Here is a 143,544-nt window from a genome sequence, read left to right as displayed (position 1 = left end):
GCAGTTTGTAATGCCTCGATTAGGAGCGCCCGCTCCTTTCTTGGTGCACGCCCGCTCCTTCCTTGATGCATGTCTCCTTAAGGGAGTCTTCATGTTCATGATAAATCTTCAATTTCTCGCTGCATCTACAAACACAAACACACACATAAAAGGGAACGGGAGAGCCAAAAGCTATAATCATGCGCAAAAAAAGTTAAAAGGGATAAAAGTGGGGGAAAATGAATACAAAATCCGGTTAGAAATGCCATGATAAGTGGACAAATAAAACACTTATAAAAATCTCCCAAGCTAGCCAATTGCTTGTCCCCAAGCAATTCACTTAGCACAAAAGAGACCGATAGATTAGTCCGCTTAAAGAAAAGCACATGTAAAGATAAAAGAATCCTTTAGCAATAAAACTCGAGCATGAGGTATATATGCCTAATATCAAACACGGTCATGACTAGCCAAGGGCTATCTAACCTTCCTGAATGTACTCAACTTTGGTCCATTCAACCAATCTTACCGCATCCCCAACACAAAGTTCAAATTCCCCCTAATGGTAGTGTCTCATTACTCCTTGAAGGAGACGAAAGAAAATATATGGAGGGTTTAAAACACTCGACATCTCAATGATAAATACCCTCTCCATATGCTTGTGAACCAACTCCCTCCATCGACAATGGCTTCAACTACTATTACTAACATTACACAACTTGAAGATTATGACACAAAGTTAAGGCATAGAGGAAACTAGAAGTATTTGCATTTGAAGTCAAGATAATATGTATAACATTAAGAGCAAACCTAAGGAGGTTTCTAACTTTGACCCAAATTACAAACCATGAATAAACTCGAAACAAAAAACGCACCCCCAAGCTTGTTTATAGCTAGGGTGGTGGCTATTCATCACTTCTTTTCTTTCTCCTTTCTCTTTTTTCTTTCTTTTTTTTCATTTTTATTTATTTTTCAAACTTAAACATTTACATCACAACTACTAATTACAATGAACAAAGGAAAGAACTAAAGAAACAAGGATGGTATGCCTTAACTCGTTTTTAGTGAATAAATCATACATAACAACCTTCATCATTCATCAACACTAAGAGTAGTTTAGGTCGCGATCTTGGGAGTTGGGACTCAAGTTCTCGATCTAGGTACTAAATCAAAGAAGATCCTTGCCACTCATATAAGATGTAGTAGGCTTGAAAAATATTAAAACCTCACTTTTGGGAACAATGTGGGATCAATTACTACCTTTCGTGGTTCAAATTCCTTTGACATGGGCGACACCTTCTTACCACAATCCTAGACTTTAGGTTTTGTACATTCGGTAAGGTTATTCTCACACTAGTCTAAACTAGCCAATTCTATATTCAACCAAGGGCATCTAAACCATGCTCGAAATTTCATTACCAAAAGAAAGCAAATATCCATCACATGCAATCCAATATCATCATTGAGGCTAATCTAAAGCAAAAAGATTTTTCATTTTTCCAATATTTTTTTTTTAATTTTTTTTAAAGAGAGGATTATAAACAAGAATAAAAGAGAAGGAGGAGATACCATTGATCTTGGTGTAGTAGTGTCTTTCATATATACAATATGATAAAAAAAATGGTGATTAGTAGTAAAGCAAGTAAAGCATATCTTGAATAGATCTTCTAGATGAGAGTTAAACAATGATTACATGATTCAATGATAAACTATTACTTACAAAACTGATACAATTATATCACATGCTCACTTAGTTTCATTTTACCATCAAAGACACTAATCAAATCACCAAGCCAAGTAACTACAAGCAAAAACAATATATACAAAGTCTATTATAAAAGGAAACACAAATCTTTTTCGGTTATTTTTATTTTTATTTTATTTTAATTTTTTTTCAAGGTCTTTTTGATTTTATTTTTTTTTTCGACTAGGAGAAGAGAAGAGGAACTAGATAAAGAAGATTAGGAGAGGAGCGGAGAGGAGGAGAAGAGGAACTTACTAAAGAATTTGGATTAAGGGCTTTGGATTTTTGGGAAGGAGAGGAGGCTCATCAACAATCATCATCATCTATGGGAAGCACATAGTACCTAGCCATGCTCATTAAAATGAAATCATTCAAACATTAATTAACCAACCAAGCTAAGCGGAGCATAATCAAATTAAGCACAAAAACTAACAAACACCAAATCCCAACCATACAAGGCCTAAACATTCCCCCAAGCTAGACATTTATTTATCATTCCCACACAAAATGTAGGCGATGAAAAGCATCTTCCCCTAAGCTATAAATCAACACTGACCTCGGTGTTGCGAATAAAGGGGAAGGGAACGGTAAAGGGAAATGTATAGAAGTCACTCCCATCATTTCTTCTTGGCGGCGATGGCATGTAATTGTAGTTACGGTCTACATCGCCGGCAGAAGAAGGCTCATCCACATAAGGGGGGAGATCGTAGTTGGGACAATTTCGATAATGGCCGAAATCCGGCATACCTCTATTGCCCCAACCACCATTATACCCGGGTGGAAACCCAAAGTATCCCCTTAATGGGTGCTCTACAATATCCGATGGGGCCATGGTACCAAAAAACCTCGGGAACGTGATAATAGGAGGGGTCTTCCCTACAATCACAACCCCCGGGTTGTGTATAGTCAAAAGGAGGATAAGAGCGTAGCTCATCAATAGAGCTACTCTAGCCTTGCCAAAAAGGGTAGGTGGGTCGACCATTAGACCAACCCGGAACCGGCTCTTGTTGAACGGGGCGGTTGGGAAAGTTGAGGTAAGGGAGAAAGTCTCCTCTCTTAACTTGATGTTTATAGTTTCTATCCGCTAAGAAACTTTAATATTCATTTTCTTCTAAAATTCTTTGGTTGGTTAAATTTAAATGGTTGAAAGCATTTTTGACATCAAAGAGGGAGGAGGAGGAGGATAAACCATATCCCCTAGATTGGGGAATAGAGGATGTACTCATACGACGAAGTATAGGTACTTCCTCGTCATCATTGGCCATTCCTCGTGGGAGTAGATCACGTGGCATTTGCCACGTGTCCCTCACGGAGTTAGCGACCGCCGCATTTGGGAGCTTTTAATAATGCTTCCCATTGACCTTCAAACTAAAGCGAGGGACCTGGCCCGGAATTTCAACAAGAGACTTCATATCATAAATTCCCTTGATGTCAAGCAAGTTAGGGCCATGGACCGGGACCATTTGGTCTAGAAAAGCATCAAATCCTAAGCTCCTCGCTATAATTGAAATCATTTTCCCACATCTAATCTCGCCGTTCATCTCCCCTTTTAACCTCATGTATGTCTATACATCTCTTAATAACATGTATCCCATGTTCACGTTCCCTTCCACATTGCCTTCGAATCTTGAGGCTATGAATAGGCATTTGATCTCCTCTTAGAGAAACAAGCATAGCTCACGAGTCTCATGAAGATTTGAAGGACAGGGTAGATAATGTGGCTAGCATGGTTAGACTGGGTCGTGAAATAGGGATAACCCGCAATGGTATTCCACTGAACTTGCTCCTTGTAGCTAGAAAAGTAAGTACCATTGGGGTCGAACACTTTGTAACACTTCAACCCCAAACAAATTAGGGAGGGGCCTATTGTCACAGAATGTGCATCAAGGGCCAACAATTGTCCCCATAGACCAACACAAGTCCTTCGACACATTTTGTCCTCACTCATGCGCACCCCGAGAAAATTTCGCAAGAGGTCACCCATCCCAAGACTACTCCCAGCCAAGCACGCTTAATTGTGGAGTATCTTAGCATACGAGCTCCCTAAAAGGAAGATGCACTTTGTTGGTATGAGTAGTATATTATATCCTTTTAAAGCAATCATTAAGGGTATTACATACACCCCCACTAGATACGACCATATGGCCCCAGAATTCTCCTCCGCTAGGCAACTGACATAGGATTAATTATCCACGGTCAGCACGCGGTCACAGGGTTGCTCTGATACCATTTGTAACACCCCGACCCCAAAGAAATTAGGGATGGGCCTATTGTCACGGAATGCGCATAATGCGCATCAAGGACCAACGACTGTCCCCACAACCTAACACAAGTCCTTCTGACGCATTTTGTCCTCACTCATGTGCACCCCTATAAAACGTCTCAGGAGGTCACCCATCCCAAGACTACTCCCAGCTAGCACTAGTAGAAAAAAGCAAATGGGCACCGAGGAATTCGCACCGGTTCTTAAAAACCGGTGGGCAAAAATGTGTTGGCACCGGTTAACCGATGTCGTTGTTTTAGAAAATGAAAACCAAAAAAAAAAAAAATAAGAAAAGGCACCGGTTAATCGGTGCCAAAAACCCTTATATTCTCTATATACTCCCTCAGCCCCTCTCTCTCTCATAATCCGCCTCTCTCATCTCTCGTTCTCTCTCATCTGTTCTCTCATCTTCTTTTTCCTCATCTGTTCTCTCTTCCTCATTTCTTCCTCATTTTCGAAACCTTAGTCAACGTTTCGAAACCATCGCCGCCACCGTTCATGCAACCATCAGTCGCCGCCGTTCATGCAATCCGCCGTTCATGCAATCACCAGCCGTCGTTCTTCTCTCCGTTAATTATTAGAAAATCAAAAATTTGAGGTTAGGGTTTCTGGTTTCTTTAGTTTTGCGTTTTGGTTCAATTATTTATGTTAAATTGTCGTGATTCTGGGTTTTTTCCGTTAATTGTTCATGTTCTCTCCGTCAATTATTAGAAAATCAGAATTTTTTGGGTTTTTTTTTGTTCAAAGTTTCTAGGTTTTTTGGGTTCTGGGTTCGACATTTTTAGGTTTTTTTTGGGTTTTTCTAGGTTCAAAATTTTTGTGGGTTTTTTTTTCGGATTTTTATGGTTAAACCCCTCAACCTTCACTCCCAACAACACTCTTCTTCTACTCTCACATTTTTCCTCTGTTTTCCTTTTTTCTTGATTTTTTCTACTTCAATCAGCATTAAATTAAGACCCCAGATAATTTTTTTAACAATTAAGGCCAAAAAATCAAAAGGGTCAATTTTATTTTGGGTTTTTCTTTGTGGGTTTTTTTTATTGATTGATTGAAAATGGGGGACGAAGAAACCCTAGGATTTGGGGATTCAGGAAAATTGAAGGGTGAAATTGATACTTCAGCGCCATTTGAGTCTGTTAAAGAAGCTGTCACTAAGTTTGGTGGGCTTGGATTTTGGAAGCCTGTTTCCAATTTTCATAAATCCACTCATTCTTTTCTGGTAAATTCTAGCTCTAATTTTTTTTTTTTAGTTGTTATTGTTCAATTTTGTTGTAAAGATTTGTTGTGAATTTGTTTCATATGTTTTTGGTATTGTTTTTTTTTTGATGTCTCATCCTTCTTTCTCATCTCTTCTCTAGTTTTTGGTTTTATTAATTTTCTGGGTTTTTCGATCTGGGTTTCTTGGTTTTTTCGGGGTTTTTTTTGGATGTCTCATTCTTCTTTCTCATCTCTTCTCTGGTTTTTGGTTTTATTAATTTTGGTGTTTTATGATACAGGTAGTATTATTACTTCAAAAAAAAAATTACAAGGATTCCACATAGAAGAAGCTACGGATTCAAGATTCGGATTAACATGTATTGTTGTTCATTGTTGCGTTTTTTTATTTTTTTTTAAATTGTAAAATAACAATTAATTAGAGATTTGGCATCCCTCAAATCTGGAACGGTTCAAAACCGGTGCACAAAGGGGGGTTTGAACTGGTGCTAAAGACCTTTTTTCGCGTAGTGTAGGGATGAAAATTTTAAATGGATATTCGCAAACCCGATCCACCCGATATGAATAAATGGACGAAAATTCGCGTTAAATGGATGAAGGGTGGGTAACGGATGAAGTGGGTGACGAATCGGGTCGGATTCGGGTGGGCTCCGTTTCATCCGTCACTTGATCCGTCATTCGCTTATCATCCGATCTGTCATCCACCCGAATATATATATATTTGTTATTTTTTATTTTTTAAAAAAATTTTCTAGACATTATATTCTGTAATACGTTTATACTTTATACTGTATAATTCTAAAAATTTATTAAAATTCATTTGACAAACCCTAACTAAAATGTTTGAACTTCATACAGAGTAGTATCTAGTTCTTAACGCCACACTCTCTCTGAAGCTCACTTTTCCAGCCCCTCACTCTCTCTCACTCACTGGTAGGCGACACTCATCAGTCTTCACCAACGAGTCTGTGGCACTCCTCAGAGTCCTCACTGACGGGCGGCGTCACTCATTAGTCCTCACCTGCGAGTCAGCGACACTCATTAGTCCTCACCGGAAAGTCGCGACACTCCTCACTGGTGGGGGTGCACTTTTCATCACCTCCCCTCTTTCTAATAAACCTTCAAATTTCTGATTTTTTGAATTACTAGTTTTATTTATCAAATTTGAACCTTTTTTTTTCTCTCTATTTTAATAAATTTTTTAAAATAGGAAAATATTAGGATGTAATTTTCGTTGGCTAAAGAAAAACGTGAGGATTTATGTGAGGATTGAAATATGTTTTGTTCATGATTTTGTTTTCTGATTATTGTTGTAGCTCTTGATTTTGAATTGTGATTATTGCTTAGTTTAGAATTGAAAGCAAATTAATGAAGTTTAAAGTGGGCTAAAAAGGTTTTTTTATTTATTAAATAATCTATTAAATAGTTAAAGTAGAGATTAAATCATCACCCGCTAAGCATCCGATCTACCTGTTTCACCCGCGGATGACGGATGGATCGTATGCGGGTGATGGGTTTTGCGCGTGAAGGGTGGAGCGGATGGAGTGAGCGGGTGGATGCGGGTGAAGCACCATCAGACCCGAATTCGATCCGTTACTATTCCTACTCCCAACCAAGCACGCTTAATTGTGGAGTATCTTAGCATATGAGCTCCCTAAAAGGAAGATGCACCTTGTTGGTATGAGTAGTATATTAAATTCTTTTAAAGCAATCATGAGGGGTATTACACACTTGGTTTGTGGTGGGCCATGTGAATATTTCATTCAATCTGGTTAAAGTTAGGACCCTTTCGGTATTGAACATCCTAAACTTTATTTCACATTCTAATGGCTCACCCTCAATATTTATGCGCTTCATAGTCGATGAGAGAAATTTGAGAGTTAGAGAAGCATAAGTTTCTTCCCTAAACTCTAAGAATTTAGCCACTCCATTGATTCTTGGTCATAGAAACGGGTTGGGATAATTTTTCGTTTGGAAAAAAGGTCACTATATGCCTTTTTATTTCGGTCATGGCATCTTAAGGTTGGTGGTGGGTTAGGATTGTCTTGTTGTGAAGGAGTTGGGGATGGTTGAGTGTAACACCCCCGATTTACTAACTAATAATAAATAATAAATAAAGAAAAAATAAACAACTTTTGAATAAAACTGTGGAAGCATACACCTAAATCAGAGGTATTACCGCCACACTCAACAACTTCTCAAGTGCTAAGGCTTACAAAATCTTAATAATTACAACCCAATAAACTAGGTGAGCTATTTATACAACTTTACAAACTTGTTATAAAATACTAATCAAAACACTTGATCTCCTTAGCTACGATCACTTGATCAACCTGTTTAGACAAACTTAACTGCTCACCATTAAGGACAAATTTCAAAATAGATCGTCGCAAGGCCATTATAAGAAAAAGACATGGCCGCAAACACAAGTAGCATAACAAAACAATACACACGTCAGGAAAAAGCTGAGTAATCATCACATATCAGAATACAGAGTATAATAGAATAATTAACACTAATAGCTCAATTAAACAATGTAGTTCAAAACTACATTACACATTGTACTCTGGAAATAACCTTTGTCAAATCCAACCTCGAATAATAATACGAACCTTTACTCAATTAACTCATATATCTCATAAGTGTGCCACACTCTTTTTTTATACCTAGCCTTGGACATGAGTAATTCGAATAACAAACCAACAAGTATAAAAAAACTTGAATACTCTCAATAAATAGAAAAACACCTTGAACTAGACCACATATGGGCCAAATCCCATTGCAGGGGACCATGGAAAAAAAAATATAAATAAAGATTGTACCTCATTCTTAACTCATGATCATTGTCTCCTTACCAACATGCCAAGAACTAAGGTAATTAACATCGAGTCTCGAACCAAGAACAACATAATATTTCTCAACCCTTTTGATATCATACTTGATCAAATAATCATTTACAGGTTCATAATCAATATCTCAATGATGGCACATGTTCCCAAATATTATAAAAATTCGAACTCGATTTAATCATAGTATATCTCAACTCTTATAAGGCAATAAAACTAATACCCAAATATAATTAACTCACAACCCAAAAACAATACGCTGCATTAATAACCCTAAACCTCAATAAAACAATACTCTCTATAGCAACAACATTAAAAACCCTAGAAATAATAGTACAATCAATTATATACAACAAAAACAATACAATATTCAAATCAAATCAAATTAAATCATAAAATATCATAATAATTAATCATATATACAAACAGTACAAACAATAAATCATATCACACATAATAATACGAAATGTAATACAAACATCTCCAAAGTTTCTTGTGATTACGTATAATAAATAATACAATCAAATTATAATCAAATAACACCAAAAGATTGATAGTGTGATTACTAGTAAAAAAATATAAAAACATACGACTCCAAAATGACAAGTGTGATTACCTCACAAAAGCATGGTTAAATTGCCGGAAGAGTGTCTTTAATTGACATTAAGACTTACGTAAGGTAATATTGGACTTTAATTGGTTAATTAATGGGTATTGGCTTTAGTTTAGTATTTGATCATAGAAAGGGTGAATGATTGCCGCATGATATGTATTGAGAAGGGAATTGATGGAGTTTGGGCATAAGACAATTAAACTAGTGGAAACAAGTTTGCAGAGGTCAAAGCTTAGAGTTTTTGAGAAGGAAAAACACGACTGCACCCACGGCCATATATATATATATATATATATATATATATATATATATATATATATATATATATAGGGTTTAAGATAATTTTTATAGGATAACAAAAATAGAGTATAAGATTGAATTTATAAAATAATTTTTAATATCTTATTTTAGCCATAAAATATATATGATAAAATCTTAAAATATCCGGGTATTACAATCTACCCTCCTTAAAACAAGTTTCGTCCCGAAAACTTAAAATAGAAAAATTACGGGTATTACATTGAGGTTCACTTGTCTTTCTCTTTTTACCTCCTCCAAAGAATTTCTTCATTTTTAATTAGGGGATGGTTACTCAAGAAACTCACTCAATCAACAACCAACAACACCACACACACACCCTTAACTTCAAACCCCCCTAAAAATCCAAGTACCTATTTAACAATATAATACAACCAAACAGTATCTCCCAACACACAATTTCACAAACAATTTCAATTTTCTTCAATTTCACACAAATCAAATTCACAAATTCACCAAGTATATGCAATTTTCAATCACAACATCAACTACTCCAAATATCATTCACAAATTTTCACCAACAATTCTCAATAACCAACAATAATTGTTTGATTTCAACTAATCATGCAACTAACTACACAATTTACATGAAATAAACAAAATTAAGGAAATTCAGAGAAGAACCCTAAGGTTCAAGAGGGAAAGTGAAGTAGAATGGGAAATTATATCGACTAGAGTATGAAAACTCTAAATTTTCTCAAATTTGCTCCTCCTTCTTCAATCTTCCAACTTTTGCTCTTGTTCTTCTACGAAGAATTTGTGGGTTTTCTAATTTTTGCTTAATTATGTGAAAATTTGTGGTTTTTAGAGAGAGAATTGAATGAAGAGTAAGGATTTGTGAATTTTGAGTGAAAAATTTGAAGGATTGATGTTGATTTTGTAGAGAATAGGTAGAGGAAATGAGGGTTTTAGAGTGAGAAAGAGATGAGAAAATAAGAGAGAAAAGATGAAGATGGGTAGAATGAGAGGTGGGGGATGAAAGAAGGTTAAAAAAAATTAAAAGAAAATCTCAAAAGTTACCCGGATGGTGTAGGAGCGGGCATGCAGGAGCGCCCGCTCCTACCATTTGAAGTGATTCTGATATCTTGATCGAAGATTGGAGCAGGTGTGCTGGAGGTTAGGAGCGCCCGCTCCTGAACAAAATTTACTTCTTGCCTCACCTCACAAACAGAGGAGTAGGCGTGATGAAGTATAGGAGCGCCCGCTCCTAATCTGATTTAGGCTCCCTGTTTCTTTTCATTTTTTTAAGGAAAGAACAAAGGAGCGGGCGTGCAGGTAGGGTGGAGTCACTAGGCAAAAATACGTAATCCCCACCGGTTTAAACCCCCCATTTAGCACCGGTTTTGAACCGGTGGGGATTTGGGGGGTGCTAAAACCCCATACATTTCGCACTAGTTCAATACCGGTGCCAAAAATGACTTTTTGCACCGGTTCTGAGGGAGAACCGGTGCCAAAAACTAAACTTTTCGCACCGGTTTTGTCTTAGAACCGGTGCCAAAAGTCTCCAAAAAAATTTCCGGTTCTTTTCCAAAACCGGTGCCAAAAGTGCCCCATAAAGATTAAAAAAATAAAATTCACTTAAATTGTACCAAATACTTGTATATAATCATAATATACATAAAACACATATATTTTCTTCGATAACTTGTAATATTACACTTTAAAAAACTAAAAAAAAAATGGACATATAAACACTTAACATATATATTTTCTTCAAAAACAGCATACTGTCTGAGTTCCAGCAGGAGTTGTCCTGGTCTTGTGCTGGTGGCTGCTGTGTTGTTGTGTGTTCAGGCTGCTCTGCTGCGGTGCTGTGCCTCTGTTTCTGTTCTGCTGCGCTGATGTGCCTCTGTCTTGTTCATGTTCAGGCTGGCTGGGCATCTATTTGCTTCTGTGGCTGTGTCTCTGTTATATTCAGGCTGGCTGGGTGACTGGTTTGAGTTCTTGAGCTGCTGTGTTTCTATTCTGCTCTGGTCAGGCTGTGTTGGGTGTTTGCTGCTCTGCTGTAGTGCTGTGTTGCTTGCTGGTTTGGCTGCTCTGCTGTATTCCTAAACAATCGCAATAACAAAGTAAGCAAAAAACTTGGTTCAATTTTCCATAGGAATACCATGACGAAAACTTAAACATTAAAACTCTCTAATTTCCAAAGTTCAATGTTTTCCTTCTTCTCTATCTATCTTTGAGTGAATTAAAACATCCATAAAATAGTTTTTTTTCAACAGAAAGCAGAGAAAAGCCTTAGTTAGCTCTTCAAACACATGAACTTGATAAATCTAGCATCATAGTTCAATCATACATAAGACGGAACTGATGTTTTCCATTTGAGCTCTACAAGTGATACAATTATCTTTCTACACATATAGAACTTGTATGATGGTCAAAGTTTACCAAAAAAATGCAGCCTCAGGTATTTCGAAAGAAGTTCTAAGCCCACTAAAAACAGACTGATCACACTAAAAACATCCAAGCCAGTGGAATCATTGCTCACCAGACGCAACTAATATAGTTACAGTTGACCAGGTTATACTACACTAAAAAAAAGGTCAGAAAAGTACCTGTAATTGAAGTGCTGAAGCTCTCTTGACAGATCCTGCATTGGGCTTCGCCTATCAAGTTCATGAAGTACCTATCATCCCATCAATAACATAGGCCAATCTGCCTGTGGAGGATTCAATCGATCTATCTAAAACCAGACCTGTAGTTAGCAACGCAGCAGCAGATAGCATATGGACCAAGAGTCCAAGAGAAACAGCAATTTCTCGTTACAATGTCGGTATTAACTTGTTAGGCCACTTCATTCTTAAGTACTGATCTCTCCGCCTGTACCACTTCTGAATTTGATCGAAAATTTCTTTTTTCGTCTCCTAGAAGTCTAGAATCTCCTCTTTACTACTCCAGCTTATAACGAAGTACTTGTATAAGTGGCATAGACCTACTATAATTCATCCGGTAACTACTTTCAACTTTTTCTAAGCAACAATAATTACATACTATCACTTCTTTATGAATGTTATAGTATCTACAGAAACACTACTAGGGTTCTTTCAAAAGCTGATGAGACTAGTGCATATAAGAATTCAAAGATATAATGAACAGCAACCGATGGTAAATGATGTTGGAATTTCTGATATTTAAGACCTAGGATTTAGATTTAAGAGGCAGGCTGCATTGACAATAGTAAGACCTCTAGTATAATAACAACTTTGAAAATGCTACTTTCTACAAAACATAGGAGCTCGTATATTTTACTCAATCGACGAATTTTAGCATGAAAACTTTTACAAACTATAAGACAGAATATGTCATCACTTAACAATCATAGCCTAGTCTAGGGATGTATCATAGAAGCTCAGGGTATGAGTGAGTACTAATTTTGAAAATTATAGTCTTACTATATTCCTTTACAACGTGACATATAGATAAAATTCATAACTTGTAATAACCTGCACAATGGTAGTCAAAGCCAAGTTTCGAACGCTATATGCCTGATGATACAACCACTAAGAGGATCCCAGGAGGTTTTAAATCTCACTCTGCAACAGAGAATTTAGAGGGGGAAACAGAAATCACACAAAACAAAAACATGGAACTTTTGGAAGGACTTCTAACTTCAAAACACTTAGAGAAAGTACTGAATCGAACCTCAATTTGTAGGGGTGAGGTCACAGGAGCATATCTCTCAACAACGCTTCCTTGCCTGTCCACCAAAATTTTTGCAAAGTTCCATTTGGTCTCATCTACTATTACTCCGGTCTTCTTTGATTTTAAAAACTTGTAAAGTGGTGCTGCATTCTTCCCATTGACATCTATCTGTGGAGTTCACATAAGCATCTTGTAAGTTGTATATACTCCATGAAGTTGAAAAGATTCAAAAGATTGCAAAATTAAACACAACTTAAACCCTTAAGGAGTAGGGGAGGATGGGAACTAAGCAATGAGTTTCTACTCTACAAGAGTAAACGAGATCAAACGGAGGACAAAATTCTGCATTAAGTGCTTATCTAGGGCTTGGAGATAATTATTTACATGTTTCTTTTTTTACAGTTTCCAGATCACCCAGAGAGCATTAATGAAGTTAATTTACCATTATAGGAGCGGCGAAAGCTTTTTATATGATAGTTTTTATATTTTTTATCAGCATATAATACTTGAGCTATAGCATGAAGTCTCAGCAGGCATTGTTACACATTAGCAGCAATTTTCGTTCTAGTAATCTTGAGTAAAGACCCATCTTAGATTGAAAGACAAGTCTATCTTTCAACTATAACTAATTTTAGATGCATTTAAACATACGACAGAAAATAAAGAAACAAACAACTAAAATAAGGTGAGAAGTATGGCATCATCATTAAATCTGAGAACCTCCTATGCAAAAAATCAAAAATATATATCCTTAATCTAATAAATTTCAATATATTCACTAGAAGCAAATTCTTGTAAAAGATGGTTAGACTGGTTCCAATCCATACATGATACATTAGTTAAACAAAAGTAAATAAAAGCTGCCAAAAAAAGAGAGGAAAAAAAAAAAAACAGGTAAAATGTTGAATTGTAGTGATAAAAAAAAAAATTAAAAAAAAAAAAAAACCTTAAAACTTAAGAAATGGGGGTTAGAGAGAGAAGTACGTGTAAGATCTAATTAATAGATATAAGGAAAGTATAATATGATTTTAAAATATCTAAGTTTATCTTTTTACATGAGCGTTACATTATTCACTAGATGACTAGTAAGTTCTCATTTCATGCTTTCTGACTATGTGAGATATATTACCTTCTGAAATAAAGGGAATTCTGCTTTAAAAGAAGAGTAGACAGCTTCATTGATTTCTTCATTACTTCCTGGTTCTTGCCATCCAAACTGATTACATGGGAAGGCTAAAATTTCAAAGCGTATCACAAAGATGATAGCCACATCAACATACAACTTAACTAATAAGACGCTGTAAGCAAACTTTTCAAAAATTGTTGAAGAGAAAACAAACCTTGGTCCTTGTACTTCTTATACAAAGATCTCATATAAGCAAAATTCCTGTTCCTGTTCTCTTATACAAAGATCTCATACAAAGACCACTGCACATGAAAACAAAGATCTCATATAAGCAAAATTCCAAAAGGAAAGGACTGAGTGAGAGGGAAAATAAAAAACTGAAGTATTCACATGTGGTAACATCATAGTTAGCAGTCTTAGCACTCTAATCAAAAGACTAAATTTTGTCATGTTGAGCTAACCCATGAGGATCAAGAGGATTTAGCCAAAATTGTACTTCCTACAAGAGTACTTTTCCAACGTTGGAAATGCCACTGGAATGGAAGCAACGAACCAGGTTGTATGTTGTGTCGCGCCTGTTCCTAATGCAATTACTGCGCAACTTGCTTGCAATTAGGTCTCTCTCATAACAGATGACTCGTTTGGGAACCTTGGCTCCTTGTAGAGTCTCCTAAAAACGGGTGATCACATCCATTTAATGAGGAAAGAAATACACTGCTAATTTTCTATATCCAGAAGATCTCAACCATTTCAATACAATTAGTTGAACGCCTGTACAAAATAAGAGTTACAGTTTAGCTCGCAAAGCCAGATCAAATTTGTGATTGCAAGGTTTTCAGTGTGCCATTAATCAGATGACCATTGGATACCATTACCAAGAGCAATAGTCTCCAAATTATGCAAACCAGTGATGTAATAAAGCTTTAATAACATCAATAATACTTCATAGGTGATACCAATCATCATTTTAGTCATTATCATCAACCTTAGTTTATCATAAAATACTTGGAGAGCTTGTTCAGGTGACAAATTCAACAATATAAACCTTCAACTAATTATCCCATTCAACAAAACAAATCGAATTTACACTTACAATGTTTTGGAATCCAAATACGGCTTGTATTCAAACGGAACCATGGCTTCGCATCAATCAGAACAATGCCTTCAAACGCCCAAAAATTGAAATTCAACTATATGATGGTTCACACACCAACCCTAATTGCATTCAAAATTTCAATTGTTCATCATTAATCAAAAAAAATAAAAAATCATAAAACCTAGGTTTCAAACGCTCAAAAATAAAAAAAAAATTAAAAAAAAAAAAATCATAAAACCTAGATTTCAAATCAAAGAGCACATACCTCGAATTTGTGATCTTTGAATCGATAATTGATTCAAGTTTGTTGTTGTTGTTGTATTTGGTTCAAATTGACGGCGGCCGATTTCGGACTGAGAAGGAGAAGGAGAGCGGCGTTGCTTGCGGCGCAGTTATGGAGAAGGAGATCGAAGGAGAGAGAAGGAGTTTGAGGCTCCATTGTTGTATATGAGAGAGACTGAGAGAGGCAGATGAGAGAGGAGGAGAGTTCGAGGAAAGAGAAATAACGCCCGTTTTGTTTTTTTTTTTAATAATAGCTTTCCCACCGGTTTGAACCGAACCGGCGCGATTAACTCATTTTTCGTAGCGGTTTGGTTAAAACCGGTGCAAAAAGTCTTCCGCCTACCATTTTCCGCACCGATTTTTAAAAACCGGTGTGCATTTTGAGGTGCATATTTCATTTTTTCTACTAGTGAGTACCCGCTCTGAACCTTACTGAAGTTCCTGACTGCTCTGGTTCAGTTTGGAGCGGGCGTGCTCTCCATATGGAGTGCCCGCTCCAAATCATGTTGGAGTTCCTGCTTCTCTTAGTTTGGCCTAGAACGGGCACGCACGTCCGCATTATAAGAAAAACTATTTTGGGCGACGACCTAGTGTGGCATGGGTGAAAAAGTTTGAAATCGTCACACATTGCTTGCAGTTTGGGCTACGAAAATTTTGTTGTTGCCCAAATTGATATCTTGGGCAACGACCTGTTATGCTTGTTGCACGAACACTGACCTTGGGCTACCAACATCTAATTTGTTGCACAAAGTTAGTATTGGACAACATTATGTTATTTTTTGTTGCCTTTTGCACAGGTTATGGGCAACAAATTGCAAATCTCGTCGCCCAATCTAATAGCTCCAAAGTTCGAATTTTCTAAATTAAAGGCGGAAAAACTCCAAATTTTCAAGCAAAATGGCGGAAAAATTGAAAATTCCCAAACTAAATGGCTGAAAAACTCCAAATTTCTAAACCAAAAACTTTCCCCAAGGTTTTCGAAAACCCTAACAATAAACTTTATTTAAACCCCTCTTTCTCTAACTGTCCAAAATTTCAACCCTAGAATAGCCACATTATTACGCCTCTTCATCTTCTCCCTAGAGACCAAAAAATACCACCAACTAAATCGACCATGGGGGGTGGCTCCTCCTTCAAATTTCTTGCCATTGTGTGTAATTGCATCTCAGTTTCAATTCATTCCTTTTTTATTGAATTAATATCTAACTCAACCTCTCCTTTGCATGTCATTGCATTTCAGTTTTGATCTCCGGCGATATTGTCAAACTGTCTACTTACTGAAAATTTGCCAAGTTTGTTCAACACATTGTTTGGTTTTTATATTTTCTAGTTGTGTAGAAGTTTTCGATCTTAGCTTTTACTGTATTTTAAGTCTATGTTCTAGTGTTCAATGAAGGATCCTCTTAAATATTAAAGAAGAATGTAGGAATAAGTCTTACCAATTAATCTAATCAAGTATTAGATCTTCCCTTCTTCCAGGTGCATTGTTTTTTTTCCATATGATATTAATTTATAATTGATTTATAAACTTGATGCTAGATTGCTTGGTAGATTATGGTTTTAATTCTACCCTAATGAGCTTGAAGGAAAAAAAAATAAATAAAAAAAAATAAAAAAATCGTTAAGATTAGGAGTAAAATCATAATATAATCATCCCATTAATTAATTATATCAAGTTACACTCTTTTTTTTTTCTAAGAAAAAAGGAACATTTTCTATATCACTCGATTCATGTATGTGGCCTATTTTTGAGAATCAATATAATCACCTTTTGAGTTAAGGTTAGTATCACTTTGGATTCCTTTAGCTAAAGGAATGATAAAGTATTCTTCCGTTTTGTTTAGTTTTCCTATAAGATTTATTATCAGTTTGATCCTATAAATTAGATTATACTTCGTATTTTATAATAGTTTTATAAAATATATCTATGGTATTTTACTATATAATTCCATTATTTTATGATACTATGCAGGTGAGTTGATGGTATTCATTGAAAGAACTCGTATTAGAAACACTCTAGAGGAATTTGCGGGTTAAAATTTGCGTCAAATATGAAAATATGTGGTTGATAGAAAACGTTTTGAGCAATAAGCAAAAAGCATAATATAGTGCTGCATAAAAAATGAGATGAGTGAAAACAAAATTTTAGGCGACAAAATTAAATTTTCGTTGCACAAAACAGTAATGAACGACAATATTGTTGCACAAAACAAAACTTCTTGGTGTAAAATTTGGTTTTGGGCGACAAGTAAATTTATTCGATGCACAAAACTGGCTAATGGCGACAACATTGTTCGTCGCCCAAACTAAAATATGGACAACAAATTAATTGTTCGACGCACAAAGTTAAAAGGGCGTCGACCCTTGTTCAACGACACCACGACGAGTTTAATATCGTCACACAAGTGTATGGGCGACGAATATTGGAGAATGGGCAACGACATTTCGTCGCCCAAAGCCTATTTTCTTGTAGAGGAGCGCCCAATCCTTACTACTTTTCCGAAACTGCCTTTTTATCTTCTTATTGAGCTAATCAACCTACAACAATAGCAAGGCACAAGCAAACACTCAAATTGTTATATTGTTAGCTCAAGTTCTCTCATCTCGTTTTTTTTTTTAAAAAAGTAAAAATCAAAAATACTTGGGTTGCCTCCCAGAAGCGCTTCTTTAACGTCACTGGCTTGATGCAAATTTGAAAAATATTCTCAAGGTGGGATAAAGTTCAAAACCATTTTGTCACCATTGTTTTCATTATTGCCAATTGTCTTCATGGGCAAAACCAAATTGTTTTCTTGACTAACACTAAGAGCAATTTCATTCACAACTTCCTTTGAATCCTTCTTCTTCTTCCTCCTTTTTCTCTTTGCCTTTCCCTTCCTCTTCTTCTTGGAAGCTTTGATGTCATCCTCTTCATCTTTATGAGCGTCAGGCTCAACTTCTTCAAGCAAAGTCCTAAGGCAAGCGAGCATGGCAATCACCTCATCAAATATATCCACACCTTGCTTTCACTCATGAACATCAAAAAGAGAGTTAGTGGCACAAAGCATTCTCAAGTCATGCAAATCATTATCATTGAGAGCATCTAAAGTCATGCAACCTTTCTGGGGGAAGGACATCCTTTCTTAGGGTCAATGGTAAGGCAAAATTCATCATCACCCACATTTAATGTGAGCTTTCCTTCCCTCACATCTATAATTGCACCACCCGTTGCTAAGAAAGGTCGACCTAGGATGATAGGAGTGAGGGCATCTTCCATCATTTCTAGCACAATAAAATCAACCGGAATAATGCAATTTCCCACCTTAAGTGGGGCATCCTCAACCTTACCCTTAGAGAATTTGGTGGATCGATCGGTAAGTTGAAGAGTGACATTGGTGGGTACCAAACCACCTATGTCAAGCTTCTCATAAACCGAAAGAGGCATTAAACTCACACTAGCTCCTAAATCACATAGGGCATTTTCAAAGGAAATGTTCTTAATAGAGCAAGGAATGGAGAAACTCCCGGGGTCTTTTAGTTTAGTGGGTGAGTGGTTTTTGATGATCGCACTACAATTTTCGGTTAAGCTCATCGTGATGGATCCACTCAAGATAACTATTTCATCCTCACTTGACTTAGACTCCTCACACTTTTTCTCATCAACCTCCTCACTCTCATTCTCTTTTTGCAAACTCATGGGTGGAGTACTATCTATGGTAGTCCCACATTTAGTCATAATTGCATTGCAATGTTCTCTAGGATTAATGGCTTGACTAGGCAAAGAGGTGCTAGCATTGTTACTTTTAAGTACATTAACTAGTTGAGTTAATTGAGTTTCTAGCATCTTATTGTGGGCTTGTACTTGCTTGATACTCTCCTCTAAGTCGTTTGTTTTCTTTTTTTGCATATTAACAAATTTTTCCATGGTGGTTTCTAGACTTGACTTAAGAGGGGGAACTTGAATTTGGAGAGGTGGTTGAGGGATAGGAGCAAAAATGTTGGTCTATTTCCTCCATTAAAACTGAGTGGGTTATTATTAGAAAGAATATTGACCTCTTTGATGGTACCTATTTTCATTTAGATGGTTTGCTTGGTTATTTGACACATAGTTACCATTACCTTGGTTCCTATAATTTCCTTGGTTATTATTTTGAACATTCCTTTGGCCACTATATTGACCTTAACCATTTCCTTGGGTTTGGCCCCCTTTCCAATAAAAGTTTGGGTGATGTTTCCATCACTCATTATAAGTGTTGGAATAAGGGTCATACATAGGATTGGTTTGACCATTGTTGATTGCATTAACTTGTTACATAGGAGGGGAGGGGGAGCATGAATCATTTAGCAAATAACACTCGGTAATCACATGATCATCACCTCCACACGCATCACAAGACAACATTTGTATTGACACATTTTCATTAGACGAACTAGATGCATGTGAATTTCGATGTGGGAAAATGGAAAGGGAAGAGGAATGCAATTGATCAAACTTAGAGGACAAAGCATCTAATTTTGAATCAATCATATCAATAGCATTATATGATCATAAGCGCTTCCGTTGGTGGCTTATTTATGATTGGTCCACCCGATGCCCCATCCAACAATATATGATCCGCTCTCAAAAGACCCCTATAGACACTAGTAGAAAAAAGCAATTGGGCTGCCCCAAATGGGAAGTGGTTATTGACTTCCGCTTCAAAAAAACATAAAAAAAAAAAATGAAACAACCAAATGCGGATCGGTTTTGGGTGAACCGCTTCCAAAATTGTAAATGGGAAGCGGTTTGACATTGAACCGCTCCCCATTCTTTAAAAAAATCACTAACAATACTAATTACCCCTTACGCCATCTATTTCTCTCTCCTCTCTCCATTTTTCACGCCTCTTTTCTCCTTCTCTCTCCTCTCTCCTTCTCTCTCCTATCTTCAATTCTCACGCCTTTTTTCTCCATTTCTCACTCTTCTCTCTCAAGCCTCCCTTTATTTTCTCTCTCCTCTCCTCTCCTCTCTCAAACATCAGCGACCACAGCAACACCTACATTCGAGCCAAATCTCCTCATTTTGGAGCAAAAAATCGAACAAAAAACCCCCTGAAAATTCGACCCCATCAGAAAAATCAAGCAAATTTGAGCCTGAATCGAGCAAATCCGAGCAAAAATCATGCAAATATGAGCCAAAATCGAGCAAATTCGAGCCAGGAAATTCGAACCCAAAAAAACCCAAGAAAAATCAAGCAAAAATCCCCATATTCAATCAATGAACGACAGAATATTCAATGGAAAATTTGAGGAATTTTGCATCCCAAGAAAATTCGAGCAAATTATAGCAAAAATAATTGAAATTCGACACGCACCACCAATTACTTGTATTTTAATTTTTTAATTTAGGTAATTACTTGTATTTTAATTACTTGTAAGAATTTAGATCTAGTTTTATCTTTTTTCAAATTTCAGATCTAAATACTTGCATTGGACAAGGGAGCAGTGGGTTTGTGCACTTGGTTTAATTGGTGGTGCGTGTGGGTGTTGGTGTTTGGTGGATGAATTGTTTTTGAATTGGTGGTGCGTGTGGGTGTTGGAGCAGCGGCAGTTTGGTGGCGAGAACAACAACAAGATTGTAGTATTTTTTATTTATAAAAAAAAATGTAATATTATCACAATTTATTAATGAAAATATATATTCTTATACGTATGTTTAGTTTTTGTGTATTAATTGATGTGAAAAAAGAAAGAAAAAAAAATTATTTTTTAAAGGCATAATGGGCAGCTGTTTAGACATTAAATCACTTCCCATTTGAAGGGGTAATGGGATGCCCCCCAAGCCAAAGCGGTTCAAATCTGCTTCCCATTTGCTTTTTTCTACTAGTGAGAACCCATGGAGCAAAAGCCAATTCTCCATGCCATTGTGTGGGCATTGTTGTTGATAGTTCTTGAATCTCTCCCAAGCATCATAGAGTGACTCATCGGGCTCTTGTTGGAAGTTTGGTATTTTGGACCTCAACTCCGCCGTTTTCGCAAGAGGGATGAATCTTCCAAGGAACGTCAAAGTTACCTTATTCCATGTGTTTAATGAGTTTGGAGGCAACCTATCAAGTCAATCACTTGCCTTCCCCGTAAGAGAAAACTTGAACATGCTCAACAAAATGTACTCCGGAGTCACACCATTCGCCTTCACAGTGCTACAATACCGTGTGAATTGCTTGAGAAGCGCAATGGGATCCTCACGTTTTACCCCGGAGAATTGGTGATCCTCTATCAAGGTGATAAGGGCGGGCCTTATTATCTTAAAATTATTTGCTTTGGTAGTAGGAGTAGCAATCCCACTTGCTTCTTGATATGGTGGAGGAACACCAAACCCTCTCAAGGTTTTATTTGGAAGAGCCATTTTAAATTGATGGAGAGGTGAAGAAATGGGGGAATTAGTCCTTGGTGATTCTAGTGGAGTGGAGTCTCCATTGTAGTCACTAGAACTAGAATGATCGGATTCAACTACTACTTGCGATTCGCTTGAAGTAGCAATACTTGCTCTCTAGCTCCCTCTTTTCTCTTTGGTTTGCCCTTACAACCTTTTCGAGCTCAAGATTAAATGGCACAAGAGGAAGTGCTTTATTGCTGCGTTTGGGCGTAAAACAAAGAGAACTAGATGGGAGATTAATAGGTTAGTCAAAGAAAACAAAGAAAAATAAAGCAATAAAAATGAACTAGTCTCACATATTTCATAACTCAATGCTCAACGCCATTCCCTGACAACGGCGCCATTTCGGTAGAGGGATAAATCGGTCGTTGGTCGAATACCTTAAAACTAAACAATATTTCTACCTAAACCAACCTAAGACAATTATAGGGTAAGTAAAGGATCGTATCCACAGGGAATGGATATAAGTACAACAAGATTATGAAACGGTTGTAAGCTAGTTCGGTTACAAGATTGGGGTTTTGATTAATTAACTACTATGGAGACAAACACTAGGGGGAAATGGGAATCGACACCAACCAAATCAATAGATCAATACAACAGGCAAACATGAACACAAATTGGGTGATAGAAAGGGCACTCAACAAATCGAAGCGACAACACTAAGCATTCCTAAACTAAACTCAACTAACAAAATAGGTCAACCAAGTCTTAATGATGGTAAGTAGATTACTAACTCGGGTTTGTCTTTCGATCGGTTCGAGAAAGCATTAAGGCACTAGTAATTGGGGATTTCTCACCTAATTATCGCAACTAAGACTACTACATCATCTAAACAAGGAACCGTAATCAAGATAGGATTTTAGCACAATCATACAAGAAGAGGCTCACAAGTAGACCTCATCTTTCAATGCAAGCATAGAAGTGAATACATGAGCAATAAGTGGCCATCCAATTACACATGCAATTAACCAATCCTTTAACAATCAATCATAAACCTAAAATGAACATGCAATCACAAAGATCAATCAACCTATGGCTTGGTTTGGTCTTTACCCAACCCCTAACTAAGAAACTGGTCACTAATCGTAGTGTTCAACATCCTAACAGCGATGATTAAATTCAACATTAATCTAGCAAGTTAAAAGAAGTGGTAAGAACAAGGTGGATTGAATATGCAACAACAATTAAGCAAACTTAAGAGAAAAATTAGCACTTCAAAGTAAATAAAATCAGAAAATTAAGAGAGAGAGAGAGGAAATAGATTACTTAAGATGCTTCAAAGTTGAGAAACTCTTGAATTCAAGAGAACAAGTTTTAATTAACTATTATAATGATTGAGTTTTGAGAGAATCTAAGCTAATTTAAGAGAGAGTTCTAAGAAATTAAGGGCCTAAGAAGTCTAAAGGGAAGAAGGTCTATACAAATGAAGCCACATGGTATTTATACCCCCAAAAATTACATAGGAAATCCATCAAGAAAATTGGGATTACAGACAGGAGCACTCGCTCCATCTATTAGGAGCGCCCGCTCCAGCTGCAGCAGGTTGGGGCAGAAAGTAAAAGATCATGGAGGAGTGCCCGCTCCTCCAGTGGTGCACGCCCGCTCCTTCCTTGATGCATGTCTCCTTAAGGGAGTCTTCATGTTCATGATAAATCTTCAATTTCTCACTGCATCTACAAACACGAACACACACATAAAAGGGAATAGGAGAGCCAAAAGTTATAATCATGCACAAAAGAAGTTAAAAGGGATTAAAGTGGGAGAAAATGACTATAAAATCGGGTTAAAAATGCCATGATAAGTGGACAAATAAAACACTTATCATACTAATAACTTAATACGAAGTAAGAAATAAGTTTAGTTGAAGTGTTTCTCAAAAAAAAAAAAAAAAAAAAAGTTAGTTAAAGTGATAAAGATTCAAGTGAAATAACTAAAGTGGTTTACTTTCTTATTATACTTTTTTTTCTTATTATACTTTCAAGTAATACGTAATTATTATTATTATTATTATTATTATTATTATTATTATTATTTTCAAACAAATGTAATTACTCATTTTTTTTGTTGATTTTTTTAAAGCTTTTCCTTTTCCGTACGGAATTTATATTAGTTTCCAGCTAGTAATTGAAATGCCACCATTTCTCCAAGGAAGAAGTGCATTTCCAAACTAATTTATAGCTATACAAGAAATATAGTTGCCTTGATTGTGAAGTCAATGTTAGCAATTTATTATCTTTCACGTACCCCAAATATAATATCATCGAGCTTCAATCACCACTCACCAAAGTGTTCATGTTATGCATCTCTTTTTTAGTATTCTTAAACCTATAAAGCTACTCAAATTTTATTATCCACCATAAAACAGAATTATACGAAGTATAGTTACAACAAACTTTGGGAACACATGACAGAATATTTTATAGGTCATGGCCTCATGGGTGGGAATTGGGAACGCACCATGAATCCTCTTTAATGTCAACCTTTAAAACTTCTTCTTATGTGCATGATGATTTAAAGAGAGAAGCAATTGTTAGTTGGTAAAGTACAAGTTAGTTAAACTAAATTTATGGTAGGAAAAATTGTTTTTTAATAATCTCATCTTTGACCGGTTCATTGTTAATAACCACCTTTTGATTATTATCTAATAATTCCTTCTTTATAGGACATTCTCTTCTACATATCTGTTGTGACTGATAACCTAAACATTGGGTAATTTTTTATTTTTTTTATATTATTGAAGTTACACGTGTCACTACATGATTGGTAAAAAAAAAAACTAAATTTTTTTTTAAAAAAAAAAAGAAAATAACTAACCCCAACCCAACCCCCACCTCCCCTCCGGCAGCCCCCTCTCCCCACCTCCCACTACCAAAACCCCCCTCCCCACAACAGCCCCCGGCGACCCACCTTCACCGCCAGCACCCCCTCCCTTTCCCCCTTATATCCCGTCGCGACCACCCACCCATACCACCAAAATCCTAACGAAAAACCCACCCCCTCCATTACACCGCCACGAAACAGCCCCCTTCCCTTTCCCACACCCCAAAACGGTGAGGGAGGGCCAATTTGGGGAGTGTGAAAAAGAAAGGGGGTTGTTTCGTGGTGGTGGAAGGGAGACGGGGGGTTTTTCGTTAGGGTTTATGTGGCGCGGTAGTGGAAAGGAAAAGGGCTTGGTCGGCCGGCGTAAGGGAGGGGGTTGGGTCGGCCAGCGCTCTGGGGGAGGGAGGGGCTATTAGCGTGGAGGTTGGGTTGGGATAGGGGGTTGGCTACTTTTGTTTGTTTGTTTTATTTATTTATTTATTTATTTTAATAAATTTCAACCAACCATAAAGTGACAATCAAAACCGGTTACCAATAGGAGACTAATAGAAGAGAATGTCCTATCAAGGTGAAATTATAAGATAATAATAAAAGAAAAAAAAAGTGAAATTATTAATAACGAACCGATTAAAGGTGCGATTATTATAAGCAATTTTCCTTTATTTTAAGAGATAACTTGATGATTAACATTATTTTTAACCCTACCAATGTGTTTTATCACTATGCGTGCTGATGGCCCAATGGCCAATGCTAGGTTCAACAATGAATAGGCTTATTAATCCAATAATCCTGACACTCTCTGTACCAGGTAGAATGGTTATAGACTTCAAGGAATTCCACTCTCTTAATTACTAGATACAAGTACCAGATACATGTAACAATTTAAAAGTGAACCAGATACGCAACATAAGTCCTCTATAACTCCATTTTCGTACTAGAATCTTAAGCTACTTTAGAAGTGAACCAGATAAGCGCGATCAAATGTAACATTGATAGATATGGTCATGAGATGTTTTAGAATGAAATTATTAAGAAATTACACTGCATGAATAGCATCAGTAGTCCTGGTTGCACAACATACTCTACTGGTCTACCCCTTAATTATGCATTCTTATATTTCTTTGCTTTGAATTCTTACAGTATCTGAAAATGATACTGTGTAGGATGCATAAAGGAAGATCCAAAGGCATATCTGTTTCGATTTATAACTCGCATTTTAGAGATTTCATAGGTATGGTGTTTTGGTAGTAACCTTTTGTCAGAAATATCAGTCTTGGGTCAAGTTTCTCTAGAATCCTGGTGCCCATTGGATCAGTTGGTTCAGTTAATTGATCCAAGCTGCCAACATCACTTAATCCTGTCATTGACTTCCCATGGTGCAGTGATGCCATTTTAACCATATCAAATGCATGGTGCTGTTATTAAAGTGCTTCGGATGTCAACAACTCCTTCCTATGGTGCAGTGACACCGTTTTTACTATAAACAATACATGGTGCTGTTATGAAGCTGCTACGAATGTCAACAGCTCCTTCCAATGATGCAGTGACGCCATTTTAACCATAAACAATGCATAGTGCTGTTATGAAGCTGCTTCGCATGTCACCAGCTCCTTCCAATGGTGCAGTGATGCCATTTTAACCATAAACAATGCATAGTGCTGTTATGAAACTGCTTTGGATGTTAAAAGCTCAAGCTGTTCCATGATTAGATCAGCTTTGCTTTTGCTCCTAAAAGAACAGCCAAAAATCATTGAGGTAAGTGAAAAGAGGATCAAACAATAATAAGTGGAGGAAACTGCCAAAGTTAACCTCATATCTATTGCCTCATTTTCCTCATTTTCCTCTAAAGATAATGTTGATGATGTAACATTAATCCAATCCATCACTCATGTTCTGTTTGTCCTCTTGTTCATCATCTTTGAATGGGTGCCAGAAAATTTCTTCACCAAATATCATAATATATGGATTACTAAATTCTGGATTACCAGACCATAATGATATGGCACCCGTCACCATCCTCCATTGGGTTTGTTCGTTCTGATACAGTACAGCACCGCACCACATCACATATCTTGGCACATTTCCTATTCGAGCTGAAGAAAACTTTCGAAAATGTTGTTGACGTTGATACAATATGGTCCTTCAAACTTAAGAACGAGTAACATGACGTTAAAGATTACATATGGTGTCGGAGAAACCACCTCTGCCTTTCCTTCCTCCAACAGCCTAGCAAAAACAGAGGCCATTCAATTAGATAGGTTACCACCCTCACAAACAAAAGCATCATAATCATTAGCAAAACACACATATAACACTAAAAATATATGTAGTATGTAAAATATCGAGTTTTAGTGAGAAAAGAAAAATCAACAGCCTAAGGCCGCACAAACAAATGCCATTAAGTTTCACAATGCTTGCATACAACAAAAAAGTTCCGAAATCCAGTAGGGTAATTTATCATCTGCCATACAATCTCATAAGTGCATAACCTCAATACAAAAACACTAGTAATATAAAAATGAGCCTTGTAAAAGAATGAACTGAGAACCAGCAAATATCAACAATAACCTACGTGTAATCCCTGTATAAAATTAAAAAACCTTATTTCAAAATAAACAACAGAGATGCAAAAAAAAAATACTCCATAAATAAAAGCTCAGATTATGATGTTAGTATGTTACCACTCTGGAACATTTTGTAGGGCTTTCAGCAGGCAGAAGAACTCAAACTTTGCTTGGAAGGATATGTCGCAAAAATCTGCCTCCACATGTTCCAAGTCATTCATAACCATCAAAATATATAGGAATAATATGGAGCCTCTGCCAATTTGCATACAAATCTAGCAAGTGAACTACTTCATTTTATTTCCCTCCTAATCTACTACCAGGGTAACAAGTCATTCCCAGCAACACCATTAGAAGATCCATCCACACATGATATTGATTGGCAGCCGCACCTTGATGGCAACTGCTCAAGCGTATCAGCTAACAACTTGTCCAGAAAGGGGGGTGGGGGGGAGAACATCCAAAAGTCTTACGTGGACAGAGAAAAACCGATCAGGATGGGGCAACCGCCCAAAAAAACACCTCAAATGCCCTTCTTTCCACGTCATCTTTGGAGGATAATGCTAATAGTGTATAACAATTACCATCAATTTCTCCGAAATCAACTCTTGTTTCGAGCATCGCACAATAAATTGCTCCCGGCATAATCTCTTATTACTGGGTGCCAAAAATAAGAATATTAATCCACATTGCTGAAAGCCACACCACGCCAATATTATTCTTCTCTACCAGCTGTAATGGGGCCTTTGAGCATTTTCCCCTGCTCAATGAAAACACCAATAGATGGGGTCTTTTTGATATGGAACCCATGAGGTCCCCAGTGAATTCAAAATTTGGAGCCATTAACACCTATGCTATGATATGCATGGCTTTTAAGCAACCACATCTATCCTTCCTCCCACAATCTGGTAAAAACAGAAAAACTCATTTAGATGGTATCACAATACACCAAAAACAAAAGCATCTTGATAACCAGCATTTAAACATAGGAAACAAAAGAAAGGATAAAGATAATCTGTTTTATACTTATATGCCCAAGTAAAATATCAACAATAAAAGCCTTCGTGTATACATGACATCAAAACTTCATCACACAAAAACTTTAATTAACTCATTATATGCACAAGCACAACAGAAAAGGTTATACAGCTTATACCAAGTAACACAAGTAGGTAGGAATCATATGATCGCTGAACATTAGTAATGTGACTATACAGAAGATATAAAGACTGGTGATGAGGATAATCAGCTAAAGATCTGACATGCCAGAATGTATGAACCACAGAATCAGCACACTTAAGACTTTCAACATAAAATTATAAGAGAAAAACAAAATATTACTGTGTTTATGCTTGCTTTTAGCCTAAATCAGAATGCATTATATGATCAGGTACAATTTTCTATAAACCCAACTCTTAGTATAAGATTTTCTATGATGAAGTGTAGCAATTCAAACAATGTAAGAACAGAAAATAAACCAAACTAAGTTGTATGATAAACTTGTGTTAGTCTCAATATTGAATTACTCACAGGCAACATTCGTTTAGGTCCATGACCACAATGTTCTATAAACCCAACTCTTAGTATAAGATTTTCTTCTAAGAGTGCATCTATGCATCGTGTTTTGTGTATTCTATGTTGGGAGGACTTAAGAGCAAGGCGACTAGGGTAGTTTATCCATTAAACAGTATAAGTGCATCATAACAAGTCTCTAATTGCAATTTCTTAGAGCTAGGCACCAATACTCTAGCTCGTTGGTGCTCAACTCACCTATTTCCATACAAAATAGCTCAAGAAGATCAATCTACAATTCGATATAGTATAGCAATCACACCAATCAGAATAAAGGCTGTCAGGTATAGTTCAAACATCATCATTTACCGAGAAAAGGTTAATCTCAACTTCCCAATACTACAAAGTACCAACACAATCTTATTAACAATAGTACATTGCAATAAAGAAAAACGAAGCAAAGAAGTAATAAGAAAAAATGTGCACCAAAAAATGAACTAGATTGGACTGAAAACCAAACTTTACCCAATCCACTTCAGTACACCCGTACTTAAGTACACTAATCGTCGAAAGTGATTCATATACTCAAACACACATCTTAGGACTTGTTTTGTTGACAAAATAAAACATAGGAAATTGAAATTCCTAGGATTTGAAATTCTTTCATGGTGTTTGGTTGACAAATTCATGGGAAGTAGAAATTTTTCACTTTCCAATGGAGGAACTAAATTACCTAGGGGGACCTAGGTAAGTGGAACTTCCCATGGAAAATTTCCACTTTCCTTGATTAACCAAAACACTTTTTAGAATTTCCTAGGAAGTTCAATTTCATGGAAAATCAAATTTTCAAAGAATTTGCAATCCCTACAAACAACCAAACAAGCCTATTATCACAACTAAGCTAATCACATACAAAAAAATCGAGGTATTTAGAATACTTACAATACGTCCAAAAGAAATCATCTTTGATTCTTTTCCATCACATATTCACGATATTCTGTTGTACTCCATAAGCCCTGCAATCAAATTAGAAACATTAAATTAATACAATAAGATCAAATTACAAAAGAATAACATTACACATTAGACAAAATTAAAACTCAAAGAATATTTCAATAAATAAACCTTAAACTATAACTCAAAGTACATAATATTTATATAAAACATATACTCAATAATTAAAACCCAAAAAATATCAATTATAATAAATAGAAATAGTAAAACAAAAATAATGCATCAATATGCCGAATTTCAGTATTTTCACAAAAAATACGTGTAGATGAGTAGAAGCAACATGTTGATACGTGGCATTTGTCAGATACTGTAACTAATCTCAGATCATACGGCGCCGTAGACGCCATTAACGCCTTAACGACACAGATCAATACGACAAACCATCACACACAACACGACATTCAATACACATTTTGCAAGGATAAACAAAAAAAAAATGAATATAATCGAATAATACTAATTATAAAAAATAAAAAATCCTATGAAATTGAATAAATAAAAATAATGATTGTAGTAAAAACTCACCCAGTGTGAAAATTGATAGAAAATTTGGTTCAACCCAAACTTCGCAAAAACAATTCTCATTACTTTCATCGTCATCATCATCAAAGTATAATTTTTTTTTTCTTACATCGTACTACATCATATAATATACTGATATAATATACTATACTTTATACTTTTTTTATGGAATATTCTCATAAAAAAAATAATATCCTATAACTTTGTTCTTCTTCAACAATTTCAATCCAATTGAAACTGAATACTATTGCCAGTGATTTCCATTGTGAATGAGGTAAACATGGCTGGAATTCCGGCAACAATGATGACAATTTCTGTTAGCAGATTGCGCATAGCAAACTGGGTACGCCATCACTGGCGGTACAACTCTAGGCGAAGCAACTCTTGGTGAAGATCCGGCAGCTGAGAATGAAGATGACGGCGAAAGCGATTTCGGCGAGAGTGATTTCAGTGAAGCTGGAGGTGATAGACTTGATGTCGTTGTTTTCGACGATCGAATTGGGGAAAGGAAAGCTCTAACTTTCATGGAAGAATTTGATGGAATACGGTCGTATTCTTCGATCAAATTAGTGAGATCTTCGTCGGATTTGATGGATACTAAAACATCAAGATCTTCGGTTGGTAGTTGACACCTTAAACTCACTGATTCGCCGCATAATTCTCCCATCTTTTTCATCAATTCTGTAATCATAAACCGAATAATCCGTCAGCAATTTGCAATTTCTCAATCAACAAATTAATCATACACTTCATTATTCACAGTTCAATTGACAAACGATTGGCGACTTTTCGGTCAAATTCATACTAAACTAAGAAATTCATCTCACTGAAAGCATAATTGAAAGCCTAAAAATGCAATTAATAACTCATTTTCACACTTAAACTGATAAATGAAGCACAAAAACTAGGGTTTAGAAGAGTGAGAGGGAAAACTGACCAGAGAAAGAGATGGAGGGAGGAACAGCGAGAACACGAGTATGGCCGCCATGGTAACGGAGCTTGGCATCAGGATAACGAGGGAGGATTTTGCCGCCATAACTGCAAAGGAATTTGATACTGGATTTAGGGGAAAGAGGAGGTTCAAGTGAAGGTCTGGCCATTTCTGGATTTTGAATTCCGTTGATTACTGTAATTGGAAATGTTGTTTGTTTATTTGAGAGGAGAGAGAAAATGAGGCAGTTAGAAAGAGAAGTGAGAAGTGAGAAGTGAGAAGTTGTGTGTTCAAGCCTATGGAAGGTAGAAGGGAGGCGTTATTTATAGGACGAGTTTTGAGGGTTAGAATTGTGAGAGGAGAGAGAAAAGAAAAAAGGTTGAGGTAATAAAAAAGAGTAGAATGTAGAAAGACCAATTGACGTAAGTTGGTTACTCACTTGGTTTTTGTTTTCACTTGGGTAGTGAAAATTGAAAAGGATGGCCCTAATGAAGGGCCCAACCTCATGACCTCATCCTCTCTTTCATTTTTTAAATTTCGCACTTTATTGTATACGTCCCTCAATTAAGTCCTGTTCGGCAAAATTAACGGTAGCGGGTAACTTTTAGTGATTGAATAGCGGGTAGCTATTAATGTTAAGTAGCGGGTACCTTTTAGCAGTCGAGTAACGAGTAGCTGTCAATTAAAGTAGTGGGTAGAGGTTAGTTGTCTGTAGCGATTAATAGTATGAGTGTTTGATAAAACTAGCGGTTAAAATGTTAAAATATAGTAAAAATACATGCATAATATTTATAAAGTAAACAAAATTTGTCAAAAGTTACCCGCTACCTTTCAAACGCTAATATTATTGACGTTTGACAAAAACAACATAAACACTACATTTACCGCTAACCGCTACATGAATCGTCGCTACCTTACCAAACACACTTATTTTTTCCTACTAGTGTTTTTACTTGGTCCAAACGCTAACCGCTACCTAAAACGCTACTGTCAATTAATCACTAAACTAATCCATTTTGAAACAAAAAAAAAAACCTCATAATACTATATTTGCATAATAATAATAATAATAATAATAATAATAATAATAATAATAATAATAATAATGATGGTATAAATGTGCGAGAAACATTGAAATATTATACGAATATCAAAAACCAAAATATATACTTTCGAAAAAAAAAATTAAAAAAGTTTTTTCATCGATTCGAAACTTCTTGTTATGATATTGTAAGGTAATTGATGTGATTAGAATATTGATGAGGTTTTCTATAGTTTGAAATAAATCATAATATCAAGTATCAATTTCAAATGTGAAGATATAACTTAGGCCTACCAATGTAAAAGATTTATAAGTGTGTGGTTAAACTTAAACCTTGAACCCTCTTCCTGGAGTAAAAGATTTGAAATGTTAGATATGGCAATCAGCGGTTGTTGGCCTTGTTGATGGCTAACATATCAATTGCTAGTTATCTTGACTAACTAATTGTATTGGTTATTGTGTATAAACGTTTGGTTAATATATACGAAGTAGTAGTTACTCCATAGCTAATAAAAATCAGGTTACACAATTGTGTAAAATGATCATTAAAGCTTTGAATTTTTCGCTTGACAAGTAGTGGTTTGTTTTAGCTAACATCATATTAACTGTTACTCCCTCTGTATTTAAATAAATGAAAGATTTTTCTTTTGTAATCGTGTTTAAATATATAAAACGTTTCTTTTTTTAGTAACTTCTCTCCATTTTTTTTAATAATATTTTCTCTACTTTTTAAATATTCAACTAACTAATGGTGTACAAAGCCCCTTACTTTCTTCTCTCTCCTCAAATTTAAACCCCACTAGTTATTATTTTAATAAATTAACCTAACCTTCCTAAAACACCATGAAAGTCAAAATATTTCATTTATTTAAACACAGAGGGAGTATTTGAATAACAAATATGAAGAATATTGGTGACTATGTAAAAACGTTTTAGTAAATAGTTATTATATTAGCCGGTAATTATGGAGTACTACATTATTTTGTAAATTAATCATTCTAGACATTAGAATATTCCACTGTTGAAAAAATATTTAAATTCTTGGTAAATGATGCTCCGTACTTTGTACTATAGTAAATTTGACCAATTAATGATATAATAGTCATTTTACTGTATATCACTTACAAAAAACTAAGACGGTTTTTAAACTACCCATTTAAACATCACTTCTAATAATATAATCACCTTTCAATCAAACACTCTTATAATATAGCAGATTTGAATTAATCAATACCTCTTTTATGTAAAATTTCAAGTACTATGTACAATTTTGGACATGAGTGATCAAGATATTTAGGACAAAGCAAATCTGAGATATTTGATGCGTGGAGTACTCTATCATAAAAAGTTTTTTTGCATATCACTCACTTGTAATTACGTGTGTGGTGTAATATATCACTATTACATTTCACAAATTATCGAATATACCGACATAGACATCAATAAATTTAGCTAATAAAGTAAGATTAACTCCTAATTAATTAATTAAGTTCTAACTAAATTAATTAGCACCTCTAAGTATCCCTCCCACACACACACGGTCTCACATAACCCCACCATTAATGCTACTTACATGTGTCACCTGAGCATTCATCAGCCAATCGTAACCACTAATTGATTGAGTTACACCAATCAACTCGTGCAACTCACATGGAATTTGGCTAGTGCCACGACTATTACTTGAAAAATCCAACCTACTGTTGTATACATTTTTTATTTTTTTTTTCAGGTTTGTAATAAACGCGTAAACATAACTAAAATAGATCCCGTTTAAAGAAGGAATATACTACAAATACTAGAGATATTAGTTAGGCTTGAGGCTCGACCCCACCCTAAAATAGTTAGGTTAGTCACCACAATATGAGCACAAAATACAATAGCCAAGACAATTTTGTGTGAACAGAAACAAGATAGAAAGGTGGGCGAAATAATATACGGAGTAGCATAAAACTCCATATTTGGCATAGTAAAAGTAACACAAACAAACTCCGTATTTCATTTCTTTGAGATTGTGAAATTGAGCAAAACTAGACACAGAAAATGATTTAACTGTACTACCTGTATTTTTAATTATCAGATCAATTTTATACGGAGTAATCTTCTGTCAATATAATTATTTTTCTCTGTCTATATTTTATCCTAATCCTAAACTTCCCTCTTCCTTTCAATGGATTCAGTCTTCTATCTTCGTATGCGGAGAGATCGACAATTTAGTCGACTTCATATTTATTGTCAGTTAATTATCAGCACACATGGCGTGGGACCCTCATCTCCTCATATTATTCCTCCTCTATTAGGTAATGCTAGGCCCTATTATGTACTTCCATTTGTCAGCAAATGACTAGTGGCAGGTTTTATTTAATTAATCCCTCTGTCTCAAATTATTTGGAATGTTAGACTTTTTTCATTATTCATATATTAGTTTTGACCATAATTTTTTACTAATATAATAAAAATATATTTTATCATAGAATATGTCGTTAAATAAGTATTAATATAAAGTTTCATAATATAATTTTAAAAATAATTTTTGTTAATATTTAATCATACAAGCTATGAGACACACGATACGCGTGTACAATATAGGTAGGGCTGCAAACGATCCGGGTCGAGCCGAGTTTTAGTCTGTTCGAGCTAAACTTGATAAGAATTAGTTGTGTTCGAACTATCTCGAGCTTGAACGAGCTTTTAAAAATCTTGTTTGAGCTGGGCTCATTAAGAATTTGGCTTGTTCGAGCTTTGTTCACGAACGTACTCGTTTACACTTCGAGTTTAAGTTCGAGCTTAAACGGATTTAAATCGGGCTTGATTAAATAAACGAGCCCTAATTTATATCATTAAAAAATGGTTTCTTACAAATTTTAACACAACCATTTAATTTTATATAAGATAATGTTTATATTCTTTCTATAGAAAAAAATAATGACGGAGTTTTCATGTATTTACATGATAAATAATTAGTATATATGAATAAAAGATATATAAATTGTTCGAGTTTTAATTGGGTGTATAAAAACTTACTAATAGACTTAAACGAGCTGTTCATGAACATTACCGAGTCGAATATGATGTTGTTCGAGCTTTGTTCATCTATTTTACAAGCTTAAAATTTTTTGTTCAAGCTTGTTTGTTAGCTTAACAAACGAGTTTTGACCAAGCTTTGTCCGAGCTTGTTCGCGAGTAGTTCATGAACGTATCAGCTCATTTACACCCCTAAATATAGGAAATTATTATTTTATTCATAATATTGTTATTGTAAATTTTTTCGAAAATCTATACTTACATAAAACTTTAAATTAAAGGTTTAAATTAGAGATCGTAAAAAAATTAGGTAATAAAAATTTACTCCACTTCTTGTACCGTAACCTAAAAATATGGTTGTTGAGTTTTTTATATAAAAGATTCAAAGTAAACATCTATTGTAATACTACGTATATAGATAGATGTACATTTTTTTTTCTTTTTAATAGATGTAAATTTTTTTTTTTTTTTTTCTTCTTCTTTCCTTTATAACAGAGATGGACGTGGTATATGATGAATTGATGACTATATGGGTATTAGTATTCCTTTTTTTTAATAAAAATATGTACGGTTGTCTTTCAACAAATTTAACGTGGTTCCTTTCAATAAAAAAAAAGGAAAAGAAAAGAAAAGGTAAACGTGGTTTGTGGGTAGTTATAATAATAATAATAATAATAATAATAATAATAATAATAATAATAATAATAATAATAATAATAAGTAGATAATTTTGGTTTTTTTAAATTTTTTTTATGAAAATAGATGATTTAATCTTTTTTTTTTTATTTACTGAAGACCATAATTTTATCATTTTCAATCGTTATAAGACTTACATGCTAAATGTGGGTGGATCCGTGGATGTGATTTTTTTTTTTGTTTATAAAATTATTTATATTTAATATTGAATATATAGCAATCAAGTAGTATTTTTTAAATTATTTTATTTATAAACAATTATTTTTAAATTTAGTATATAAATAATGCAAATATTAATTAGTTGTAACTTAAAGAAAATTGAGGAATTGAAATATGTAAAATTACACGAGTTGACAAAAATACCCCTTCAACCTTGTGATTGATCGTTATTATATATCCATCTTTACAAAACTATTTTTAGAATATTAAAAGCGGTATTCAGTATAATTGAATAGTTTATTCCACACATTTTAAAATTATTACCTAATCCTAAAATCAAAATTTTCTACTCCATATCTTTTTTGGGTTTGGGAAGGTATTAACTAGGACTAGGAGAATGGTCATATTGTTGCTCCATTATTAATTATACAATTGCTTTTATATATATGTTGAATGATAATAATAATAATAATAATAATAATAATAATAATAATAATAATAATAATAATAATAATAATATAGTGGTCCTTGGATAAGGAATCAATGAATCGGCCCCTACCTTATGGGAAATTAAAGCATATAATAGATCGAAAAGATCCATAATTCTGCCTCACTGTATTGGATTTTACTAAGGAATATCCCCTGTTCAAGTTAGCCATACCGACCACTTCTAATTAATGATAAAGGAAAATAAAATAGAGAGGAAATCATTTATACAATGCATGCATGTTATGGAGAAGAAGAATAACATCAATAATTATTATTGCGTATATCAATCACGACATGTTCTGCATGGCATTATTCTGTGTAGGATTTAAAGGGACATACTATATTATTATACCAAGTATATTGTACTCGTAGCATTATTTGTAATCTACACTGCATTTCCCAAAATTTAAATTTGTTTCCTATATCTTCTACGTTAGTTGTGGTAATTATGTTGTTTGAAAATTAGCTAGCTACAAATTACAAAGTTTATGTGATATATGAGGAAATAATAACGATCATTATTAATCACTGATCATTAAAAATGTATGAGAAAATATTGTGTGAGTCTGAATTCCTTATTTTTGCTAAACTGAAATTATTTTAACAGAATTGAAATTAGTTCTTTTTTTTTTTTTTTTTGGCTTAGTTTAATTATTTTTGCTAAATTGATTTTATTTTTACCGAACTGAAATTATTTTTGCTAAACTAAAAATATTTTTACTTATTTCTATTATATAAAGTTACTAATTTTTATTGAATTGAAATTAGTTTCACTGAATTTAACTTATTTTTACTAAACTAAACTTATTTTTACTGAATTGAAATTATTTTATTAAACTAAAATTATTTTTACTAAATACTCCGTATTATTATTTTTAAGGTGAAGTGAACATGCAATGGCCTAAGACTGATATAGGTTAATTTTTAGACACATACACGTTTTCAAATGTCTTAATTTTTGAAATTAAATTTAAAAGTAAGTTTTATGGACATTTTATATAATATGTTATTGAATATATATATTTGGGAAATTCACGGTGAAACAAACTCATTTAATTTAATATTTGTTACATGTATTCTTGAGTCTAATGATTGGATTTTTTGTGTGATTTGTGATATAATCGAGGAGTGATTTTATTATTGATTGGTGGATAATTAAATTTGTTATTACAATTTTGAGAGATTACTTGTTACATGGGAAATAACTTGCGTGGACCTGGTCCACAATAATATTATTGTGGACCTGGGGTTTATTCGCACGTAACTGCCGTTATATTAAACCACTACTAAAATCCGAGCAAATAACGACAGTTTTTCTACGACAGCTATCAAAACTGTCGTAATTTTTTAATTCTACGACGGTTTTAGTGGCTGTCTAATATTACGACGGCTTTTATAAACCGTCGTTGATTTTCGACGTAATAGACATTAAAAATAATTATAAAAAAATTTAAATATTTGCGACAGCCATAAACTGTCGCAAATTACGACGGTAAATCCTAATTTAAAAACCGTCATAATTTGCGACAGTTTATGGTTGTCGCAGAGTTTTTTTTTTTTAGTTAGGGGTATTTATTACGGAGTACCCAACAAGCCCAAAAAACCCTATTTAGTTCCGCCGTTTCTCTCTCTTCTCTCTCCTGCTCTTTCTGGATTTTTCAATTTCTCTCTCCTCTCCTCTTCTCTTCCTCTTTCTCGGTTTCTCTCTCTTCTCCTCCTCCTCCTCTTTCTGGGTTTCTTTATTTCTCTTTCCTCTTCTCTCAGTTTCTTATTTCTCTCTCCCCTCCTTTCAATTTCTTTCACCTCTTCTCTCGCTGTAACTCACTCCTCTTTCTTCATGGTTGAATTTCTTGGTTGAGGCGGTTGGATTTTTGTGGTCCAATTTCGTGATGTTGGAGTTCATTTGGTCAAATTCGACCATAAAAATTCCAGATCTAGAGTTTTATAGTTGAATTTGACCATGAAAACCCAACGAAGAGGAAATTTTCGAAGGTATGTTATTTTTTTTTTGTATTTTTCGTTTTTATTATTGTGGTTTTTGTTTATTTTCTGATTTTTTTTTGGGTCTAAATTCATGATTAATTGCAGATTTATTTTTTTACATATTTTTTTATTTTTTGCGACGGCTATTAGCGACGGTCAGCTGTCGGTAAAACCTTTTTTACGACATTTTTTTTTTATCGTAACTTGCGATTCTTTTTTATTTTATTTTCTTTTCTTCTGTCGTAGATTAATTGCAGCGACAAAATAAAAGACTGTCGTTGAAATTAGTAATACCGTCATAAAAATTCTTTACGACAGTCAAACTGTCGTTAAAATGAAATTCTCCGACGAAGTTGACTGCGACAGTTGACTGTCGTAACTATTTTTCGCAACAGTTTTTGCTATTTTTTGCGACAGGTTATGGCTGTCGCAAAATAGCTTATTTCTTGTAGTGAACATAGCGACCCTTATTTTGAACTTAGTGACCCTAATTTTAACATAATGACCTTCATTATTTATATTGACCAATATATAAAAAATTTCATTTAAAAAAAAAACCTTCTTATAGCCTTTATAATACCACAATGACCTTTATTTAAATATAGTGACTCATTTTTTTTTTTTATTAATAGAACAACCATAGTGTCTCTAATGTTAGTGGTTCATAATAAATTAGTGTGAACCAGGTTCATTTAAGAATTTGTAACATGCACGTATTTCTTATTTATAACTTAGAGTTTTAGCCTTAGCTAGACAAGCTATGTGGTAATAAATCATTCATAAGCTCCTAACATATCCGAGTTGCAAACTTTATTGTTTTTTCATCACTTAAACTACCGTTGTGGACGTAAAGACATCAATTATTTTTGGCTCGGCTCTTATATAAAAAATCAACTCTTAGGGTCAACTTTTCAACACTGCAGTATTTATAAGGCATATAAACAATGTATTACCAAATTGTAGGAGAAGCTTCCAGTCATTCATTTTGCTTTCATAGTAATGTTTAATTTGTTTCTTTTAACCTTTGTCCAAAAAAAAATAAAAAAAATACGGTTGTCAAGTATTAATACATCTAAGCTATACTAGAATTTAGTGGCACCTGTGTAATCTTGACATACCTTAACTTGTTGACCTCCATCTAAATTTGTTTTTTTTATAAACTTTTTTTTTGAAAAAAAAAGAGAAAAAAGAAAAAACTTGGACAAAATTTGGTGATAATGCATATAGGTCACTCCAAATCAAAAGGATGTGGTACGTATATTTCTTAATTACTCCAAACTATAAAAAATAACTAATATAATATCATTACTTTTATTATTATTTACTTGTCCACATATTCATTCATGCACATAAACTAGACAAGTCATAAGTCGATCTAGTCATGATTTATATTATATGTTGATCCAAAGAGTGACTTTTTCTTATAAATAATAAAATAAATATATCTTTGCTAGTTTATTTGTGGTAATGCTCTACAAAACTACAACTACAATCGTCTTACCACAAGGCTATCCAATGTATATCAATCATCAATTATTAATGTCTATTAGAGTTTGGTTTTTCATATATGTTAATATTGTATATTTGGAAAGTTTATCTTGTTTAGGAGTTTTAGGCAAGTTAGGTATTCTATTGTATATTGGTATATATTTGTGATTAATAGAATACAGAAGGCCAAGCCGTTTTCTCCCATATTTCTCCACTTTAACATGGTATCACAACCTCTCTAATTTTTAGAGAATTTTTCGATCCTTGGTTTGTTTGTTTGAATTATTTCCGCAAATTCATTTGTTTGTGAGATTAGGCTTCAATTTTTCGTTACAACTTTACAAAGATTACATTTTTTTCGGAATTAGGGTTTCTTTTCCCCAATTCTGATCAGTTTTGTGGTGCATTCCTTTGAGTGTACTGTTGGGCGTTTTTATTTGGTTTGTGGGGTGCTGCGATCTGCTTCGTGGTGCTGCTGTGTGGTGTTGTTTGGTGTGCGTGCTGCTGCTGTGTGGTGCGTGTGCTGTGCTGCGTGAGGTAGTGCGGTGCTGTTGTTGTTGTGCGTGCTGTTGTTGTGTGGTGCGTGGGGGTGCTGCGTGTGTGTGGTGCTACGGTGTGTGTGCTGATGTGTGTGCGTGGTGCTTTGTGTTTATTGGTTTTGGTTTGGTCGTGCTGTGAGGTGCGCTTGTGGTGGTGGTGTGTTGATATTTGTTTTATATTTTTTGGTGAGTTGTGGTTTGGTTAATCGTGGTGTAGTGCGATGCCGGGTGATGATGACACACCTCCTGATCCTCCTTCTAAGTACGAGCCGTTCACCGATTACTACCTTCATCCTAGTGAGGGCTCTCAATTGGTGATTTGTCCAGTGTTGCTTACCGTCGACAACTATGAAGAGTGGTCGAGGTCAATTCGCAACAATCTTCGGTCTAAGAGCAAGCTCGGGTTCGTGGATGGCTCTATTTGTTCAACCCGATCCCAAGCATCCAGATTTTCGTCAGTGGGGTATTGTTAATTCTACTGTTGTTGCTTGGATTTATAATACTCTTGATGTTTCAATTCGTTCTACTGTTATTATTCCTGATGATGCTAAAACTTTATGGGATGATTTGCGTGATCGATATTCTCTTGGTAACGGTCCTCGTATTTTTGAATTGAAACATGATATTGCTGATTGTAAGCAAAGAGGTCGTTCTGTTGCAGTTTATTATGGTGAATTGAATAAATTGCAGAATTTATTGTCTACTTATGTGAAATTGCCTACTTGTACTTGTTCCGCTGCGAAAGAATATGCTAAGTTGCATGAGAATGAGTTGTTGCATCAGTTTTGTCTTGGTTTGGAACCTAAGAAGTTTGGTTCTGTTGTGTCTACTTTGTTGATGAGTGATCCTTTGCCTTCTATGAATGCTGCTTATGCTAAAGTTGTTGCTGATGAGCGCAAGCAATCTCTGTCTGAGGCACATGAGACCTCTTCCTCTACGACTGTTGGTTTTAATGCAACAGGTACGACTTCCGGTCGAACTACCGAACGGATTAAGTGTACTTATTGTAAAAGGTCTGGTCATGATAAGGACCATTGTTATCAACTTCATGGCTTCTCGGGTGGGGGGCGTGGAGGTCGTGGTGGTCGAGGAGGTAGTGGTTGTTTTGGGGTTTTCTGATGTCCTGCGGGAGAGCTACAATTCCGAGACTGGAACCGGACGCCTGTACCTGCAAAATAACGGAGACTCCTGAGAGCTCCGCCTCCAACGGTCAAGTTAGTACCTGATTAAGGAGTAATTAATACAGAAATTAAAGTAATAAGGTCTCTCTAGGTGAGAGTATTTAATGTAGGTAATCTGCTTTGCTAGCGAGATCAGCCGGTTATTAGTGTGTTCCGTAATGTTTCTCCTCCGTTCCGTTAATTATTCGGTCCCCTGATTAATGAGGATTAATCGAGTATTTATAGCCTTGGGAAGCGTGCAACTCTCTAGGTTTAAGGTAAACCTAGGGCCGATCGGGCTTCTAGACTGAAATGGGCCTTGACGGCCGGTTGTCCCATTTGGCATGGGTGGACACGTGGCGTGTCTTAAGTGGTCCGTGGAGGACGCGTGGCGGAACCTGGTTGGTCCACTTGTCAAACGGCGCTTGGTGGATAAAAATCCCCTAATCATTTGCCCCTCACAGGTGGCACGCGACTGGTCACGTGTCGCCTGTGACAGGCGTCGCACGGTGACAGGCGACGGCCCGTTACAGGTGTCACCTTGCAGACGGCCGGGAGATTCTCCCGCCCAAATTTGAATTCGGAAGCGACCCTTCGCCTTCTCATTTTGCCTATAAAAGGAAGTGCTGACTTCGGTCATTTTCACATTTGAGAATTTTTGCGAGAACATTCGGACCCCTGAACTTGCTCTGACATTTTCGGACTTTTTCTGCCTACCGCCTGTTCTGACAAGCCGACTGACCCGAACTTTCAGGACTTCATCAACTGTCATCCGTTCAGGTAACTCAGTTCTCTTACTCTTAATTTTCTTTTTATTTTTTGAAATGGCACCATGGAAGCACACGACACGCCCTAAGTTAGTGATCAGCCGGTCACCGGGGACGGCTGAATCTAGGACTAGGAGTGCCGCCTGCCCTTTTCTGGACCCATCTTTGCCCTTTATACAAAGTCCGACTGAATCTGTGTCTATGCAGAACGTGATGGCCAGAACAAAAAAGACTGCTAGAATATCAAACTCAGACGGCTCCTCCCAAAGGGTACTCCTTAGCGAAACATCTGACCAGGCGCCAGATGTGGAACGAGGCGACTGTCAAGCTGACAGTTCTGAGAGAGGGACCAAGGTGTTCCCTTCTCATCTAACCGTGGACATGTCTAATTTACCTTCTGCTCCTTCTAAGGGAGAGGAGGCGGGCCCCTCTAGGAGAGGGGAGGAGTCGTCCTCTTCGGACTCGTCAGGGGACGAGTCCGATTCCAGCTCTTCTGACCATAGTTCTTCTGACCATAGTTCTTCTGACTCAGAAGAAAAACATAACCGCCTACAAGAGGCGAGAAGTTCCCATGCAGTGGAGAAGGGGGATAATTGGGCAGAGCCGTCCGCCTCTTACAGAGAGGAAAACACCCCCTACTACTGCAGGGTGCCCCGGGGCCGGATCGCAACCATGCGAGACAACGTGGCGAGCTTTATTGCTAACCACAAAATGGGCCCGGAGTATTTACTGTTTGTGCCGGATCCAGAAGATACTGTCGTCTGGCCGGCTGGTACCAGCTATGGTGACGGCTGTTTTGGCTGCTATGTGGCGGCCATCAAAGCTGGTCTGCGCTTCCCATTACATCCGGCTGTTCAGCGGATTTTAGATGGGTATGATCTGGGGTTATGGCAGTTAGCCCCCAACTCTTGGGTAAACGTACTCGGCTATGTGGCCGGGTGCGAACTGAACGGGGTGGAGCCAAGTTTTGAGGCTTTCGCCCACATGAACTATCTCAGCCGGACCCCTAAGTCGGGAGGTACCGGCTGGTATCAACTAACAAGCCACAGGGGTTACCTCATGACGAGAGGTAAGGCAAACAAATGGAAGGATTGGCGGAACACCTTCCTTATTATCGAGAGTTCAGACACGGAGCTGAACAAACGTTTTAACAAGTGGAACAGGGATCCGCCTCTTCTTGCAGGCGGCCGCAGCATGCCGCCTGTTCCCCCAAAGGCTAAAAGAGAGATCCTAGACAAAGGACTCTTCAAAGTAGAGACTAGGGTGAACTCTACTTCAGGGGTACGAGAGCAAGTACCCCTACACTGCGTCCCGAGCTTCAAGTGGCTCTATGATGAGTACTTCTTGGCCGCCTGTGGCCTCGGCAGTCGGTGCTCTAGAGGTAGCCGGCCTGACGAATACTCTGTTTTCTCACGCCTTGTTTACTTGGGATTTTTACTAACTTTGCTGTTTATTTCTTTCAGCCGACGCCATGAGTAAAATAACAGCATCTAAGACTGCGGCGGCCATGCTGCGGGTTTCGCTAATGAAGCAGTCGTACGCCGACTCCCCCAGCAAGGAGGCACCCTTGGTAAGCTTTGAAAACTCTTCCCCTTTAAGTTGTATTATGCATATACTAACTCTTTTTGTTTTCAGTCTGGCACTCCAAGGGCTTCTTCCTCGCAACAGCCGGACCCCAAGGCCCGGAGAACGACTGTTGCAAGCTCTCCTGGGTCTTCCAGGAAAACAGTGGCGGCTGAGAAGCAGCCGGCCACTTCTTCAAAAACCCAGGCGGGGCCGCCTAGATGTATGGACACTTGCTTGTAAAAACTCACTCTTGCTTCCTTCTTGAGCTTTAAGTATATTTTTTCTTTTTTTTTTTTTTTTCCACGGCCTGCGTGCCGTTTGCTTTGTAATTACCCGGCCAGGGGGCCGGGGTTTTGAATATTCTGCTGGTCTTTTATGGCCGGCTCATTTTAATCAAATTTTTTGTTTTTGTTCAAATTTGTCTAAGTATTTGAAATTTGCTCACTAGACAGACTGTTGTGTATGGCCGAACGTTAAGACAGGTACAAATAGTAAGTATGCCGCCTATGCCCCTGGACGACTGGTTGTCTGTTTCCAGGATAGATGATCAGTCGGCCATTTAATCAATCGGTATTCGAACTCTTTATTCAATTTGACCAAGTAAATAGAATTACCAAGTAGCCAAGGAATTTCAGTAGGAAAACAAGCGGCGGGTACCGGTTGTTTCCCTTTATTGCCAATGTTGGCCTCTAATTTGTTATTTGTTAACCTAGCAAGAGTATTGGTTGAGAGCCTTTGTTTATTAAAAACAAGTGGACGACTCGTACCTTTTAGGCTCAGTACTAAGCTTGAGTGACTATTAAGTTAACATAGGAGTTACTTAGTCTTCGTCACAATCTTGATTGAGTAGTAAGGGTATCAGGCGGCGTAGGCCGGCTAGACCCCTTGATTTACCAATGTTTGTTGGCTATTTACTCAATAGGTTATCCAGTAGGAATAGGGGTTCGAGTGCCCTTGTTTGTATAAAACAGGCGGACGACTCAAACTTTTTAGGTTCCATACCAATTTTGAAGGAGTGACTATGAGTTAACTTTGGAGTTACTCGGTCGCCGTCACTTTTGTTTGAGAAGTAGAGGTACCAGGCGGCGTAGGCCGGCTAGACCCCTTGATTCGCCAATGTTTGTTGGCTATTAACTCAATAGGTACCCCCTGCATTTATCCCAAGTAATACAGGCGGTCATCTGACTCAGATGTCAACTGCTACCACTGGTTTGGTTAGTGATAGAGTTATCCTTGTCTCAAAAACGGCTACGTGGTTGCCCTTTGGGACAGTCGTATAGGTGCCGTGTAATTAGTTTATAGAACAATGTTCCACCCAAAAGGGAGCTGCTCTCTGCGACGAATTTCATCCGAATGGATGCCGCCGGACGCCTGCTATAATGTTGGGACAGGTCGGATTAGTTTTTAAAAGTTAGATCAGTTGACTAGGCGCCTGGTCTGATCATTCGGCCAGTGGCCTTGGTACGTTTTTGGTGAACGTATGTGCTAAGTAAAAGAAGGGTAGCCGCCTGTTAGTTACAGGATCGGCCAGGCCCTAAACTTTTTAGCTAAGTATTGTGAGTAAAATACTCGAGGGAGAGTAGCCGACTGTAATGGAACAGACGGCATGCCCCTGTAAAGATAAAGAGTGAAACTCAATGGAGAGTAGCCGACTGTAAAGGTACAGACGGCATGCCCCTCGTAATACAAAATTGAATAGTAAGTGCCAACTTTATTAAGTAGCTCTTTACTTTACATCATTCAAAAGAAATATTTCTTAAGGTTATCTACATTCCAAGTTCGAGGCAACGGTTGTCCGTCTGGTGTTTCCAGACGGTAGGTACCGTCCCTGACTTCCGCATAGATTCGGTAGGGTCCTTCCCAGTTGGGAGTTAGTTTGCCAGACTCGTTAGCCCTACCAACTGCTTCCATTTTTCTAAGTACAAAGTCCCCTACTTTGAGTGGACGCCTGTGCACTTTTTTGTTGTATGATCTAGTCATTCTCAGGCGGTAGATTTCATGGCGCAAAACAGCATTGCCCCTCTTTTCAGGAAGTGAGTCTAATGCCAGGCGCATAGCTTCCCAGTTTGCCTCTTCGTCATATAGCATTACTCGAAGAGTCGGCTCGTAGTGTTCTATTGGAAGAACAGCTTCTGCACCATAAGTTAGGAGGAATGGAGTTTCTCCAGTCGCCCCTTTTTCAGTCGTCCTAATGGCCCAAAGAACATGTGGTAGTTCATCTGCCCATAGGCCGCCTGCTCGTTCAATTTTTTTCTTGAGACCGTCTGAGATGATTTTATTAAAGGCTTCTACCTGGCCGTTTGCTTGTGGACGGCCGACAGATGCAAAGTAATGTCCAATTCCTTGGTCTCCCAACCAGCTTTTGAGAACAGGCGTCTCAAATTGGGGACCATTATCAAAAACCATAGACATGGGAACCCCGAACCGAGTGATGACGTTTTTCCAAATGAATGAAATTACATCTTTCGTCTTGATTCCCTTTACAGCCTCCGCCTCTACCCATTTAGTGAAGTAGTCAACGGCAACAAGTATATACCTTCTGCCGCCTGTAGCAGGCGTATATGGACCCAGAATGTCCATGCCCCACTTAGCAAACGGTAGTGGGCTGTGAATGGTAGTGAGGTCAGTAGCCGGACGGTGAATTAATTTGCCAAACCTTTGGCACTTGTCACATTTTTTCACCATCTCCATTGCATCTGCTTCCAAAGTAGGCCAAAAGTAGCCCTGCCGCCTTGCCCTTTGAGCAAGCATCCTACCACCTATATGGGAAGCACAGAAACCAGAGTGAAGATCATCTAGTATCTCTCGTCCCTTTTCAGGAGTAACACACTTTAAGAAGGGTTGAAGGTGCCCCCTCTTGTGCAGTTCCCCCTGTATCATTTCAAAACAGGAGGCTCGTTTTTTCAGTGATGCCGCCTGTTGAGGATCATCCGGCAGTGTACCGTTTGTCAGATATGCCCTGATTGAATCCATCCAGGTTGAGCTTCTGTCTAGAATTCCAATAGGATTTTCCTCGATGCTTCTCTTCTCCATTACTTCCCAAAACACAGTTCGAGGAGTATCGGAGGAGGCGGATGATGCTAATTTCGAGAGTGCATCTGCCTGGTTGTTTTCTGATCTCGGTACTTGGATCAGATGGAAATCCTCAAGGGAGCCGACTGCTTGTCGGACCGTCTGTAAATATTTGATCATGGCCGGATGTGTTGCTTCGTATTCGCCATTGTACTGACTCACTATCAGTTGTGAATCAGAACAGGCGTCTATTTTCCTTGCCCCGGCCGCCTTACACATGCGGATCCCGGCTAGTAAAGCTTCATATTCTGCCTCATTGTTTGAAGCCTGGAAACTGAAGCGTAGAGCATACTCGAACCTGTCGCCCTCTGGAGATTGACATACGACGCCTGCTCCACAACCGTTTGAAGTAGAGCTTCCGTCCACATATACCTTCCAGACTTGGTCTGGAACTTGAGAATCAGGAGGACGAGTCATCTCTACAATAAAGTCAGCAAAGGCTTGCCCCTTCACTGCTTTTCTAGGCTCGAAAGTAACTTCGAGGCTCTGCATTTCTATGGCCCATTTGATCATTCGTCCGGAGGACTCCATGGTGGTAAGGGGCCGTTTGATCGGTTGGTCGGTATACACGACGACTGCATGTGCCAGAAAGTAGGGCTTCAATTTTTTAACAGCCATGAAGAGTGCAAGACCAAATTTCTCCACTAGGGGATACCTCAACTCGGCATTTTTCAGTACGTGACTGACAAAGTAGACCGGAAGTTGACAGCCGTCCCTTTCAGCAAGGAGCACCGCGCTTAACGCATGATCAGAGACGGCCAGGTACATGTAGAGATTTTCTTTGGGCAAAGGGCTGACCAGCCTTGGCAAGGAATGCAAGTGAACCTTTAATTTCTGGAAGGCGGCCTCAGCATCCGGCCCCCATTCAAACCTTGCCTTTTTCTTAATTGCCTGGAAAAAGTATAGGCATTTGTCGCCTGATCGGCTTAGAAATCTTCCCAAGGCCGCCAGACAACCTGTTAACTTCTGAACCTCTCGGACGGTACGAGGCGACTGCATGTCAATGACCGCCTGTACCTTCTCAGGGTTCGCCTCTATTCCTCTCTGGTTGATAAGGAATCCGAGAAATTTCCCAGACTCAACTCCAAATACACATTTCTTGGGATTGAGCATGACATGGTGCCGCCTGAGTGTGGCGAAAGTTTCTCGGAGGTCCGTCAGATGATCTTTCTGAAGTTTAGTCTTAACAATCATATCATCAATGTATGCCTCGACGTTTCTCCCAATCTGATCAAAGAACACTGTGTTTATCATTCGTTGGAATGTAGCCGGGGCATTCTTAAGACCAAACGGCATGACCGTATAGCAGTATAATCCCTGATCAGTGACGAAGGCCGTCTTCTCCTGATCTTTCTTCCACAAAGGAATTTGATGAAAACCAGAATAGGCGTCCATAAAACTCATCAAGGCATGGCCGGCTGTTGAGTCGACCAGGTTATCAATTTTGGGCAGAGGGTAACTGTCTTTGGGGCACGCCTTGTTCAAGTCTGTGTAGTCTACACACATTCGCCAGGTGCCATTCGGCTTTTTAACAAGTACCACATTTGCAACCCAATCTGGGAAGTAACATTGCCGAATGAACCCTGCATCAAGTAATTTTTTGACTTCGGCGGCGGCCGCCTGACCTCTTTCTTCACCATGGTTCCGCTTCTTTTGCCGTACCGGCTTCTTTTTCGGATCCACAGCGAGTTTGTGTACTGCCAGATCAGGACTAATGCCTGGCATTTCATGGACTTCAAATGCAAAGATGTCCTTGTATTCTTTCAACAGGTTGTGAAAGTCATCACCAAGGTTTCTCAGAGCAGTCGTCCCAACTTTGACTGTTCGGTCAGGGCGGGAGTCGTCTAATATCAGGTCCGTATGCTCACCAGCCGGCTGAGGGCGGAACTCATCCGGCCGGTCCTCTGCCAATGATTGCTATTTTCTTGCCTTTCTGGCGGACTCTGTCTGGGACGCCTTTCTTTTTCTGTCGCCTGTTTCTTGAACAGGCGCACTTTCCTTGACATTGTCAAGGTCCGTTTTTTCTCCACTTGACCCAGTGGCCTTAGCAGTGGGTTTGACATCCGAGAGATAGCACTCTCGGGCCATCCTCTGATCTCCCCTTAGGGAGCCGACTGTTCCATTGTCCCTTTCAAACTTAAGCAGCATAAGTGACGGGATTATAACAGCCTTGGCACTATTCAGGGTTGGGCGACCCAGAATCATGTTGTAGGCAGAGAGTTCCTCTACAACTAGGAATCGGACTACCATGTGTCGTCCTTCCCCTTTTTCGCCCAGGCGGACGGGTAGATCAACTCGTCCCAGTGGGTGGACGACTCCTTCTCCAAACCCTATTAAAGGGTGGGAGGCCGGATGTATGCAGTCCGTCTGATATTTCAGTTTTGACAGACATTTGCTGCTGATGAGATCTGAAGAGCTCCCAGTATCTATGAGGATTCGACCAACTCTCTGGTTGGCCACTTTACATTCAATAACGAGAGGGTCGTCATGCGGCCCCCTTATTCCTCCTAGATCCTCTTCAGTGATGACAATCTCAGGAAATGTATATTTGGACGGTCGTTCTTGGTGAACGGAATTTACATCTAACCGCCTTATATTATCTTTGTTGCCCCTAATAGTGGGGCCGCCTCCTGAGAAGCCGCCTGCAATGGTGTAGACGACTGCATCATCTGTATCGGAACTGTCGGCCTGTTGATTCTTTTTGGCCGACTGCTTTTTTGAGGAAGTATTCCCCGTAGATTTCTTGACATAAGTGTCAAGATCACCTTGATCAGCCAAGCGGTCTAGGTACCGCATGAGACTAATGCAGTCGTTGGTGTGATGACCAATGTCATCATGATAAGCACAGATTTTGTCTTGGTTCCGGTTGCTCGCAGAACCCTTCATGGGGAGCGGTTTCTCAATTGAGAGCCGTCCCTTTATTTCTTTTAGGATAAACTGGTTATCCTTGTTAAACACATACTTTGGGGAGTATGGTTTGAATTCCTTTTTCTTCTTGGCCGGCTGTTTAGAGGAATCAGCCGCCCAGACCCCTTTTCTTTTTTCATCTTTGTTGGACGACTGTTTCTGTCGTCCTTCTCTATTGTCGAACCTCTTCCCGTCCGACTGTTTCATTGTACACAGATCAGTCGCCTGTATATAGGCTTCTGCTTCAATCAAGGCCTCTTGAAGAGTCGCCACCCTTTTTCGAACTAAATCAAATTTGAAGGTAGACCCGTCTTTGAGACCTCTAAAAAAGTCAGTATAAGCTACCTCATCCGGTAACCCTTGAATCTGTATTCTCATCAGGTTGAACCGCCTGATGTAGGAACGAAGCCCCTCCTTTTCACCCTGCTGAATTGTTCCCAAATCAAGGGTCGTTTTCTTCGCAGGGATGTTCATTGCAAAGTTGGAGGCAAATAAGTAAGCAAGCGTCCTGAAACTGTTTACACAACCAGTCGGCAGGTTGCCGAACCATTGCTGTGCAATTCCCTTGAGAGTTGCTGGGAAACACTTGCACCAAGTGGGATCATCCAACCCTTGAAGGTACATCAGGTTGGTGAATGCCATCAGATGGTCTTCCGGGTTAGTAGTGCCATCATAGGCGCCTACTAAAACATTTTTTACTTTGGCCGGCTGAGCGGCTTCAGTAATTTCCTTGGAGAAGGCCGACGGCTGTTCACCAAGTCTAAGCAGCCGTAGCTGCCAGTCCATAGGTTGGACGTTTTTTGCTGCAGGTCCACCAAATGGAGGTGGCTGCATAAAATATTGTTGTTGCGGCACAAATGGTAAATTTGGTACCGCCTGCGCACTATGAAAGCCAGACTGACGGGAGGTGCCGCCTGACTGACTCTCATGGTACGACTGAGTTGGCCTCATCGAGGCATTTCGCAAACTGTCCTGAAAATTTGAAGTAGAAGCCGACTCTGATAATCGGTCACTCTTCTTCTGCTCTAGCAGGTGCCGAGCATCTGTGAACGTTTGCTTTGACCCGTCCGCCTGAATATGACGAACCGGTTTCCTATTTCCCGTAGGATAACGGAGTTTTGTGAAATCAAGAGCAGACGGCTCCCGCTTCTTAGATTTAGGATGGGGAGTCGCCTCTCGCCCTTGAACTGGCTTCCTCTTCAGTGAAGTGGAAGGTTTTTTGGCCGCCTGCTCTTTGACTGAAGCAGGCGGTTTTTTGTTGATCAACTCTTGGATCTCTCCCTTGAATCCCCTCATGAAGGTCATGAGTTCGTTCCTTGTGATGGGAGCAGACCCATCAGTCGGCTGTTGCCGAGCAAGCGGTGCGCCTGCTGGCTCGCTTCCTGTTTGAAGATACTCCCGTTCCCTTATTTCAGTATGACGGGTACGGCGGGCCCTTAGGGTCCCGTCTGGAGCTGTATGAGTTTCAACTTCAAATTCACTTTCGGTATCATGGTCCGACTGAACTTGAGGGTCGTCTAGGGGACGCCTCTCTTCTGGGGTCGGTACAGACTTGGATGCCATCTCTGAAGTACTCTCCCCACAGACGGCGCCAAATGTTTTGGGGTTTTCTGATGTCCTGCGGGAGAGCTACAATTCCGAGACTGGAACCGGACGCCTGTACCTGCAAAATAACGGAGACTCCTGAGAGCTCCGCCTCCAACGGTCAAGTTAGTACCTGATTAAGGAGTAATTAATACAGAAATTAAAGTAATAAGGTCTCTCTAGGTGAGAGTATTTAATGTAGGTAATCTGCTTTGCTAGCGAGATCAGCCGGTTATTAGTGTGTTCCGTAATGTTTCTCCTCCGTTCCGTTAATTATTCGGTCCCCTGATTAATGAGGATTAATCGAGTATTTATAGCCTTGGGAAGCGTGCAACTCTCTAGGTTTAAGGTAAACCTAGGGCCGATCGGGCTTCTAGACTGAAATGGGCCTTGACGGCCGGTTGTCCCATTTGGCATGGGTGGACACGTGGCGTGTCTTAAGTGGTCCGTGGAGGACGCGTGGCGGAACCTGGTTGGTCCACTTGTCAAACGGCGCTTGGTGGATAAAAATCCCCTAATCAGTGGTGGTCGGTCATCTGGTCAGGGCAAGGGTGAGTTTGCTGGTGCTGCTGGAAATTCTCGTGGTAATAATGAGCCGGTTTTGGATTCTGATCGTGGGAGTGTTCCTACGATTACTGATGCTCAATGGAAGGAACTCATGTCTGCGATAAAGGGTGCCAAGTCTGGTTCTTCGTCAGCTGGCAACAAACTTGGTACGTATAATTCCTTTGATTGGCTCATTGACACTGGCGCTTCAAATCATATGTCTGGTAATATTGATCTTTTCACTGATTTACATGACATCTCTTCGCCTGTTGGTTTATCCAATGGGAAGAGCACAACGGCAACGAAGGAAGGAAGAGTTATTTTGTCTGATAATTTAAATCTTGATAATGTTTTATATGTTCCTGCTCTTACATGCAACTTGTTATCTGTGTCTCAATTGTTAGAAAAACAATGTTATTTTATTATGTTCACTGACAAGCTATGCATTATTCAGGACCGCAGTTTGAGGAACCTGATTGGAGCGGGGGTCCAATGTGATGGGGTCTATATTTTTCGTCCGGTTCGTGCTCGGATTCTGCAGGCAAAAAAAGTGGTTATTTCAGATGCAAGTTTGTTATGGCATAGGCGTCTCGGGCATCCGTCAATGCAAGTTGTGAGCTCTCTTCCGGGAGTTTCTAGTAGTCATAGTACTCATAGTAGTAACTCTGTTTGTTCGTTTAATTGTGACATTTGTTTTATGGGGAAGCAACCCCGAAACTCTTTTCCGTTAAGTATGAATAAAGCATCTGGAATTTTTGATTTAATTCATTGTGATATTTGGGGTCCGAATAAGATTGCCTCTAGTTTTGATGCTCGTTATTTTCTAACCATTGTTGATGATTTTTCTCGTGCTACTTGGGTGTTTTTGATGGTTGGTAAATATCAGGCTTCTCAGTTGGTTCGTGAGTTCTGTGCTATGGCAAAGACTCAATTTGGTAAGAAAGTCAAGGTAGTTCGTTGTGACAATGGCCAAGAATTTCTGAGTCTGGGGTCATTTTTTGCTCAGAAGGGCATTTTACATCAAACGTCGTGTGTCGACACGGCTCAGCAGAATGGTAGAGTTGAGCGTAAACACCGTCACATTTTAAATGTGGCCCGTGCTCTTCGGTTTCAGGCTAAATTGCCCAAGTATTTTTGGGGTGAGTGCGTTATGACTGCGGTGCATCTCATTAATCGTACTCCGACTCCAGTCTTGAAAGGTAAGACCCTCATGAGCTTTTATTTGGTCAGTTGCCTTCTCTTGACAGTTTACGAGTTTTTGGTTGTCTTGCTTATGCTGCGAATCGTCCTCGTGTCAAAGATAAGTTTGATTCGCGATCTCGAAAATGCATTTTTGTTGGTTATCCCCATGGGAAGAAAGGTTGGCGTCTTTATGATTTGGAGACGAATGATTTTTTTGTGAGTCGGGATGTGCAATTTTTCGAAGATAAATTCCCGTTTCTTGAGTCTCTTCCGGATGAGAGGAGAATGTTGTGGGAAAAATATTTTGCACAACCTCTTTTATGGGATGACGAAGAGGATGATTTACGGGCTGATTTTGTTAACGAAGGGGGTGCGAATCCCGGGACAACAAGGTCCGCAACCCAGCCGCGGCAATAACCCCCTCACCGCGACCAGACCGCGGACAGCTCTGCCCAGCAGAGTTCGCAACCCCACCAGGCAGAAAACTCCGCAGCTAGGCCGCGGGGAACAGCTCCCAGCCGTAGCCAGGCTGCGGAGCTCACTGCCCAGCAGGTTACGCCCCCTGCTGGCAGTGCTGGTGGGCAGCAGCACCCCTGCACGCATCAGCAGGATGCTGCCCAGCCTGTGCAGGCGGCTTCCAGGCAGCAGGTGGCGCCAGTGAGCTCTGGTCAGTCCGCCGGTGGTGGTCCGGGCTCCGGCGAATTTTTTGGTGGTGTTTCTAATGTTTTCGGTGGTGTTTCTAACGATGTTTCTCGCTCCGGTGTGGTTGATGAGCAAGACTTAGATGGTTCTGCTATTTTTATTAACCCGGAATTTTTGAGGGGGAGTTCGTCGGAAAATTTAGGTCGTGGTCATCGTGAAAAGAGGCCTCCTTCTTGGCATCGGAATTATGTCACTCATACTATCATCACTGAAAATATAGACCCCTCTACGCCAAATATCGACCCTCCTCAATCACATTCCTCAAGTAAACCTTCCCCTATAGCTTGTCATGTTGAATATAATCGTTTTTCTAACAGACACAGGTGTTTTCTGGCGACGATCACTAAGGGAAAGGAACCATCTTCATTCAAAGAGGCGGTTAAGGACGTCGGTTGGCGTAAGGCTATGCAAGATGAGATTGATGCTCTAGAACGCAATGGCACATGGACCGTTGTGGATCTTCCTCCAGGAAAGAAGGCTATTGGTTGTGGTTGGGTGTACAAAATCAAGTACACAGACCAATCAAAGGTGGAACGTCTCAAGGCTCGTTTGGTTGTTTGTGGCAACCGTCAGGTTGAAGGTGTTGATTATAATGAGACGTTCGCTCCAGTTGCAAAGATGACTACGGTACGTGTCTTGTTGTCTATTGCAGTTTCTTTGAATTGGGAGTTACATCAGATGGATGTTCATAATGCCTTTCTTCATGGTGATTTGGAAGAAGAAGTATATATGCAATTGCCTCCAGGGTACGGTACTTCGACACCTGGCAAAGTTTGCACGTTGGATAAATCTTTATACGGCTTGAAACAAGCCCCGAGACAGTGGTTTGCAAAACTGTCAAGTGCTCTGCGAGGTTTTGGGTTTAAAAACGCATATGCTGATTACTCCCTATTTAGCTATGTACAGGGTAGTGTCTCTTTGCATGTTCTTGTTTATGTCGATGATTTGATAATTGCAGGCAACTCTCATGATGCCATCGTTCGTTTTAAAGCCTATTTGAGCAAATTCTTCTATATGAAGGATTTGGGTTTGCTTAAGTATTTCCTAGGCATTGAGGTTGCTCGGAGTCCCGAGGGCATCTTTCTTTCACAACGAAAGTATGCTCTTGATATTTTGACTGAGGCAGGAATGTTGGGTTGTAAACCCATTGATACTCCGATGGAGCAGAATCATCGTCTTGCACTTGCCTGCGGTGAGCCGTTTGTTCATCCGGAGCGGTATCATCGTTTGGTTGGTCGTTTGGTTTACTTGTCGGTCACTCGACCGGAGTTGAGTTATTCAGTGCATGTTTTGGCACAGTTTTTTAGTGTTCCTCAGGTTTCTCATTGGGATGCGGCCATTCGTGTCTTGCGCTATCTTAAGGGTAGTCCGGGACAAGGTATTTTGTTGCGACCTACGAAGGATTTGCAATTGACAGCTTTTTGCGATAGTGATTGGGCGGCATGCCCCTTGAGTCGGCGTTCTTTGTCAGGTTATTTTGTTTTCCTAGGTCGCTCCCCTGTTTCTTGGAAGACTAAGAAACAGCCTACTGTAGCCACATCCTCTTCTGAAGCTGAATACAGGTCTATGGCTTTTACTTCTCGTGAGTTGAAATGGTTGAAAATGTTGTTGTTTGTTCTTGGTATTAAGCATTCAAAGCCTATGCAGTTGTTTTGTGATAATCAGTCGGCTTTGCATATCGCTAAGAATCCAGTGTTTCATGAACGTACGAAACATATAGAGGTAGACTGTCATTTTGTTCGTGATGAGTTGATCAACGGTAATATTTCTACCTCATATGTTTCGACAGGTAATCAGTTGGCAGATATTCTCACCAAGGCTCTTGGACGGCAACAATTTGGTTTTCTCTTACGCAAGTTGGGCATTCGTGATTTACATGCTCCAACTTGAGGGGGAGTATTAGAGTTTGGTTTTTCATATATGTTAATATTGTATATTTGGAAAGTTTATCTTGTTTAGGAGTTTTAGGCAAGTTAGGTATTCTATTGTATATTGGTATATATTTGTGATTAATAGAATACAGAAGGCCAAGCCGTTTTCTCCCATATTTCTCCACTTTAACAATGTCTACATCAACTCCATCATTAACCTTAAACAACCAACTTATATTTAATTTATATTATTCAATTGGATAGAGATTGATTATATATAGCTAGGTAGTGCAGATAAATAATATTGCATTAAGTACATTTTCTTTCTTCTTCATCATCGTCATCATGCCATAAAAACCCTAGCAAATGACTAAATGTCTAAGGGGTGACCCCTTGCCCGTGGCCTCAGCTCAAAAGATTGTTTTAACATACACGAATTGAAGTGTAATGTCGTATAATTCAAGGTTCAAACCTTGACTTTTCCCCCCAAGTTTCGTGCTTGACTTTAGCAATCACGTACACAATATCCAATTATCCTCTATTGCTCTCTTAATTTACACTTTAGGATAAGATAAGTGAGATACTTTTTAACAAAAAAAAAAAACCTAATAAACAAAACAAAAACTACAAATCCTTAGGTCTTTTTCATGGATTATGTCATTTGCAATTTGCAGTAAATCAAATACCCTGTAAATAGCTAAGCTTTCCATTAAAGTGGGGTCTCTTTTATTTATTTAATTATTTATATTATATGATCAATCTCTTTTTGAAAGCTAATTTGACAATCCTTTTAAAGCAATAATATGTGTCTTAAATTTATTCATTTTCCTGTTTGCCTGGCTGCTTAGGTCACTCTAAAACTTTATCTCCTTATCCTGATAATTGGAGATCAAATTAAAGAATTTATGTCACTTTATTTGCTATTTTATGTCATCATTATTATTTTTTTAAGTCCTATTTTGCGCTCCAGACCTTAATTATTTGGGACAACTTGCATCATCATTTGTTTTAAGCCAAAATCATTCTTCCTAGGTTTGTTTTAATGTTCTTTGGAATACAATTATACAAATATTGTAAGTTGAGTAGATCAAGATAAGACTAATATGTGAGATAAAATAATGATACAAAATAGACATGGGACTTTAATACGGAGTATGTCATTTTGCTCACAAAATTTGTAGTATATAATTATTCATTATCATTCTCTGTCATATACAACAAGTATTACTGATGATGAATGTATTTATTTATTTATTTATTTTTGGTAAGAAGAGAAGGGCTCATTTGAATTGAAGGGGGAGATAATCAGATAAGGGAAATCACTCAAATGAGTTTTATGAGATTTGATTCCTAGACATCAGGAATATGAGGTGGGAGCAATGCCACTACTCCATCACCTCAACCTACAAGTATTACTGATCGATGATGGTAGTTTAAAGATTAACATCTCACAATATCATTCCATTCAGCATAATTTGAGACTAGTACATAACAACATCAATATTATGAACAATATAGGCTTTGTACGTGTATATAAGAGGACTAGTCCTTTAATATCGCTTAAATAAAACTTTAAAAGTTACCTTTTTACAAATTAAAGTTGACTTATATGTATAATTTAAATATGTTTTAAACTCTGTATAATATACAGTAGTACATTCACGGTATAGGTTTGTTCTTTAAAGTTGTTCTTATTTATCGTCCGATCATGCAATAGAGTACTGTGACCATCTTATACAGTTTAGACTTATCTCTCTTTGTTCACCCATTTCCCAAATTAATTTTTATAATTTCTTTTATATCTAGCACAATTTAGCTAGCAAATTATGTAATCTATTTTAGTACGGAGTACATTTTTCTCTCTTCATAAAATTCACTCAATAATTAATTATGATCTCCTAAAGAGCAATACTTTTTTTTTTGGGTATGGTTTTCAAAAGAAATTTAGATGAAGAATAAAGAGTAAAACTACGTAATTTGTATGATTATGTGTAGTTTGGTATGGCACATGGACAAAAGACGCCCAAATTAAAATTACCATGTAAATTAAATAGGAAATAGATAAAAAAACATATATACGACAAAAGATAATAATAAAGTATGGATAAGTAACATATAAAATAAAACTTCTAAATTAGGAAAATATAACTGCAATTAACATAGAATAGAGAATTGTGCATGTCTTCTTGCATCATGGAATCCACAACACCTCCACGTAGCAAAATTACTAGTTTTTGATAAATATTTGCATTTTTACAATAAGAGGAATAATTAAGTATTGCTAAAACACGATGCTAAATTTGTGGTAGTAATGCTTCTTTTGAAAGTTGGCTTGTCAAACTTCTTGGCCTTTCATTTCATATTTTTGATACTAAAGTTACAGTGTAAACTTTCTAACTCGACTAGGGTTAATTTCCAATGAAAACTACTCTATTTAACTTCATCAATCATCATCACCACCAATCCAACTTTTGGTTTTAATAGATTTTTTTGTTCAGAAAAAAGTGCTCGCAAATTTTAAGTTATTATAAAAAGGTTTGATAATTTTGAATCATAAAAGCAATTTTACACTTTATTTAGAGATAGAGATTTACCCAATATGCAATAACATAGGTAATATATCGTATGTTCTTATACACACTTCCTCATTTTTTATTTACTTGCAACACATCAAATCTACGCGCATTTTAGGGGATATACTAGGTATGCAGACCAAAATGAAGCAGAAGTAGGACCAAACTGAGAGTTAGCAGCATAAACAAAGATGGATTTGTGAATGAGAAATACAAGTTTCCTATTTTCATAGGAATCAATGGGAGAATGGAAAATTGCTCATCATCTTTCTTTATTCTTTAATAAGCGACTACATACCTTGACAAAAGTGTACCACCAATAAGAAAAAAGTGGTAGGTTACAACGGTTAAATTTTATAACTTAATTGTCCACTTACCTAGTCTAATCACTTCCTCAAATAACGTGTTAAAAGAGTGTGTTACAAGTATATATTAATCAAATTTATTTATTGACTAGTAATCAATTTCGGACATGATAGATATTTCGAAAGATAAAAAGTAACTCATTATGTGAAGCATTAATCTGAAATTATCATTTTATGTGGAAGCAATAGCCGAAGCGTTACTACCTACAAATGAGAGAACCCACTAGCTATAAGTCCATTTTGCTGACCCAAATTGCCAAGGTGCATTGGTCCTTATACTTTGGTAAGGTGAATAGGTGGATCAAATGGGCCATTTTGACCAGATACCTGAACAAACTAAAATGACGGCCCAATATCATCTTCAATAAACTTGTACAGACAGTCAGAAAGGTAAAGCATTGGTTAAGACAATCGACAAATAAATGCTCCCTATGTAGTTACTTCCTCCGTTTTATTAATATTGTAATAAGAAGACTTTTACACTATTAATCAGACTTGTTTGACCACATATTATGATTTATACGTAAAGTAAAATATAATCATGTCTAATGTGGGGTCTTGTTAGATTCGTCTCGTAAAATACTTTCACAATATCACCTTTTTATAATTTTTACTTTTATATAATTATACATATTTAGCATATAAAAAGTGCTTTGTGATGTGTAATTTCATCCTTGTTGCAATATTTGTGGAATACAAGAAGTATATATCAAGTTTAAGCAAAGTTTGGTGTAATTGGTTGATGATTCCCTTTGTTTCCTTGAGGTCATCATAAGGTTGAAACCTTCCAACTGCGGTACTTGTGGGGTTTTTTTTTTACTGGTTAGGGTTTAGGTTTTTTTTTTTTTAATTATTCTTTTTTTTAATTTTTTTAACCAATAGATTATTAACATGTGTCTGTTGTGGGCCCTATTAACGGAAATCCGTTAAGTGGTGGTGAAATCAAAATTTTGTTTTTTTGGTGTTATATTCCATTTTTCATTTTTTTGTGGTGTTATAAGTTAAAAAAAAAAATCCTTGATTTTAAAATGAACAATTTTTTTTTTTGTTAAATAGTAAAATGAACAAGGTGAATGAATACAACATCGTTGGAAGTAACAAATTGTCTTTCAGCAATTAAAGATGAGGTGTTTTAGTCTAAATTTATTAAGGTTTGGTCTAAAATATTTATGGTCTAACGTGATGGTATGCTAAAACTAAACTCTAATCGTTCTTACACTTATGTATAAGAAAAAACATCATCAGAATAAATCTCATTAAATTTGTCGTGTGTTCCAAATATTCAATTTTTATTAATATACTTTTAATATTCTAAATATTTCATCTTATTAGTATTAAGTACGAGTAATGCGAAAACCAAAATAAGTTTTGGTCTAATTCAATTTTTTAATCTTTCAAGTCAAGTCAATCAGACCAACATTTCTTACCAAGTACAAGATTATCCTTATGAATATTATATTGCCAATTATACTCTTTAAAATGTCCATTTACATGTTTACTCTCATTAATATGTACAATACATGTTTTTATTTTGCATTTATTAATGTTAATTGTACTATTTAGAATAGTGTGCGAATATTTATACCCCTAAAATATTTGTTTACATGTTTTTCTTCATTAATGTAACCAAAATACTGAAAAAGCTCCCCGAATATTACTAGCTATGACGCGCATCGTGCGTGTTACCCACTCTAGTTAAAATAAAAATAAGTTTTTAAAATAAAGCGAGGAGAATAAGCAGGAGTGATTTTTTTTTTTTTTTTAATCACCCTACCCAAATCCCAAAAAATAAAATCATTAGGTGAACTACACAATTCTAGATTACTTCATTTTTCAGATTCACCATTAATTCCATCAAATCACTACAGATGTTAGATCAAAATAAGGTACTTTGACAGTTTGAAGACAAACAGTCTTCATAAAATGATAAAAACATGTAAATACTTGTTCATCAATAGATAGATAAGAGCTCTAATTTGTTAAGAATCTGATAATAGAGACCTTTTTTATTTTTTTGACAGAAGAAAGGTTGTGTGGTTATGATATTGGAAGTCTAAAGAAACACACATAAACACACACCACTCATTTCAAGCAAACACAACAAACATCCAAATTCATACTCACCATTATCCACCAAACATGACTTTAATTCCAATTTGCTTTGATGCCCACTTTCTCTCTCATCTCACAATCACCTTCAGATTCCTTGGCTAAGAGCTCAACTGAATAGTTTTGTTCTAGATTCTCATTTCTTCTCATTCACTTCTACCAACCATTTTCATTCCTCTCGCGCTATCTCTCTCTTCGGGTTGATCAGCCATGACTTCCTCCTGCCTCTTATCTGCAACCCGAAACACGGCTGCTGCTACTGCTTCCTACCTTCCTAAGCATCACTATAATTACTTAAACAAAGACAATAGAGATTGCCTTCTTTTTAAGCTTCAACTACCACCACTCAAATCAGGTTCTCATTCAATATTGAGGTTAAGGACTTCAAGATTTAACTACCCTCTTGCTTCTCTGTCTTCCTTTGCTGATGCAGGGGGCCAAGAACATGAAGAAGTTATTGCCAATCATCAACAGATTAAGGCTGATGATGAAGAGGCGGCGAAAATGGATGAGTTATCTGGAATGGCTAAGGCTTTTCACATATCATCCAGAACAGCTGTTGCTATATCAGTATGCATAGCATGTGCTGCTCTGATTTTCCCCTTGTTTATGCAGTCCCTTGGTCAAGGGATGCCGCTTAAGACTAAGGTGCTTTCATATATGACCTTGCTTTGTGGGTTCTACATGGCCTGGAACATTGGCGCGAATGATGTTGCCAATGCAATGGGGACATCTGTTGGCTCGGGTGCTCTGACGATACGACAGGCTGTTGTGACGGCTGCTGTTTTGGAGTTTTCTGGGGCGCTCTTGATGGGTACACATGTTACAAGTACAATGCAGAAGGGGATTCTTGTTGCTAATGTGTTTCAGGGGAAGGACACTTTGCTGTTTGCAGGACTTCTTTCTTCCCTTGCAGCTGCTGGGACTTGGTTACAGGTAAATTTCCGAGGTTCCTGCTCTGGTTCATCAGTATAGTTTATCATATAATAGCAATATATGAATCCGAAATAGAAGCAAGTAACAAGAATATAATTATGATTTTCTGCTCGAATTTGTAAAACATAGAAAAGGTACAAATCATATTACACAGGAACGAAGTATTGTATTAATGTGTATTCAATTTCTGGTAAAATTCTGAATGTGGCCTCTTCTTTAAAGGTCTCAAGGTCAAAAATGCAAATAATTTAAACAAAAACAGCAAAAAGATAGAACTTGAAGAATGCATAGAACTTCAAATAATCAAATTCAAGATTATTTCTATTATTAGAACAACGAATAGTATTTTCAATACCTGAGCTGTGCGAACTGTATTTTCATGAAGTTTTGAAAACTATAATAAGCATCATATTGTAATATACAAGCAGTGAAGCAGAGAAACTGTTTAAAAATTTAGTTCACACGGAATACTTCAGACGGGCCATGGCAGAGAGAGTAAACATGTCAGTGCCCCTACAGCCGACAAGCCTTACGCAGTTGCGTTTAAGGTTACCCTTAAACCACTGGATGCAACATGCAATCCTCTAGAACACAAAAGTAAGAAATGAACATGAGACTAGCATAATGCAGACATGCAGCATATGTGCTCAGGATTGACAATCTATAATGTGCTTCACAGGTGGCCTCCTATTATGGCTGGCCAGTTTCAACTACTCATTGCATAGTAGGATCCATGGTTGGGTTTGGCCTTGTCTATGGAGGAGCTAATGCAGTCTTCTGGAGCTCACTGGCAAAGGTTGCTTCTTCATGGATTTTTTCACCCGTACTAGGTGCAGCCATGTCATTTCTCGTGTACAAATGTATCCGCAGGGTATGTATTTGTTTCATGACACTTCAGCTGATGATTTCTAGATATGAGTTTCACTTTATTCATGATTATCTTTTTGGGAATTTTGCCTATAGCTTATGAGATCAAGTAAAAAAAAAGGTCATGAAATTGTTACTTGATTTAGAAACTTCAATTGATACAGAATTCAGAAGATCTAACTGGCATCCCTTTTCTAGTTTGTTTACAGTGCTGAGAATCCAGGACAGGCTGCTGCTGCATCTGCACCAATAGCAGTATTCATGGGTGTAACTGCAATATCATTTGCTGCCTTCCCTCTTAGCAAGACCCTTCCACTGGCTATAGTCCAGGCATTGGCTTGTGGAGCAGTTGGAGCAGTTATCGTTTATCGAGTGATCAACATACAGTTAGGCCACCTACTTGCCAAATCCAACTCATCAATGACAACCCAACACAAAGATGACCACCATCCTGATCATCAAGAGCAGAAGAACATTGGGCTGCTTTCTGATATTGCCGGCCCTAAAGGAACCCAACTGGAGATAGTGTATGGTGTGTTTGGATATATGCAGGTCCTCTCAGCGTGCTTCATGTCATTTGCTCATGGTGGAAATGATGTCTCTAATGCTATTGGTCCTTTAGCAGCAGCATTATCTCTACTGCAAGGAGGGGCTAGTGCAGGAGCTGCGATTCATATCCCAACAGATGTTCTTGCATGGGGAGGGTTTGGGATTGTAGCAGGTCTTACGATGTGGGGATACAGAGTGATATCAACCATTGGAAAGAAGATCACTGAACTCACACCAACAAGAGGGTTTGCCGCAGAGTTTGCAGCTGCATCGGTAGTTCTCTTTGCATCAAAGCTAGGGTTACCTATCTCAGCAACTCATACATTAGTGGGTGCTGTAATGGGAGTAGGGTTTGCCCGAGGGCTAAATAGTGTCAGAGCAGAGACAGTAAAGGAGATAGTCACTTCTTGGGCAGTGACAATTCCTGTTGGTGGAATGCTAGCAGTTTTATACACAGCAATCTTGACCAAGGGTTTATCGTTTGTGTTATGAACATGATTCAACTATAACTTAGAACATTGGTACATCAAATTAAAATCGAAAGAGTTTTGATTTTGTATGTGAGAACAGAATGTTTCTCCGACTGGTTATTTCTTATCGGAGATCGGAAGTACATTACTTCAGCATTTCTTTTATTTATGACCACAATCTCTTATATATATGTTTATCATATATGAGATGTAAATTACAGTAGTTCTAAATCTTTACCCCTGTAATTCTATAGAATGAGAATGGTATAAGTTTGTTGAGAAGACAAAAGTACACATTCATCTAGACTAATACTTTCAGGGTCAGAACACTGAATCTGTAAGAAAATTTGGGCAGGCATAAGGCTAAAGGGCAGCAATAATTGTGACATATTCAATCATAATGGTAAAGAAATTGTCATTTTCTGATTTTGTTTAAGGTTTTGTTGATATAAATAAAGATCAAGGAAACTATATATGTCAATTATATGGGAAGTTAAAAACAATGTAATCCACAAATCCAGCCTGAAGTTTCTAAGCGACTTAAGTCTTGTCTAAGCACCAAGTACTGGATTCAAACTAAGTTTCCTAAGATCAGAAGTTATAAACTGGCTTCAATCAAGTCTTCAGACATGAAACCGTGACAATGGACACAACAGGACGGGTTTACACAGTTTATTTGCGTCTAAGTTAACCAATTAAAGCTATGGCTCCAAGAATTCAATGGATTTATAAGAGGCCACTGGTAGCTTTGTAGAATATAAGATAATTCATGATTTGAATCATGTTTCTTACGGTATCTGTAATTAAACAATCACTATGTATGCAACCAATAAATTCCCAAGTATTTGCAGAGAACAACATAGATTATACTGTTTGAATACAACACATAAGCATACATCTATATCACAGAGTTCTGCCAACTTAAAGCATATGTGCAAAGCCAAGAATCTTAGTTACATAAAAATAAGCACTTTAGATTTGTGGACAGACATTGATTTCAAAGGTAATAGAGGGATAACATACCATAAAATCTTGGATGACCTATAGATGTCACTCGAGTCAGACAGCCTAGGAAGCACCCTCTAATCAGAGACATGAAAAAAGAATCATCATCCTTTCCTTATTCTCCACACTGATCAAAATCTTAAACAAAAATGGTCTTGGAAGAACACCTTTTGATACTATTTTCCTGGAAGAAGCTCCTGATAGGTTTTAGATCATGCAGACATTCAACATCTTACTTTTTTATTTTCATTTCCAAAGATGTATTATACTAGTCCCAGAAACTAAAGCAGCTCTTCAGCATGTCAGCAAAAAAAAAAAAAAAAAAAAAAAAAAAAAAGCACATCTTTAGGGAAATATGGTCAGCATGCATAGAATCCAGCAAATGCACTAATGTATCTCTTTTATATCCATTTTGGAGTGAGATTCTACTGACCTTGTGTTCTTTCTGCCAAAGCAAGGCCACACCAAGACCCAGTTTGGGAACAAACAGAACTGCACATTGTTAATCAGCTGTTCAGCTTATTTAAAATCAAGGTCAAGAGGTTTGAATTCCTACAGCTATTTTAGCACCTTCCTTCTTTGCCAGCTATGCAAACACATCCTTGAGCTGATGTCATAGTCCCATAGACCTGAATGTACCTGACGTTTTAGCTTCTTTGTCCTACCACTAATCCAATTATTATGAAGAACGTAACATCCCTTTTTTACACAAGCTGCTCGAACATTTCTTTCCTCCCACAAGCCTTGGTAAGCACCATTAGGGAAGAGGTTCCTGTCCAGAAATTGAACAGTAAGATTTGTTCTGGGTTCCCAGCATCTATTATCTCCAACACGATTTGCGCCATCTAGACCACATAGAGTGTCATAAAAACTTGGCTGCTCGGATAGGTCTGAAGTCATAGCGTGCATCACCACTTTCTCCATGGCAGCAATGGTAGGATCATCAGACCGAACAAAATAGAATCCAGAGTTCAAGCGTCTTGGTAAGTTAATAGGCACTAGAAGATGAAATTGAGATCAGAATAAGATTGAGTTTGAGTTTGACATAAATCATGTCAGACATGAATTTTGCAAGAATTTGTAAAGTCTTATTTTCTTTTATTTGTTTGACACATATAATGGGGGTATTTGGTAAAAAGTATATTGGGCCAAAAAGAGTGTATTAAATCCTGGTTAGTCACTTAACTATAAGGTGGTGTTCAAAAAGTGGATTCAAGTGAATCTACACTTTTCCGATAAGCAAACAACGGGAGCATATTGAAGAGGATATCTGATTTAAAATTGTAAATACCCATAAGCACTTTTTGGCGCCCCTTAGAATATTATATATTTACCTTATGCTACAATGTAAAGCAAATTGTACCCATATCCTTGTGTAGTTATATGTCATACTACACAAGTATACTTCCAAAAGGCAAAATACTACAGAATTCATGATCTACAGTCTACTAGTAAAATTTAGTATCTATTATCTGCTATCTACAAATCTAATCTTCTATCTGCTAATGTAAATAGTTCTTGCTCTTTTGAAGAGAGTTTTTTCAGCACTTGTATACATGCTGTGTACGCCAAAAGTCAGATGTACAAAAAAAAAAAGAAAATAAAAAATTATCATGCATTGGGACTAAGATTACCTGATACTTTGTATTCATCAGATTGTGCAACAAATACAGCAGGACCAAAAGTCTGTAGTAATGGAATTGGATTTTTGAACCAGTAAACATCAACATCACTTAAAATTACATTATATCCCAGCTTCAAAACCTGCAAAACTAATCTGGATTTTGTCTTGGTGACCTTTTGAAAGCACTTAGTCCCAAAGTGACAGTCATTGAAACTGATATTTCTTGGTGCTAACGAGTCCCTGAAAACAGGGATGCCCTGTAAAGAAAATGACAAAATCATTTTAAGACAATGGGAAAGCATCATAATATGGGACTCCTAGGTTTTTAAAGTAGAAATAAGAAATGCAAACACTCTAGCTGAGTGCCAAAGGAGAATATCTGTTACCTGTTGGATAGAGAACTCGTATGTTTCATCATCAAGGGCGCAGACAAGAAGATTATTAATCATTAAATGCCGCAATCTGCAAACCCAATTCATTAACATGTCCTTGTAGCTGTATCCAGCAACAGCAAGCACCACGGTCTTGTTTTCATCAGCTAAATTAGACAGGAGAATTTCTAAGCCATATGGAAGATGTAGGGGTACAGGACCACTCATCTTGCTCTCAACAGAGCAATTCATAATCCTAGCAGAGGAGCTAAATCCAGCAAGACAAGCGTTTAGTTTCTTTTGCATCGTAGACTGCAGGATTTGCCCCTTCCACAAGCTATTTGAGCCGTAAAGTTTAGGTGAATAAACAATATTCTGGTCTTTGTTGGTAAACATAAATTTTCCATCACACTTTACAAGCTTTGCGAAATCAGAGAAATTAGCTTGATTAGAAGATAATAGGCCATACAATTCTGCAAGTTGAAGATTACCACTGTACTCCCAGTTTGTCTTTGTATGATCAACAAAAGTGGACTCTCTATTAGATTGAATAGGTTCATGATCATCTGAATCCTGCACGTGAAAATTAGAGATAGTCCAACTTGCATCAAACACAAACCTATAGTTGGAATGATATATTTCATTAACGAACCAATGATTATGTACTCCTTTCCCATATAAGAAGGGAGGGAGAACGCCCATATGTAAAGGCAGATCCTTGTTATTCCAAGCCATAAGCATCCTCCCTCTGCAATAATCCCATTGCCATGTCTGAGCAAGAACCTCCTGCAACTGATGGAATAGAGCAAAATTTCAATCAATTTGTCTAATAGACCCATCCACATTGAATTTGTACAAGGTTCTTTGATACCTTCTGCAATGAAATGGGTATACCATCCTCTCTTAGCCATTGCCTTCCAACATTATCCAAAGAGAACGGGAAGAAATAACTTCTTTTTGAGGAGGCAATAAGGAACCAATCATGATCAAGCTCATAAACATGATTTACAGTGGAAAGAAAGTCTTGAAGGAGGATGGTTTCAGGATGAATAAGAACAGATATATCTGAAGAGGATGCCTCAGCTCTACCAACCATGGAATGGAAGAATGGAACATTTAGGAATCTACATAAAAGAACACACAAACTTTTTTGAGCTTGTTTATGTTTGGCTGCATTAGCAAGGCCAAATTTGTTTCTCAAATTATACAATTCTCACTGGAAATCAATATTAAACTATAAAAATCGTTTGTTAAGGTTAAATTATACACAGAACAGAAGCTCTAGTAGGCAACAAAAACAATCACATTCACACAACTTATGCATGTATAACTTCAGAACAATTTTTGCACATTTCCATCCAAGAATAATGTAGAAAATAAAATCTTACAAGAATTCATGATAAGATATCTACTGCTTATAAAAAAGGAATCGGCGTCTGAACAACCTAAGATTTTGATATTCAAAACAGCAAGGATCAATAGGAAATTATGAAAAAGAAAAGGGCATCAAGTAGCAACATCAAGTGCCAACATATATATTTTACACACATCCAAAAGGCCAAAACAATTAATTAATTTGAGAAGGATTCTAGCTATGTAACTCCTGATTACAGCAATTCAACCCTATAACACTCAATAAAATTTACAAGGCCAAGTATGGAAGCAACTATCATCATTGAAATAAAAAAATAATGTGACATGATCACATAAATATCTCATGCTTCTAAGAATTTTATCACAAATTATAAGGTTTGACAAAGATAAAAAGACAAGAATCATGGACACTTACGAGAAATCGATGTCGGATTCGACATAAACTCGAGAGCCAAAGGCAGAAGCAAAGGATTGAACAGATGGGTCATTGCCAAATAAAACAACATTGATGTTAGGAGATAATCCTAGCCATGATCGAACAGCAAGACCCTGCCTTTTTCCTACAGAGCCATTAAACGGGCTTGGAGCACTAAAAAGGGTTATAGTGGGATCACTCATATCAGCTGAATTTCTTGGGTACAAAAAACTGGATTTTCTGAATTCAACTTTGACAGTAGGTAAGAACTGAGTTGCATAAAATGAGAAGCAAATTAATGTAAACCCAGATAACCAAATTGACCATACCCCCAATTTCAGTGCCTACAAATGCAACCAAATACCCAGAATCAAAATAATATATTACTGCAGAAATTATATTTAAAAATACAGAATATGTAAATTCATTATCATTCCTAGGTACTTATTATGACCGCTTACCAATCGGGCCGTATAAAGTTTAAATTTTTTACCTTATTGAAGCTTAAAGATGAGAAGAAGAGAGAGAAATTCATAGTGGAGATGATTGAAGAAAGCATTGATAATATGAAAAGGGCAAGTTTTGATTAATATTAAGAGAATAATTAACGGAAAAGAAGGGAAGTGGAGAAGTAACAAACACGTTAATGGTGGACATGAGAAACAACCCACCACCAACAACGGCGACATTGAAAAATGGGAAGTAATTTGTGTAAATTCCATGTGAGCGGAGAAAGAGTTTGAATCACTTCTTCATTGCGGACTTCGTTGCTCATCAAGTTGGCCAAAGTCCATGAACTTCATAACAATGTTGACCATTTGTCGTAAAAAATAAATAAACTTTAATAATCCCAATTATGGGCGATTTACTTCTAATAAGCTCAATTAAGGTTTATTATCTAATAATCCCAACTATGCTATGTGTTTGCCTCCAATGGTCCCAACCGATCAACACCAAGTCAACGACCTATTATAACAGGTAACCATGACACGTGCCAACACGTGATTGGTCCAAAATTAAAAAAAAAAAAATTAAAATTTTTGTAAAAAAAAACAAAAAATCCCAGTCACCTTTTCCCCAGCCGTGAAACGCTAACCCCCCACCCCCTAACCTCGCCGGCCCGGTCGACCACCCCCTTTTAGCCACCGTAACCAACCGGCCAGCCAACCCCGCCCCCAAAACCACGTGCCCAACCAACCCCGACCCCAAAAATCACCTGCCCAGCCAACCTCGACCCCTAAATAACCACCTGCAGTCACACCTTCGCAACGACTTTTTAGTCGAAGGAGGTGGTGTAACGGCGGGCGTGTTCTTTGGCGATGGCTTTGAAGTAGGCGGCAAAGTCCCAGGCAGGTCGGTGACATTATCGTCATCGGAGCCTCAAATACAAAGCTTGAACAATTCGAGTTTTTGGGGTCGGGCTTGGCTAGGAGGTGGTTTTGGGGGTGGGTTAAAGGGGGTCAACCGGCAAGTTTAGGTGGTTAAGGGGGGTGGTCGGCCGAGTTCTGGCAAGGTGCTCGAATTTTTGGGATTTTTTTTTATTGTTTTTATTAATTTTTTATTTTTATTTTGGATCTATCATGTGTTGACACGTGGCTATTAAAATAAAAAATAAAAAAAAAAAAAAAAATAAAAACACTTTCAACAGGTTATCGGTCATTGGGACCATTGGAGGCAAACTAATAGCATAGTTAGGATTATTAGATCATAAACCTTAGTTGGGATAATTAAAATTAAATCACCTACAGTTGGGATTATTAAAGTATATTTTTCCTAAAAAATTCTACAGACCTCATATTTTTATTTAGGAAAATTTGTTAGAAAAAATCTTTTAAAAGGAGAAAATACAAGTTTATCTTCATGATAAATAAAATAATCGTTTATCTAGTGACATTTTTGTAAATAAATCAACAACTTTTTATTAAATGTGGGCCCACTAATGTGGATTTATCTACGAAAATGTTATGTTGACTGAGATTTTATGTTGATTTATTTATAGAAATAGCACTAGATAAACGTTTTTTGTTTATCACAAAGATCAACAGGGAATCCCTTTTTTAAAAGCATCATTTTGCGAAAAAAATCTTTTAAAAACTTTTTGGTTAAGAAAAACCACCACGTTCATTTTTTTTTTGCAAGAGGAAACTTGTTTACTTGATTACCCTCTAATTTACTTAATTACTCTCTAATTTCCTCCCATTTCTTCTGACTACCCTCTAACCCACCTAATTATTTAATAATTAAATTTTAATTATTGAGAAAAAAAAACCATCACCCCCCAAATCACCAGCTAACCACTCCCTCCTCAAATCAGACCCGCCGCCCAGATCCCCCACCCCTAGTGATCTATCGCCATCACCGGCCGACCCTTCCTTTCCCCCATATCCCCACCGGCGACCACCACCTCCCTTCGAAGCAAACAAGTAAGAGCAAATGGTGGGGCGTAGGAAGAAGAAAGAGGAGGAGTTGAAGCGGAAGATTGAGGCAATGGATTGGTGTAAGGATCAACAATTAGATTGGGATTTGGGTTAGGGTTAAGGTTTTGAAAAGGAGGTTTATGAAATTGATGGGGGGGGGGGGGTAGAATGAATTGGTGATGGTATCACTTATGTTTTGATACATGATTGTTGAATTAATTGATGGGATTAAAGGATTGTAAATTGATGAGGAAATTTCTGGGTGAGTGATTGAGGTAAATTGAGGAGAGATAATGAATTCGATTGAAATTTGGGATTTGGATTTTGGTGTGAGGAAGAAGAAAGAAAGGATGGAAAAGTGCAGGAAGATGATGGAATAGTTGAGGAAGGAGAAAGAAAGAAGACTTGAGCTAAGGAGAAAGCGAGGAGGAGATGGCGGTGATGGTCGCCGGCGGGGATAAGGGGAAAAGGGGTTTTGGGGTGTTCGATTTTTGGGGATTTCGAGGTGGCTGGGTTTTGGGATGTCGGTTTTTTGGGGGGTTCGGGGTGGCTGGGTGGTCAGTCTTAGGGGGTCAGGTGAGGAGTGATGGCCGTGGGGGTTGCAGATGGTGGTTTTTTTTTTTTTTTTAATTTTTTTTTATTTAGAAAATGGTTCTTTTAAAAGATTTTTTTTGACAAATTTTCCTTCTATTTTTTTTTTTCCCGTATTTGAAGGATTTTTATTTTTCTAAAATGGGTTATAATAATTTTTGTGTCCATATATAATTCTTAATTTCTAACTAGAAATATAAAGTCGTTATTATGTTATAAAAATCACAAAATTTCATATGTGGCCGGTTACACGGTGTGATCAGGGTTACTCGATCGGTCAGGGGTTGTGTGGCCGGGGTTACTTGGTTAGTGAGGGATTACTCGATCAGTATTTTGGTGGGTGTCTGATGCGTATCCAAAGCATCAGTATCATCATTTTATTATTTTTATTTATTTTTATTGAGTCGTCTATTAATCATGAGGTTGAGTAGTGTCAATCCTAAAGTTACGCGTGATTAATCGAATAAGAGTTGGAGTAGAATTAGTAGTTTGATAAGATATTATTTTCTAATATTATTAGAAGATAAATTTTGTTATTTAGGATTAGTATTTAGTATTTATACCTTATATATTTTATTTTATCTTTTAGTTATCCTAACGGCATGGGATGTTTGCCTATAAATATTCTTTATTTTCATTAATGAAGGGAGAGAAGTTTTGAGTTATAATTGATCAATTCGTATGAATTGTTTTAGCAAGAGAATTGCATATGATATTTTGCTGAGAAAGCTACCAATTTAGTTGTTATTTAGTCTTGGTTAGATTAAATAGCTCCATATCCTAGTTACAATTTGATCTTGCTTAGATTTAATTGTTCCATATCCTTTAGATTTAGTCCCTTTATCCCAAAATTGTGCAAAGTCTAAAACTACAATCCATCTAAGGTTGAAATTTTAGTGGAGCCCATAAAAATACGCATCAATGTCAGCTTGTCATATGATGTAGTTGGCTACACCAAAAAGCGTTGTATAATGAGTAATAATTTTTATTCTAGTTAGCAGTCATAATTAAAGAAAAACCATATAATGAATAGGGGTGTTAATGGGGCGGGTCAAGTAGTATGGTCTCGATTTGGCGGGTGGTGGGATGGGGATGAGGTACCATACCCTCTATGGGTGGTGGGCGGGGGTGGATTTTAGATTAGTACCCGCCCCATTTAGTACCACCCCATACTCGCACATCCATATTGAAAAATATATATATACTTTTATACTTTTTAAAATATATATTAAATCAAATAAAATAGTAAAAAAATATAAGAAGTAATACTTTGTGATAGACTTATAGTCTTACAATAAAGAAAAAAAAACTGCGTAATATTAACTTATTATGTATTTTTTTTAAATGAAAATTATATTATGCATTATTGTTGTTATTTGGAGGTGGGGATTATGCAGGTTTTGGGTGAAGATTAGGTGGGTGCGGATATTCAAGTGTCGAGTAAGATGGGAATGGTTTTGGAACCCGCCAGGGCGGGGATGACAATTAGTTTTGGGCCCGCCGTTGGGATAGAAATGGGGATGTGGATGAAAATATTAAGTTGGACAGGGAATAAGAAGGCCAACATCTACCCCGCCTCGCCCCATTAACATCCTTAATAATGAATAAAGAATTAATGTAGGAGACTAACCAACCTAAAGGATAACCTATTTAATTTTTTTACTTATAAAATTTGCTAAGTATAAAAAATTATTTACTTAATTATTACATTAAATTCTTAGACATAAAATGCTTCCTCTGCTTCTTTTTTACCCATTCACTTTTCAAGTTTGCCGTGCAAAAACTTGACCAATTATAGTTATTATTTTCAGTATGAAAAAATTCATAATAAGTCTATTCAAAAACACTTTAAAAACATCACATGTGACAATTTTTTGTCATATAGAAAATTGCGGATAATAAAAATTAAAAAAAGAAAAGAAAAACCCTGAAGGAGAACAGTTAATTTAACATGTGTGCATAGGCACTCATTAGAAAAATTAATGATTTTTGTTGAACTAACTAAGTGTGCAAATAAGCCCCAAGATTTAAGTCCCATGTGCAAATTAACCCCCTTATTATTAACTGTTTCAAATTTAACCCATAAACCCATAATATCTTTTGTAGTATGTGCAATCAACGCATACGTAGTACTATATGACATTTTCCGGCCACATCTAACCTGAAAATTTTAATTTAATTAGAATACAATTATAATTTTTCAATTTCATCAGAATACAACCATATATTTACCACTACATAGTACAACCCTTATATATTTAAATACGGAGAATTTTTTAAGCGTAGTATATAAACATGTAAAACGTCAGTATTTATAAACAAAACATCATTGAATACAAAACACTTTTTATTACATAAAATAAATCCCAAAAAACAAAAATCAAGATCAGTCTAACACAAATGGTTGTTTTCCGGTGGAATTTGTGCATTAAGAAAAGATTAGATAAATGTAACATATAAAACATGTAAAACATCATTATTTATAAACAAAACATCGTTGAATACAAAACACTTTTTATGACATAAATAAATCCCAAAAAAAAAAAAAATCAAGATCAATCTAACACAATTGGTTGTTTTCCGATGACTAAAGACAACCAACTACACTACACAACAACACCAAAGAGACACTTGCGAGCAAACTTTATTCGAGTCAAGTTGGAGTTTTATTCGAGCAAACTTTAGGCCCGCGATCACGCTTTGCACCCACACGAATCACCTGGCAACCTGCAACTGAACTAGTCGATCCACCAAAGAACTCATTTTTCTAAATCGAGGATGAAAAACAGACTTGTGATGGCGAATTAGATGGCCTGAAGACTTGGAACTAGAATGCAAAGTGGACAACTGAAAATTGAAATCACAAACTTTTCCCACAAACCCCTGTGAATTCATCCCTCCCATAAGACAATCAACATCAGAAAGGCCGGCAATCATGCAATCCGAACTGTTGTGCGCCACTGGAGCACCTAAGGGCTATTGCAAAATGGGAATCAGCTGAGCCTCTTTTATAGGCATTGTCTACCGCTCCTCATCACATGACACATTTAGTGAAGTAAAGGTAGAGGACCCTTCTACACTTGGCTTCACATTGTGGGAAACCTCCATCGTAATAGAGGTGATCGCCTCCTCTGAATTAAGACTACAAAATCGGAGTATACATGGACTGGGAAATGGGAGCCGACTAGAACTCTGAAGTTGACACCGCTTGTCGCTCCAATCCACAAGGGAACTTAACTGAAGTAGAAATAGAGGTCTCTGCTTCCATAGAAGTTACTACTTGGGGAACCTTTGTCTGGATAGAAGTTTTACTCGGACAAACCCGAACTGACATTAACGACATATACTTAGAATGATAGAATTGAATAACCTTGCCTTGCATAACCTGCTGCAAATTTGAGGAAGAAAGCCGAAGGGATGAACTCGAGCCATGTCGAGAAACAAACTTATGCATACAAGAGTCTTCTGACAAAAAGGTGTTGAAAACTTACAACCCTTGCCGTTACTAACCGAGTCCGAATGGAAATCACACTCCATATTAGCACTCACTGAAACCGGTGGAGAAAACTTACAATCTTTGTCTTTACTAACTGAGTTCGATTGGAAATCACACTCCATATCAGCACTCACTAAAACCGGTGGTGGGAGAATACATTCTTTGTCATCACCAACTGAATTAGGCGATAATACTGGCTCCAAAACAACAACTGAACTTAAAACACTACAATGAAAACCAGCAATCGGAGTAGCCACTTCCGCAGCACAACAATCCTCTTTGACCTGACAACTATTTACACAATCATCGGGTTGCGAAGTCAATTCAACTAATTCAACTTGGGTAACAGACTGGACCATCTTACCCTTCAACTTTTGATCGACCAAAGACTTATCCTGTAACATACCCTCAACACGGTACAATTTCGATAACACTTCTGTATTATTTGCCACATATTCCAAAATGTAACAACTCTTTGAAAAACAGATTAATACAGGGATAGGTAAGAATTCCCTTAAATAATTTTATTCTTTGTACAAGGCAAAGCAACAAGCAACCCATGCAACACACGAGCTTTAATAGTATGTTACAGTAAAGAGTATTTATGGTCAAAGTCACATGTTACCAGAAGTAAACATCGAACTGTTGGACTTTTAGGAAGACAAGTGAGATGATTTTTTATTCAGGTGTAAGTCATATACTCCACAGCACATTGCTTTAGATTGATAAATTAACATGTAGAAAATTATATCAAGTAGTGTGGGGAAACATGATACAACCTCATATCAGTTTTACAAAATTTGTAGGTACAATGAAAGAGACAAGAACGCCTAAAATCACACAAGGAATACACACCAAAAGGCACAAAAACCCTCTGAATATCTGCTTTAGCAACCCAAGAATCATCCTCAACTTCACTGCTTCGCACATATCTTTCAGCAGTAACCTTGAATTCAAGTATTCAAGTGTCTGCAAGCACCATTGGACAATGAGTTTAACCTTACATCCTGCGAGAAGGGGCCTTAAACTCATTGGAATCTGCCAAAGCTCAAAACTTTTGCGGAAAGAAGCACTTCATTTCTGATAACATCATTCAGCGCTGTGTAGGTTAGATCATCTACGACGACGGACCGGTGATCTTGATCTTGATTTGGACTTTGATCTTGACCTTCTCCCCCTGCGTAGAAATTTTAAAATTATGACAATTTGTGCAGCTTTATAATAATTGGCAGACTTTACCTTCACCTACATTAATCTGTGTTAGTAATAGTGTAATACACAGTTTTCTACTATTACATACGTATTATACTGCTGTCACCTCAAAATAAATACGTTGTAATATAATGATAAATAAAAAGCTGATCTTTTACAGTTGTTCCCCTTTCTTCTGGTTTCTGCTTTTAATTCGGTTTTGCAACACATAACTAAAAAGGACAAAAGAAGTTTAAACATCACACCAAAGCATACCTGCTATCGTCAAGAGAAGGGTAAGGAGAATGCCTGCGCTGTGAATGCTTGCTATGAGGAGACCGTGAAACTTGTCTAAAAATGAAAACATCCATTATACAGATCCCAAGAGCAATGACTTTATATATAAGACATGACGCTAATCCTTAATCACTGTAGGACTAATTAAGAACAAGCACACTTGAAATGAACATTGGCTTATTGACAAGAAACTGAACCGTCTACAGGTAAAAGGAGAAGGGTGTTTACTGTTTACTATGTCACTTGGAAGAGACTAAAAGCATGAAGTTAAGTGCCAGATTAAATAAACATAAGATGAGCCAAGACGTTACTTTCCAATGCACCCCTGGATAGCGTGCAAAGGCTACATAATCACTTTCATATAGCATTATGCCCTAACCCCAGCAAACATACATACACGCAATGCTGAGAGAGAGAGAGAGAGAGTACGGAGGCAGATTTACCCTACCCTTACAAGTCAAAGATTATAAGAGAGACCCATAAGAAAATCTAATCCCAAAAGAAAAGCAAAACTTGCAAGTACAAGCCAAAGCTACTTGTCAAGCAAAACATATCAATACTAGTTGATGTATTATAAATTGATTATTAAAAGAATATGATGGTGAGCAATGTTAAAAAAATAACTGTGTAGTCATGATGTAACATTAGCAACAGTAGCAGCAACCACAGGAGTACAGTACAACCTACAGCCACAGGTTGATAGGGTAAAAAAAAAGGTACACAAACGTACAAATAACAATTTAAGTCCTGAAAAGTGAACAAAAATATACAGGCACAAGGTATCAGTGAGAGGAAAGTGGCCAACCACTTTAGGAATTCCAAAATAAAAATTGAAATTTATGTTATACTTCTGAGTTTTATTATGATTACAGCAATATCTTGCAGAAACACTGTAGCTAGATACGGAGTACTAATCAATTAATTCATCACAACATTTTACACACTTTCAGTTTTGCTCTTAGCCAAGAAAAAGCATGTGAAGAACAAAGATTCAACAAGAACTGAAGTACAATGCAACACAATGCTAAACTTCAAGGCAGTTTAGCAGGAGTTACATTAGTCGTCAATGCACTAGGATTTTATTTTGATTTATCAAGCTTAAATTGAGCCAACCAAGATAGCATAAGCAATGAAGAACACCAACTTGTGCAAAATCAAATAATCATACATCACATTTTTATATTACACCAAATCTCGTGTCTAACAGATATGTGGACAGTATATGACAAAGCATATTAGACAAACTCCAATTATCTATTTCTACAACCACATAGCAACCCAGGTATAGACAGTTACACAAGAGTTTGAATCAAAGCTGCACTTCAGCTACAATAGTTAAACAGGAAACTGTTTCAAAATTGTATCCAGAAATAATTCCCTTTCAGATGCCAAGCAAATCTGGAATTATGCTAAAAAGAGGAAAAACAAGAAAAGAAAACGGCAGTTCCACGGAAAGATTGTTGTGAGGTACTGTATGACAGAGGTGACTTCTAATAAGGAAAAAAAATACAAAGCGGTTATTAAATTAAATCAGCAGAAAATACTTCAGAGAAAAAGCAGCCAATTATTCCATCAAAATTACTACATCCACATGCACTCTCCTTTAAATAGGAAATCAGTAGCCCAAAGGAAAATCTTATACATGTTCAACATTCAAAATGATAATAAATATAAAAAGATACATTTAAGGATATGTAAGATGTAGAAACCATTTGGTACATACCTTCGCTTAGACCTGACAGGAGAAGGAGACAAATTACGCCTTTTTGAATGAACCTTCCTGTAATATAAAACAAAATAATGTAACAAATGGGCATTGGCAAGTACCAGAGACACGGGAGAGGGATAATAGAAGGGTATTTAATCAACCTTTTAGAGTCGTTTGAGGCTTCATCATCAGAACCATCTGAAACTACTGCGCTTTCCTCATTTTTCCTACCTCTACCAACTGATGAGGAACGCCTTCGTTTGTGCCTACTTGCATCACTTGAGGACTTGTGTCTTGATTTATCACCTTTATCATCCTTTGTTCTCTCTTTTTTCTTGTCAGCGTCATCTTTACCGCTTCTCTTTTTGTCTCTCTCCCTTTCTTTTTTGCCATCCTTGTCTTCATGGTGAGGGGACCTTCTTCTGGAATCTGATTCCCTTGTTTTCTCCGCGTGTTTATCATCTTTCTCTTTCGACCTCTCTCTTGAAATATTGTAATCCTCTGTTTTATCCTTCTTTTGACGCTTTGGATCTCGTCTACCACGAGTCTCCTCCTTCTCAGCTTCCCTTTCCTTACCAACCTCTATCTCCTTATAACTGTCTTTTCCAGATGAGCTCCTCTTACTTTCATGTCTATCACGTCTTTTGGCATCTCTTTCCTGGGTATCATCTTTGGCTGACTTTCTCACATATTCTTTCTCAGTGAGAACATCTGGCCCACTTAAAGTTGTTTTGCGACCACTATCTGTTAACTTAGCAGATTCAGACTTAACTATAGGTTGTTCATCATCAACAACACCATCACCTTTCTTACCCACAGACACGAAACTTCTAGAAGAGGATTGCTGAACCTCTTTATTCAACTTAGAAGCAGGAGAATCATGGTTGCCATTACTACGATCACCTTCAGTAGCAGCCACATGTTTTCTGTAGTCTTCAAGTTCTGGCTGTCGGTGACCATTCTCTCCAGCTACTTTGTCAGACTTGGACATGCTTGAAGTCTGGTATTCATCTTCATCATCAGAGGAATAATTTGCCAGGCCTAAAACATTCCCAGCCCCAGGAGTACCAGAACTAGATTCTCCACTAACATGTCCCTCGGGTGCTTTTGCTTTTACAGGAATAAGGACCTTAGCAGAAGCCTTAAGAACTGGAACAGTTGGACGTTGTGACGATGTTTTGAGAATTGGAACATGGTTCTCAGGTCTAGCCAAAGCTGTAAGAAACAGCACCAATTCAGAGGGCCAAGATGTCAGGTAAATATTGAAATAGATGGCACCAAAAACACATGTGCATGCAATCATCATAACAATTACCGTCAGCAGCGAGATCATCTTCACTAAGTACTTTTGTGGCAATTTCATCAAAAAGCTCATCAGTCACCTATGTGCACAATGAAAAAGTCAATAAACCCACAAACATGAAAATGAAGACAACTTTCAACTCCCATAGCAACCTTCAAGAGAACTTCAGTCAAAACACGTTTTATTTCCTGATTGATGGCAGCAGTTTTCTGTACTTCTTCATAGTCCTAAGAGAAAGAAATCATTTTAAAATCAATAACATCAGCTCAAGACTAGTTAACATGATGCTGAACACTTTTAACCTGCTTAAAACAAACACAGGATAAAATACCTCATCCTCCTCTTCAGCTGACTTGGCTGAATCCATGCTTTTACTGTCTGCCTGATCACCCTTTGCTGCTGACTTATCAATAATTTCATCTTCGTTTGATTGACTTTCCTCTTTAAAGGGCTCTGGTGCCGAACTTGTAATTGTTGCTTTATTCTTAATTATTTCCTCTCTTAGCCAGTTAGGCACTGCAGCCTAACAAGAACAGAAAAGGAGCAAATATGACTATACAATTTCTCAAACAAATAACAAAATTGACCCTTGTCAGAACAAAAGAAAATGCCTTTTTAGGACGTTCAGAACTCAACGAAGCCCCATACGCATCAATGGGAAAAGCTGCAGTAGAATGAAGAGAACCTCCTACACCCAAACCAACAGGTGAAGTAATGGATGGAACCGTTGGCTGAAAGCTTGGGCCTCTTCCAAACATAGGTGCAGGCTGTCCAGGAAGTGGAGGTATACCTATAGACGGATCATGCTGCAATAATTCTAAAAAATAAGCTTATATTTAAGCAGATACTTAAGAGTATACATATAAAAATGTCAAATCAAAGACCTGTGATGCTGACGGAAATGCAGGAGTAATAGGTGGATAGGATACACCTGGTGTAACAGGAGCAGACCAGGCATGCAAAGAAGGCACAGCAGTAAAAGAATCTGTTCCTCTTACAGGACCTGATGAATCAGGATAGCCGGATTGCATCTTTGAATCACTTTCATGATTGTATCTTGGAGCAAAGCTAAGAGGTTGATCCATTGGATCCATTGCATGATTTCCATACGCAAACTGAGTATGATCCATCGGTACTGACCTACCATCAGCAGGAAGCAATGGATGTCCATGTTGCTGTCCCTGAGAGCCATCTTCCTTACCTGCCACATGTTTTGTAATCAACCAGCTGACAATATGACTTCAAATTCACACTAACATGCACTCATACTCTGCTTAAACCATCCTTTATGAGATGGGATAGAGATTTTACATTATAGCCAGAAATTTAGATATTGTTCTAAACTTGTAATGCACCTTTTAAACTACAGGCATAGCTTATTCGAGGTCCTACCACACTAAACACTAAAAAGGTAGAAACACCTCAATAGTCACATCGGTAATACAGGCAAGCATCTGACAGTTGTATGAATTATGAAATAGGTCAAATAAGACCTGCAGGAGTATCCAAGTGTAACTGTATCCTACATAACTGAATTAAATTTGGAAAGCTTATAAACAATCAGAAGAATGAACTACACTGAATAATATATTTTTTTTTTAAAAAAAGAATTAAAAGGCAGCGTTGCATTGTTCTGTAATCCCAGAGAAGTGGCATTGCATCATTAATATACGAAGAACGCCAAAACATCAAGACATCATAAAAAGGTGGTCAGTTTCTTGAACAATGTGATTCATAAACTCTGCACAAAGACCTTCAGTTCATAAAATGGTTCTAAAATGTCCTCTTCTGAGCCATTAGCTAAAAATCCAACATGTGGTTAAAGCATTAGTAGCTAGGATTTGAGTAGCCAGTCTTGTCATAGCTTTAGGCATAATCGTTCATGTGAGCTACTTCACATGAAAACACAAAACTCCAAGTTAATAATTACCTGGAACAGAAGAATAACTAGAAGGTACCTCCTGCTGATGAACAAAAGAACTTGTTGATCCTTGATGGCGAGGAAATGCAGCACTCATATCTTCACCAAGAGCTCCATCTTTAGTAGCGTATGAGAGATGCGCATCTGGGGCATATGAACTGAAGGGTGCAGGCTCCTGCTGATGAACCATCAGTGGTCTATTTAAAGGTGCACCTGATCCTTGATAATTCTGATAGCCAGATGAGGGATAGGAAGCTTGCTGAGCATCTTGATAATGAGATTCAACAGGTTGGGCATACTGGTTTGCATAGTGCGATGGCTCTTCTTGCCGTACCACTGACGTGAACTGTGCCTGTTGAGGCTGACTTTCCATTGCAGACCTGGCAGATGCCCAAGCCCTTGCCTTGGCATCCCAGTCTTCTTCATTTGCATGGGCTGTTTCATAGAAATAAGATCATTAAAGAGATTTCACCTTCCTTGGTTTTGTCTGAACTTATTTACACAATAGAAAATTTTATATGTGAGAGTGTCATAACTTGATTTTCACTGTTGCTTATTGCTGAACTTATCTGGAATTATTTAATTTAAACTTATCTGAAATCATCAAAACTTATATTGTCTTTATAGGTCAAAAGAAGTTGAACAGAACGGGACCAACGTACAAATAAACACTGCTAAAGAAGGTAAGAGCTGATATTAAGTTCATGAAAAAAAAAAAAGGAAAACATTAGAGCCTAGAGGTTGAAGGTATAGTATGTCTATCTACAATCCTAAACATGAATCCTGATAAGATAAAGTTCCCAATGAAAAGACAATGAATATGGCCAATATGGATAAATGCAATAGTGCAATACAATAGAGCTAAGTCACAAAGAATTGGACTAAGGAGAAACATAAACAACTAATTATGCCCCTTTAGTAGTAGCCAAATTCACATAAGCATATTGCAGAAGAAACATCTGACCATGCAGTAACTATCATAACCAAAGGAGACCAAAACTTCAGTAAAAAAAAAAAAAGTCATTAGGCATCAGTAACAAGATTGTTTACCTGGGTATTCCCAACCTGCATGATGGTTCCAATTTGCATTTGTCCAATCCTGTAAATGTATGAAAAAAACTTAATAACTACTGGCCACAAATAGCAATTACAAATATATATAGATCCCAGCAAGCCACAAGAAAGAAACAAAAAGTACTGTATTGGTGTATCCCCTATTCCCCTGGGGGTTGATGGGGGGGGACAATACGGATGCTATAGATTAGAAGACAGCACAGCAATATACCAATCATAAGGAGTTTAAGCATATGAAAGAAGGAGTCAAAATACACGGAGTATATCATATAAGAAAATTCAATTGGAACATCAACAAAGGCAGTAAAAGAGTTGTAATCATCACTCCAAGCCTAAAAGAAAAAGCTACATCTTCCAGTGAGAGTAAAACATGTTGGCCAGATGAAGAGGCATGCAAAACATCACTCTGTCCATTGCATAACTGAGGTGTCATCAGGCCAAATTATCAATATAGCACTAAGTTACCTTCTCGATTTTTCCTTGCTTCCAGACTAAAAAAAGCAAGAGGCTAACAGGTGCTCATGGTATTGAACCACTAAACTGATAGCTTTGTAAATAAATTCAAACCAGTTCATTATTACTACATGTCTACATGATACGGCTAAATCTTAGGTGAAAGCAAAACATATTGACCGGATGAAGAAGCATGCAAAACATTACTCTGTCCATTGCATAACTGAGGTGTCATCAGGTCAAATAATCAATATAGCACCAAGTAACCTTTTCGTCTTTTCCTTGCTTCTAGACTTAAAGAAGCAAGGGGCTAACAGGTGAGCGTGGTTCACCCTACAGTTTAACACCCTAAAATTTAACTCAATCACCATGTCCAACTATGGTAACAAGAAATCAAGCAAAATGTCCCTTACAAAAACCCCTTATCTCGATAATATATGCAGCTACAATCATCATTCATTGAGCTTAAGAATTCCAACTGCTTTCAACAAAAACTTCCCATGCCGATAAGACATGCAAAAACTTATCTCTAATCACTATCATCATATATTTCAGAGCGGAAATAAAATATTACAGGATATCATACATTCTTCACAAGTCCTTGAGCAAAGGCAACATCATTCGAGATTCAAAAATGTCAGATTTAAAACATTTACCCACAAAAACCATAGTAGCATACATAAACAATTAACCATAAAAGGAAGATAATTTACAAAATATCTATTAGAAGTCCACACAGTCCAATAAAATTACAATATTCTCATATTCCTAATAACAATTCCAATTAAAACAAAACAGCTTAGCTTAAATAATTCCAAGAAACCCTTAACAAAAAGAAAACCTACAATAAAATCAAATACACCCTAAATTAAATCAACCACAAAAAACCCTAAAAATCAAAAACCCTAGAAAAAGAAAAGGATACCTGATGCTGATAAGGAGGAGGAGGAAGAGGGGGCGCTTGAGAAGGACGAGGGGGAGGCGGCGGCGGAGGAGGGTAAGGTTGCGCAGGAAAAGGCTGGTGAGAGTGCCCCGAATACGGCGGCGGAGGAGGTGGTGGGCCCCACTGATTCTGCTGCGGCGGCGGAGGAGGGGAAGGAGAGTGAGAAGGGTGGTATTGAAATTGGCCGGAATACCAGGAGTTTGCCGGTGGAGGAGGTGGCGGCGGTTGATTGTGGTGAGGAAAATGGGGATCCGCCGCCTTTGACGGCGGCGCTTGAGGCTGTGGTGGTGGCGGAGGAGGTGGTCTCATGTAGTGGTGGTGCGGCTGTTGGTAAGACTCCATTTTTATTTTCTCTCTCCTCTATTCTTTCGTTTCTTTCTAATATATGCAATGCTATTTGATTTGAGGGAAGAAGTGTCGCGCTTGTTTGAGGAGAGGAGGATTTTTTTTTATTTTTTTTTCTCAAATAATTTTCAGCTTTTGGTCTGTTGCTCTGTATTTCCGTCGCTATCTAGTGATGATGCAATACAAGGTATTTAAAGTGAGTGCTGGATATCACCGCTTAAATTATACTACTCCAATTTCGTATAAATTGCAACAATGTGATATTTTAAAAATTGTGTTATATACTTGGGTGTACGGTGTACTCAGGGTTATTCATGTCTTTTTATGACAATTTCCCTCACTCCTTATTTCAAACATGGTATCTATCTCCCTCACTCAACAGCTAACCTTTCCCCTTTCTCTCCATCTACCTTCGCTACATTCCTGCAGCCTCCGATGTTGGGCCTCCACTGCCTATGTTGTCGTAATTACATTGCATTCAAGTTCTATCTATATCTCACAATCTCTCTATAAACCCTAGCTAATACTCTCCTGCAAATTATTTTCATGGTAAGAAACTTCCTGTATTTAATTCATATTGTTTCTCTCAAATTGTAGATCTTCTTTTAGAAGACACATATTATCCAACTATATTGGTAAAGCAATCTCCACTATACCAATATCTTATTTCTTAGAGCTAAATCAGTCACCTATGTGCTATATATCAGCAGCCAAGTAGTTCGTGTGGCTTATTTATTTATTTATTTTTATTGTGATTTGTGTGTTCTTCTTATTGTTTGAGTTTACTAAGCAACAAGCTTATAATGTATAAAACAGCAATTGGGTTAGAAGCTAGTATAGTTAGCATAGTTTCTAACAGATGTCGCCCTTTAATCTAAAGTAGGCAAGGATTCATTAATATTTTACTTTGGATTACACATATGAGCAAAACAATATTGCTCATTACACAACTGTGCAATATAATGTTGCTCATTTTGGGTAGTCGACACAAATAAGTTGAATATTTTCGCATACTTAATATAACAGCCATGAATGGACATTATTTTTGCTCTTTTACTATAATTAGGCTCAAATGAGCAACTATGTCAAGGTTGTAATTTGCCTAACTTTCAAAAAGTTTTGCTAAATGTATTTTGCTCATTTATTAATTAATTGAGTGCATCAAGTATGTGAAACTCATGTTTGTGCAACAAATGATGGTGCATTTAGTCCTACCTTTGCATTATTGGGTTGCCTTTTAATATGGTCAATATATTTTATTAATATCTCTTTCTAGTCTTGTTGAGAAAAACTTCAAATGATATTATAATCTCTTGTGTGCATTTTCCTGGCAAAATATAGTTACATTTGCTCATTTTATTCCATAAAAATACTATAAGTTACCTACATAGGCTACTATCTCTTATGTGCACTATATCTACTTAGGTGTGTTAGTAAAATTGTAAGTCTATTAGCTCAATTGGTCGAGCACTGTGTTTCTATATTGCACAGGGGATGTAGGTTCAAATACTAAATAGGCTACTAGTTTCAAATCATTTATAATTCTACATTTGCTCACTACATTTAGCATAATAAAAAAAATAAAAAATAAAATAAAAAAATAAGTAGTTAAGAAGCTAAAATCTAAACTAATTAGAGGAACATTTACAATTGCTAGTAGTTGATAAATGTTGTTCATTTGATAAATGAACAAAGAATTTTTATTATTTTTTTTTTGGAGGGAAAGGTGAGAAGGCAATATTATTCCAAATCGAAGTCCACCAAAGTTTGGATAGTTTGGGGAAAATTGTTCATACAAACTAACTCCGAACACCCGTTTATGTCCCATCTCGAAACAAGATGAGCAACGGTATTGCCCGCTCTCCTTATATGAGTAGAAGCAATTACATTAACATAATTGTTAATGGCTTGAACCACCTCCAAAGCATCTGACTCCACCCATACATTGATGTAGCCGAATCTTCTCACCAACTGCAGCCCGTAGCAAACAACAACAACCTCTACAGTAGCAGCAGGCCAGGACCCCTTCACCCTTTTTACTACAACGAGCAATAGCTTCCCCTTATGGCTTCTAACAACAGCACCTAACCCCATATAGCCTGATATTGCAATGTGAGCATCAATGTTTATTTTGATTACCCCTTCAGGAGGTACAAACCAACTTGCAGAAGATATACAACGAGCAGGACTTGCTGCAGTGCTTTTGATGAGCTTTGAGTACAAACAAGAGTCATCAACCAATTTGTCCAATTGCACTAAACCTTTGGCTGTAATCCCTAGATTGAGACTAATTTGTTAGTGAACAAAGTTGTTTCTGCAGAACCACACTGCCAGCAATTTCAACTCTTTCCGGCCTGCTTGCATTTGCATACCACAGTAATCTAGGCACATGATCCATACCAGCCACAACCTGAATCAAATCTAAAAAATCAATATGCTCTTAAATGCATATAGCATTATCACAATCAAACAATACATGGCTAATAGATTCCACCTCAACCCCGCAGCAAGAATTAATGCTCCTTTGATAAATAAACAAAAAAAAAACATCTCACATACTTTAAACTTGGATCAGTGATCTCAAATTTTTGTATTTGTTCTATACTTTGATTCATATTCACCTTCATTAATAATCTCTAAGGGGTTGTTTGGTTGAACTTCTTGGAATGGATTTAGAATCCATTCCATGATTTTATTTGTTTGGTTGGGCTATATAAGTATGGAATCTCATACCTAGGGGATTCTAACTCCACCCCATTCCATTGGAATCTCATACCCACCTCTCCCCTAAGGATTAATAATCCATACTACCACTCAAGTATGAGAATCCATTCCATGGTTAAACCAAACAACTTTAGATTTGTATGAATAATAGAATCCTTATCACCCAATTATGAGAATCCATACCAATCCATTCCAGCTTAGTGAACCAAACGACCCCTAAGTTATTTTTTTAGCTCATTTACTCAATACAAGAAAATGAGCAGATTACAAAGTAGTTTAACGCACCCAAGAAGACCAGGTCCAACAACAGCAACAGGCAAAAGCCTCAAGTTCAACACTACTGCACTTGGACTAGCATCAGTTGTAGCAGGTCCATCTGTAATATTCCCTATGCAGAAACCCTCACATATTGTGATGTTAACTGTGCCAGACTGCACATTAGCAGGTCTTGCAATTATACGAGCAACATCAGCACACTTCGGGGTAAATACCCGCCTTGAATACCTTCCATACTCCTTCATAAGACATGAAAACCCCACTGCAACCACTACATAGGTATCTCATTATTGAATATAATGCCATGAAGCTTACATTAGTGCACAAAAGGACATCAACACCTTAACATTACACTTGCAGGTAATCCATAACCATTTGGTTCCCAAAAGACTCATTCGGAGCATCTATCAAAGAGCTCGCAATGGTACAATGCTGCCTTATTTCCTTGATTAATTTGGTCAAATGAGCAAAACTATGTTGCTCATTTCACAAATAAGCAAACCAATTTTGCTCATTTCACAAATAAGGAAACCAACACTACCAACACACTCGGAATTACCAATTTTGAATGCTTTTTCAACTGTATTGAAACCAAGTAGCTCTGATTCTGCAGCTTCTTTGTATAGGTTGTCCAATTATACATACATTTGATCTTCTACAGCAATAAGAATACATCTATTGTAATACCGTTTAGCTTGTACTACTGTAATACCGTTTAGTTTGTACAACATAATTTTATCATTAGCAAAATTAGCTCAAATGAGCAAAGCACATTAAATTGAGCACAAATACTAATGTCTCTAACCATTTGAATGGCTTATATGGTTTATATATAAAAAAAAAAATTGTTCAAATGCAAAAAGATCAATTTAGTTCAAAATCACTTGTTGAAATATATTTGCTCATTTATGTTTGCTTATATATATGGCTTATACTTTGTAATTGAAAATTAATTCTTCAATTAAATTTGCTCATTCGATTTCTGCTTGCTCAACTAATCACCTTAGTTTGCTAAATTATTCCAGAATAGGTTGTGAATATGCCAAATTAAATCCGCTCAGTCATCAAAATTAAAAATTTAAGCAGAATTCAAGATCAATTTTTTATTATGCTCATTAATTACCTCAGTTTGTTCAATTACACTACAATTCAAATACTCTCAATAATCAATGAACTGATTATGAATGTGCTCACTTAAATTTTGCAAAATAATCATGATCAATTTATGCTCATTTAAATTTTGCAAAATAATCATGATCAACTTATGCACATTTAAATTTACGTTCTTGCAATTGAACAAGTAAATCAATTTAATAATTTCGTTTTTTTTTAAAATTGTTAACTAATGAATGTAAAAATCAATACCTAGTAGAATAGATTGTTGTTGAGATTGATAAACAATTGTCTAAATTGGATCATTATTGAGTAAAACCAATTCCGCCATTAATGCCAAACTTGTTGAAGGTTTTTTGTTTCAATATTCATAATTTACAACTTTAATATCATGAAATCGCTGAATTATCTTCACAAATAATAATTTTTTGAGCGAAATTTTTGTAAACATATTGAATGAATTTTTGTAGAAATTATTAGTTTTTGGGAGATTTAATGAAGAACATAGTGAAGAGAGCAAAATTGTTTATTGTAGAAAAGGGAGATTGTTGAGCACGCGTCAGCAATGTGGAATAATTACTACGAAATTACAAAAATGTCCCTGGGTGTACCTAGAGGAAGGTACACCCGGGTGTACAGAACAGGAGCTGGTGATGTTCACAAAGTTTAAACTTATAGGGTGGGGCCCAAAAGAGGATTTTTTATAATATAAAGTATTGTTGGTAGGAGAGAAAATATAAAAAAGTAGTATAAGTGGGGTTGGTAGGAAAGAGAAATAATAAAATATTTGTGAAAATGGGGTTAGTGGGAGAGAGAAATTATAAAATAATAGTAGATCCTTTCCAAATATAGAAATGTTGTAATTAATATGAAACGGATGTAAAAGGAAAGTGTTGCGATTAATATGAAACGGAGGAAGTAATGAAAGTAGTTGATTCGACTAGATAAAATCAATGCAAACCAATGGTTTGGTGAAAGTATGATTTGAATAGTTTAGCCTTAGCCACTAGTTTATGATTTAGTTTGTTAAACCCTTTATTGTTTTACCCACAATTGAACTAAGTTGAAGGGTTGAATAATGGGCTAATGGTAGGTCAAGGTTCATAGAATTGCAAAATCCATTCTGTCTACCAAATATTGTCTTGCTCCTGAGATGGTAAAGTTATAAGACCACAAATTATAAGTTAATCTTAAAGTACTGATAGAATTGATGGAAGTTAAGTTCCATATTCAATATCCAACATATACTTTTACAAGGATCCAACTGCACAAGAAGGTGCAACTGCGCTGTAATTGAAGTAATATTGTATAATGTACACTTGCAAGTTAGTCAAATTCCAGATTGAACTAACTAGTTTCTATATATTGGATTATTAATACACATGGATACAAGAATTGGAGGGAAAAACAATGTGTGTCGCAGCTGCATCAAAAATTTGAGCTGCGCCTTTTAAGCCATGTGGTTGCCACCATCAACCCACCAAAGCACCAATGCACAATTTCTTCATTGGATCTGTTACATGAAAATTTTGACTTTCGCCAAATTCACAGATCAGCAGCTGAACAGTTTGCTTCAACCTCTCATGGGTCGTGACTGGAGTAGAAGGCTACTGTTAAGAAAGGTAAAACAGTGCACCAATGTGTTCTGTACTTCATACCAAGTAACTTTCATGGAATTGCTCAATGCTTCAAGCCACAGCATCTGCTTGTTTACGGGTTAATCTTGCATACAAGCCGTCCTTTAGAAGAAGTTCCTTGTGACAACCCACCTACACATATAAATCTGGACTCGTAAAGACAGCCACAGAAGAACAAAATTGACATCACTTTTGGATGCCAAAAGGATAATTTTGCACATAAAATTCACCTACAGGCTACAGCTACAGTTGTCTATAGGTCAATCGGCATTTGCAATTAAATATTTTCATCTCATCAACTTTCTACCATTACTTGGTGCGAAATTTAGAACATTGTGCCATATAATACATACTATACATTAGAAAGCTTCAAATCAGAGGCTTGAGAATCAAGATCATCAATCATTTATGACATGACCTACCTCGACAATATGACCACCACTCATCACTACTATCTTGTCAGCAGCTTGTATTGTGGAAAGCCTGCATAAATGGAGCATCAAATTCAACACAGTGAGAAGCCATGAATATGTGTGTGATCACTTTCATTCAAGGCTTTTAGACAGACCTATGTGCAATTACTATGACAGTTCTCTTCGACCGCGAGTCATTTTTTACTGCACGAAGAACGCCCTGCATACAAATTGATATATTAATAGCCATGTCAAATACCCTCCTTTCATATTCTTTTTCCCACTTTTTTTAAGTAAGCAGAGTATACATTGAGGAGACAAAAAAGGAAATCTAATACAGCTACTTAGAGCCTACCAAAGATTTATCAATATTTTTGTTTCAAGGAACACATGATAGATCCCCATGGTTGAGTTATACACAAACCTTGATATTGTGTTCGCTTTCTGCATCCAAGGCACTAGTAGCTTCATCAAGAATCAAAATTGCTGGATCTCTAACGATAGCTCGAGCGATAGCAATCCGTTGTTTCTGTCCACCGCTGAGCAGATCATCATCAACAATGGTATTATAACCATTGGGCAAGGATGAGATAAAGTCATGAGCAAAAGCTTGCTTAGCAGCCCACTCAACATCTTCTTGTGTGACCTCTCTGGGACACCCATATCTAATGTTTGAGCTTATGTCCATTCGGAAAAGCCGAGGTTCCTGTTCAAAGAATGTGTGAGCATTGTAGGTTGTGAAATCTATATCTCTATTACCACACAGGCAGGTTACTGGCTGCCTGGCTGATCCATCAAGCTTTAACTCAAAAGTGCAAGACAAAAACCTGGCCCACATATCCCATCCTTGCTCTTAACCATTGAGCGTCTAACTTTTTTAGAGGAAAGCCATCAATTAGTATCTGCAGAAAAGAAAAATGTATTCTTTTGAGAGAGTGTAAACCTTTAGTATGAGAGAGAAGAAGCATACGCAATCTAAGACACACATATGACATACCTCACCACCAGTTGGCTCATAAAGACGTAGAAGAAGATTCACAATTGTGCTTTTACCACTGCCACTAAGACCAACCTGACAAAATAGCTTGATTAAAAATGGGTCCTTAATGTCATAATGCAGCAAGGAAATCAAAGCTTTATTAGTAATCCCTTTCAAATGCTGATGAGCTATTGGTTTATTGTTCAAGTGTTTGCACAAGCCCCAGGCTCCTCCTTTCCTAATGTAAGGTCGTCAGGGCTATGTTTGGGGGGAGAGGGGGGGGGGGGAACTGGGATTATTGGTAATAGGAGTAATAACTTATGAATTTCAACGTCACTAGCAGATCTTTGATTATGTGGTTTTTACTTTTCCCCTTCCTTTTTACTCCACAAAAGATTTATTTTTTAAAAAATCCAGAACACCCTCCACCCCCCCCCCCCAAAAAAAAAAAAAAAATTAAACTCGTCGTTAACACCAAAGTACCAAAAAAATATCAATAAGAAAAATAAAAAAGAAAGAATTGAGTAGTCCCTTACTATAGCAATAACTTCATTGGGGTGCATGGAAACATTTATGCCTTCTACTACATGTACCTGTTCAAACTTAGCATGTTAGTCACATAGAATAGTGCAAGCAGCTAAATAAGAGTTGGAACCTAATAAACTTTCAGGTTGCAATTAATAAGTCACTACATTTCTGATTTTGTAAACTATGGTATTTTGTAATCTATATTATACCAAATGGTTCAAGTAATTTAATGATAGAGAACACAATTTGGAAGAGATGGCGACTAAAAAGAAGGATAGACCACAGCTCATTTCTCAAAATATGAAAGACAAGCTACCCAAAAATAGCATCTCTAAATTTTCACAAGTCATCTAAGCTACAATAGTGCCATCCTGCCTATTTTCTTATTTCCATGGTCTCAACTCTCAAGTTTCACACATCATCCAAGCGACACCAGCACATAATAGCATATGCACAGTATAAGACAATTCTGGACACTGCCAGAATTAGTGGTTATGTGCTAACTGAGCATTAGAGTCTCTCAAGATTGAACATACCTCAGGCCTTGTCGGATAGGAAAAGGAGACATCCACAAAATCAATATGCCCAGTCAGTTTTTGCAGTTTCAATCCTGCATCATGTTCCCAAAAAGTAAAATAGTAAATAGCTATTAATCATAGGTGATCACATATTCACATATAAGAGCTGAAAGGGCTTAAGCATAGAAGAAACACGAGTTGCATGGCAAGACGTTTTATTTTCTTATAAAAAGTGAGATGGATAGCCAAGCAACTATATATGTCAAGCAAAAAGGATCACAAAATTCACAATAGTGAATATTGATATGAGAGGTCCAGATTTAGAATGTGTAAAGCCATTATATCATAAGAGCACAATTAAATAAGTAGTCTCAGTTTTAAAGTGCAACCAAGGATTTCAATGGAGCAAAGAGAGCATGTCAGGACCAAGTTCAGGAAGCAAAGGAGTATAAAACATATCGATCTGAGAGGTCAAGATCCTAGTAAATCTTGTGCTCCTATATTCTATACATATCTAGTTTTCTGACCAAGAAAAACCTTAAATCTGAAAAACTACCTTCCGAGATGAACTGTTCACTAGGCACAAGATCCATCAGCTGAAATACTTTTTCACTTGCTCCCACAGACTGCATTAATGATGAGATATTATCCCCTATCCACCAAGTGGAATAGATTAGCCATTCACTATATAACAGAAACTTAGTTAGTTGTTCTGCTGATAGACGACCGGCCAGAATAGACATTCCCCCAACCAGCACAGCAATGACCTAGAAAGTGAAAAGATATATGTCAGTTTTCACAATACCAAGAACTTAGGCTTATAATGTTTAGAAATAAGAAAATCTGACACTATTGGGAGCCATTACCAAAAACAGGAGATGCTAATTAGGTATAATAGCTAAACTCAAGAGCACAAACAGCAGTTTTTACTCTTAAGGACATGACTTCAAGTTTTTACTCTAAGGGCATGACTTCAAGACTAGGGCTACATTCCGTCCCAACTTAATTAAATAAATATTTCCTTTTTATCAGAAATGATCAGATTAGATCAAACCATATCATCTTAATTGTGTCTATTAATCACAAAATATCTTTAATTTTGAGGTTAAAAAAGAAAAAAGAAAAATCATTTTTGGAAAGTACACATTAATACATCCCATTAACTAACATTTAATTAGGAGTTATGTACATATAGTGGATGATTAACTTGCTAAGTTGGTTAAAGTCTCAAGGGGTGGTACTCAAGACCTGGGATCAAATCGCGTCTACATCATTTGACCTTGTGGCTCTCTCTACACCCAATAAAAAAATGTACATATAAACTCAAAGTTTGGTCAAATCAGGAAATCACATCAGATCAAGTCAGGTTAATTGCACATAGCCCAGAAGTAGAATTGTTGTATGAGAGCAAAATGTGATAGACATCAATAGACAAAAGCAACCAACAAAGCGTACCAGAATTTTTAAATTAATACAGCGCAACGTTAAGAACAAGCATTCAAATAATAAATAGCCAAAAGGTATGCACTATGCAGTGTTATAAAATAATACAATCTTATATCAGCATCTTGTTAGACAATGCTTGTGTTTTCCCTTCATTATTTTATCCAATCATATCAATAATCAGAAAAGTAATGCTGCACAGCTTGGTCCAAAATGGTTTTTTGTCGTATACAAAATGCCGGCGATTTTCCAAATCGCACAAACATAAAAGTGGTCAGGCATAAGTTGAATAACTTCTATGAAAAAAAAAAAAAAGTGCCAAACCTGCGTTGAGTGATAAAGAGTATTGAAGCTGACATTCCAAAGTCCATATGCAGCACTTTGTCGTAAGCTGATACCAGCTAATCTTTCCAGCCACACCTCATACCTATCCACAGTTAAATGTAGCTCATTTGTTTAGTATACAAACAGCCTGGTTTAAATTTTTTTTAAAAAGAATACCCACCTTCCTAATTCTCGCTCTTCTGTGCCATAAACTCTAACAGTTCGCATCAAAGAAAGTGTCTCTTGAGCAACCTATATCCCAAAAAAAAACTGTGTTAGCAGATGTTACCAGGAAAAAAAAACAAGGAGAATTATGGGCATTACATCGTTGGCAGAGGCAGTGTACTCCTGGGTCAGCTTCGCTGCCTTCTTCTGATACCTGTAAGACAGATTTCAGATCCTTTCTCACATAAAAGTGACAAAGCTGTTTAAATTTGAATGAACATGCATAACCCAAGTCCAAATCATGGCCCACTAACCATGATTAACATACCACCTATTCTGAGTTACTTAGGTTGTTAGGTGTGATATTGAAATTGAATTTCCAATCACATGGTAAGGAATATAAGAGGGAGGGGTGTGTTGAGACTAAAATTTTCCAATGGTCACAAAAGTCCATGTAAGGACAAGTCAGATCTTCATACCAACAAATAAATGAATAGATCAGCATAAGGTCATCTGTCAGACTAGAAATGCAACCCAGCAATATGTTTAACTTTTTTTATCTCAGGGTCTCTACTTCTCTAGTGAGGTTTAAATTTAGGTAAGCAAGGAAAGTATCCTAAAAGGGAATATTTTCCAAGACAAATCAATTCTCTTTTCTTGTCACTATGTATTCTCTAGAAGCAAGATTCGACATTTGATTTTGACCAGCACGAAATTGTTCAGAGCATGGTTTTCGAATGCTAAATTATCCATGGATCACACTTAATAAAAATTAGGTGAATAGATTACTGTTTTTTTGGTCAGAATAAGAAAGCAAAGGAATTCTAAGTTCCAAGTTTATGAAGCAAGCATGGCATGAAAACTTACTGGCCATATATAATCATAATTGACGAAAGAGTGATACATATTGCTAAGGTGCACAAACCAAGCGGCCATGATAAAATTAGCAGATAGATCAAGGCACCAGTGCCCTGAGATAGCAAACAAAGAGTGAAGATTAACATAGATCTTATAATAAATTAATAAGCATACAAAAAATAAAACATAAAAAAAGGAAAACATTCTAGACAAGCATAAGGCAAAGGAGAACCTGCAGAATATTGCGTGATATCAAATTAAGATCATTTCCAATCACACGAGACACCTGCTGACAATCTGCTCCGAGCCTGCTAGTGAGATCACCGACTGTTGAAGCATCAAAAAAGGATATGTCCTACAAAGAGAACAACTCATATCAAAACATGAAAATTTCTATACCCCAAGGTGGGTCTTGGAACCAATATGAAGGCTCAGCACCTGAAGCATGAGAGAGGAATACAACGTTTCTCTCATTCTCTTGACCTGCATATGAGCATGAACTATGATCAAGATGGGCAATACAAGATGCCAAACAATAATTAAAAGGCAGAAGGTTTTATGAATTTGAGCTAGTCCCTTTCCCCAAGTAAATGCTCGTTTGTAAAGGAAGAAGCAAAATTTCAATATAGTTTGATTTGAAGATATTTGCTCTGGTTGACCTCAGTCAGCTGCAACCAGGAGTGCATAAATTTTGAAAGGATGCAGCCAATGGACATTTACAAATCAGAACAAGTAAAGAAGAAAAGTATGTACAAAAAACCTCCACTCACTAGGATCATATTTGCAACGCTGAAACAGCCTCCTCTTATGCCACTGTAGCTCAAATAAACATGTTACAAGTCAGTTGCTCTATCACGTAACTGTACATATATTTTATACTAAAATTATTGTCACAAACAACAGCTTGTACATCAACAAATTATGCTTTCAAATTCACGCTATCTCAGTGCTCAAATTTCCCAAGACTTAATCCCTGAAAATTCACGTGGTTTTTGGGAACAGTGTAATATAACCCACAAAATTTATTCACCCAATAACATCGATGAGCAATAAAGGGCCAGCAGTAGATAATAAATACATGACAAAGTTAAACAACTTTCTCACTAAACAATTAACATGGACTTTCTTATGACTTGTTCTAATTAATCACCATCACATAGAACATCTTTTGTATACTTGATATTTTCGCTAAACATGTCAACGGTTCAATGAAAAGTTGTCCTGAGAATAAATCACACTAAATTGAACCAGAGTAATCTCTAGCATTTCCTAGCTCTTGTCAACCTAATATAAGGAATAATACTTAGTAAAAAGCAGGCCAGTCAAGGATTTCATAAGGTAGATAACAAGTATAATAACTTGGCACATTGACTGACAAGATTCAGACCATTAAATCAATTGCAAGAAGCTTTGTAATGCCTTCAAATATTTAACACAATATTCCAATATTTTTGACAACTATGGTTTGAAACTTTGAGCCATGGGATAAAACCTAACTATTACCTAACAGGTGACCAACATGAAACATATCAAGCAGCAATTCATCACCGTCTACATATTTCAATTTCTTCCAATAAGTCATTCCAAACATGCAATCCATGCCAACATAATATGATATCAAATTGCTGCAAAAAAACATGGCCAAGCAATATTGTTGAAATTCATTACAATTGAAGTGTGGACATGTATGCTTAGACCAACATCTAAACTCAAAAAGGATGATTCAAGGGACAGGAAATCAGCAAAATTGAGGCATAAGCACTAGGAAAACTACTAAGTGTCATCTCCTACACTATAGTTCAGAGAAAAAGGATGTATTGACCATACAAGATTTTGACCTGCAAATTCCTGCAATGATGCAAAAAATAGACAAAAGAACCACGTTTCGACGGAAAATCATGGCATTGCCACTCTGTGCTGAAAAGATTGATGCTGTCAAGAAGTGTGGTATAGAGATCTCTGCAAGCTGAAAGGAAAAAACAAGAAACCATTTTTCCATCAAACACATGAACAGAACATCTCCTATCAATTAGACTTGTTAAATAAGCAAAGTCATACAAACTTCATAAGTATCAGACATAGATCCCTTAATCCATTCATAAAAAAAACTAAAAGTATTAGCACAAATTAGTGATAGTGACAATCATGGAGTTCAGTTTTTATACGAACAAAGGACACCCTAGTAGTTGCTATCTTAGTTTCCAAAAAAACGAAAATTTTAATCGCAAAGCATTTTGCTTCACCTCACCATGAGCCAGTAACAACACTGAGTCACTGAGTACACTATTAAGCGACCACTTTCAATTAGGTTATAAACCTAATAATGACAATTGTAACTAGCCAAGATCAACCAAAATAAGCATGTCTTCATTTACACTCATGGCACAACACTACTCAACAAGTATTAGATATGATTTACGTACTTTTTTTTTTTTTTATCCAATTCTTCAAATGTGTAATTGCTTTAAAACAATGAGCATAAACTTCTAAAAATGATCTATATTAAGGTATCATAAAGTGGCAAGTTTAACTTAGAATGCTTCCATCAATATTCTTCAGAGGCGACACAAGTATTATGAAACAATAAAAGTGAGCCAATGTAACAAGTAATAATTTAAACCGAGGGAGTATAATATTACTTCTAGTTAGGCGTTCCAGAATTTAAACCCTCTCAACTCATGTTAGACAATACTCACAAATTATGGTTAGCAAAACTAGCTTTTGCAATAAGCTAGATAATGTAGCTTCTAAAATATTTCCACCTTGAAGGCTTGAACTCCAATTATCATAACGCTTTCAACTTCCAACCGCCTTCTCAATCAACTTTTCGATTCTCGATTAAACTTTTTAACTATCAATTTAACCACGCTCGGACTTTAAACAAACCACCTTTTCAGATTTTGCCATGACCTTAGCTAAATTTTCATATACAACCAAAAAAAGCCGCGTGCGCAATAGTGCAGTACCTCAACTCAAGCATTGGTTTCGCAAATAACGCAACAATTACAGGTCTAACTGGAATACTATATCATTTCATATGTAGTATATCAAAAACTTATGAAAAATTGGAAAACAAGCATAAATACTTAACGCACATAAATCACAACTATGATACTGTATAAAAGATATGAGGTATATTACCGCAGTGATAATTAGAGCAGAAAAGGCAGCAAAAATGACCCAACGATCACTCCGAACCAACGTCCACATCCGATGAAGCGCATTCCAAACAGTCACCGGCTTCGCTTTAAGATCAACCTCAATTTCTTCCTCAGACAACTTCCACCATTTTCCTCCGGGCAAAATCGCCGGCAAAAAATCAAAAATCTTTCGAATTCTCTCTCCTAACTCAACCTTTTCTTCAAATTCTTGATTCTCTGGATTAGTAGCAATTGAGATTCCGTTCACCGACGCCGCCGCATTGACGGGAAGCAATCTCCGGCGCCGGAGGAAGTTTCTGGAAGGAGGAGGAAGACGAAGGGATGGACATGGTGTGGGGAGGAGAGAGAAAATTCGAGGGTTTGGAAGTGGTTGGGTATGGCGGAGAGGAAGAGAAAGTGGAGGGGTGAGTTTGAAGGTGAAGGTAGAGAGCGCCATTGATGATGAGGTACTCCGTACGAGTTTGTGTAGTTATTACTTCCACCGTGTAGAAATGCTAAGTCTACCGTTGGTATTACGCAAGGAGGACAGACACCAGAAATTCCTTGGTTTTTTTTATTTATCCGTTCATTTTTGTTTTTTTAAGGTCTATCTATGAACAGTGACACGGTGTTGAAGTGCTGGTAACATTGGTTGGTGAAGTCTTGGCTTTGCCGGACTCTTTGGCCAATAAGGCTGTAACTAAAGATGGCACTGGGCCGGGCCAGTCTTGGTATGGCCCGACACAAAAAGCATGGCACGTTACTGTGCGTGTCGAGCCGTGGGCCGGGCTTGGGCTGCCTTTATTTGGGGGAAACACAATAAGGTACAGCACGACCCAGCCCAGCACGACAAAACACGTTAAAATCAATTAAATTTTGCTTAGGCCCGGCACGTGGGCTTAGGCCGGGCCAACCTTTTGAAAATTTCGTCACGGCATGAAACTCATGGGCCGAGCCTAGCTAACTCCAAAGCACGTGGGTCTGGCACGAGGCATGACTCGGCACGGCCCATAGCCATCTTTAGCTGTAAGTCTATAATAATGTAACATACCAGCTTTTATTGTCGGCCTTACCCACACGATCAATCGATCACCTTTAAATGAGCCGAAGTTTAAGGGCGCCTCAGTTGATATTTTTGCATGTTTATCAAATGACAAATTTGTAAAAAAAAAAATGACCAAAATTTTGCAATATTCATGGACTAACAGACCATTAGCAATTCTACCAAAAAAAAGTGCATTGTTTATGATAGAACCGCTAATAACGGTGCACATTTTTTACTATTTATTTACAAATTTGCCATCTTGATAAATATGGGTTGTTTATCAAAATGATGAACTTGTAATTTCTCATAAAGTCTAAATCTATTTTAATTATAGAATGTACTATTTGGTAAGTTGGTATAAGGGTAAGTTTATTACATTGTCTCAAATATAATCTCAAGCTGAGACTCAAATATGGTCTTGCATGAGTCTTGCAGGTTATTAACTATTAACGACCTGAGTTTGCTCACAAGCTGCCCGAATAACTCAATGCTCAACTCGGTCAGAGCTCAAATCAAGTTCTGCTCGAACTTTTACAAGCCAAGTCTGATATATCCTTGGCTTGGCTCGAATTTTTTTATTATTATCATTTTAATAAAATAGTTTGTAGCTTAAAATAATTTATCGACAACTAGGCACTGGGGTAATTGTCATATTTGGGGGCTTTATATGACAGAATTCAATCATCAATTATAATAAATAATAATATAATTAAAACAAGTAAATTCAAAACTAGATCAAATATCTGATGATCGAGCATCGAGCTCGAGTTAGGTCAACGGAATATGATTAATAGAAACTGCTATCTATTTATTTTACAAAACCGCAACTTATTATTTAACAAAATTACTTCACAAAAACAGGGAAATAAAAAAAACAACAACAACAAAGCAAAAAATCGTGAAAGTAATGCTCCCCCTCCACCACAGAGCAGCTCCACCGAAGACCACCCTATTGGCATCGACTAGACAAGCGACCACCATCTAGTCATCTACACAGTGAAATCACTCATTAAGCTAAGAAGAAAGGATGTAGTATTCTGGTAAAACTCAAAATCGAGATGTCACTCGAGAAGATCTTAATGAGTATAATGTGCCCTTATAGAAAAATGGAAAAATATTTTTCAAAAAGTGTAACATCAATCTAAGCCTAATGATATGGCTTGATAATTATATTACTCAACTAAATAGTGCATTAATCAAATTACAAATCAAAGACGAGTTAACAACACAATAAGGTAATGAACTTTGGTAAAAGTAATAATAAAGTAACAGAAGTTTCATTTGTTACAAATAAGGTGTTAAACTGGTGACCAAAGGTAATATTTCTGGTCATTCCTTATATATATATATATATATATATATATATATATATATATATATATATATATATATATATATATATATATATATATATATCCTTTCTCTCTCCTCCCCATCCCTTAAATTATCTTTTTTCTTCCTGTTTTGGTAAGCTGGCCCTTCCCAACACCATAATCTATGTCCATTAGTCCCACAACCTTTTAGTTTTTAATTCAACCACTTGAAAACTTATACATTAATATCTACAGAAGAATCAACAATTAACTCTTAACAATTAGAGCAAATTTCTCCACTTTCTTTTTACAGCCCAAAGTCACTGAATGGGTAAGTCACCAATCCCTAAAACGGGCTATGTAGTTTATCTGCGGAGTTACGTTACAGGCAGACATTTTACCAGAGGTTTCTATTGTATTAATCTCCCCCTATGTGATTCCTGTTGAAGCATATACTCGGGGGGGGGGGGGGGGAGGTTAGGTGCAAGACGGATGATTTCAAAGCAAACCCACCTTTCATTAAATAGAAAACATCACCAAGATTTTGTGATCCGCTGCTGAACTTATTCCAATTCTAAGATCTCGGATCCCATCCCCCACCGGCCCGACCTACCCAGCACCGGCCGCCAGTCCTCCCCCACCCTTGAACCCTTTCTCTTTCCCCTTGTTATTAGCCGACCCCATTTCACTACAAGAGAACAGCCTATTTCCGACGGACAGATTTTGACGGACACGTAATTCCGTTGGAAAAGTCAAAATTTCCGACGGATTTATATTCCTTAGGAAAATATATATATATATATTTTTTTTCAAAAACCCCAATTACATAAACCCTAAACCGGCAACCCCTTCATTGGATTTTCTCTCTCTGTCTTCTCTTCATCTCTTCCGCCTCTTTTCCCTTCTCTTCCTTCTCTTATTCTCTTCCGCCTTTTCTCCCTTCTCTTTCTCTCTCCTCTTCTCTTTCTTCTTCTCCTTCTCTTTCTCTTTTAAACCAAATTTTTAAGATGAAATTCAAAGCCCATTTTCGGTTAAGGTAAGTTTTTTGTGTTTTTAACTTTTTTTTTCTTTTTTTTGGGTTGTGGTGTCCCTGACTTGCCGGTGACGCGGTGGTTTGTTCTCATTCCACTTCTCTTTATCGCCAGCAGTTAGGTTGGTTGGTGGTGTAAAAAATGAATGGTTTTTAAGGTCAAATTCGACCGTGAAAACTCTAGATCTAGAATTTTCATGGTCGAATTTGGCCTTCTTAAACCAAATTCAAAGCCCATTTCGGTTAAGGTACGCTTTTTTTTTTTTGTGTGTTTTTACCTTTTTTTTGTTGTGGTGTCACCGGTGACGCGGTGGGTGGGGTTTAAATCGGTTAGGATTTGTGGTGGTTGGGGTTTGAATCAGTTAGGGTTTGTGGTGGTTGGGGTTTAAATCGTGGTGGTTTAGGTTTAAATTGTGGTGGTTGGGTTTTCGGGAGGGTTTTTCAAGTTGTTGTGGGTTGGGGGTGTCGTAATGTGTGATGAGGCTAGTGGTGTGAAGTTGGGGCTGGTGGTGTGGCTGTGGGCCGGAGGTGTGGGCTGGTGGTGGTCGTGGGTTGTGTAGAGTTTTGGGCTATGGGGGTGTTTTTTTTTACGGACTTTTTTGGGATGGAAAATATTTCCAAAGCCTGTTTCCGACGGAAATTCCGTTGAAAAGGGTCGTTTTTCCTACAAAAATGTTTACAACGACAGTTTCCGACGGATTTCAGGGTGTTTTCTGACGGAAAAATTCCGTCGAAAATCGCCTGTTTTCTAGTAGTGTTTCTTCCCTACCCGACCCCTTTCCACTCCTTAAACGTTGGCTTTCTTCAAATGAGACCACATGAAAATCCACTTGAAAACCACCCTACCCACCTCGAATTCCCACCCTAACCTCTAAAATATAAACATATACTACCCCGAAACCCAACCCTAACCGTCGAAACCCAACCCATCCACCCTAAATTAACATAACACCCACTAGAAAAATCCCCCACCTTGATATCGTAAAAGAAAAAAAAAAAGATAGAAAGAAGGGAGGAGCAGAGGTGGTGGTCGCGGGAGGTGATCTGCAGTGGCCGGCTGGTGTGCTATGGCCAGCGAGGAGTGGGGGTTGTTCTAGGGGGGTTTGAATATTTTTAAAAGGAGAGAGAATTTGAAGTTGATGATGGAGAAGATGAAAGAAACTTGAAAAATTAAGAAGGGGGAGCAAAAAGAGATAAAAGAAATTAAAGGATTTTATTTTCTGTTAGTTTTCTTGCAATGTATAATCGGTTATACAAGGTAAACGGGGTTTTTTTTTTCCCTATTTCAGTAGTACTCTAACAGTAACTTTTGAAAGTTTATTACTTCACCTGCAACTTATATCAAAGTTCAGTACCTTATTGTGGTATTTACTCAAATAAAGATGCATGGGGAACTCAACTGACATCAGACTTCATATTTATTTTGTAATAGTGGTCGCCAATCCGGTCAGCCAGTTTGGTGGACTTTGGAGGGGGTGGTGGTGGGGAAGTGATAAATACAAACATAATAATTGATTGATTAAAAAAAAAACTCTCTTACCGAGTTTACATGGACAATAGTTTTATAATTAAGTTTTATTTCAACGCGAAAATGTAATTAAGTTTGTAAATCGTTATTTATAAATCCTTCAAGTAGGAAGGAAAGTGCTTTAAGCCTATAGTGATTTAAATTCCTAAAATAGTTTGGCAAAAAAAAATAAAATTGGACGGAAATTTTTTAACCAGTAATTAACCCGTGTCATTTTATAATCACCTACAATCCTAGTTACACGACGTCGTAACAATGCCGTGATCCTAATCGTTAAGACTATCCATTTCTTCAACGCATTGCCAAACTCCCAATAAAACACCCGCCACAAGGCAGCTGCCTCAACAACGCGCCACGTAATTTCAAACCTGTTAAGACCATAATACCCTCAACAACTCCCTCTATTCCACCTAATACCACCCGTTTTTAACCCCACTATATGTAACTATGTAATCCTGTGAAGGAGGACAAAACCGTCTTTTCATCCTGCACCTCACAAAATATCTCTCAATCTCTCACGCATTCATCACTGATCTCTCCTTTACGGCTCCTTTTTGTTTCTCTCTGCTAAAAAAATTTCTCTCCTCAAACTTCTCCGGCAACAATGGCGACTGTTCTGGGAAACCTAGTTTTACCTGTAGACCTAAATTTGCCGGCGAAGGTAATCTCCGATCACCGGAAAAAGCTCCGACTACTTCCGTACGACGTCGTGTTGAGCTTAGGCTTGCCGAAAAGAGAGAAGGAGTTTCAGATATGGGGGGAGTTTTCGACACTCGGAAGGCTGAGTTTCTCGAGGAAGTCGAATGCTGTAGAATATTCTAGCGACGAAGAGAACGGAAATGGCGGAGGAGAAGGCGGCGGTAATGGTGGTGATGATGAGGAATTGTTTGACTGGGAGATGCAGATGAGGAGGAGAGTAAAGGAGCTTGAGGAGATGAGAGAGTTGGAGAAGAAGGCGGAGGAATTGCAAGGGAGGGTTGATGCTGAAGCTAGTGAAGGTGATGGTGTTGATGAGACTGAGGAGGAGAAGAAGATGAGAGTTCGGAAAGAGCTCGAAAAGGTTTGTGATCTGCTCGCCTTTTGATTTGGATTTGATGATTTATTTATAATTTGAGAGATTTAATGATTTATGTTGTTTTGAATTTTGATGATGTTTGAAGATTTTGTGGATTTTTAGAAATATTTAAATGCCTAGTTGTGTTTATTATTTAATTATTTTATTTTTAATTAATGTTGTGTTGTGTTTTTGTTTGGAGATCAATTCACTGAGGAACTTACTATTCAGATTCATAAGCAATTTGTTGCAAACTTTGCGTAGTTATAGATTTGGAGGTAATTAAGATGGTGCCCAATTCAATTTATCGGGTGCAGGTTGGCATGTAGGATGAGAAAATAGAGGGGCAGACGTTTGGTTATTGAAGTATTGATAAAATGAATTTGACACAACAAGAATTATAGATTTTGTTGGTGGTTAGATTAAGGGCCTCAAGGCACTAGTTGGGGTTCTGGAAGTAGAAATGGAGAATAACCGACAAAGATGGAGGGAGTAGAATGTGCAATTCAGGAGAAGACGAGAAGTATTGGGTAAAGCCGAGAGTGCAAAGGCACCCAATGCTTCTGAGTTTGGTAAAGATGGTGGTGTTTTGAAGCATATGAGTAAGGTGATTTGTTTTGGAGAGTGGGCATAGAGCTATAGGAGGTGGATAATAAGGTAGACAAGGGAAGTAAAGTCAAGAGTCCAGTGAGTAGTTGGCTGTTTAGCATAACGCTTCTGAGTTTGGTAAAGATGGATGTGTTTTGAAGCATATGAGTAAGGCGATTCGTTTTGGGGAGTGGGCATAGGAGGCAGTTAGTAAGGGAGACAATGGTAGTCCGATGAGTAGTTCGTACTTGGCAGTTAGAGGTTCTGGCAAGTAGAAATGGAGAATAACCGACAAAGATGGAAGGAGTAGAGCGTGCAATTCAGGAGAAGATGAGAAGTATCGGGTTAAGCCAAGGGTAGCAAAGGCACCCGACGCTTCTTAGTTTGGTAAAGATTGTTGTGTTTTGAAGCATATGAGTATTGAGTAAGGCTATTTGTTTTGGAGAGTGGGCATAGGAGGCGGTTAATAAGGTGTGGAAGTAAAGTAAAGAGTCTGATGAGTAGTTGGCAGTTTAGCAAACGCTTCTGAGCTTGGTAAAGAAAGATGGTTGTTCTTTGAAGCATATGAGTAAGGCGATTTGTTTTGGAGAGTGGGCATAAGAGACAGTTAATAAGGTAGACAATGGTAGTCTGATGAGTAGTTGGCAGTTTAGTATGAAATACATAGTCATTGTTTTTGAGTGTATAAGTTGGTGATGTAAGATGTGAAATGCCAATGGAAGAGACAATAGCGGGTTAGTTTAAGATATTCGCCTCCATTGCTGGAGTAAAATTGGCAAAAAGGGAGAATTGAGGAATAGTTTATGAAGGGTGTGGAATTGGAGATATGTTTTTTAGATGTTGGATTATATTAAGAGCCTAAACCAAATATATCGAGGCCTTGTTGTATTCACCTTATTTTTGCTTGAAATTTAATTTATTGAAATGAAATTATTTTTTATGAACTTAAATTAATTTCACAGAACTTGAATTATTTTGAATGATTAAAACTTATCCAACTAATTTTCTTTATTATATTTGTTCTTTGAAGTTAATGATTTTTATAAATTACAACTTATTTTTACTTAATTGAACTTTTTTTTTTTTTTTACTAAACTTAACTAATTTTTACTAAACTGAAATTATTTTTATTGAATATTATTTGAATAAGGTGAAGAGAACAGGGCCCTAGTAAAATGATCCACATAGTTTTGTAGAATTTGTAGGTTGACATAGGAGAGAACCAATAAATTCTGCCATCTTGAGGATATTAAGTCCAAAGGAGCACTGAATTTAAGCAAAGATGAAGGAAAGAGTTGGTATCTTATTATTTGTGCAAGAATTAAGATGGGTGATGATATAGATTCGTAGCACGATAGTCGTAGAAGGGATGACATATCACCTTTTTAAGTGATAAACTCTGACATTGTGCCACCTTATATAATCTCACCATTTAAAATGAACTCTTTAACTCAGCTGATAATATAGAAGCTCAATTAAAATTTCCAACATCATATTGATGATGTCATTGCAAATGGAAGAAATTGATATATATGATTTACACAATTCTAGGAATTTGATTTGCATAATAGAAGTAAAAAGGTATGATTTGCATAATCAAAGATAATATTCTCCTAGGAAGATATTCACATGGTCAAAGTTATGATTTGTGCCAAATATGATTTGAGAAGATAGTATCAAGAAATATTCTTGACATTTACTTCCACACTTGTTTCTTGATCAGTTATTGGGTTATTTTGATTTTTATTATTTTGGTTCCTCTTATCTGCAGACAAGTAGGATAGTGGAAAGCTATACAAAATTGAAGTAATTTAGGCTGTGATTGCTGTTGTTTCTTCTGAGTGTTGCATGATATCATGGAATTATGCCTCTTAAAGTCGTAGAGATGATGGTTGAATGCTAAATAAGCTCTTTGTTCCATTTTAAATACTTTACTCCTAGGAGTATAGGCACTGGCATATGTTCTGTTATGCACTATCCAGTCATTCATTACTTGAGCCTTCTGACTTGAGTCACCGGAATAGTAAAATAACAGGATTTAGCTGTTGCATCCGTAGTTATGCTTTGGGCAATTACCTGTAGAGTTGTAGCCATCATACTCCCTATTTTGCCCACTAGTAACTATTGACAAGTGACTGTTTATAATCTTTATATTATTATTATTATTGCCTTTCTTATTTTGCTTGAAGTTAGCTGCTACATTTGCTTGAAAATGTTTAGCCACTGCTTCCAATAGTATCATCCATTCCTTTGTGTTGCATACTTTCAGAAAAAGTTTTCAGGATGTCTTTTCTGTGAACGCCTTTTCCATGTCTTTAAACTGGTTAGGTTGGGTGTTAGGACTTGTGCTACTGGTCTGCCGCCTATGGACATCCTCAAGCCTTTAGTGGATATGTGATTGTTTCAGATAAGTGATTTGAGCAGTTAGGTAAAATTGTCAACTAGAACTTGCTTATCTAGCTAGAGGCAACGATGAAGAATTGATGTCTAGAATTTTCTACCAAAACTGTTTCTTAAGGCAGAGAGTATTTGTTATTTGTGGGGTCTATGTAAGGCATGAAGAATGATGAATTTTGTTTGGTTGATTATTTCACTTTTTATGTTATTGAATATGCTTTTTTAATGAAGCTGATTCATCAATTCTTTTTCTTTCCATGATACTGTAGGTGGCAAAGGAACAAGCTGAAAGAAGAGCAACTGCTAAATTGATGTTTGAGCTGGGTCAGAAGGCTTATGGTAGGGGCATGTATAAACGAGCTATTGAATTTTTAGAAGCTGCATTGACAATCATTCCAAGACCTACGCTTTTTGGTGGCGAGGTCGGTTTGGCTGCTAGCACATGATGAAATATGGTTGCTCTCTTGTTATAGTGGGTGAATGTAATTGTGGTTGGCCTAATATCATTCTCTTTTTATGGTCTTCAGATACAAATATGGCTTGCTATGGCGTACGAGGCCAACAACCGGCATGCAGATTGCATTGATCTGTATCAGCAATTAGAAAAAAAGCATCCCAGTGTCAGCATTCGCAGACAAGCTGCAGAGCTTCGTTACATCTTGCAAGCACCGAAAATAAAGATAACCCAAGAAGAGATGGTAACAATCCCGTTAATTGGTAATAGTTATGACAGGTGATTCTCAGGACTTACATCTCCACCTCATTTATCTTAAGAATTCATGTTATGAGTTAAGGGCACTTTCACCACTTGCTATGAATTTAACTGTATCCTGCATCACAGAAGCAAAAGAGAGATTAACAGTTTAACACAAGAGAATTATACACTAGGTATAACATGGGAGATTCCTCCTCTATTTTAGGTATAAACCACAAATTTTTTATTAATGGCAAAGAAATTACTTCAGTGTATTATCTTCTAGTTGATGAAGACAACCTCCAAATAACTCATCTTTGATTACCGGCTAATATTATTCATGTGCACCACATTACATATCCAAGAGTTGACACTAGGTTTGACTCTTAGTTTCACACGACTACACTTGATTATAAATGAAGCTTTTGGTTTATAATCCCATTGGGGCTTATGACAGACCATGAAGCTGGTATACTCTACATGAATTTACCATATGAACCTGCTGTGTGGACCACAACTACTTGAGACTTTATGGAAAAATCACTAGAGTACTAGACCCTCACAAGAATTTGTGGAGAAGTCACCAAATTAGCATATCAGAAGACTTCTTGGATCATGTAGTGTGTTACCAAGAGAGAAATCTCATCTTGGATCAAAGACATCACTTAGGGACTATGCCAAATTATTTAATGCTTACTATGTATTGATGAAAGTGTTGCTTATAAAATCTGATCCAATGTGTCTACAAAAGCTGTAATTAAGCTTACACATTTACACTTAATTTGTTGATAGAGTCTTTTAGGTGAATCTCCGCAGACTATAAACATAGCAAAATATGGAATTGGATCAGCATCTTGTTGTAGGCTTTCATGGATTTTGGAATGTAAAACATGTAATGTTTCTCAGTTTGGATTTTGGAATGTAAAACATGTAATGTTTCTCAGTTATACCGTTTTTTTGAAGCTCACTGCTGCAATTTTGCTCGCTTTGTCTATGAGTGGTATTTCTTTCTGCAGATTGGCGCTTAAATCCTTGCTAACACTTGGATACTTCTATTGTCTCTTGCAGCTATGCATCGACTTGGACCGACAAAAGCAAGGACAAGGAACAATTCATTGGTTCTTCAACTACGAGTGCATTCTCCTCATCCAGAGATTATATTGGGGACTTCCTAAAGTGGAAACCCCCTGTTGACTTGCAGGATAATCGCATTTTCTGGGCTGCAGTAACTCTATGGTTTGGTTTGGTTGGAGCTGCACTTTTACTTCAGAGATGATCAATCATATATATATACGTATACCCTCCCTTATTCCTATATATAAGTAGAATCCATCCAATTCTTGATTCCTAAGGTTTTCATCATGTTGAATATGTAAATATATATATGTGCATGTTTATTGTGAACTATATAATGTTAGAGCAGATTGCAGAATCAGCATTTTATTCTTTCTGTATTTGGGGCTAACATGAGGTTAGCCTTCATCAGCTACTAGTTCTTCTGTTTCATCACATTATTGTTTTTTTTTTTTTTTTTTTTTTTTTTTTTTTTTTTTTTTTTTTTTTTTCTTGTTCCCTCTGTCTAATTTATCTTTGGACTTGGCTCATTCTCGGAGAAAGGATATGCATAGGGAGATCCATATGCTATAGTTTCGATCTTTCACTCTTTTGGATATAATCAGGTTGTCCTTCTAGCTCCATATTTCCCTTCCCTTTTGTTTGGTGGCGCTTATGTACTTGCTTTCAAAATTATATTCATATATGTAAGTTACCATGGTTATCTTAGATTTTTGGCAGGCTAATAAGAAATTAAAGGTTTTTTTATTTATTTATTTATTTATTTAATTAATTTTTTTATTTATTTATTTAATTAAAATCATGAAGTAGGCTAAATATTCACATCTTTATTTGAGCTATCTTAAAATAATACTTTCTCCATTCTTTTTTTATTGCACCTTGAGTGATTTTACGCTTGCCAATACACTACTTTGTCTATTAATCTTTAATTTCACTTCTGTAAAAATTATGAAAATTTGATATTGAAATGTAGATTTTAAGACGAATCTAACTAGATTCCACATGACTATATTTTTCTTTATAAATAAATCACAAATGATGGTCAAAGAACATTATGTGAATAATGTAAAAGTCTTTATGGTGCAATAAAAGAAAAATGGAGGTAATAATTCTTTTGTTATTATTTACTTGCAACACAGCCTTGTGACACATATTTTGAAGTCGAGATTATACTATGTAGACGAACAAATTAATCAAAATAATTTTACCACATGGTAACTAATCCTTTCTTATTCTTGGTGTTGAATTATTTTGATAAAATCCTTCATTTACCTTTACTAATCACCTCTTAATAATGCGTTCCTAAAGGTTGGGTTGCGATTAAAAAAAAACGGGAAAAATATATCATTATTTGAAATTTTAGAGAAAGAAATACCTCAGTTGATTAAAGTTTCCTATGTTGATTCCTATTATCCGTCCGAAATAAGACACTCACCATTATAAGAGTATAAGACTACTTGTAGGTGGATTCATCTAAGAGAAGAGTAAGATTGTACGACTGAAATAAGTCAGGTAGTTATAATGACTCACAAATGTGGTCTTACACAAATGTTCTCAAGTATAAATCATAGACAAAAGTACTATGGACTATAATTCATCATCTTAATGTTGTAGTTGTAACATTGCTTTATTTGCTCATCTTTTAATACATATAAATAGAGTTGCAAGCCAGCCTGGAAAGGAATATTGATGTTGGAGCATACTTGAGGTTGAACAAGCTTTTAATATTCCTTGTCCGAGCTTGATTTCCAAGAAGATTAATTAAATGAGCGAGTTCCATTAATAATGTCACTACAAAAACTTTTTCACAAACTTTAAACATGGCTGGCCACACAGTGTTGTGACCAACCATCATAGGTTACTTTATTAGTGTTATAAGAGCTACTCAGTTAGTGTTACATACTTACAGTGATTACTTTATCGGTGTTAGGGGCTATTCAATCAGTGTTATTGCGGTTAGTTTGTCCGGCTACATAATATGGTTGATTAACTAAAACTTTTTTATATCTCACATTTATTTTAGGTTTATTTCAAAATTTAAAAAATTTCCATACCTTCATAATACCAATGGACTACACTGCACTGTCTCACTCTCACTAACTGGGCCTCGAAACATGTTCACAAAAGCCCAACCACAACCCAAAACCCCATATCTCCTCATTCCCCTAATCACTCCCATAAAACCAGAAACCCTAATCCCTCTTTTCTGGCCTCCACACTTCACCTTCCCCCAAAACCCTACTCAGACAGAGAGAGAGGAACAATCAAAATCCGCCATGACAACCCGATTGAAGAAGAACAGGAAGAAGAGAGGCCATGTCTCCGCCGGCCACGGTCGTATTGGAAAACACCGCAAACATCCCGGAGGTCGCGGTAACGCCGGAGGTATGCACCACCACCGTATCCTCTTCGACAAATACCATCCTGGGTATTTCGGTAAAGTTGGTATGCGTTACTTTCACAAGCTTCGCAACAGGTTTCATTGCCCCATTGTTAACCTCGACAAGCTCTGGTCTATGGTTCCTGAAGATGTGAAGGAGAAGGCCTCTAAAGAAGGGAAAGCGCCTGTGATTGATGTCACTCAATTTGGGTATTTTAAGGTTCTGGGTAAGGGTGTTTTGCCTGCTAATCAAGCTGTTGTTGTTAAATCTAAGTTGATTTCTAAGATTGCTGAGAAGAAGATTAAGGAGAATGGTGGTGCTGTTCTTCTTACTGCTTAGGAGAAGGTAGGGTTTCTGATTGCTATATCTAGGAAGTTGTTTTTTGTTTTTGTTTTTTTGGGAAACATTTTGAGTTTTGAGATAATTATTATTAATCTTGTTTTCGGATTTTGTTATGATCAGATTTTCGGTCTTGTTAAATGGTTGTTATTATCGTATTACTGCTGTTGTTTCTGTTTTTTTATTTTGGTTTTGGGCGTTGCTTTTCTGTTTATTTTCCATAGATGTATGCTTTTCTGTGTTTTACTGCTTTTTTTTTATGATTCATTTTCTGTTTTTTGTGATTGATTGTTGAGGAGATGTATATTCTGATAATGTTTGGTGTTATAAATTCGGTGATTTTTGTGATTTTGTGGCATATGAATGCTTTTAAATGAGATTATGGAACTTGTGAAAGTTTCTGTGTTGGTTTTCATTATTATTCAAGATAAAGAGGTTGTGTTATGTTTGCATTTTGTGGAAAATTGAGGGCTTAGTAGTGACTTGAAAAATGTTTGATGATAAAGTACGAATGTAGGAGGAGGGTTTAGTGTGACTGCCACTCGGCAAGTTTGCATTCGGGGTTTAGTATGACTTGCTGAGATTGCAATTTGATGCTATGAATTAGGCACTTTCTGCTATTTTGTGTGGATTTTTCCTATTAATGAACAAAGGACTGTTCTGCTTGCATTTTGAGGAGTGTTTGGTGACAAATATCATTGGGTTTGGTATGTTTTCCGAGCTTTCATTTGGGTTTGATATAATTTTGCGAGCTTTCATTAAAGTTAAATGTGGTTTAGCAAGCTTGCTTTCGGGTTTGGTATGATTTAGCAAGCTTGCATTTGGGTTTGGTATGATTTGTTGAGCTTGCATTTGGGTTTGATTAATTTGGCAAGCTTTCATTCATGTTTAATGTGGGGTTAAGCAAGGTTGCATTCAGGTTTGGTATGATTTAGCAAGTTTGCATTTGTGTTTGGTATGATTTAGCAGGCTTGCATTCGGGCTGGGTATGGTTTAGCAAGCTTGCAATTTGAATTTTATTTTCCCAACTATGCCAGTCTACGTTATAATTGTTCATATTTGTTGATTTTATTGTAGGAAAGTAGGGTACTGAGGGTTCAAGGATCATTTTGGTGATATACTGTGATTGAGTTCAATATAGACTGTACTATTTCTATGGAGCATTTTTGCTGGTAGTTATTGTGGTAATGAATGATATATGGTTCAATTGTCCATGCTGCTGGTGATTGGTGTGAATGTGTGATAGGTAGTAAGTTTTCAGATGGACCTTTTTGAGGTATGGTGATTAGCTTATGGTTTAATGTGTTTGGTTAATGGTTATGGACTTATGGGTCTTGGTTGAGTCTGTTGAGGAATAATATGTGGCTTGATGTTTGTTGATTAAGTAACGGCTGGTCTTTGGGAATTGGAGAACATTGGGGTAAGTTATTGTCTTGGGATACAAAGGTTTATCTCTATATTTTTGAAGTTAGTTATTAACCTGAAGTATGTGAAATTATTTTCTGAGGTGTAAGCCTTATTCATCTTGATGTATTGCGAAATGTGATACTTGAGTCTAACTAAGGGTGATGAGAAGCACTGATACAGGAGAAAGGTGGTATTTTAAAAGTAGAGTATAATTTGTTCTGCTGAGGAAAAGAGGTTTTATTTGTCTTGAGGATATGCTGTGATCATGTGGTTTATATCTTTTGTCTAGTTGCCTACATCCTGGATTGATTTTGTTTAAAGAGCAGCTAGTGTTGATTTTCTTTGGATTTGTAAACTTGGCAGGATTCTTTTCAGGTTTTTCTGTTGAATACATTCTGTTATGAGAGAAGGTTTATGGTCCTTGTTAGGGTTATGTGTTGTGCTAGCAGTTTGAGAGAGTGAATTGTGGCTAATCAATGGGTGCTTAAGAGAAGATGTTTATGTGGATCTATGTACTCTGCTTGCATTGTTAGTAGCCCTGGCTGCTACTATCCTCATTGTGGTGTATCCATTGAAATTAATATTTGTTGTTTGCTTGACATGTTTTGAATAGGATTGTGTCTAGGGTTCATATTTGCTTGAAGAATTTTGAACAGCTTCAAGCATTATGATTCTTGATTTTGTTTCGGTTAAGGAGGGATCTATTTTTAGAAATATTGGGAGCATATTCCAAGCCCATTATAACACTATGCTGATTTTTTTTATTAGAGAATTGGGACCATATTCAGCCTGGCTTTTATGATTTATGTTTGTTTGGGTGTGTTTTTCATCCATACTAAGGCTTTTTTGGTCTTGAAGGTGTGGTGGTATCTTTGAGTCTGACTAAAGAAGGAATTCCATTGTGCTCTTCATTAATATATAATTCTGTATAGTTCAAAGCTCTACATTTACTTGGAGTTTCTCTTTGGAAAGGTGTCAAAAACTAACCTGACCCGATTTGAACCGACCATTTCGACTTTTTAGATACAGTAATTTAGCATGACTCATTTGAAATAGCCCTGATCCAACTCACTGAACCCAGACTTAGTAGTTACCAGAATTGACAACTCTTCTGGTAGATCACAATTTAGGTCCAACAGTAAACTTGATGAGCACTGATGAATTTTGGTCTTCTTTTTGCATCACTGATTCACTGTGACATGTCAAACTGTGTTTGTGTTATGTCTATCAGATATTCAGATGGTTCAAGTCTTTTTTTGCCATATTACATTCTAAAGCATTGTAATAATAAATTTATTGAGCCAGCTATAGCAGTAGTAGTAGATGTATAATGAGTGAGGGTACCAAAGAGGATTGTTTCGTTGGAACCATTTGATGGCCGTAAGTCAATATTACTAGGTGTTTACTCAAATGCTATGAATCTAAGATATTTTGTTGATATTTTACAGAGGGCTATTGGTGTTTAAAACATGTTCAGGCGGTATTATGGTTGCCACCCAATGGAACATGTTGAGGCTAGTTTCAGCCATTTAACCAATGTATCCCTCTGAGTTTGTTAATGTTTTCCAATTGATTTAACTGCATCCAACTTTGAGCAAAATAACACGTAATCTCATTGCCCATTGGGATTATTAATAGAAGTATGCTTTGTGCACAAAACGGTAATTGGTGGATAGGACGGGTGCTGTTATTACCTGAATTTAATATCCCATCCCACCTTAATCCGCTTATACTAGTCCATCTATTGCCTAAAACGTCCATTATGGTGACGTTCCGAACTCTTAAATGCGTGTGTTTAGTCAATAACAGGTTTAGTGTAATGTGTGTATTTTGTCAATAATAGGTTAATTTAAACTGCGGATATGAGAAACTTTAATCACCGATGGCGATGATTATCCATACCCATTGCGGGTACACCAATGTTGTATTTATACCCGCTCTTATTTAGTGTGTGGACGTGTAGTAAACTGTAAACCACTTAATATCCCTTTGAGTGAAACATGTAGGTTGAATAAACATGTAGGTTGATAAATTTAGTTTCCTTGATTACCATCCATCAATCAAATGATTCTCTTCTCTTACAAGTTTTTCAAGCAAAAGCCTCACAAAATTGACAAGTTAGATCTTGAGAAGACGCTATTATCTCCTCCTACAATGCCCTAACTTTTTCTATGCAACAGTTTCTTCAAGTCTCGAATTGTCATCTCTCAGCATCTTGCGTTTTTCTTTATTCTCTCTCCAGCAATGGAAGCCTGTATATAATTACATAAATAAGATAGAAATTTTGAATACATATGTAGTATTATTTAACTTAAGGGAGAAAACTATGCTAAACTTGTATAGCGAGCCAACTTAAAGCATCCTTATGGAGGATGAAATAGTGAGGTCTATAATTGGTTTACCTCTTTATCCCAGTTGGTTTTGTAGACTATCAAAAATAGGATAATTGTCTGCGCACATGTACCGGCAAGCATCCCAAGCCATATCCCCTGCAACATATGTAGAGATAAAAATCAACAAATGAATAGGAAAATACCCTTCGACTTATCTATCTCTAGGTGTACATACTCGGGTACATGTAAGAACATTCAAAACTTTAGTGTGATAAAGTTACAAACCTTGACACCTAAACCAACCACATATCCCAATATGAGGTCCAAAGGAATCCCTAATATGTAGTAACATGCAATGTTAATGTATGCAACCAAAGCTTGCCATCCTGCTCCAATTGCCACACCTAAGGAAACCCCATGGAGAGATCAAAATTAAAATCAACTCTAACAATAAATTCAATGAAACTCGGGTTAATAAGTACATATAAGTATAATTTTCTAAAATCGAGTGAAAAAAATAAGGCCTCATCTTTAGCATCGTCTTTCCTATGGAGAGAATAGCTAAAAGTGAAAGTAAGCTGAATCATAGATGCATGCTTGATTTACCTGAGAGAACAGGCTGAAAATTGTTGATAATGATACTAATTGCGAGAATTGGGGTTAGCTCAGCCACAAGCTCTTGTACCTCATTACTGCTGGAAAATACTGCTGGATATTCTTTTCTAAATATAATTAGCCCTGTCGCCATGATCAAACCGAGCAGGAATGTTGTTAATACGGAAACCAAAACTGAGAACTTTGCCATTCTGGGACGTGCTGCTCCGAGTTCATTTGATACCCTTACACTTAATAATTCAGAAACATGTATGTATTAATTACTTAAATTCATTACCATTACCGCTATGTATAACTAGCTACTACCAAATAAGTTAACTAGCTCTAAGAAAGTGTCACGACGAACATGTGTATGTAATAAGGACTATTAACACAAACCTTACGGCTGCATTGAATCCCAAAGCCACCATCATTGTCCACCCTAGTATGTTCATGCTGAGACTAAGCTCACAAGATTAGTTTTAATTAATGCAATTATTGATGAATTTGGAAATAGATTAGCATCAGCAATTTGTCTTACCATACAGATAAAGCACCCACTGAAACCTCTGCATTCTCTAAATACCCAGCGAACAGAATTAGAGCCATAAAATACCACGTTCTAAGCTGCGCAGATTAGCAATAAGATTAAAACAAAATAACAAAAAAATAATGATATTTAGTTCAATTTGTATTCATGATTGAATTTTAACCAATTAAGCTAGTTGACATCCACGAAAAATATCTTGATATGTGTTTAAGTAAATAAAATTTGGATAGCATTGCGAAGTTGAAGTTGTAATTATAGGGCCTTGGCCTTACCATAACATCACTGCAGAGGCAACAGACAACCTAACAAAGCCCCATAAATCATAAAAGCCTTCCATGAAAAACCACTCCAAGCCTCTCCACATCTCCCACTGAAAATGTACGCAAGCTCGGCCAAGACTATGAACCACCACGAAGTGTCTAACACCGCGGCCCCAGCAGGGAGGCCCCACCCAAGCTTTATTACAAGCAGCCAGGAGAAAAAGGAATGTAGGAGCAAGGCTACACCTGTGATCACCACCATGGTCATCACCTTACGTTGTGCTTGTAGGAACTTTATGGGAATACTGTCGCGTATGCAAATAGCTGTGGGATCATCCATGTTGCTACCTTACCTGCCCAAATGGCGGATCCAAAAATTTTTATTACCACATCTCGACCCTTTATGTATAAAGTGTTATTTTAAAACAATGTTGTTAAGGAATTTTAAATATGTTATCTTGTATTGTCAATCCAAATTATCATCTTGTACTAGTACACAAAACACAATAATATGCCTACGTTCTTTTATGCACATGTAATTTATTACTAGTATAGTAGTATCTTATAATTGTTCGTGCACTGGGACACTAGGTTGCATGAAAACGAATATAGATAGGTACGAGCACTAGGACACAGGTACGAACATATAATTATATGGACATGAAAACAGAATAGAGGACATGATTCCAAAATATACCCCATCTACCAAAAGATGGAGCAAATTTACCTGCAGCCTTTGAAATAGCAGGAGTTTCTCCGATGAGGAGCCAAAGCGGGGTGGCAAAGATGTAGAGGGGGCTGAGTGTGAGGGCTGTAGTGAAGAGGATCACCCAAGACCTTTGCAAGTAAACTCCAAGCATGTTCAGCTGTTTTGCCCCAAATGCTTGCCCACATAATGTCTCCAACGCACTTCCCATCCCCAACTTCATTTTATTGTTGCAACACTAATACCAAGTATAATGAAAACAATCACACAAATAATAATAACGGACTATAATACAATTATAACGATGAAGAGTTGAAATGATGATTAAGGAAGCAATACAAAATCGAAAAAACTTTGCAATTAAAAGATTTATGGTAGGCAACATTTTATCTTACGTTAAAAGAGTAACAAGTTTAGATAAGCTATGTTAGAAAACGAAATTTCTTACTAGCCTTAGATTTGTACTTGTTGCCTTGTTGGGTTAGTGTGGCCCGAATTCCATAAGCCCGATTTATGTCTCAATGTTTTTAGATTATTCAAGCATGTTGAGAAATTGGCGAAAAATATTGGAAGATGTTAGAATTTAAAGAGCATGCATGTAAGCATTTTTGTAGATGTTTCCACACGTATACTTCTTCCACCAACACACGTCTTCATTATATATGTGACGTTGGACATAAATCCACCCACAGATTCTCTAATGTTCCTTCAAGGCTCTCATCCTCTCATATATGTTACGAGTGTTCCTTCCTATTCATATTTGGCTTAGTGACATGCTAGGATTTGTTATTAATCCGTTTAGTATCATGCCTAGGATCTTACTACTAACAATGTTTTGATGATATTTTTATGATGATGATTGTTGTCTTAATTGTATGTTGCTTGATTATTCATGATTTATTGTTATTGCTTGATCACGCCCCTTTCTTGCAGGTTTAAAGGGAATTTGTACTTGAAATCACGCCTAATAAGATAATTAATAATTGAATTTAGGCTAATATGGCTCTAATTCAAGTGATCACCAATATTAGATTTAATTGTGCATTAATAATCAACCAACGTAGATTAAACAAGTTTGGGATTAATTTGATGTATGTATATTGATCGAAAAGCGCATATGAATATCATAAGAATTGAGTAGAGGCCTATTTAGGGTGAGTTCAATCTCTTTTAGGTTGGATTCGTACCATCATCCCCGAACAACCAGTCATGGTTCTGGACTACTATGGAGTTAGCGATCTCCGTGATCGTGTATGGGCTGTAACCTTCACACCTGTGAATAGTTTACAAGTTCCTAAAACTTGTTGGCGACTCTTTTTCTCTAGCTTCTTTTCCTTGGAACGCCGCCATGCCTAAAATCATGCCACTATAGGGCTCAAGGAGAGTTGAAAAATACCCTATAGAGGTTTATCCGAAATTTGTGCAATTTCATTTGTATGTCAAAACTCAATTTAATGTGTCTATAGTCGTGAGTATGATAACGACAGCTTCACCCTATTTTCTTAATCTCATGGCATGATTTGGCGACATTCGTGTCCTAATACTTCTCTTCAAAATGGGAAGGCGGAACGTATGATTAGGACCATTAATAATGTTTGTCATTCTCTTTTATTTCATGCATCTCTCCCTCTCTCTTTTTGGGTTGAGTCATTACACATTGCCGCTTATTTGTAAAATATTCGGCCTACTCGTCTTCTTGATTATCTTACACCGATGCACATACTCTATAATAAAACTCCTTCGTATGATCATATTCGTACTATTGGTTATCTTTGTTATCCTAATCTGTCTGCTACATCTTTCCATAAATTGAGTCCTCGTTCTACCCCGTGTATTTTTTTGGGTATCCGGCTTCTCATCGTGGTTATTATCGGTGTTTAGATATTGCCATTAATAAAGTAATCATTTCTCGCTATGTAATTTTTTGATGAATCCATTTTCCCTTAATTCGTCAAATTACAATCCTTCTCCTAATGATTATGATTGTTTGGTTTCTGGTGATGAGTCAGCTCATCCTCCCCCCCTAATTCATGAAATCAGACCGACCCATTTCCTTGAGCCCAATCCTATTTCTCCTTTAGCAAGTGATGGGCATAATAGCTCGTTGGAGAGTAGTAGGCCTGTTCAATCAGCTACTACTTCTCAACGGGTTAGCCACACTTGCGCCTCTTCAGCTCCGACCCAGGCCCAACATCCTCCTTCTCCTAGTCAGCCCCCTGTTCCTCCGAATCCGCCTTCTCCCACTACTTCTCAACCGGCCCAGCCCAAACGTACAGTGCACACTCGTGCAATGTCAGGCATTTTCAAGCTTAATTCGAAGTATGCCAACTTGGCACTAGTCACTTCGTCTACTCCCAAAATTTCTCCTATACCTCGTTCGCCAGTCAAAGCTCTTGATGACCCTAACTGGTATAATGCAATATGTGATGAGTACAATGCTATGATTGATACTCATACTTGGGATTTAGTTCCCCGTCCATCAAATGCGAATGTCATTCGGTGCTTGTGGGTCTTTACACATAAGAAGAATTCTAATGGGGTATTTGAGCGACATAAGGCTCGGTTGGTTGCTAATGGGAAGAGTTAAGAAATTGGTGTTGATTGTGGTGAAACTTTTAGTCCGGTTGTGAAACTGGCTACGATTCGTACGGTCTTGATCTTGGCATTTTCTCAACAATGGTCGATTCATTAGTTGGATGTGAAGAATGCTTTCCTTCCTAACCATTTACAGGAAACAATATATATGCATCAGCCTCCCGGGTTTGTTCATCACGACAAGCCTAAACATGTGTGTCTTCTTTGCAAGTCTCTTTATGGCCTCAAACAGGCGCCTCGTGCCTGGTATCACAGATTTGCTACATACATTCTCTTCCTGGTTTTTGTCAACAGTATGAGTGATACTGTTCATTTGCTGCCGTGGTACGGAACAACATATCTTCTTTTATATGTTGAGGACATCATTCTGGCATGTTCTTCTTCAAGTCTTCGGCAACGTATTATTGCTCTTCTCAGCTTTGAGTTTTCCATGAAGGACCTTGGTCTCTTTCTTACTTTCTTGGCATTTCTATGTCTCGATCAAAGGACCGTATGTTTCTTTGTCAGAGAAAATATGCTCAGCAAATTTTGGCACGTGCTAATATGTCTTCTTGCAAGCTGGCTAACACTCCTATTGATACTAAGTCGAAACTTAGTGCTAGTAGTGGCAAACCTGTTAATGATCCGAGCTCTCATCGTCAGCTCGCCGGTGCTCTGCAATATCTTACCTTCACCAAACCAGATCTTTCCTATGCGGTTCAGCAACTCTGTTTGTTCATGCATGATCCTCGTGATCCTCACCTTCATGATTTAAAGCGTGTTCTTTGGTATCTCAAAGGTACTCTTGACTTTGGTATGCATCTCTCTTTTACTCCTGCTTCTGGTGTAGTCTCCTATTTTGATGTTGATCGGGGTGGTTGCTCGGATAGTAGACGTTCTACGTCTGGTTATTGTGTGTTTCTTGGGGATAACCTTATTTCTTGGTCATCTAAGCGCCAAGCTACTTTATCAAAATCGACTGCTGAGGCCGAGTATCGAGGGGTTGCTAATGTGATTGCCGAGACCACTTGGTTACGCAATTTGTTGTTGGAGTTGCATTGCCCTTTGCGCAAAGCCACAGTTGTTTATTGTGATAACATTAGTGCAGTGTATATGTCTCACAATCCGGTTCATCATCAACGCACTAAGCATGTAGAGATGGACATTCACTTTGTTCGTGAGAAGTTTTCCCTCGGTCATATTCGTGTTCTACATGTGCCTTCTTCTTTTCAATACGCTGATATCTTCACCAAGGTTCTTCCTACACCGTTGTTTGTGGACTTTCGATCCAGTTTGAGCATTCGTCCTCTTCTTGCTCCAACTGAGGGGGTGTGTTAGACAATATCTATGTAATTAATCAGTGGCGGATCTTGGCCAAAAATATTAGAGTGGTGGGAAATAATCTTTTACCTCACGCTCAAAACTAATCACTATATTCTAATATTTATAAGTAAAATAAGGTTATTTAAGTTTATTGACTAATTAATTACAATAATTTACCGGGGGCCAGGTCCTAAATGACCCCGATGGAAGGTCCCCTTTGCAATTAATAGTGTCTATATATAACTTAGTGTAATTATGTAAAGTTGGTTTCTATTGTATCTTTTATAATTTTATATATTGTGAATAGAAATGCAAGCCTCCTAAGGGAGAATTCCATATTCCTACAGTTAAAACAAAAGCCAGAATCCATATCTCAACATCTTTGTATTTGGTGTCACGTGTCAGTATAATTATGTACGAGGTTCACCCTATTTTTAAATTCTTTCTCCAGCGATGGAAGCTTGTTGCAAAAAACAAAAAAAAAAAAAAAGCCTGGGATCAGGGAGAAATTCAACACTCAATTTTCAATCTTGAAAAAAATTACATACTTCTAATTAGTTGTTAGAAAATAGACAAGGATCGATTGATTTAGGTCATGTGTTTGATATGCTTGGAACATAGACAACAATATATAAAACATAAACTTGAGAAATAAAGTAGAAAATAAATCAGATGAACACACAGATATACGGGTTCGGTCAACATGACCTACGTCCGCAGGGTAAGGTATAGTATTTTCTTATTAGCTTTCATTGAGGATAAACAAGAGATAAAACAAAAGAGACACAACACTCTCCATCTCACAAAATATCTCAATGGAGCTACATATGGGCTTGAATTGGCTAGGCTAATTAAATTTTTAAGCACTTCCAATTGTCCACCCAATGGCTCCTTATATAACATAAGGAAACCCTAAAGAAACCCTAAATTATTCCCCAAAGAATACTCAAATAGCCGTCAAAGAAAAGATATAATTTTAGGAAATATCCCATAAATTATCCTTGAAGAACCGAACTACCGAGCTATAGCTCGGCAGCTAGCTCAACCCTACCGTTAGTCTTCATAGGGCCGACCTATAGCTCACTCGCCTCGAGCTATAGCTCGCCGCTCGTCGCAATTTTCCAGCTTCGTCAGGTTTTCGTAAAACAACTGTAACTTTCTCGTTTCTTATTGGAATTGAGCATATGACCTATAGTTGGAAAGCTCTTGAAACAAGCTATCACCTCCAACTTGAATCATCTAAAGATAACTTTTGGATTGATAGATATGTGCGTTTGAAGTTGACCCTTTGCCATTTTACTAGATTTCAAGTCATATTTAACATTAGTAATCATTAACCAAGTAAATACGAAGTTGTTTAAAAAAAAAAAAAAAATTGAATACGAAGTAATTATTTTGAAATAAGTTACCTCTTTGTTCCAGTTAGTTTTGTAGACTATAAAAATTAGGATCATGGTTTGCACGGTTGTGCCCGATAGCATCCCAAACCATATACCCTGCAATTGTAGATAGAATCCTAGCAATTAAAAACTTATTAAAAACTTGTTGTAATACTACGTATTTATTTTGAACTAAGAAATGCAGGCAAATTGAAAGCTTTACCTGCTAAAACAACAAATCTATGTTACTTCATAGAGTCGGGCAATGCCCTAAAATATCCAGCTTGGATCCGGGCACGGAGGCTTGGTCGGCGAATACATACCTACCCTGTAGTGTCGTTTGTCCCGGCTCTTCCGGCTGATAACATTACTCAGATAGACAAGTGTGGTGGTTCGAACCCAAATTGGAACTTGTTGTCAGAAAACCGAGCCCAAATACTAATACATATATATTGAGCTACTTTGGGGTTAATGACTAAAGATTAGCTGATTGGCAGCGCAATATTGTCGACGAAGAATATCGTTGTTAATAAATGTGGCTTCTTCCGTCATCATCTAGAGTCATATCGTCTGATCAAGGACGGGCTACAACTGCAGCACGCGGGGTGGATCAATACCTTCCCAGATCCCGATCCCGATTATATGACTTGCGGCGGATTGTGGATACAAGAGCGAGCTAGGAATTGCACCCAAAGTACGATTTTCTTGGAGGGATGGGATATACATATACCCGAAGAGCAATGTATCAAGGTTTTAACGACATGTGGTCACATATTTCACAAGGATTGCTGGTTTTCTTGGTGTAAAGCGGCCAACAAAATCTCTTGTCCTAATTGTCGTACTGAGGTGCGTCAATCCGACATAGCTAGCCCTTCTTTAGATTTAGGGTTATTAGCAGGCCAAGATTTAATTTGACGCAAAGAAAAATCAATTAAGAAGCTCATGAATCCCAGAAAGGATGTAACATCCACTAACCTTTGCAGAACCACGAGAGCAATATATTCAAACTAGGGCTACAAGCTCGAAGCATTAGATTATTGGTTTCTATTTTGATTTTGTTATACTCGGGTTAATTTCATTCAATATTAATAGTCATTCGATACTTAATCATCTCTTAAGAGATCTGAATTTTTAATACAAGTATTACCTCATTTACATGTATATAATTAGTTGCAATTTTTGAATATTATTTGTGAGATATTGTTTTTGACAAAATTTCATTGATGTATAGTCATAATCAAGGTATAATCATAATCAAGGTAATTCATAAGAAAATAAGATAATTGGAATAAGGTAAGAAAAGATTAGATAGTGAATTTGTAAGAAAAAAAAAATACTCTAATAAATTAGAGTAGTGAGCCAAAAACTTATATAGTGCATTGACAGGTGTGTAAACTCCATGTTGCAATTTTTAAAAAAAAAAATACGGAAGAAGTAATAATGGACAACATGCTCATGTATGTAAGGGAAAACACCATGATAAAACTTGTATACCCACCGGGTTACTAGCTTATAAAGATAGTGATAGTGCAAATCCAACTCAACATGAGTATTTTAATCATGCATTAGTTGCGGATAGTTTATCCAGTTAATAGATGTAGCTTTGCAATCATCATGTATTAGTTGGGGGTAGTTTATCCAGTTGATAGACATAGCGATGCAACACAATACACTGCCTCAACTTTTTTTTTTTACTGATTAATTGATTATAATGCCTCAAAACTTTCAGATAAAAAAATTTGGTAAAATTTGTGATGGGTAAAAAGTTGGAGAAAAGCCAAAATCCATATCTCAACATCTTTGTATATGGTATGGTGTCACATTGCCACTATAATTATGTACGAGGTCCACCCCATTTTTTAATTCTTTCTCCAGCGATGGAAGCCTGTGTCAAAAAAAGCCAGGCAATTAATCTTCAAACCAAAAATTCAACACGATAAAGGCGTCGTTTTTTTTCCATTTTTTTTTGAAAATAAAAAACCAAAAACAAGAAACAAGAAAAAGTGTTTCCACTCTTTTGTTATCAATTTTCAAAATTATCATGATTTTAATAAATTTGACTAATTTTTTATTCATTATATAATATATATCATATGATTTTTAAAAACAAAAAACCAAAAGATAGAAAACCAGATCCCAAATGAACCTCTTGTAATTTTAATTCTTTTCATAAAATAAATAAATAAATAAATTACCTCTTCATTCCAGTTGGTTTTGTAGACTATAAAAATTAGGATTATGGTTTGTACAGTTGTGCCAGATAACATCCCAAACCATATACCCTGCAATTAGATAGAAATCTATTGATTATAAAGCTGTATATTTATTTTGAATTCAAATATACAGGCAATTACGCAATTTAAAGCTTTACCTGCTAAAACAACACATAACTAGTAGTCATATACTCATATTGTCACAACCCTCAATGATGAAGGGTGTGTCTTTTTTTCAAAACTCCCTCCATCTTAAAATAAAAGTCATATTTGCTTTCTAGGCTCGTGTTTTAATTAAAGGTAAATGGAAAAGCTAAGATGATGATTATGAAATTGCTGAGAGGTGTGTTCTCATTATCTTAAAAATAAAATCAAAGCTAAATTTAATTAGGTTTAACCGGCTATAATTAGGTCTAATTAGGTGTATCCGTGAATATATAAGATAAAATCAGTGCTAATGAAATTCAATTAGCTAGATTTAATAAGTTCACTTCATATAAGTTCAACATATGAAACGAATGCATCGTAACCAAAGTTTACTTTGTACTTCATCTTATTTTTTATGTAATGTCTTTATTTTTTCCGGACATTACATATTAGTTTATGGGATTAATAATTTTATGCAAATAGAGCACATTTAAATACAGTCCTAGAAGATTAAAGTTTACCTTGACACCAAAATCAAGAGCATATCCCAAACTAAGGCCCAAGGGAATGCCCAATATGTAGTAACATCCCACGTTTATGTATGCAACAAAAGCTTGCCAACCTGCTCCAATTGCCACACCTTTGAACACCCTCACCAAAAAAAAAAAAAAAAAGTTACTTTGATCAATATACTTTACTTTTGAATAAAAGTACTTCAATTTCATAAAAATGTTTTTTGTGAATTGTTCAAAAAAGGAAGCTCGAAAAACAATCAACAAACACAAAAATGAAAAGAGAAGGGTCCAAAAAACAAGCTAAGCTATTACTCCGTAGCTTAATGCCTTAGTGTAGTCAAGAGATGAATCATAAAAGGTGGATTCGGCCACACAATTGAAATCTAATTAGGCAAGACGAAATATATCATTTTATCCGTTCTATATATAAATATTGCAACGACTTTTCAACACACGTGTTTTCTAATTGTGTTTTCAGTACGAATCTTTGAAAAAGAAAGTACTCGTAAAACATATATAAGTGAGCGTACCTGAAAGAACAGGTTGAATATTGTTGACCGCGATGCTAATAGCCAGAAGAGGGGTGAGGTTATACACGATGTCTTGTACCTCTTTACTGCTGGTAAATACTGCCGGATAATTGCTACGGTAGATAATCAATACTAGTGACATAATTAAACCCACCAATAATGAAATTACGACGGACACCAAAACGGAGAATTTTGCTGCTCTGGGATGCGCTGCTCCAAGTTCATTTGACACCCTTACACTACACAATTATACAAACTCGATTAATTTTAAACTATAACCTCTACTAATGTTGTCTAATTAGGTCATAATGGTTTCAAATCATGTACGTAAATGGATTACCTTACTGCTGCATTGAATCCCAAAGCGACCATAATTGTCCATCCTAATATGTTAACACTGAAATTTGTTTTTAAAAAAAAAAAAAAAAAAAAAAAAGTTATTAGATCACCGTATATTCAATTTCAACTACAATGAAAATGAATAAATTTGTTGTGCCAAGGTTTTGTTTACCAGACTGATAATGCATCCACAGAAATTTCAGCATTCTTCAAATATCCGGCAAAAAGAATGAGAGCCATAAAATACCAAGTTTCTAAACTGCGCTCAACAAATATATTTCAAGATCAATAATTTAGAAAAAATATGAATAAAATTGTACTACCTCCGTTATATATTACGTGCAACTTTTGAAATTTTTATATTTTATAAATAAAACCCATAAGTTGCACATAATATGTGAGATAGGAGGCTAGAGTAGTTGGTTATTTCTTCAACTTCCAAGCGTGAGGCCGGGATCAAATCTCACCAAGCACATTTTAGGAGGGATTTCCCTTACATTCCCCCTTCTAGGATGGGCCTTCTCCTTACCAAAAAAAAAAAAAAAAAAAAAGAGTTGCACATAATATGTAACGGAGGTAGTACATAATATACAATCAAGGTAACAAAAACTTGGTTTGGTCTTTCAAGTTTAGATATAGTAATGTATTTTATTTTACATTGTTTGGCAATTGTCTATTGGCTGTTGGCTACCAATTGCTTAATTTGGCTGGTTTGACTCGCTGGTAGCATTGGCTGTTTGTACTGGCTATTCACCCATTAGTTATATATAAATGTGTTTATCGGCTGTTAGTCGTTGGCTATTACTATGCAATATGACCTTAAAGGACATAATTATTAATGAAAAGTAAAGACCTAAAAGTAATTATAAATAAAGATAAAAAGCCAAAAGTCATGGAAAAAGCCAGCAACCAAACCAGACGCATACACTAGCTGTCTAGCTATTCTAAATAAAAAAATGTTGTCGTCCACACTAATTTTGTACCATTGCTATGGCAAAACTATAGATATTTATGATCATACTTCAAATCTTAATTAATTAATTGAAATAAAAGTGTGACGTATTCACTTGATTTTAATTTAGTTTACTAAGCTAGTTAGTAGCACAATAATATAAGTCAAATGTATTAACGTACTCCGTATTTTCTATCATACCAGGCCAAGAGTAAAAGTGAAAAAATTTAAATAAAACGAACGTGAATTGCACCAACCGACGTGATTATATTTATCATATATTTCTAAATTAATACTTCACAATTTAGTATAAAATGTTGTTCTTTTTTGTAATTTGATTAAAATGGAAGGTGTGGAGAACAAAAAAACCCACTTCTCCTTATCAATTTTCTTTTTAAAATATTGTCATAAACTCATAATATTTAGAAAACGCGATGAGAAATTAAAATGATTAGAAAATGTGATGAGAAAATGATTGTGGAGTATGTCATAAACTCATAAAATGATTGTGGAGTATGTCATAAACTCATACTACGTAATATTTAGAAAATGTGATGAGAAAATGATTGAAAACACATGTCGAATTGATCGTACTAATGCAAATTACTCATGGTGTATAATTGATAAGAATGATAACGAATGCAAATAAACGTAGCTAGCTAGTAGAAATAAAAAAAACATATTACCATAACATCACTGCAGAGGCAACAGATAGCCTAACGAAGCCCCATAAATCTTGAAAAGCCTTCCAAGAGAATCCACTCCAAGCCTGCCCACACCTCCCACTGAAAATGTACACTAGCTCAGCTAACACTATGAACCACCATGAACCATTCAACACGATAGCGCCGCCAAGGAGGCCCCATCCAAGCTTGAGCATAAGCAACCATGAGAAGAACGCGTGTAGGACCAAAGACACCCCCGCGATCACTGCCATGGTCATCACCTTACGTTGCGCTTGTAGGAACTTTATAATAGGAAATACCATCGCATATGCAAATAGTTGTGGGATCATCCATAAGGCTAACCTGCCTATGGTAAAAATTAAAATTTGATTAGTAAAAATCAAAGTAGTTCGTATTCAAATTAATCGATTAAAAATCAACTAACAATAATAAGTTATGATGAGTAACAAGTTTGTAAGGTATTTACATTTACATAAAATTAGGTAGGGCGTAACAAGTTTAGTTACGTATGTAAAAATTGTTACAGGGACGTACCTGCAGCCTCAGAAATCGCAGAAGTCTCCCCAATGAGCCACAAAATTTGGGCTGCAAAGATGTAGAGTAGGCTTAATAAGAGAGCTGTAGAATTGAGGATGACCCATGACCTTTGCATGTAGATTCCTAGCATCTCAACTTGCCCTGCTCCAAATGCTTGTCCACATAGTGTCTCCAATGCACTTCCCATTCCAAGCTTCAAATTTGACAAAATTGTGTTATGTCTTATGTCATTATGTGTATGCTTTTATTTCACTTATCTGAATATTCGTAATTATGTGTACATGTCTAATTTCTATGAGAAAAACTAAAACTTTGAATGTTAGAATGCTTTTATTAGAATGTCACATTGAATGTTAATCATCCCGATCTAAAGAGTAGATGGTGGTCTCTCTCAATGAGGTCACCAGGTTTGAATATTTTTTGTATTTTAGTTAAATTCGGGAGAATACAAACCAAATCAATTATTAGCTTTATATTCACGACAAAACAATTACGGAGTACCTCACTACCTCAGACCTCAGTGCTCAGTAGCTTTATATTCAGTACCACACGTGAAATCATTTTGGCTACTAATTAATTATTGGAATAACTATATAATTGATTAAAATAACTGATTTATAAATTGGAAAACCTTATCCTTTTGCTGTCACTCTTTAATTGTACCACCAAAATTCATTCTTTCGTGGTAATTGATGAAAGATTTTCTAACTTTATACAGAGTAGGTGGCATAAATCCATATATAGTCTTTGCCTTTTTATATAACTTTTATTTATTTATTTATTTATTTATTTATTTATTTATTTGTTTCAGTAATTTGGTTTTATCATTTGTTTTATGTTTCTGTAATTTATTAGTAACATGATGCAATGTACCAAAAAGAATACGATTGTAGTTTTTTTTTTAAAAAAAATTTGTTAAACGAGAAATTTTTTTTTTTAATTTTTAATTATTGACAAATTAAAAAAATGTATATGCTTTCAATCTATTCATCATTTTTTGATAAGAAGAAAAAGGATTTCATTAATGAAAGATAGCCAAACGACACTTACAAACAATTCCGAGGAAAATTAGAATTCCAACATAAGTACAAATCACCTTAGAACTAGTTACATCGCAGATTCGATCAACGATCGCCTTAATAAAAAACTTCATCCGGAGCAATACAATATGTGAGTTAACACTAATTCGGTTTGAGATCCACTGACGAATAGTTGTTTGAGTGAAAATACTCATATCGTCTTCTAGATACTTCCGGAGATTATAAAACCCTAAATCTTCAATATTCGACAGACAAACACGAAAAGAAATTAACCATAACAGAATAACCACCATCTCAAAGATGGGATCCATTTATTGAAAACATTTTTTTTGGGGGGGGGGGGCTTACCACCGGTAAAAACACCGATGGAAGCCCCTACAAAGATTCACAAAAGAGATCAGAAGAAAAGAGATGAAGGAGAAAGAGAGAAAAGAAGAAGAATGAAAAAAACCTTCAAAATAAAAAAACCAGAAAAAATCTAGCAATGGAGGATAGAAAAACCCACCCAAGAGAGAAACCTTAGAGGACACTAAAAAAACCCTAACGGTTTTATGGTCTTTTCAATCTATTCACCATAAATGTCATAAGAAGTATTGTTTTACGTAAGCATTCCATTGTATTTGCACATTGTTAGAGGACCAACTCAGTATGCTCTATTAAACACGTGTTCAATAGTCGTCCATGAGGAGTCAAAAACCTCTCTTTATCAATTAATGATTCATTATTTCATTTTCAAGGAAATAAATATCATTTGAGCTCTATCAATAATGTTTCATACATCCCTCGTTTCAAATTAAATGACACGCGTTTTGACGTTTGATATTCTTCACAAACTCTATTTTAATTGCTTTTGTGATGTATAGATATATATAAAAAAATATATATAGTCATGTGAAATCTTGGTAAATTTATCATAACGTGTAATTTCAAAATATCTACTTTTTATGTTTTTTACTTATTAATAATTAGAGATATTAATGTTGAATCGATACATTGACAAACGTGATAAAGAAACGTTTCATCTAATTTGGAACATATAAAGTACATAACTACTTTATTGTATTTGGACCCGGACAATGCCTTGAGTCATTACATGTAATTTGCAGTTATATTCATAAATCAATTTTCTCTTGATTAAATTTTATTTTTCACATTGTCAAATACCACATTGTAAAATATTTTATGGCATAGCTTTACAATTTGAAGTTGTGATTCAAATCTTGATAAACAACAACCTTTACAATTTCTTGAATGTAAATTGATGAAATAAAATGAAAAACAATGAATCACGTGGTACATGAACAATGAAAAACAATGAATGATCAAGATTTGTGTCAATAAAACACAGACGCAAATAAATAAATTCTTAATTCTTGCACAAAAATCAACAATTATACATTTATACCGTATAAAAATGGATATGATACAAGGGACAGAGGGAGTATATATATCGTACAGTGTAGTGGTACATACCAGTGCACCGAAGGAGAAGCCGGCGATGACGGAGTTCTCGACGGACACGGCAGCAAGGTCGAGCGTACCAAGCTGGCCAGCCAAAGTTTGGGTGATAGCACCAAGGGAGTATTGACATATACCCATGAAAGTAGCAGGTGCTGCCAAATACATGGTTTTCTTAAACTCAATCCAAAATTCCCTAACAAAATCTTTTGGTGTTTTAATTGGGGGAATGTCATCCTCTTCATCTGCAACGAATGAATCAGCATTACTAGGAAGATGAACATAGCCGCCACTGCCGCCTTTCGATGATGCTACTGGTAGACGATGATGGTTATCGGTGGTGGTAGGTGGCAGTAGAGGCTGACGTTGATTTGTTGTGTTGTTTTCCATTTTACTTATGAGAGGATAATGAAGTTGTTTGGAATTTAGGATGGGGTGGAGTAATGAGAATCAATGGTTTTCTAGAGCAAAGGTAACAATAATAGATGTGGTGGGTACGGGGTACCAATGATGTGAAATCATTTATTTCTCTAACGGCGACTATGATGCGAAAACTTTTGTGTGTATCGCGTGTACAATATTATAGTGGATTTTAAACCGATTTTAGTATTTTTGCATTGTTGAAAGAGTAAATTTAAGTTTATAACAATGATAACATACCATGTTTATCAAGGGGCAACAATGTACTTTCAAGTGAGCTATTAGGGGCGCGGCTATTTAGTAAATTGACTCTCTCCAATTATATTGAGGTGTTAACGGACATTAATGGGGTACTTGTTTCCTTTCTCTTTCGTTTTCATTTTCTCCCTTTTCTCCAAAAGAGATTCCCCTATTTCATTGCTCGCTGCCAATATGTTCTTGTAGAATCTAAGTAGTCAATTTGTTCTTGCAGAATTTAAGTAGCCAATTTGTTCATTGCTGAACAGACAATTTGTTCTTTGATTACTTGGCAGTATTCATTTTTAAGTTCACTATTATGTCGTCCTTCATCTTCCACAACTTTAATGGAGAAAAGAAAACATACACAAACTCAAGCATCTTCGATGAAGGAGAAGGATAAATCCTATCATTTAGGGTTAATCATACCCTTCATTTCTCCCATTTCTCTTGGGGTTTTCGTTTAATTGGTGGCGAAGCCGTCGGAAATATGGAGGTGGAAATGGTGGTTGATGAGAGAATATGAGAATTTTTGTCGTGCCTTTCTCATTGATTAAACATCATTATATATACAAGCGTATACTAGGGTTAGGGCTAAGGATACATTAGTAAATTACAAACTAATTATACACAAGATTATTTACATAATCTAACACACCCCCGCAGTCGAAACGGGAGAACTACGAACGATGAAACTGTCACGAAAATCATCAAATAAAACCTTAGGCAGACCTTTCGTGAAAATATCTGCAATCTGGTATCGGGATGGCACATGTAGGACACAAACTTCGCCCCTTTGAACTTTCTCACGAACAAAATGAATGTCCATCTCAATATGTTTAGTGCGTTGGTGTTGAACCGGATTACTAGAAAGGTAAATGACACTAACATTGTCGCAATAAACCAATGTTGCTTTAGATATAGGACATCGGAGCTCAAGCAACAGATTACGAACCCAACAAGATACAGAAACAACATTTGCAACGCCCCTGTACTTTGTTTTAGCACTTGACTTGGACTAAGTAGGCTGACGTTTGGAAGACCAAGAAATCATATTCACCTAGAAAAACACAGTACCCTGATGTAGAACAATGAGTGTCCGGACACCCTCCCTAATCGGCATCCGTGTATGAGAGGATAGAAGAAACGGGAGACTTATACAAATGCAAATCAAAATTAGCCATACCTTGGAGGTAACGAAGTATGCGCTTTAACGCATTCATGTGCTCTACACGAGGTACGTGCATAAACAAACAAACTTGTTGCATCGCATATGATATATCTGGTCGAGTAAAAGTCAAATACTGCAAAAGCACCACACAGACGACGATAAGAAGTCGGATCATCATATGGAGCACCAGAAGTAGTACTTAACTTCCCTTTGGAGTCAACCGGAGTAGTAGAAGGTTTGCAATTAGCCATGCCTGCTTTTTCAATAATTTCCTGAGCATATTTCTTTTGAGACAAAAATAAACCATTTTTGTCACGAGAGACAACAATACCCAAAAAAATAGCTCAATTAACCCTAATATTTCATTGCAAATTCAGAGCTCAGTTGTGAAATCACATGGCGACAAAGAGACTCTGAAGAAGCAGTGAGGACAATATCATCAACATGTAGAAGAATGTAAGCAGTAGCATTACCATGGTGATAAATGAACAAAGAATTATCGGATTTGCTGTGAGCAAAACCAATAGAAGCCACAAAGTCTGCAAAACTCTAATATCAAGCCCGGGGTGCTTGTTTCAAATCATATAGAGACTTTCGAAGAAGACATACATGATCGGGCCGGGAAGGATCTTTAAATCCTAAAGGTTGATACATGTACACAGTTTCATTTAGATTACCATGTAAGAAAGCATTCTTCACATCCAACTAATAAATAGGCCATGACTTAGACAGTGCAATGCTGAGAACTACCTAAATAGTTGCCAATTTAACTACCGGACTAAAAGTTTCATCACAATCAATGCCCTCCAGATGAATTTTACCATCACCAACCAAACGAGCTTTATGTCTCTCAAAAGAGCCATCAGAGTTCGTTTTATGCCAAAAAATCCACAACGAACGAATAATATTCACATTAGCCGGACTTGGAACCAAGTCTTAAGTACCATTTTCAATAAGAGCGTCATATTCTTCCTGCATAGCAATTTTCCAATTATGGTCATGGAGAGCATGGACCGGGTTCTTTAGAATGGGTGATATAGAGGTAGTAGTATGAAGGGAATTGTCTCGGTACTTCGGGTTAGGCTTAAAGATCCCGTGGCTACTACGGGTGGCCATGGGATAAGGTGGTGGTACATAAGAAGTGAGGGCGGAGAGTGTCGTGCAGCAGGAGAATGGGGTTGCTTGTGCTCACCAAGTGAGACATCTTCCACGCCATTGCCCGCTTGTAACCCAGCAAGGGTAGCAGGAGGTGGAATAATGCCATGCTGCTGAGCAATAGGGGAAGGGTCACGCACTTGCGAGGGAGAGCATTGAAAGAGGGGCTACTGCACAGCATGGCTAGGGGAGTGCTGCTGCATAGGAGATGAGGGCAGCGCACTCCTGTAGGGAATTTTTCGTCTCCACCCTACATGTGGGTCATGTTTTTTTGCATGGCGGTGCTCCAAGAAAAAGAAGCTAGAAAAAGAGCCGCCAACAAGTTTTAGGAACTTGTAAACCGTTCACGATAGTGAAGGTTACACCCTATTCATAATCACAGATATTGCTAACTCCATAGTGGTATGGAACTAAGACTAGATGTTGGGGATGATGGTACGAATTTGACCTAAGAGAATCCAAACCCGCCCTAAATAAACCCACTTAGGTGGCCTGGCCTCCGGGACTGGATCTTTGATTGGTCCTATGGGCATGACCAGTCTATTGTGGTGTAGTTTATCGAAGGCTGTTTCATAGCTCATGCCAAGAGGAGTAAACATCCTTTTTGACCTTTGGATTCGTTGCTTAGAAGTGTCTTTAGCAAGTACTTCATTAATGGGAGAGAAAGAAGAAGGATGATCATTCTTATTTCCTTTCGCATTATTACTGTTAGCCGCTGCCGATTTCATAAGGTCGTCCTCAATTTTGATGCCTATATTGTAGACAGCCTTGAAAGTGTTTAGAAGTTGATATTTTAAGTGCTTTTGGTACTTATCTTGGAGATTTCTAATGAATATCCGCACGGATTCCTTTTCATTTGGGATAGTGATCATCTTTGCGGTAGTCTCTTTCCACCTATTGTAAAATGCAGTGAAGCCTTCGTCTTCCTTTTGCTTAAGGATCTCGAGCTCTCTATGATTAGTGCCCACTTGGACATTACATTTGTATCTATCAATGAAAACCTAAGTGATACTATTCCAAGTAGCAATTTTTTCAGAACCCACAGAAAAGTACCATTCACTAGTAGAAAAAATGAAATAGACACCCCCCCTTTAGCACAGGTTCTTGAAAACTGGTGCCAAAAGAAATGGGCGGGATTGAAAAATTCAGTGTTGGCACCGGTTCCAACTAAAACCGGTGCCAATCATTTAATTAGCACCGGTTCAAACCGGTGTCAACTTATAAAAAAAAAATTAAAAAAAAAATAAGTATGGCATAGAGTTGGCACCAGTTCGTCTTAAAGCGGTGCCAACTATGTTAATTAGCACCGGTTTAAACCGGTGCCATTTTTGAAAAAAAAAACCGGGTCTTCTTCGTTTTCATTTCATTTCCCATACTCTTTCTTTCTCTTGCTTTCATTTCCTCGATCTTTCCTCTTCTCATCTCATCTGCTTCTCCCTCTCCTCCATTGAAGCGTACTCGAATTTCTCCATTGAAGGGGCTTCTGAGTTTTCTCCTTTCATTCGATCTTTCCTCTTCTCATACTCTTTCTTCTCTCTTTCATTCGATCTCCTTCTCCTTCTCTCTTTCTACAATATTGGAGGTTAGGGTTTCTGGGTGCGTCTATTTTGAATCAATTCGATGTGCGTGAGTCTTCAACAACAACAAATTCGAATCAATTTCGAACCAAAAATCAGAAATTCGAGGTTAGGGTTTCTGGGTTATTTAGCTTTTGAATATTTTTCGATTTTTATTAATTGCTTATTTTTTTTAAGGTTTCTTTGGGTTGAATTTCTATGTTTTCTGAATATTTTTCGACTTTAATTGATTGTTTTATTTTTTGTTTTTTTTGGGTAGAATTTCTAGGTTTTCTGAATATTTTTCGATTTTTATTGATTGTTATTTTTTTGTTTTTTTCAGTTGAATTCCTAGGTTTTATGAGGATTATACGAACATTATTTTATATATATATATATATATATATATATATATATATATATATATATATATATATATATATATATATATATATATATATATATAGTTTTGTTAATGGAGCATAGACCAATTTGAGTAATGAGATGTGTGCGTTTTGAAATGAGGGTAGGACTGATTATAGGGCCAGAAATCTCATGATTAATCAGGAAAAAAAACTAAATTTTCAATTACTACTGTAAATTTTCAATTATATGTAAGTAGTATGGGTTGAAAGGAGTGTTTGCACAGAGAAAATACAGTATAATGGTTTGTCAGTCTAAGCTTGATTGCCAAATTTTTTTTACTAATACCAATAACGTAAGCCTAATTGATGATAGAAATCCTTGGTTGAATTTCCTTGAAGACATAAATTTTGCTTCTTTCACAAAATTTTGACTTTGTTATGTACTTTGGGATATGATGAAGGTATTCTTTCATTGTCTGTTTAGTTATTACTAACAAGAAAATATTGACTTTAGATTGTTAATCTAGCTTATGGTGTATATTTACTTGATGAATTTCTATTTTAATTCTTATTCCTTGTTTGTTAGCTGCTGATTCATCTTACTTGTACCAGGAAATATTGTTCTGCCGTGCGAATTTCAGGAATGATAATAATGATCGGCGGGTTATATTATATCTGAATGATTGTTGTTGTGGTAGGAAGTATTGTCAAGAAAATGCATCATGCCTGGTAAAAAATCATTTGAAAAAGGTTAGCCTCAGAGATGCTGCAATTGAGCTATCAATTGAGTAAGTTTCTTTTACCACCTTTTTTTGGGTATAAGAATTCTATATGGTGGTGTTGTTATGCCTTGTTAAGAAATTTATGATGCCATATCTGTTCAGTAATCTTTCCCTTGGTCCATAAGTAATTTTCTTAACTAATTATGTTTGATTCAAATTTTCAATCATTCATGTACAGATGTACTTGCAAAATTAATATGTCGATTTATTGTATGATCCAAGTCTTTCTAGTATATTAAAATGAGTGATCGATGCTATGTTGTTGCAAAATTAATGGTTTGAAAAATTCAGTGTTGGCACTGGTTCCAACTAAAATTACTGTACAAGGTGAGTATTGAGAATTTTGCAGAAAGGTTTAGGATAGTTTGTTTGCGTATATAAAAAAAAAAGCCTAACATTGTATTCTCTCGAACTACAATCACTTGTCACATTATTTGAACCTGTCAGAATTAGGGATATATGCGACATAATTAACAAAGTTTAGAGCAACAACATGCCTTTTCCTCTTCTTAATGAGATCAATACTAGTGATTGCAAGATACTGATTTCAACACGTGGATACAGGAAAGCCATGAGGCAACTAAATCAGCATCTGGAAGAAAATCAGTTGACAAAACTGAGTTATGACACTGAAACTTCTTGCCACCATTTAGCATAAGAAGTGGACTACATTTGGTACTTGTTCAACTCGAACTTAACGAAATAATTGTGAACCAGGTGTGGGAATTGATTCAACAGATGGTAATGGTGCCAAGAAAAGATTTCCGGATCTTAGAGGTAATCATATATTCTATCGTAAGTAGTTGTGGATAGTGGCGGATGCAATGCAGCTTTGTAAGCTAGTAATAAACAAACTAATTGTTGTTAATCGTCTTGTGCAGGAGAGACCAACAGAAAGTCAATTGAGGCTTTGGTATTTGTTCTCGAATCTTGTTTTTTTTTTTTTTTTTTTTTTTTTTTTTTTTTTTTTTTTTTGCAATGCTTCTTTAATCTTGTGGTGTTATTACACACAGACTTAAAGAGTGGCAACTTAATTAATAAAGCATGCTGTTTGTTCATGTTCTTTTTCTTGCTAATAAACTCATCATCAATGGGCATTTTAGGTAATATATCGACTTAGCCAAATGTGCGTGCCGGGTGTAAATATATCCGTAACTAGTTACCTTATTACAGTGATTGATTTGATCATTTGTGTTATAATGTTTTCCAGGTAAAAAGTACAGGCAAAGAGACTTTTCAGTGGGGTAAGTTTATTCTCTGGGTAAAACATGTAAAGATCAACTCCAATTTGTTTGTGCAGTACTGCAGTAGTGTGAATGTACTAGGGGTCTAGGACTCTAGGAGTACATCATTTTCAATGGATTTTTTGTTCATTAGACTCAAGGTTTTATGTAAAATGAGTTCTGGAGCCATTTTATTGTAACAACTTTGGTGGCTCACAAACACGCTTCATCGTTGCAGGGTTGGCTGCAGGGGTGTTTTCTGGTCTGACTTATGGGCTGAATGAGGCTAGTGGTTATCACGATTGGGTAATCACGACACTCTTGTCTTTACTTCCTTTTATCAGAAATATAATTGTAGTACTAGGTATTTCAATTGTAGCTTCTTAATGCTCAATATAATAGCTCATTTGCTGAATCGCTGATATGCTTTTCTAGCTGTACATGTGCAACTCAGCTTAACTAGGAGTTGGACAGGTGATGTTATCTTTTGAGGGATAACATGCATCATGATTCGTCACCTGCTACTGTACTGGTAGGCATTTAGCCCCTGTTTCTATTACTAAAGATAGTCATCAATTGATATTCTGTTATTTATTCACTTTTCAGAAATTCATATTTGTGATGCTATGTATCTTTATGTGCCTGTGTTATTGTGGCCTGTTTCCTTGCTTTATGTCCTGTTATCGATCTAAATTATTGATGGGTAAACTGACTATAAATGGTGCGGATAGGAGTTTAGATTAGTTTTTTTTTAGTGATTGATTATTCTAATTTTAGGGGTTTTACTTGACTTTATTTCAGGATTTTGTTAGGTATTTTTGTATTAAGTTCTGCATTTTAATCTTAAAAATATAGATTGCTGAATATATGCCTGCATTTTATTGTTGTTGAATATATGCTGCATTTTAATCCTATAACATGTGCTACATTTTAATCCTATTAAGTTTGCTGAATGTATGCTGCGTTTTAATCTTATTAAGATTGCTGAATGTATGCTGCATTTTATTCTTATAGAGATTGCTGAATATATACAGTGACCCTGATCGTTTAATTTAGGTCCATGTCATCTGTTGGCTGTTGCCCTGCTGTTCCATTTTGAACTTCATCTTTACCATGCATCCAATGTGTAATTGATGTTAGCGCGTTGAAATCTCAGTAAATAAACTTGAAAGATGGTTGATGTTCTATTTATTCATTTTTATGCCGATGACCTGCTCTATTGTATTACCTCGAGCTTCTTCTTGACCCTATGTGCTTGGTATTATATGAGTGACATTGCCTGGTGTTGCTATTTTCGCCTTCTTTCTAGGCCAGCTGTTTGAAGTGGTGTTTAATTATTGAGATAAATGAACTTGAAAGATGGTTGATGTATCTCCTGTGAGCAAGATCTTTTTCATTTTGTGTCTTCACCTCTGTTATACTACCTTGAACAAGTTCGGTAATTTACGCGTCACATTGCTTGTGTTGCTGTTTTTGCATTCTTTTCTAGTCTGTTTTGTCTATTGTGTACTGCTGTAGGCTGTGTTCTAATGTGATGCTGAGCTAGTCAGTGTGCTGGGGTTGTTTGACTGTTCCTGTGCCTGCTCAGAGCTTCTGTTTTTTCTGTCCCTGCTGGTTTGCTATGGTCTGTCTTTCTGCTGGCCTGTTGTGTAGCTGTTCTGCGTTCCTGAGCTTGGTTCTGATGTGGTGGCTACTGTGCTGGTGTCTTTGCTCTGGTGCAGTTTGTGTTTCTGTGATCCTGGGTCTGTTCTGCTATGGTTCAGATTGCTATGATGCTATTTGCGTTTGGTCTGGTCAGTTTTTCAGTTGCGGTTTTGCTGATTTGCTTTGCTCTGATTCTGTGTTGCTGAGTGCTAGGTTTTATGGGCTGATCCTTGAAGCTTTCTACTCAGCTGGTGCTGTCTGACTGCTGTTCTTCAGGGACCTACTGGTGCCTGCTCTGCACTGGTTGGGCTGCTAGTTTGGGTGCTGTACAGTAGTGGTGTGGTTTGGTGTTGCTGTTTTGGTGGGCTGCGAGGTTGTAATATTATTTAATTTTTTTTGGACGAAAATTGTAATATTACAGCCTTTTTTTTAATGAAAATATGTAACTTTATATATATGTTAATGTTTCTATATCAATTTAAGTGAAAAAAATGCAAAAAAAAAAAAAAAATATTTTATTTTTTTGGGGTATTTCTGGCACCGGTTTGGACCAGAACCGGTGCCTAAAGTGGGGTTTTTTGCACCGGTTCTTGCTTAAAACCGGTGCCAATAGTGTTGATAATAAAAAAAAATTTCGCGCCTTTGAAGTTGGCATCGGTTAACCGGTGCCAAAGCCTTTAGTTGGCACCGGTTTTGAACCGGTGCCAAATTTTTGAGGATTTGGCATCCCTCAAATCCCCAACGGTTCAAAACCGGTGCCTTAGGGGGGGGTTTGAACCAGTGCCAAATTACCTTTTTCGTCTAGCGATTGTTGACATACTGGTTCCAAGGAAAGAGAGAAAAGCGAGGGGAAGATTTTCTTACCTATCCCTTTGATTTCCATGATTGTCTCAAAATGGAATTAAGGACTGTCAGTAGCTTTGAACTTAGGGATGTTGGTGGCTGAGAACTTGTGCGGAAGAAGTTCTTTGTCCAGTGAGAATCCCTTTATATTCATCTCAAGGTACTTATAGTCATTGGAGACTTGACTTAGGCTCTCTTGAATGCGCTTATTTGTCTCAGGTGGAACATACTTATCATGGTCTTCAACTTTCTCCATTTGAATGGTGAGTCCCTTGACAACCTCGGCAAGATTTTTCATAGTCTTTTGGAGTTTTTCAAAATCATCCTTAGAGGCCATTAATTTCTTCTTTCTTTGAACCGTGTTCTTGAAGATCTCTTGTATGTAGGAGTTATCTTGAACTAAACGTCCTTCTTTTCTCGACCAAACGTTGTATAAAGGGAAACCATGGACACTTCTTGTCAATCACATGACTTGAACTCAATTCAACATGCATAGATAGGGAAATTCCCGAAAGAACATGGTGTATGAGGGAGAATGATATGCATGGGGAAAGCATGTAGGAGGAATGTGTATAGGGAAAGTATGTGAATGTGGAAAGTGTTTAAGAAGTTAATGTATGAAAAGTAATGTAAAGGGAAAAGATATATTTGTGGAAGGATAAGGAAATTTCTGAGAATAGGATGGACCCTCAACTCAAATGAAAGAAAGGATGACTCATGCATGGACCTAAGACATGGTCATGGTGTGAAAAAAGATATGTACAAGGTGTGTGCAAAGACTCGTGAGTAGAAGTGATATTTACAAGACTCGTGTCATGACCAAGTGACTAGAAACGTGATTGGACTCATACAAGACCAGGGAAAGACCATATACTGTCATTAAACTGGTTAATCGTGATAGTGGGACTCGATGCGAAGACTCGGAAAGAAGGACTGAACCATCGCGTGATGATGGAGACTGTTGCGAGACGTTGAAGCCATCGCGACACGACAAGATTGTCGCGGCACGATGATCATCATCGTCATGCGCCACAAGTCTAAAGTGGTGCGCCAATACTGGAACATCACAGTGACTCGTTTTTCAGTTGTTCTTTCAAATGTTTAAGCCTAAAGTCTTCTAGGTCGATCATATTTATACTTTATGGGTTCGTGTTAATTAACCAAATTATTTAAGTAAGGTCCTTAAGGTTAGTGTGTATAGACATATGTACAAGAAATAAGTCAAAACAAAGGGTTAGTTTGTAAAGACATGTGTACAAGAATCAAGTCAAGACAAAGGGTTAGTTTAATCAAGCAAGCTATGCACAAGTAAGATATGCACAAGTAGTCAAGTAGTCACAACATGATGCAGTGAGTTTATCACCTAACCATTGCTCTAGTTCTCTAAGGTCAAGAATTATGGTGTCTAAGAGGGTCCATGGTTAAGAGTCCGGATGCATCGCACGCAAGCCTTACCTTAGAAGGGTTGGTGCGATGGACGGGACTCTACAAGTTAAACTCAATTCCATGGTTTGGTGAATTCACAAACTCGGATGCACCCATTATTACACAGAGTGTTTTTAGGGTGGACAGAGAGTGAATTCTCAAGGGCTAAAACCATATGTAACATACATATGGGTTCAGAAAGATCGAAAAACTTAATCAGGAAGTAAATTCGTCGAGACAGTACTAGAATTAGGACAAACGCAAAGACAGAATTGCCAGAACTTGTCTCTGGACGGCAGGAATCAACGTCCAGCGACAGCTCTATCGCAGAACAACAAAGCTGCCGTCTGGCGTTGATTACTGTCGCATGGTGACAGTTCTGGTGCTCTGCGGCAGCTTTAATCTTCGATATTATTTCCGATTTTTCGCAGCGTCTTTTCGATTTTAGTTGTGAAAAATATTTCCGACCTTTCCTATGTGTATGTCCTACGTTTTGATGCATTATGGATGGTCTTTCCAATGCATACCTTTTTATGCTCATGCCACAATGTTAATCAAACTACGCACATGAATATCAAGAATCATTCAAGTCTTATCCACTCATTCTAATTAACTGCCAAACAAATTGGGAATTAATTTAGAAATCCTCCCTAGTGGAGTCGCCAAAAACTATAAGGAATTTTTCATCTTCACCCTACATGTGGGTCATGTTTTTAAGCATAGCGGCGCTCCAAGGAAAAGAAGCTAGAGAAAAAGAGTCATCAACAAGTTTTAGGAACTTGTAAACCGTTCATGGTTGTGAAGGTTACACCCCATTCACAATCACAGAGATTGCTGACTTCATAGTGGTTTGGAACCATGAGTGGATAGATGTTCAGGGATAATTGTACGAATTTGACCTAAGAGAAGCCAAACCCGCCCTAAATAGGCCTCTACTTGATTCTTATTGATATTCATGCGCGCTTTTCGATCAACATACATACATCAAATTAACCCTAAACCTGTTTAATCTACGTTGGTTGATTATTAATGCACAATCAAATCTAACATTGGTGATCACTTGAATTAAGATTATATTAAGCATAAATCAATTTATTAGTCATCTTATTAGGAGTGATTTCAAGTACAAATTACCTTTAAACCTGCAAAAAAGGCGTGATCAAGCAATACCAATAAAATATGATTAATCAAGCAACATATGACCAATATAACAATCATCGTCATAAGAATATCATCAAAATATCGTTAGTAGTAAGATCCTAGACATGATACTATCAATCAAAATTACAACTCCTAGCATGTCACTAATAACAAAATCAACACATTATCCTAAACATGATACTAGAAATCAAAATAACATCCTAAGCATGATTTCTTCTCCAAAATCAAAAGAATAAATAAAGGGGTAATTGAATTACTCACTTTGATTCCTCAACCTTCTTGCTATTAAAATAATAAACACGTTAGTAAACTTCAAGAAAGTTAAATCAATAAAATAAATAAATCAAATATGAATTGAAATATAGATTTGGGACCAAACCCTCAAAACTAACAACCTTTCACGTCG

General features: G+C 36.8%; 12 protein-coding genes and 1 long non-coding RNA gene across 15 annotated transcripts; 5 read left to right on the top strand and 8 right to left on the bottom strand.

The window, feature by feature from the left end:
- Positions 1 to 12,069: 12,069 nt before the first annotated feature.
- LOC110713635 (probable glutathione peroxidase 3, mitochondrial) lies at positions 12,070 to 13,991 on the bottom strand. Its single transcript, XM_021892096.1, has 3 exons — positions 13,958 to 13,991; positions 13,747 to 13,904; positions 12,070 to 12,785 (listed from the first exon to the last, which is right to left on the bottom strand). Exons 1-3 carry the CDS (start codon positions 13,989 to 13,991, stop codon positions 12,504 to 12,506), a joined length of 474 nt encoding a protein of 157 aa, XP_021747788.1. The 3' UTR covers positions 12,070 to 12,503.
- An 11,315-nt stretch (positions 13,992 to 25,306) lies between these two features.
- LOC110709368 lies at positions 25,307 to 31,250 on the bottom strand. The gene is made up of 5 exons (XR_002508920.1): positions 30,888 to 31,250; positions 29,954 to 30,631; positions 29,357 to 29,430; positions 27,020 to 27,807; positions 25,307 to 26,564 (listed from the first exon to the last, which is right to left on the bottom strand). It is a non-coding gene; the product is annotated as an uncharacterized LOC110709368 (long non-coding RNA).
- A 29,083-nt stretch (positions 31,251 to 60,333) lies between these two features.
- LOC110709363 (inorganic phosphate transporter 2-1, chloroplastic-like) lies at positions 60,334 to 63,834 on the top strand. Its single transcript, XM_021887577.1, has 3 exons — positions 60,334 to 61,638; positions 62,318 to 62,509; positions 62,704 to 63,834. Exons 1-3 carry the CDS (start codon positions 60,913 to 60,915, stop codon positions 63,544 to 63,546), a joined length of 1,761 nt encoding a protein of 586 aa, XP_021743269.1. The 5' UTR covers positions 60,334 to 60,912; the 3' UTR covers positions 63,547 to 63,834.
- Positions 61,555 to 70,072, bottom strand: LOC110709353 (beta-arabinofuranosyltransferase RAY1-like). 2 transcript variants are annotated; one of them, XR_002508919.1, is made up of 8 exons: positions 68,807 to 70,072; positions 68,314 to 68,657; positions 67,396 to 67,648; positions 66,540 to 67,316; positions 66,164 to 66,410; positions 64,963 to 65,527; positions 64,548 to 64,821; positions 61,555 to 61,660 (listed from the first exon to the last, which is right to left on the bottom strand). XR_002508919.1 is itself a non-coding variant. In XM_021887567.1 (6 exons), the coding sequence occupies exons 1-6, from the start codon at positions 68,870 to 68,872 to the stop codon at positions 65,088 to 65,090; spliced, it is 2,127 nt and encodes a 708-aa protein (XP_021743259.1). In that variant the 5' UTR covers positions 68,873 to 70,072; the 3' UTR covers positions 64,272 to 65,087. The 2 variants fall into 2 exon arrangements, 1 of the variants encoding a protein (XP_021743259.1); XM_021887567.1 differs by lacking the exon at positions 61,555 to 61,660 and having other exon boundaries at positions 64,272 to 65,527.
- A 5,396-nt stretch (positions 70,073 to 75,468) lies between these two features.
- LOC110709341 (transcription elongation regulator 1-like) lies at positions 75,469 to 84,603 on the bottom strand. 2 transcript variants are annotated; one of them, XM_021887555.1, is made up of 12 exons: positions 83,690 to 84,602; positions 82,288 to 82,336; positions 81,247 to 81,672; positions 80,201 to 80,517; positions 79,928 to 80,122; positions 79,648 to 79,839; positions 79,469 to 79,543; positions 79,329 to 79,395; positions 78,175 to 79,228; positions 78,029 to 78,085; positions 76,285 to 76,359; positions 75,469 to 75,994 (listed from the first exon to the last, which is right to left on the bottom strand). In XM_021887555.1, the coding sequence occupies exons 1-12, from the start codon at positions 84,047 to 84,049 to the stop codon at positions 75,931 to 75,933; spliced, it is 2,931 nt and encodes a 976-aa protein (XP_021743247.1). In that variant the 5' UTR covers positions 84,050 to 84,602; the 3' UTR covers positions 75,469 to 75,930. The 2 variants fall into 2 exon arrangements, with proteins under 2 accessions (XP_021743247.1, XP_021743251.1); XM_021887559.1 differs by lacking the exon at positions 76,285 to 76,359 and having other exon boundaries at positions 83,690 to 84,603.
- A 4,745-nt stretch (positions 84,604 to 89,348) lies between these two features.
- On the bottom strand, positions 89,349 to 98,972 carry LOC110709334 (ABC transporter B family member 26, chloroplastic-like). Its single transcript, XM_021887547.1, has 18 exons — positions 98,172 to 98,972; positions 96,869 to 96,996; positions 95,801 to 95,843; positions 95,469 to 95,513; positions 95,263 to 95,385; positions 95,040 to 95,143; positions 94,332 to 94,386; positions 94,189 to 94,259; positions 94,008 to 94,110; positions 92,797 to 93,007; positions 92,259 to 92,332; positions 91,731 to 91,787; positions 91,213 to 91,287; positions 91,043 to 91,117; positions 90,640 to 90,921; positions 90,371 to 90,435; positions 90,225 to 90,285; positions 89,349 to 89,934 (listed from the first exon to the last, which is right to left on the bottom strand). Exons 1-18 carry the CDS (start codon positions 98,625 to 98,627, stop codon positions 89,854 to 89,856), a joined length of 2,109 nt encoding a protein of 702 aa, XP_021743239.1. The 5' UTR covers positions 98,628 to 98,972; the 3' UTR covers positions 89,349 to 89,853.
- Positions 98,973 to 103,397: 4,425 nt separating this feature from the next.
- On the top strand, positions 103,398 to 109,516 carry LOC110709326. The gene is made up of 4 exons (XM_021887539.1): positions 103,398 to 104,146; positions 107,395 to 107,547; positions 107,653 to 107,858; positions 108,888 to 109,516. The coding sequence occupies exons 1-4, from the start codon at positions 103,691 to 103,693 to the stop codon at positions 109,093 to 109,095; spliced, it is 1,023 nt and encodes a 340-aa protein (XP_021743231.1). The 5' UTR covers positions 103,398 to 103,690; the 3' UTR covers positions 109,096 to 109,516.
- A 1,548-nt stretch (positions 109,517 to 111,064) lies between these two features.
- Positions 111,065 to 111,787, top strand: LOC110709319 (60S ribosomal protein L27a-3-like). The gene has a single exon (XM_021887533.1). It carries the CDS (start codon positions 111,170 to 111,172, stop codon positions 111,611 to 111,613), a length of 444 nt encoding a protein of 147 aa, XP_021743225.1. The 5' UTR covers positions 111,065 to 111,169; the 3' UTR covers positions 111,614 to 111,787.
- Positions 111,788 to 115,044: 3,257 nt separating this feature from the next.
- On the bottom strand, positions 115,045 to 117,989 carry LOC110707133 (protein DETOXIFICATION 29-like). Its single transcript, XM_021885146.1, is given in 11 exon segments — positions 115,045 to 115,272; positions 115,423 to 115,509; positions 115,639 to 115,757; positions 115,960 to 116,198; positions 116,347 to 116,403; positions 116,489 to 116,567; positions 116,570 to 116,574; positions 116,770 to 116,821; positions 116,824 to 117,054; positions 117,057 to 117,110; positions 117,485 to 117,989. Coding segments are annotated over 11 exon segments (1,170 nt in total). The 5' UTR covers positions 117,687 to 117,989; the 3' UTR covers positions 115,045 to 115,227.
- A 2,540-nt stretch (positions 117,990 to 120,529) lies between these two features.
- Positions 120,530 to 121,375, top strand: LOC110713621 (uncharacterized mitochondrial protein AtMg00810-like). The gene has a single exon (XM_021892079.1). The coding sequence runs from the start codon at positions 120,530 to 120,532 to the stop codon at positions 121,373 to 121,375; it is 846 nt and encodes a 281-aa protein (XP_021747771.1).
- A 2,962-nt stretch (positions 121,376 to 124,337) lies between these two features.
- Positions 124,338 to 131,715, bottom strand: LOC110709302 (protein DETOXIFICATION 29-like). The gene is made up of 9 exons (XM_021887517.1): positions 131,172 to 131,715; positions 128,656 to 128,851; positions 128,122 to 128,467; positions 126,656 to 126,742; positions 126,485 to 126,541; positions 126,145 to 126,383; positions 125,621 to 125,739; positions 124,935 to 125,021; positions 124,338 to 124,624 (listed from the first exon to the last, which is right to left on the bottom strand). Exons 1-9 carry the CDS (start codon positions 131,544 to 131,546, stop codon positions 124,574 to 124,576), a joined length of 1,557 nt encoding a protein of 518 aa, XP_021743209.1. The 5' UTR covers positions 131,547 to 131,715; the 3' UTR covers positions 124,338 to 124,573.
- Positions 131,716 to 133,338: 1,623 nt separating this feature from the next.
- On the bottom strand, positions 133,339 to 135,011 carry LOC110713612. Its single transcript, XM_021892067.1, has 3 exons — positions 134,619 to 135,011; positions 133,594 to 133,689; positions 133,339 to 133,533 (listed from the first exon to the last, which is right to left on the bottom strand). Exons 1-3 carry the CDS (start codon positions 135,009 to 135,011, stop codon positions 133,339 to 133,341), a joined length of 684 nt encoding a protein of 227 aa, XP_021747759.1.
- Positions 135,012 to 136,511: 1,500 nt separating this feature from the next.
- LOC110709311 lies at positions 136,512 to 140,158 on the top strand. Its single transcript, XM_021887525.1, has 9 exons — positions 136,512 to 136,521; positions 136,673 to 136,848; positions 137,407 to 137,462; positions 137,560 to 137,619; positions 137,724 to 137,755; positions 138,053 to 138,086; positions 138,304 to 138,371; positions 138,501 to 138,597; positions 139,923 to 140,158. The coding sequence occupies exons 1-8, from the start codon at positions 136,513 to 136,515 to the stop codon at positions 138,522 to 138,524; spliced, it is 459 nt and encodes a 152-aa protein (XP_021743217.1). The 5' UTR covers position 136,512; the 3' UTR covers positions 138,525 to 138,597; positions 139,923 to 140,158.
- Positions 140,159 to 143,544: the final 3,386 nt, after the last annotated feature.

This window comes from Chenopodium quinoa, unplaced genomic scaffold (assembly GCF_001683475.1).
Source record: "Chenopodium quinoa cultivar QQ74 unplaced genomic scaffold, ASM168347v1, whole genome shotgun sequence".
Taxonomy (NCBI): domain Eukaryota; kingdom Viridiplantae; phylum Streptophyta; class Magnoliopsida; order Caryophyllales; family Amaranthaceae; genus Chenopodium; species Chenopodium quinoa.
This window is presented reverse-complemented; position numbering and strand designations above follow the sequence as displayed.

Coding starts and splice junctions, on each gene's coding strand:
- LOC110713621 (XM_021892079.1), top strand. CDS start 120,530: ATGTCTCGATCAAAGGACCGTATGTTTCTTTGTCAGAGAAAATATGCT.
- LOC110709319 (XM_021887533.1), top strand. CDS start 111,170: ATGACAACCCGATTGAAGAAGAACAGGAAGAAGAGAGGCCATGTCTCC.
- LOC110709363 (XM_021887577.1), top strand. CDS start 60,913: ATGACTTCCTCCTGCCTCTTATCTGCAACCCGAAACACGGCTGCTGCT. Junction 61,639..62,317: donor CTGCTGGGACTTGGTTACAG/GTAAATTTCCGA, acceptor TGTGCTTCACAG/GTGGCCTCCTATTATGGCTG. Junction 62,510..62,703: donor TGTACAAATGTATCCGCAGG/GTATGTATTTGT, acceptor TCCCTTTTCTAG/TTTGTTTACAGTGCTGAGAA.
- LOC110709341 (XM_021887555.1), bottom strand. CDS start 84,049: ATGGAGTCTTACCAACAGCCGCACCACCACTACATGAGACCACCTCCT. Junction 79,544..79,647: donor CAGCTGAAGAGGAGGATGAG/GTATTTTATCCT, acceptor TCTTTCTCTTAG/GACTATGAAGAAGTACAGAA. Junction 76,360..78,028: donor CCTGTCAGGTCTAAGCGAAG/GTATGTACCAAA, acceptor TTTCATTTTTAG/ACAAGTTTCACGGTCTCCTC.
- LOC110709302 (XM_021887517.1), bottom strand. CDS start 131,546: ATGGAAAACAACACAACAAATCAACGTCAGCCTCTACTGCCACCTACC. Junction 128,852..131,171: donor GCTTCTCCTTCGGTGCACTG/GTATGTACCACT, acceptor TCAAATTTGAAG/CTTGGAATGGGAAGTGCATT. Junction 125,022..125,620: donor CTCTTGATTTTGGTGTCAAG/GTAAACTTTAAT, acceptor ATCTAATTGCAG/GGTATATGGTTTGGGATGTT.
- LOC110709353 (XM_021887567.1), bottom strand. CDS start 68,872: ATGCTTTCTTCAATCATCTCCACTATGAATTTCTCTCTCTTCTTCTCA. Junction 67,317..67,395: donor TACCCATTTCATTGCAGAAG/GTATCAAAGAAC, acceptor CTATTCCATCAG/TTGCAGGAGGTTCTTGCTCA. Junction 66,411..66,539: donor ACGAGTTCTCTATCCAACAG/GTAACAGATATT, acceptor TTTTCTTTACAG/GGCATCCCTGTTTTCAGGGA.
- LOC110709326 (XM_021887539.1), top strand. CDS start 103,691: ATGGCGACTGTTCTGGGAAACCTAGTTTTACCTGTAGACCTAAATTTG. Junction 107,548..107,652: donor CTACGCTTTTTGGTGGCGAG/GTCGGTTTGGCT, acceptor TATGGTCTTCAG/ATACAAATATGGCTTGCTAT. Junction 107,859..108,887: donor ATTGGTAATAGTTATGACAG/GTGATTCTCAGG, acceptor TGTCTCTTGCAG/CTATGCATCGACTTGGACCG.
- LOC110709334 (XM_021887547.1), bottom strand. CDS start 98,627: ATGGCGCTCTCTACCTTCACCTTCAAACTCACCCCTCCACTTTCTCTT. Junction 95,386..95,468: donor ATTCCTCTCTCATGCTTCAG/GTGCTGAGCCTT, acceptor TTCTCTTTGTAG/GACATATCCTTTTTTGATGC. Junction 95,144..95,262: donor TATCACGCAATATTCTGCAG/GTTCTCCTTTGC, acceptor TTGCTATCTCAG/GGCACTGGTGCCTTGATCTA.
- LOC110713612 (XM_021892067.1), bottom strand. CDS start 135,011: ATGATCACTATCCCAAATGAAAAGGAATCCGTGCGGATATTCATTAGA. Junction 133,690..134,618: donor AGGCCAGGCCACCTAAGTGG/GTTTATTTAGGG, acceptor CCTATTTATTAG/TTGGATGTGAAGAATGCTTT. Junction 133,534..133,593: donor ATCCTTCCCGGCCCGATCAT/GTATGTCTTCTT, acceptor GCTTGATATTAG/AGTTTTGCAGACTTTGTGGC.
- LOC110709311 (XM_021887525.1), top strand. Junction 137,463..137,559: donor AAATCAGTTGACAAAACTGA/GTTATGACACTG, acceptor ATTGTGAACCAG/GTGTGGGAATTGATTCAACA. Junction 138,087..138,303: donor CAAAGAGACTTTTCAGTGGG/GTAAGTTTATTC, acceptor TCATCGTTGCAG/GGTTGGCTGCAGGGGTGTTT.
- LOC110713635 (XM_021892096.1), bottom strand. CDS start 13,991: ATGAGATCTTTGTATAAGAAGTACAAGGACCAAG. Junction 13,905..13,957: donor TAAGAAGTACAAGGACCAAG/GTTTGTTTTCTC, acceptor GCGTCTTATTAG/TTAAGTTGTATGTTGATGTG. Junction 12,786..13,746: donor AATTCCCTTTATTTCAGAAG/GTAATATATCTC, acceptor TGAACTCCACAG/ATAGATGTCAATGGGAAGAA.